General features: G+C 41.2%; 3 protein-coding genes, 1 long non-coding RNA gene and 1 pseudogene across 10 annotated transcripts; 4 read left to right on the top strand and 1 right to left on the bottom strand.

Moving 5' to 3' along the window:
* The first annotated feature begins 1157 nt into the window (after window positions 1-1157).
* Window positions 1158-2045, top strand: LOC694123 (ferritin heavy chain pseudogene; annotated as a pseudogene).
* A 1383-nt stretch (window positions 2046-3428) lies between these two features.
* Window positions 3429-25169, bottom strand: CKAP2 (cytoskeleton associated protein 2). Of its 2 annotated transcripts, none has more exons than XM_001084035.5 (9): window positions 24996-25169; window positions 24021-24105; window positions 19556-19634; window positions 18604-19472; window positions 17946-18150; window positions 15035-15205; window positions 11718-11787; window positions 5729-5984; window positions 3429-4915 (listed from the first exon to the last, which is right to left on the bottom strand). In XM_001084035.5, the coding sequence occupies exons 1-9, from the start codon at window positions 25063-25065 to the stop codon at window positions 4669-4671; spliced, it is 2052 nt and encodes a 683-aa protein (XP_001084035.3). In that variant the 5' UTR covers window positions 25066-25169; the 3' UTR covers window positions 3429-4668. The 2 variants fall into 2 exon arrangements, with proteins under 2 accessions (XP_001084035.3, XP_014976625.3); XM_015121139.3 differs by having other exon boundaries at window positions 19556-19631.
* A 4789-nt stretch (window positions 25170-29958) lies between these two features.
* Window positions 29959-66348, top strand: VPS36 (vacuolar protein sorting 36 homolog). Of its 2 annotated transcripts, none has more exons than XM_015121137.3 (14): window positions 29959-30113; window positions 35809-35877; window positions 39068-39138; window positions 41847-41961; window positions 43309-43398; window positions 44443-44529; window positions 51337-51369; window positions 51491-51568; window positions 52790-52924; window positions 55374-55439; window positions 60989-61053; window positions 61904-61988; window positions 62934-63010; window positions 63104-66348. In XM_015121137.3, exons 1-14 carry the CDS (start codon window positions 30018-30020, stop codon window positions 63195-63197), a joined length of 1161 nt encoding a protein of 386 aa, XP_014976623.2. In that variant the 5' UTR covers window positions 29959-30017; the 3' UTR covers window positions 63198-66348. The 2 variants fall into 2 exon arrangements, with proteins under 2 accessions (XP_014976623.2, XP_014976624.1); XM_015121138.3 differs by lacking the exon at window positions 29959-30113 and adding an exon at window positions 30393-30661.
* An 869-nt stretch (window positions 66349-67217) lies between these two features.
* THSD1 (thrombospondin type 1 domain containing 1) lies at window positions 67218-101217 on the top strand. 5 transcript variants are annotated; one of them, XM_028837585.2, is made up of 5 exons: window positions 67218-67336; window positions 75049-75187; window positions 79589-80554; window positions 91479-91637; window positions 99596-101217. In XM_028837585.2, exons 2-5 carry the CDS (start codon window positions 75130-75132, stop codon window positions 100972-100974), a joined length of 2562 nt encoding a protein of 853 aa, XP_028693418.2. In that variant the 5' UTR covers window positions 67218-67336; window positions 75049-75129; the 3' UTR covers window positions 100975-101217. The 5 variants fall into 5 exon arrangements, with proteins under 5 accessions (XP_028693418.2, XP_014976621.3, XP_014976622.3 ...); XM_015121135.3 differs by lacking the exon at window positions 67218-67336 and adding an exon at window positions 71379-71671; XM_028837584.2 differs by lacking the exon at window positions 67218-67336 and adding an exon at window positions 71500-71671 and having other exon boundaries at window positions 75036-75187.
* A 3989-nt stretch (window positions 101218-105206) lies between these two features.
* Window positions 105207-139069, top strand: LOC114673575 (uncharacterized). Its single transcript, XR_013407655.1, has 5 exons — window positions 105207-105745; window positions 107465-107635; window positions 110620-110689; window positions 129976-130141; window positions 137637-139069. It is a non-coding gene; the product is annotated as an uncharacterized LOC114673575 (long non-coding RNA).
* The last annotated feature ends 5110 nt before the right edge of the window (window positions 139070-144179 follow it).

Raw genomic sequence — 144179 nt, 5'->3', positions numbered from 1 at the left:
TTTTTGTTTTTGAGACGGAGTCTCACTCTGTCTCCCAGGCTGGAGTGCAGTGGTGCGATCGCAGTTCACTGCAAATTCCGCCTCCCGGGTTCACGCCATTCTCCTGTCTCAGCCTCTTGAGTAGCTGGGACTTCAGGCGCCCGCCAACACGCCTGGCTAATTTTTTGTATTTTTTTTTTTTAGTAGAAACGGGATTTCATGTTGGCCCTGCTGCTCTTGAACTCCTGACCTCAGGTGATCCACCCACCTTGGCCTCCCAACCTGCTGGGATTATAGGCATCAACCACCGTGCCCAGGCTACATAACCATCTAATTTAATATTGACCAAATGAGATTTCCTTTTGTACCGCAAGCTGATGAACAGGAATGGAGCAATTTTGTTTTCAAATGTTCTATAATGAGCATATATTACTTTATTATTAAGGAAAAATTATTTTTAAAGTGGTTCTATGGTATAAAACTCACAAAAAGTAAAATTTTAATTACTTGTAATTATGTAATTGTGAGCTAAATAGTGAACTTTTAAGTTCATACATTTGAACTTTTATCAATTTATAGTAATAAAAAGACACACGATGTGTTTTGGCAGCAGTTGAGGGAAAAACTGGCAACAGCAGTAGCAGCAGGATGGGGGGGCACCACGTCCACCCACCCACACTGGCAGCAGAGGTGGCATCCTGAGAAGAGGCAGGCAGTGAGAGACTGCCGCAGTTGGAATGACCAGAGAACCATCAGCAGGGCAGGGCAGCTGTGGGCGTGAACCATCTAGATCTCCAAGGAAGGGAAAAAATGGCGTGGGGGAGGTTGGAGATCCAGTAACACTAGGAGCAAATCCTCCTCCCGTGGCTAACCCTTTTCTTAACATCTCAGACTTACTTTTTTTTTTCTTTCAGAGACAGGGTTTGCTATGTTGCCAGGCTGGAGTATAGGAGCTATTCACAGGCATGATCACAGTGTACACTAGCCTTGAACTCCTGGGCTCAAGTGACTCTCCTGCCTCACCCTACTGAGTAGTTGGAGCTATAGGTATGTGCCACCATGCCTGGCTAGATTTTTTGTTTTTCCCACTGGAATAAAACCTTCAGGATTAGTTTCAGATAAATTTATGAGTGGTAAACTGAATCCTTTCTTGCTTGTTTAAAAATGTTTTAGGCCAGACGTTCTTCGCAGAGAGTCTTCGGGGTTTCCTGCTTCAACAGTGCTCGGACGGCACCCAGCCCTCGTCCCCCATCCCGCCCATAGCCAGGCCTCCGTCACCTCTTCACCGCGCCCTTGGACCGCCCCAAGGCCCCCGCCGCCGCTCCTGCGCCGTGCAGCCACGGCCGCCGCCGCCTGGCCTTAGCCTCCGCCATGACGACCGCGTCCACCTCGCAGGTGCGCCGGAACTAACACCAGGACTCAGAGGCCGCCATCAACCGCCAGATCAGCCTGGAGCTCTGCGCCTCCAACGTTTACCTGTCCATGTCTTGCTACTTCGACCGCGATGATGTGGCCCTGAAGAATTTTGCCAAATACTTTCTTCACCAATCTCATGAGGAGAGGGAACATGCCGAGAAACTGATGAAGCTGTAGAACAACTAGGTGGCCGAATCTTCCTTCAGGATATCAAGAAACCAGACTATGAGGACTGGGGTGGGAGAGCGGCCTGAATGCGATGGAGTGTGCATTGCATTTGGAAAAAAATGTGAATCAGTCACTACTGGAACGGCACAAACTGGCCACTGATAAAAATGACCCTCATTTGTGTGACTTCATTGAGACACATTACCTGAATGAGCAGGTGAAAGCCATCAAAGAATTAGGTGACCACGTGACCAACTTGCGCAAGATAGGAGCACCCGAATCAGGCTTGGCAGAGTATCTCTTTGACAAGCACACCCTGGGAGACAGTGATAATGAAAGCTAAGCCTCAGGCTAATTTCCCCATAGCCATGGGGTGACTTCCCTGGTCACTAAGGCAGTGCATGCATGTTGGGGTATCCTTTACCTTTTCTGTAAGTTGTACCAAAACGTCCACTTAAGTTCTTTGATTTGTACCATTCCTTCAAATAAATAAATTTGGTATCCCCCCCAAAAAAAAAAATTTTTTTAGGCCCGGCGCGATGGCTCAGGTCTGTAGTCCCAGCACTTTGGGAGGCCAAGGTGGGCGGATCACCTGAGGTCAGGAGTTCAAAACCAGCCTGGCCAACATGGCGAAACCCCACCTCTACTAAAAATACAAAAATTAGCTGGGCATGGTGGTGGGCACCTGTAATCTCAGCTACTCAAGAGGCTCTCCTGCCTCAGCCCACCCGCCTCGGCCTCCCAAAGTGTTGGGATTACAGGCGTGAGCCACTGCGCCCAGCTGGAAGACAGGGTTTTTAATGGCAGGGGTACCCTTTAGGAAAGTGGAAGTTACAGACAAAATCATAAATCAATACATGGAGGTTATAATTGGTTTGGCCCAAAAAGGTGGTTACCTGGAAGCAGGGGCTTACAGGTCATAGGTAGATTCAGAGCTTTGCAATGGATAAAGTAGGGCTTTGTCTAAAAACCTGGGGTCAGCAGAAAGGCATGTTTAGATTTGGCCTGTGGGCATGATTCTCTCTAGGCCCCTCAGGAAGAAATTTAGAACAAAGAATTGTGGTTAGAGTCAGTCCTGTTTCCCCTTATCTGAGGTCCCCGTTACAGTGGTTGGCATTTTTATCTGGTATGGATCTGTGTTTCTAAAACATTCAACATGTCAAGATGTTATCTTTCATTTCTATAGGGAATCAAACATTTTTTCTTTATTCCAGGCTGCTCAATTTACTGTTTTGAGGCTAGCTAGGTACCTGGAATTTCCTTTGAAGAGACTCAAGATTTTTCCTTTATTACTATGCATGGGAAGATCCAAGCAGGCCCTTAAGAGGGGTCCCTGTTCTGTCTCTACTGGATGCTTATGCACGGTATCACATCATTTAGCTTGGAACAAACCTAAGGGAGAGATAACATAACTGTCCTTAAGCATCAGAAAAGGAGTAAGACCTCTGGTTGAATGTTAGAACTAGGACTATTTAGAGACAGATTTTCCCCTCAGGTAAAAGTTCTATCTTGAGTTCTCTTTACAAAGGCATTTCAAGCTATGCTATACAGACAAATGAATTATATTGTATGGATATTAAAAAGCTGAGAGTGTATCAAAGCTTGAACTTTATTTCAAAATGGCATTATTTTGGGTCAAAGTATGAAAAAAAGGCATAGTTATGTTTTTGTTAAAGTGAAAAAAATTAGGTAAAGTTTATATAAGTAGACTGATGATTTTTGAAAATATACCATTAAGCATGTACTTCAGTGTCAAAAACCTCAAGTCGAATCTTACAATGTATTTCATATTTCAAAAGGAAAGCTAAAATTCATTCACTGTGGTTAAACTGCATTTCATAAAATAATTGTTGAAATAAACTTCATTGAAACATCATTATACAGATATTTTAATTGTATATATATCAGGTACACAGAATAAAAGTCCTACTCTCTAGAACATGAGAAGTCAATAAATAGAAAAAGAGATATACAAATGGAATGAACATAAAAACGACTAAGCATGTGATCTTCAACCACATTCATACAGTTTTTAAACTAATCTTTTACAATTAAAAAGTCACTTATTTGAAACTGCAGAGTTGACAGATATGTGCCATATAATTATCAGTTTGGAACCTTACAAAACAACTTTAGTAGTGTTATTTATGTGTGGAGAGAAAACTGTGTATGTAACTATCATGTTTCGGGGGACATGACTTAACAGTGAAGTTTTTATGTTACAGGGAACAAAACAAGTATTAGTATCAGGTATTTTAGAAATGCTGTCTAAACTAGAATGACATTTATTCAGTATGATATATTCTTTCCCTAACTCCATCCTAATTGTTTAAAATCTATCAAGTGAAGTTACAGAAGTTAAACCACTAAATCTGGCATCTTTCCTTTCTCACACAAAGTATCTTCTCTTAGAAATGGGATATTTAATTAAGTATCCTTCTTGGTGACCCCAATTATAATCTAAAGAGGCCACGAGACCACAGACTACTACTGACAAAAAGTGACAGTACACTTTTCATCAATCAACAGACAGTCCAAGGGACACAAGAGAACACAAGTCTGGGTAACATGAATTTGGTAAGAAAGCAAGCTAAACCTCTTGTGTCTTAGTACTCCAAGTGAGTCATTCTATACAATTTTTGATTAATCAAAGAAAGGCCAAAAAAAAAAAAAAAAAGCATTCTGTTTAAAGGCAGAGGTACATCATCACTTTTAAAAACATGTCAAGGCAAACATACACATTTTACCTAGCATACCTCATTTGCTAATGATGCATCATTACTGTACTTATATTTAGTAAAGTGAACAGGGTAGTATTATAACCTGTTTATATTCAAGGAACATAGTAAACTAGCTGACAAAATTTACCTATCTTAAAGAAAAAAAAACAGTCGGTTGAGATTGACAAGGTGGGATTATGTTTCCAATGCACAGCAGGACAACTCTTGCCATAACATGAATGTTAATAAAGAAGCTCACTGCCGTGAATACTTAGGATACATAGGTACATGGCCAACTCCAGACCTAAGGGCAATATAAAGCTACTCAAAACAAAATACCCCACACATAATAAAAACCCCGTTCCCTATAAGAGCTTTATTTCTCTTATGGTATTTCAGCCTCATAGTACACCCGGCACAGTGCTGCATTAGGGCGGCATACAAAAGCATCGGTTTCTCTTCCCAACTCCGTTAGCTGTTCCAATGAAGACACACAAGGATAATGATCTTTTAACATATCTGGCAATCTAGAAGTTTTCTCCTGAAGACGTCGAGAACGTCTCACTGGTGTTAAAAACTTCAGCTCTTTAAATGCGGAATTTGTTTCATCAAACTGCACCTTCTTTTTCACACTGAAAATTAAAACAATATTCCCAGAGTTCAAAAATATGTTAACATTTTTACTCTGTACTTTCATGATATGTACCATACTATATAGCTTGTATGTTATAACCACGTAAAAGCATGTAATTGTCTTTTAGAGAGGTACTATAAGCTCATTGAAGTGAGAAACTTACCCTTTTCTCAATCCGTCATTACAACCTGTACACAGTAGATACCTGAGTATCTGTAGAACTGGCTAATTCCTGAATGCCAAAACCTACTCTTATTAATAACACACAGATTCAAGTAAAATAAAAAAAAAGTTTTCTTTTTCAACATGGCAATAGTTAGTGAAAGTAAATACAGTATTTAAGAGGTGAAATGTTCTCATGACATTCTAGTTGTTTAAAAGCTTTTCTGCTTTCTTTTTTGTTCTGAGACAGGGTCTTGCTCTGTCATCCAGGCTGGAGTGCAGTGGCATGATCCTGGCTAACTGCAACCTCTGCCTCCTGAGATCAAGTGATCCTCCCACCTCAGCCTCCCAGGTAGCTGGGCCTACAGGCACACACCACCTTGCCCAGCCAATTTTTTTGTATTTTTTTGTAGAGATGGGGATTTGCCATGTTGCCCAGGATAGTCTTGAACTCCTGGGCTCAAGTGATCTGTCTCCCTCGGCCTCCCAAAGTGCTGAAATTACAGGCGTGAGATACCATGCCTGGCCTGAAAACTTTTCTATATTAACACACGGTAGCTGTAATCTGAAGCTATCTCAAAGATTTTTAAATGCCATATTTATTATCCCCAAGCATGAAAACAAATCATAGTACATTTTAAAAGTTTACCTTTGCAAGTATGGCGTACTAGACACATTATATTTAATCAAGCAACTTGTCCTCGTTTCTGTATTGGGGGTTTTAACATCATGGGTTGGATCTTTTGTTTTGTTCTCTTCCTCTTTTTCACAATCTTGAAATAGCAAATTTCTATGATGTTTACTCTCCATTTCCAGTTTTTCTGGATCTACATCAACACCTGTATCTTCAATACTGACTTCTTTGACTTCTTCCTTGGTTGCACAAGCCTTCTCCATATTTTCTCCTATAGAAGATATATTTATAGATTAAGCTTTTGGCTGAATTTTAAGAACAAAATCAGAAGACATTAAAGGTGTTCCTAGTTGGCCAAATTTTCAAAATAAAAGAACACAATTGCCATCTCTGAACCATTTCTTTTCCTCAGCAAATACTGCTGCCAACTATATAACAAATAATATTATGAAATGAAATAAATGCTATATATGAAATAAGAACAAAGGATTATTAAAACCCACAAAAAGAAACAACTAACTTTGCTTGTGCTATAAGGAGATGGTTAGGGAATGCTTGACAAGCGACATTTAGGCTGGGTCTTAAAAATGAGTACTTGACCAAGACCAAGGAAGACAACCTTCATATGGCACATAAAAGAAAACGATCTATTAACATAACATTAAAGAGCCAGTGTGTTTAGAATATAGGGTAAGGAGCAAGGTTAGGAGTGGGAGCAGGAGGTGTTGAGCTTAGATAGGTAAGCAAGAGCTGGATTTTAATGAGCTTTATATGAAAGAAGGTTGGTAAAAACAATTCACCAGAGACAGATATAATTAAATTTGGTCAATGTAAAGGACTGTCTAGAATGGCAGAGAATGAAAAGTAACAATCTGTGATGGCAAGATGACAAGGTTGTTGTAATAGCCTAAGTAAGGAAGAGGTCGGACAGGAAGGAAGGGTCCAATCTGAGAAATATTTCTGAGAACGTTCTTTTTTTTTTTTTTTTAGAGACAGGGTGTCTGCTGTTCTGTCACCCAGGATGGAGTGCAGTGGCATAATCTTAGCTCACTGCAGCCCCAAATTCCCAGGTTCACGTGATCCTCCTGCCAAAGCCTCCCAAGTAGCTGGGACTACAGGTGTGTGCCACCATACCCAGCCAATTTTTACATTTTTTGGTAGAGATGGGGTCTCACTATGTTGCCAAGGCTGGTCTCCAATTCTTTTTTTTTTTTTTTTGAGACGGAGTCTCACTCTGTCGCCCAGGCTGGAGTGCAGTGGCCAGATCTCAGCTCACTGCAAGCTCCGCCTCCTGGGTTTACGTCATTCTCCTGCCTCAGCCTCCCGAGTAGCTGGGACTACAGGCGCCCGCCACCTCGCCCGGCTAGTTTTTTGTATTTTTTTAGTAGAGACGGGGTTTCACCGTGTTAGCCAGGATGGTCTCGATCTCCTGACCTCGTGATCCGCCCGTCTAGGCCTCCCAAAGTGCTGGGATTACAGGCTTGAGCCACCGCGCCTGGCCTGGTCTCCAATTCTTGACCTCAAGCGATTCTTCCACCTTGGCCCTCTGGTGTTGGGATTATAGGCGTGAGCCACCACATCCACCCAAGTCAGAACTTATTAACAAATGAATGCATGACTGTGTAGAAATGAGTGTGCAAATGTGTTAGGAGCATCTTGTCTAAAATTTCTTAAGAGTCATAAATGCCAGAGAAGGGTTTTTCTTTTCTTTTGTGGGAGAAAGGGATGTTGGGTATGGGAAAAGGATGTTGGGTATGGGAATGCAGTGAGGGCAGACAAAGGGTTCAAAACAAAACATGTTAGGCTGGAAATACTTGTGAGACATCCTGGTAAATCCACTGAGCTGAAAAAAACCTCTGGATCTAATTATTAGGAAAATTATTAAAAATTTTTACTAAGAGAAGTTTTAGTTGCACGACAGTGACTGGGTTTTAAGTGGAAGTTGAAGAAGAGAGAAAATAATATAGATTAATTCAACAAATATTTAAGTGCCAAATATGTGCCAGGCATTGCATTTAGCACAGGAGACTCAATGGTGAAGAACATCAGACATTGTCCTTATCTATTGAGTTTACATACTGCAAAAGACAGGACAAACAACTAAATAGAAAGCAATCAAATGCATCAAATATTGCATAGGGAAGAAAAAGGGAGCACAAAACAGGTGCACTAAACCTAGGCTGAGAGGAGAGGGGATGGTATATCAGGGAAATCATCAGGGAAGGCTACTCCAAGGAAGTGACATTTGAATTGAAGTCTAAAGGATAAGTAGAAATTAAGAAAAAGCAGAAGATTGTCTCGGAGAGACCTGGAGGGAAAAGAGAGTATAACCCCTTTCAGGAAATGGAAAAAAAGAAAGAGAAATTCAGGGATGTAGGGGAGAGGGAAAGAGAAGAGGCTGGACTCAGGAATTTATGCAGATGAGTGACAGAGCATTTAGGCTGCAGTGTTGAGAATGGATTGGAATGAAGCAAGAGCAGAGAGGCAGGAAACTTAAGTTTGAAGGCCACTGTTATAGTCTAGGTAAGAGTGTAGGTCATCTTGACTATAAAAAAGAGAGTAAGGATGGAGTGAAGTAGATAGATCTTAAGAGATACTTAGGAAGTTAAACTGAATTTGATCAGCTGGGGAAAAAGGGTTGGGAACTGGGAAAGAAAGAAGGAGTAAACAATCACACCAAGATTGTGACCTGGACAACCAGACAGGGCCATTCATTAAGACAGAGAACTAAAAGAAGAATCAAGTTTAGGGGAAAATTATGTGTTCAAGTTTGGCTATTTGTGTTTGAGGTAGCTGTGAAACACCCACGTGGTGCTTGTTTCTTATTATTTGTCCTTTTTTTTTTTTTAACCCTCTTCTGAACTACTTCGACCACTTACGGTCTTTTGCTGTTCACAAATAACTGATTTGTGAAATTGGTTTTATACCCAGAACTTACAATTATACATTTAAGAAAACCAAGTTTATGGATAGCTCCTTCCCCTATCTAAAGACTAATCAAATATTATACCTGCTAGAAAACACCAACTAGTATTATCCTATAAGATAGGAAGAGCAACTTAATCAGAATACTGCTTTCATCTTTCCACGTATCTCCAGAGACAGAATGATAAGACCTTTTTATGAAATTTGAATTTCCACTTCGCTGTCTTTTGTGAATAAGAGACAGGACGGGGTTATTCTTTTCTTTCTTTTTTTTTTCTTTTTGACACAGAGTCTCACTCTGTCACCAGGTTGGAGTGCAGTGGTGCGATCTCGGCTCACTGCAACCTCCACTTCCCGGGTTCAAGATATTCTCCTGCCTCAGCCCCCCAAGTAGCTGGGATTACAGGCATGTGCCACCACGCCCAGCTAATTTTTGTAGTTTTAGTGGAGACGGGGTTTCATCATGTTGGCCAGCATGGTCTCAATCTCTTGACCTCGTGATCCACCCGCCTCGGCCTCCCAAAGTGCTCGGATTACAGAGGCATGAGCCACCGTGCCCGGCCAGGACTGGGTTATTCTTAAACTTTTCTCCTCCTTTTGTTTGTGGTATACTAGTCTTTCCTCGGTTTCCCCTTCTCTCCTTGCTTCTCAAGCTCCTTCACTAAATACTACTAGTAAGATCAGATCATATAGATGTTCCGTATGTTACCTTGGTACATATTAGCAGTCACCATAAATTGAAATAATCCCTGATGAACTAAGCACACTGCCATTAGAAGCATGACCTCCAACATAGCCATTAGCATAGTAATTAGCACAGCCATTAACATATTAACACCAATGAACAGATTTTTGTTTTTTTCAGTTAATACATGTAATCAAAAACTCACATAACGTACTTAATTTAGACCTTTTTTTTTTTTGAGACACAGTCTTGCTCTGTCGCCCAGGCTGGAGTGCATTGGCGCAATCTCAGCTCACTGCAAGCTCTGCCTCCCAGGTTCACGCCATTCTCCTGCCTCAGCCTCCCGAGTAGCTGTGTCCACAGGCGCCCGCCACCACGCCCAGCTAATTTTTTGTATTTTTAGTAGAGACAGGGTTTCACTGTGTTAGCCAGGATGGTCTCCATATCCTGACCTGGTGATCTGCCCACCTCGGCCTCCCAAAGTGCTGGGATTACAGGCGTGAGCCACCAAGCCTGGCCTTAATTTAGAACTTTAGTATGCTCTTTGATTTTTTTTTTAAGGTTTAGCCCTTCAACCTAGATCTCTACATCTTAAATTAATTTTGCATACTAAAAGGGTACTAATACTGTTCTGGAAAGCAAAAAGTTCAAACTGTTGGCCAGGCACTGTGGCTCACACCTGTCATCCCAGCACTTTGGAAGGCCAAGGTGGACGGATCACCTGAGGTCAGGAGGTAAAGACCAGCCTGCCTAACATGGCAAAACCCCATCTCTACTAAAAATACAAAATTAGACGGGCTTGGTGGCGCATGCCTGTAATCCCAGCTACTCAGAAGGCTGAGGCAGGAGAATCGCTTGAACCCAGGAGGCGGAGGTTGCAGTGAGCCGAGATTGCGCCCCTGAATTCCAGCCTGGGCAACAGAGCAAGACTCTTTCAAAAAAAAAAAAGAAAGAAAAAGTTCAAACTGTTCGACTCTTGTTAAAATTAATAAAAAGAAAACAACTAGATACATAGGCGATGGTATATAATATGCACTCAAATATTTGTTGACTGTAAAATATACGGTTATAGCAAATAATTGGAAACCATTTTTCTAAAGTTAAGTAATGACTACAGTTTAATGAATTTTCTATGTGTCATCAACTATGAAACTTTATATTATTTCATTCAATGGTCCCCAAAAATCTGTATTTTACAGAAAAGAGGGTATTTTTTGCCTAAAGTCATATCAACTGGCATAAACTTTATCTCAATCTTAAAATGTTTTTATGACTGGCAACTAATGAATCTCTTATCTCCATCTACTATCCCCAGCAAAGAGAATTCCTAAATGAGCTCTTCTAGCCAACACAACAGATCACAGAATGTAACAGGTGAAAAGTCTAGATACCTAGTCAAACTGCCTCATTTTTAAGGCAGACAATTAAAGCCTAGAGAGACGATGCAACTTTCACAGACATTCAGTGACAAATCTAAATATTGAGCCAGATCTCCTAATTAAAAATACTACATAAAGCCACTTTATCTCAGAGGTAGGTCAACGGAAGTAGGAGGAAAGAAAACAACCTATATATTTTAATAATCAAAAAAGATAAAAGAAAAACTAATTCAGCAAAGAAACAATAAAACTACAATTCACAATGAAATACCATCTCACACCAGTCAGAATGGCTATCCTTAAAAGGACAAAAAATAACAGATGCTGGCACAGTTGTGGAGAAAACGGAATGCGTTTACGTTGTTAGTGGGAGAGTAAATTAGTTCAACCATTGTGGAAGACAGTGTGGCCATTCCTCAAAGACCTAGAGACAGAAATACTTTCGATCTAGTAATCCCATTACTGGGTATATACCCAAAGGATTATAAAATCATTCTACTATAAAGACACATCCACACATATGTTTACTGCAGCACTATTCACAATAGCAAAGGCATAGAATCAATCCAGATGCCCATCAATGATAGACTGGATAAAGAAAATGTGGTACACATACACCATGGAATACTATGCAGCCATAAAAAGGAACGAGATCATGTCGTTTGCAGGAACATGGATGGAGCTGGAAGCCATTATCCTTAGCAAACAAACACAGGAACAGAAAACTAAATACTGCATGTGGGAGTTAAGTGATGAGAACACATGGACACCTCAAGAACACACACACTGGTGCACATGGGAGGGTGGAGAAGGGAGAGGATCAGGAAAAATAATGGACACGAGGCTTAATACCTCGGTGAGGAAATAATCTGTAAAACAACCCCCCATGACACACATTTACCTTTATAACAAACCTGCACATCCTGCACATGTATTCCTGATCTTAAAAGTTAAAAAACAACAACAACAACAAAACTACAATTCACTTGAAGGAAACAAAAGAACTAAAACTTACCTAAATTAGCTTTTTCTTGACTCTTCATTGTTAGAATATCTACAATCGTGTGTCGCATCTCTTCAATAGGCTTAATTTTTTAAATGAATAAAGCAGATCCATGTAAGTTTTATTTTCTCTGACATTAACTAGGTATCCAAGTTGTGATTAAAACTTCATACCGTATTTTAAAGTAAGGGAGTGGCTCTTAAACCATGCTTCTCAGACCACTTAATAATTAAGATTGAAAAACGGCTGTCTTGGCTGGGCGCGGTGGCTCATGTATGTAATCCCAGCACTTTGGAAGGCCGCAGGCAGATCATGAGGTCGAGAGATTGAGACCATCCTGGCTAACACGGTGAAACCCTGTCTCTACTAAAAATATAAAAAAATAAGCCAGGCGTGGTGGCGGGCACCTGTAGTCCCAGCTACTCGAGAGGTTGAGGCAGGAGAATGGCGTGAACCCGGGAGGCGGATGTGCAGTGAGCCAAGATTGCGCCACTGCACTCCAGCCTGGGCGACACAGCGAGACTCCATTTCAAAAAAAAAAAAAAAAAAGAAAGAAAAAAGAAAAATAAAAGAAAAATGGCTGTCTTTTCCAATTTATAGACTAAAAATGAAGGATAGAATTCTTTTTTTTTTGAGACAGTCTCCGTCTATCGCCAGGCTGGAATGCAGCGGGGCAATCTCGGCTCACTGCAACTTCCGCCTCCCAGGTTCAAGTGATTCTCCTGCCTCAGCCTCTCCAGTAGCTGGGACTACAGGCGCGCACCACCATGCCCAGCTAATTTTTTGTATTTTTAGTAGAGACAGGGTTTCACCATGCTGGCCATGCTGGCCTTGAACTCCTGACCTCATGATTCGCCCGCCTTGGCCTCCCAAAGCGCTGGGATTACAGGTGTGAGCCACCACGCCCAGCGTAGATTTTCACATTTAACAACTTCCCCCATAATTTTACTTAAGCCGTGCTCCTTTTCTCTTACATTTAAGTCTATGGTTATATTTTTGTTTCATATGCTATGCAATGTATCTCTGAAGAGCTTAAGGTTGATCATCTTAACATATTCATTCACGAATTTATTAAGAGCCCATTATTTATCAGATATTATAAGCATTTACTATGTTCCATCCAACACAATGAAGATTAGGGAAGGTGTAATTCACATTCTTATTTCCAGAACTTAGTCCTGAATTACTCAGCTATCCTGCTTTCAGTTTTCTCGGCTAATTTTTTTTTTTTTTTTTTTTTTTTTTTTGAGACAGGGTGTTGCTCTGTCGACTCAGGATGGAGTGCAGTGGCACAATCATGGCTCACTGGTCTTGAACTCTACAGCTCAAGCAATTCTTCCACTTCAGCTTCCTGCATAGCTGTGACCACAACTGTCTACCACCAAAAAAACTTTAAATTTTTTTTTTGCAGAGATGGGGTCTCACCATCTTGCCCAGGCTGGTCTTGAACTCTTGGACTCAAACGATCCTCCCACCTCGGCCTCCCAACGTGCTGGCATTACAGCCGTGAACCATCATACCTGGCCACTAATTTTAAGAGATAGGGTCTGTGTTGCCTAAACTCCTGGGCTTATGCAATCCTCTCACCTTGGCCTCCCAAGTAGTTGGGACTATAGGTATCTACTACTGTGCCCAGCCATCTTGGCTAATTTTGATTCTTGTTTTCCAGCAGCTTCTCCTCTGGTATTGTATCTTTCCGTTTACATTATTGCTTTGTATGTGAGCCTTGGCTCCAACTTTGCATCCTTGCTACAATGTCCTTAGTTGCCTTAAGTAATGTCCCTTCTGATACAACATAGTAGGGGCCTAACACTCCTTTCCAGGTAGCATCTATCAAATATAATTACCATTCTGAAAAGAGTTTTACACATGATAGCCACTGAGAGACTATCTGCTGAATATCTGATTTTTTACTTAAGTGAAAAGTCAAATAGCATTTGTTGATTTTGTTGAGACAACGGTGAATACATCTTTCTTAAAAAAAGGAGTTTAAGCCAGGCGCGGTGGCTCAAGCCTGTAATCCCAGCACTTTGGGAGGCCGAGACGGGCGGATCATGAGGTCAGGAGATCGAGACCATCCTGGCTAACACGGTGAAACCCCGTCTCTACTAAAAAAATACAAAAAACTAGCCGGGCGAGGTGGCGGGCGCCTGTAGTCCCAGCTACTCGGGAGGCTGAGGCAGGAGGATGGCGTAAACCCGGGAGGCGGAGCTTGCAGTGAGCTGAGATCCGGCCACTGCACTCCAGCCTGGGCAACAGAGCGAGACTCCGTCTCAAAAAAAAAAAAAAAAAAAAGGAGTTTAAAAAAATTATCTATGTAAACAATCTCTAAGAATGTGTTTCTGAGAAACCTGGATTAAAACGAAACATATTTTAAGAACATGTATCCACGAAAAAAAAAAAAACCCAACCACACAAACTCAAGAAATGATTTATTCTACACCCAAAACTTTGTGTATCAATAGGCTGGAAGAGGTAAGGAGTATGGTATCAAACCATTATAGAGGTAATAATGTTCGAGAAACTGGTTTATTGCCATTTTCTGTATGCAGACAGGATCAATCTATACAGTGTAGATATAGCAGTACATTTGGGTTTACTTTTTTTTTTTTTCTTTTTTTTCTTTTTTTGAGACAGAGTCTTGCTCTGTCGCCCAGGCTGGAGCGCAGTGGCGCGATCTCGGCTCACTGCAAGCTCCGCCTCCCAGGTTTACGCCATTCTCTTGCCTCAGCCTCCCTAGTAGCTGGGACTACAGGCGCCCGCCACCTCGTCTAGCTAGTTTTTTCTATTTTTGTAGAGACGGGGTTTCACTGTGTAAGCCAGGATGGTCTCGATCTCCTGACCTCGTGATCCGCCCATCTCGGCCTCCCAAAGTGCTGGGATTACAGGCTTGAGCCACCGCACCCAGCCTGGGTTTACTCTTAAAGTGAAAGAGTTCTCTCACAAAACCAAAAGAGCTTGATAACATTTAAAAAGCTAATTTCATCCCTTTTGCTTTATATTCAATAAACAAATTTTAATATTACATTCAGTCTCCCCATAAATTTTCAACCAGGAAATGCATACAATAATATGCTAAGACATTTCATGCAGAAAGTTTCACTAAATATACATTTCAGCTTATACCCACTTTCTAAAGTCTGATTATTCCCAGTACAGTAATAAAAGACTTAGAAGGCCAACAAACAGCAATCCTTGTGGCCTTTAAACATTTACAACTACTACATATACAACCACAATTTTCTCAAGCTATGTTGTGATGTGTTTCAAATTAATTCCAAATTGTCTGCTACACTGTAATCGTAAAGATCAGCAAATGTTTATCTTACCTGAGCCCCTGCCAGAATGGCTTTCTCATAGATTGCAATAATATTTTCAATAGGACTTGTGAGTGGTTCAATAAGTGCAAGACATATCCAATACTTAACAAGCTTTTTGGCATCTGGAATATTTTTAATCAGGTCATTCAGTGTGACCAGTATGTCTTCTTTTGGACATCCCTAAAAGAGCAAGAAATAATGTGTGTAATATTTTTTAGCTTACAAACTATGAACAATAATTGAGCCTACTATAGTCAAGATCAATGATAAAGATAGCCATAAGCATAAAACAAAAAAAATGAAATATTAGTTGAGACATTTATTAGTAAAAAATGAACATTTATTTGGTCTTGATTTTATTCTCATATATATTGAGGGATTCCATTTGTTAATACCTTAAACCAAATGTTTATGAGTCAGAATAGCCTGCAGAGTTTTTTTTTTCCTCTTAATTGTCTTCGTCAGGTTTTGATATTAAGATTAAAATGAATCTGTAATGGTTTATGTCAGAGTTACATACAGTTAAATAGTAGGGCAGAAAAAATTCATAGTATCAAAAGGAAAAACTTCAACTGAGCAGAAATAAACTCTGATTCTATTCTATTAGAGAATCAGTTTTCCTGATTGTAACTTTTACTGGTGTTCAGAACCACAAGTGTTCAGAACCACAAGAAGTTACAAGATGCTCATGAAGAGTAGAGGAAGGTTTGAAATAATACCTTGAATTCAGTTTTGTTATGGATCTTACATACTAGTGGGTGACCAAAACAAGATTAAAGAGCAGTCAGGAAACAAAGATATTGTCTACTATTAAACATAGTATTGTTCTGGAGCTGATTATTATACTCCATAGGATTTTGGTCTAAATAGCAAAATTCTGCAATAAATTCAAAAACATGATGTTGGCTTAGAGGAATGGGTTTTTGTTTCTGTTTTTCTTTTTTTGAGACAGAGTTTTGCTCTTGTTGCCCAGGCTGGAGTGCAATGGCACGATCTCGGCTCACTACAACCTCTGGCCTCCCAGGTTCAAGCGATTCTCCTGTCTCAGCCTTCCGAGTAGCTGAGATTACAGGTGCCCACCACCATGTCCAGCTAATTTTTGTATTTTTAGTAGAGATAGGGTTTCACCATGTTGGCCAGGCTGGTCTCAAACTCCTGACCTCGGGTGATCAGCCCACCTTGGCCTCCCAAAATGCTGGGATTACAGGCGTGAGCCACCCCACCTGGCCGGATGAATGTGATTTTTTTTTGAGTATTTTAGGTAAGTTAATCTGTGATAATAATGACTCACACAACATTTGTGTTGCTATTCTTTGGTAAAATGTGTAATGAACGTAAGAAATAATGTGTAAATATGATGAACAGATATAAGAAACAAAATATTAGAAGCAATAATATCACCTCAGGGTATTACACATTAATTATCTCAGAGGAATCAAATATTTGTAATTCAGTAAAAAAATCCAATTATCCCTTTGATACAGGTTGAGTATCCCTAATCTGAAAATCCAAAATCTGAAATCGAAAACTTTTGAGTATCAACATCACAATGAAGATGACCATCATTAACACTGCAGACAATGTACCTATAGGTGACAAGGTGAAAACATGTGACAGGCTTATTGAAGAACTAGAGCAGCATTTATTCAGAACAGAAAAAGATATCATGTTCCTTTATAAAATCAAACAGAAACTTCTAAGACAAAAACCACTGCTAATGAGACAAGTGACTCTGAAGTAAACATCTTAAAAAGCCATCCAGCAGAATGACTCCTTATCCCTAGAGGACCCACTTCCTGGTCCTTCAACTGCTTCTGATGTTTCTTCTCACCTAAAAAAATAAAATACAGTGTAAAATACCTCTTAATTAAACACAACATCATAGATGGAGATTGAAAACATGCTGCTGTTTGTTGTTGCTATTGTCTAACAGCTGATACAGGTGTTCTGATGATGCTACTGTGCTGCTTAGTTACTCTGAACATATTTTTCACTGTATTAATGTGTCTTTTTTTAAACTGTTAAGTAATTATGTGTGAATAAGTGCAAGAGAATAATTGCTTATTGGTAGCACAGTAACTCAGAGTGAGGAATGATGGTGTTGCCAAACAACCAGACTATCCCATGGGTGGCTGACAAAGTGACACCTTAGTTTTCTGATGGTCCAAAGTACACAAACTTTGTTTCATGCACAAAATTATAAAAAATATTATATCTTTAGGCTACATGTATAAGCTATATATAAAACATAAATGAGGCCGAGCGCAGTGGCTCACACCTGTAATCCCAGCACTTTGGGAGGCTGAGGCGGGTGGATCATATGAGGCCAGGAGTTTAAGACCAGCCTGGCCAACATGGTGAAACTCCGTCCCTACTAAAAATACAAAAAATTAGCCAGGCATGTGGTGCACGCTTGTAATCCCAGCTACTCTGGAGGTTGAGGCAGAATGGCTTCAACCCAGGAGGCAGAAGTTACAGTGAGCTGAGATCATACCACTGCACTCCAGCTAGGGTGAGAGTGAGACTCTGTCTCAAAAGCAAAAAACAAACGTAAATCAATTCTGTGGATCTCATCCCCAAGATAACTCATTATGTACATGCAAATATTCCAAAATCTAACAAAAAACATTTTCAGTTACTTCTGGTCCCAAGCATTTTGGATAAGGGATACTCAACCTGTATATTTATATGAACTCAATGCAAAATGTAGTCAATTAAGGCTAATAAGCTCACAATTAATAAACGAAGCAGTGTATCTCACAATTAAGTAATTGTTAAAATAATCTCACAGTTAATGTTAAGTCAACATAGTATTACCAACATCTCCTGGTCAAAAAGACTGACAATATGATTTAGTGAAACAATGTTTATGAAGGTAATTTGCAAACTATAAAATGCTAAACAAATATAAAGACTCTACCTCATTAATCAAGTTCAGGCATTCAGAAAATGTGTTGTTTACTTTTTCAGTAAATAATCTTTGTTCATCTTCTTCTGCCATGGTAGTCCAAAAAGACCCAACTGGTTTTTCATTTTGTCCTTCAGGCTCATGCTGAGTAACTACTGAGTTAGGGGGCCTTTTCAGAACTCTTCCTTTGCCAGCTTTCCACTCACTCAGACGAGCTCTATAGTTAGAAGCAGATATAAATATTACTTTGAAATCGCTGTCAGAACTCTGTCAAATAGAGGAAAAGTTAAAAAAAAAGAAGAAAAAGTATGATTTTTAAGTAATCTTACTCTAGTGGCACATATATAGTTCACAAGCTTGATGAAATATTAAACATATCAAGGTCAATTATGCTCAATGATTCCATTAATGCATTTTTTGATTTGAGATTATAAAGTATTTCCCAACTATTATTAAAGCATTTACCTTAGATTTTAAAAAAGCAACCTTAGAAAACATATTCAAACACAAAAACTTTCAGGTCATATTGCTCCACAATACAAATTTGCTGCATACAACAGAAGAGAAACCATGAAAGAAAATTCTAATGCAGTCAAGGAAATTATAAGCCAAATCTACAAACAGTACTTGATTGAAAACTAAGGCAATAAAGAAAATTACATCTACTTACTTTCTCTCTTCTGAGGTTTCTTTGGGCTGAGCTGATCTACTATCAACAGTTGCTTTTCCTGTAGTATGTCTTCGCTGGTCAACAGGCTTTGACTTTTCCATCAGTTTATCATTAGACAATGAAACAGGCCTGGTTACAACTTCAGATGCTATGCATCTTGATAGTGTCTTATTTCTTATTATATTTTGAGAAGAACTGGTTTTGACACTAGATAAAGCTGTTTTTGATTGTAATAGTTCTTTTTCACGAGGCCCTTTCCGGATTGTAACATTGGCAGAGGTTCTACTGATGCCTTGTTTCACAGTGTCCTGGGTATTACTGTGATGACTTCTAATAGGAGGTCGCACAAGTTGTGTGTTCTGAGATGTAGTGCTCACAAATTTAGTAGTGGCAGCCATATTGGAGGATCTATTACTTTTCACTGTTACACTGCTGGTGTTTACAGGCTGAGGCTTTGTGGCCTTAGGGATAGTGGCTGAAAGTTTCTTTGTTGCTGCAAAACTCTCATCTTTGACTTGTAAAGGTTTCCTAAATGAATTAATTTTAGACTGAACAATCTGGCCACGATAAGATCCAAGCACAGGTTTCTTGGGTACGTTAGCATCTTGCTTTGGTTTTTCTGTAGTCATTTGTTTCTTTTTACCATTGTTTTTAAGGTGAAATGCCTGACTTAATGTCATATGTTGACTTTGGGGATCACCTTCAGTTAGTAACAAATGCGGAGTCTGATTATTATCCTTAGATTTATGCGTGTCAATTACTACAGTTGAATTGGTTAGTTCATTTGAAGGTTTTAAAGGAATGCAATTTTTCTCCACTGTTGTATTATTTTTGCTCTCTGCAGGTCTCTTCATATTTTCTTTATCAGCCTAAAAGAATTATTTAAGAAAAGTGTTTAGGAAAGGCAAAACGGAAAGGGGGACCATTTAGGAGTGCTATGTCCACATCTTACCATTTTTGTTTTAAGTTTCAGCACTTTAGCCCCTTCTTGAACTTGGTCCTCAGATGTCACAACTCTCCGACCTCTACTACTTAAAAACAAACAAAATGATTAATCAATCAATCCTGTACCAAGGAGGCTTCCTGTTGGGGAGGAAGAAGAGGGCAATGTTAACAATTAACTGACTTACTAATTTTAAATTTAATAAAGACCTGAGTTAAAATTTGTCCTAAGCAAGTTTTTTTTTTTTTGGGATGGAGTCTTGCTCTGTCACCCAGGCTGGAGAGCAGTGGCATGATCTCGGCTCACTGCAACCTCTCTGCCTCCCGGGTTTCAAGCGGGTCTCCTGCCTCAGCCTCCTGAGTAGCTGGGATTACAGGCACATGCTACCTCACCCAGCTGATTTTTGTATTTTTAATAGATACAGGATTTCACCATGTTGGCCAGGCTGGTCTTGAACTTCTGACCTGAGGTGATCTGCCTACTATGGCCTCCCAAAGTGCTGTGATTACAAGTGTGAGCCATCACGCCCAGCCCTAAGCAAAACTTTTAATTATTTTTAATAGTGTAAACAGGTTGGGCACAGTGGTTCAAGCCTGTAATCCTAGCACTTGGGAGGCCAAGGTGGGCAGATCACGAGGTCAGGAGATCAAGACCATCCTGGCTAACACGGTGAAACCCTGTCTCTACTAAAAATACAAAAAATTAGCAGGGCGTGGTGGCGGGGGCCTGTAGTCCCAGCTACTAGGGAGGCTGAGGCAGGAGAATGGCGTGAACCTCGGAGGCGGAGTTCGCAGTAAGCTGAGATTGCGCCACTGCACTCCAGCCTGGGTGACAGAGCGAGACTCCATCTCAAAAAAAAAAAAAAAAAAAAAAAATAGTGTAAACAAATGGCTGAGGAATTTAAAGATATTTTCTAAAAGTCCTAACACTTTCTGTCCACAGAATTTGTAAATACTTAATAATCTTATTTCAAATCATTCTCAAGTCATTCAAACAAGTCTTCAAATAACCTTTAGTGATACCTCCTTGGGTTAGTTTTAAGTACTTAGTAACAGATGTACTACATTGAAAAAACTTTTATAAAAAAAAGCCCTCCCAAAAGTGATTCAAAAATTACCATATGCCATTCACAGCTTAATGTATATTAGGATACATTAAGAATATGGACTGCTGGTTGTGGTGGCTCATGCCTGTAATAGCAGCACGTTGGGAGGCTGAGGTGGGGGGGATTACTTGACCTCAGGAGTTCGAGAGAGCCTGGGCAACACAGCAAAACCCCGTCTCTACAAAAAATAAAAAATTAGTTGGGTGTGGTGGTGGGTGCCTGTAGTCCCAGCTACTTGGGAGGCTGGGGAGGGAGGACTGCTTGAGCCTGGGAGTTGAGGCAATGAGCCAAGATCCCATCCCTGCACTCAAGGCTGGGTGACAGAGTGAGATCATTTCTCAAAAAAAGAACCTTAGTTTCTAGGCGGTATTGCAAAGAAAATCCCTCCTCAAGAAACTGACCTAACTCATTTTTATAGCTATAAACTGGCCAAGGCAGACTGTGAGCATCTCTTAGCAGGTGATTGTCTCTACCAAAATCACAAAATTTGGCCAGGCATGGTGGCAAATGCTTGTAATCCCAGCTACCCTGGAGGCTGAGGCAGGAGAATCGCTTGAACCCAGAAGGCAGAGGTTGCAGTGAGCTGAGATCGCACCACCGCACTATAGCCTAGGCGACACAACGAGGCTCCGTCTCAAAAAAAACAAAAAAAAGTATATTTTACATTTGACATAATTTAGTAGTTAATACATTTTGTTTACATTGCTTTCATATCTATTTGTTCTGTCAGCTTGGAGAAGGTACAGAACTTTGACATACCCTGTACTATACATTTTGAACAATGGTGAAAGAAGATAAAAATGTGCCACTTAACAGGGTATCTTAGTAGCTAACTTCTAGCTAACAAAACAAAACAAAACTCAGCATGACAAGAAGAGCCCATCTTACTCACCTGTCTAGTGTGGAGACTTAATCCTATTCTGTCTTATTATAAAACCACCCTCAGAAGAGTTATCTGAAATGAGTCTTAGGATATCTATACTTTAGAGATTGTAAAATATTGTTTAATTCTGAAAAGCTGCAATACAGGTCGGCTGTCTTATTTAATATTCACTGATGAAGTGATTAACACTTAAATTGACATCTGTTTTCTTTCCTTTTTTTTTTTTTTTTGAGACGAAGTCTCGCTCTTGTCCCCCATGCTGGAGTGTGATGGCATGATTTGGCTCACTGCAACCTCCGCCTCCCGGGTTCAAGCGATTCTCCTGCCTTGGCCCTCCCTGGGATTATAGGCACCTGACACCATGCCCAGCTAATTTTTGTATTTTTAGTAGAGACAGGGTTTCACCATGTGGGCCAGGCTGGTCTAGAACTCCTGACCTCAAGTGATACACCCGCCTTGGCCTCCCAAAGTTCTGGGATTACAGGCGTTTGAGCCACTGCACCCGGCTGACATGTTTTCTGAAAGGAATAAATGTAGTACTTAAGCCACAAGGAGTGTTTTAGAATTTTCTTTTCTTCCTATTATGTTTAAGAGTATTATAAACCCCTGACCCTGTTGGATTCCCTATTTAAATAAGCGGTTGAGAGTCACTGACTGAATCCATATTATCTCTACTTATTCCCTAGTAATTTCATTCCATCCTAAGGTTTTTAAGTAAATATCATCTGTATACTGATCAATTCCTGAGTTTATGCTTCCAGTCCCAAACCCTCCCCTGAACTTCAGACACACAACTATTTGGCATATCTGCTTGGGTGTCTGGTTGGTACTTCAAATATAGTCAAAACAGAACTCCTAATTCCCCAGCTCCTCCTTCAGTCTTCCTATTTCAGTATATGGTTATCACCATTCATTTACTTATTCAAACCAAAAACCTAGGATCACCTTTTTGTCTTAAACAAAGAAGTAAAAGATTTATTTGTGAAGGATAAAATGTTTATTCCAAACTAAAGCAACTTATTAAAGTTAGAAATTATTTTTAAAATTTTAGAACGCCAAACTTACACAAAATTGCAAAAATATAAAACAGGTCAAAGAATATCTATACACTCTTTACCCAGGATCCACCTATTGTTAAAATTTTTATCCCATTTGCGTTATCATTTCCACTCTCTGAATATGTGTGTGGGTGGTATATACAATTTTTTACCTGAGACATTTTTTTTTTGAGACGGAGTCTCGCTCTGTCACCCAGGCTGGAGTGCAATGGCGTGATCTTGGCTCACTGCAACCTCCACCTCCCAGGTTCAAGCGATTCTCCTGCCTCATCCTCCTGAGTAGCTGGGGATTACAGGCACTCACCACCACGCCTGGCTAATTTTTTGTATTTTTAGTAGAGACAGGGTTTCACTGTGTTAGCCAGGCTGGTCTTGATCTCCTGACCTCCTGATCCGCCCGCCTCATCCTCCCAAAGTACTGGGATTACAGGTATAAGCCACTGCGCCCGGCCTAAGCCTGTAAGGATGTTATTAGTGGTTATCTCTAGAGAGTGAGGGGATCTTTTGCCTTTCTGCTTCATCTACTTTCATGGGTTTTTGTTTTTGCTACAGCTATGTACTATCTAAAATATTTTAACAAAATAATAAAGATATTTCTGTGGAGGGTTGAGCCTACAACTAATAATCTCTAAGCATTTGGGAGGGCCACCCAACTCTTCCCTAATGAACTCCCCCACACTGAGTAAAAGCTTTGCTAAATAATAGAAATACGGACCTTTGTTTGGTGTAAACAGTAAGTCGATAATCTAGTCTATGCACATACTTTGTTTTATAATTTTTTTTTTCTTAGACTGTGAACTAATTTATGTAGAAAACAATAATCTAGGCTGGGTGTGGTGGCTCACTCCTGTAATCACAGCACTTTGGGAGACTGAGGCGGGCGGATCACAAAGTCAGGAGTCCAAGACCAGCCCCGCCAACATAGTGCAACCCTGTATCTATTAAAAATACAAAAATTAGCAGGGCATGGTGGTGCTTGCCTGTACTCAGTCCCAGCTACTTGGGAGGCTGAGGCAGGAGATTCACTTGAACCCGGGAGATGGAGGTTGCAGTGAGCCAAGATCACACCACTGCACTCTAGTCTGGCAACAGAGCGAGACTCTGTCTCAAAAAAAAAAAAAAAAAATTAATAAAACGATGATCTAATGCTGCACCATCCAATAAAGTAACCACTAGCTAAATGTGGCTATTGAGTCTTGAAATGTGGACAGACCAAACTGAAATGTCCTGTAAGTGTAAAATAGATACCAGATTTTAAAGACGTTGTACCACAAAAAGATGTAAAATAATATGTAAGCACTTTTTAAAAAACCTTTCTAAATGTGGCTACTAGAAAATTTAAAATTACAGATATGGTTTACTTTGCATTTTTATTGGACAGATCTGATACAATTTTACAGAAGTGAAAAGAAATAAACTTGACCTTACCTGGATAACACCTCATTTTCCTGCTTGTATGCAAAAAGCGTTTTTCTTCTCAACAGATGTTCCTTGAGTTTTTGTCTTCTTTGCTCTAGATAACAAAAGGTAAGAGCTACAAATCAATATTAGTTAAAACATGAATAACGGCTAATAAATCTTGTTGACTAAATGAAGAGTTTACTTCCAAAACTGATTCCACTTGAGGTCACATCTATATAACAGAAAATTCCCGAATTCAGTATTGCCTTTGATAAATCATCTTATAAGAGGCTGTTACCGTAACAGGTCCCCAAAACCCCTCTGCATAAGAATCACATTCTTTACTGTATGTGAAAAATCTGGAGAACATCATTTTCTACATACAGCTCCTGAAAGCCAAGTTTTAAGAAACTAAATGGTAGAAGTGAGGCGCTAGACTCCAAAGTTCTAATTTACCAGAACTGGGTTAGGTGAGAACTACTTTCTTCTGCTTTCTAGTGTGTAGAATATGGGAATAACAATATTACTTTTGAAGACCCAATCAACCCTCGCTTTCCATAAAGTTGAAGGAGAAACTGTGAAATTGGAAATAATACAATCGGGGTATTTTATCCGACCCCCAGCCCTGCAGAAATTCGCTACGGACCCAAGAGGCGGAGGACTCGGCGCAGGCGCAGTCGGCCCGGGAACCCGCGCAGCCCCGCCCCCCGCGGACCCGGGGTCTCCCACACCGGTCCCGGCCGGACCTCCGCACGTTTCCCCTAGCCTAACGGATTCCTTCTTAGGAGGGCCCATCCCAGCCAGCAGCGACCGCACACTAACACCACGCAGCGGGTCCTGTTTTTATGACCCGTTCTACAAGGCCAAGAATGCGGCGGGACGAGGTCGACGCCGCGTTCAGGGCTCTCACAGAGCCGGGGAGGGGTGAAGCGCGCCAGCGCTGCCCCGAACCCCGACTGCCGGGCCCGCGCCCGCCACAGCCACCGCCACCGCGGCTTTCACCTTTGAATGCGGACTGGGCCCTCTGACTCGGGGGCAGCTGCAGGTCCTGGGGCACAGCCGGGGTGCTCATCGTAGCCTCGGGTCGGGGGATGCGTCTCCGCTTTAGCGCCTAGATAGGACTTGCTCAGATCACCGCCGCCGCACACTGCATACGCCGGCCGCTGCTAAGCCCTCAGACGGCGCGGCTGCCGTCTCCGCCCATTGGTTCCTGCGTGAATTGAATAAGCCAATGGACTTAGAGGGGCGGAGCCTGGACTGCAGTTGCCCAGGCTGATCTGGTGTCTGCCCAGTTCGGTTGGGACTGAGTCTGCAGGTTTCAAACCTAAACAGCGCTCTTCCTCCTGGACGTGCGATGGGGGCGGAGTCGACCTGCTCAGTCCCCACGACATAGCAGGACTAGACTGACAAACAACCGAGATGGGACACAGTCCCGTGTGAGTCCCTCACAGTCTGGAGGAAGGCAGACGAGAAAAAGACAAAATAAGTGTTGATTGGCTGCCCTTCTTACTAAACAAAGGTGCGTTCACTGACGAGGACGTAAACACGGATCTGGCGTACCACGAGCATGTGTATATATTTCACAAATATTGCTTCATTTTGAGCATCATAACTCTGAGGTGGGACGTTGTCACCACTTTTTCCACTGAGATGTGACAGGTTCAGAGGTTGTTTGTCCACGTTTGCACAGCGTGTGAAGGGGAACTGAAATTGGGATCTGCTTTCCATATCTTTATTCTAAGCAATTATCAAATGCAAAAAAGGGAGGAGAGGAGGAGAAACGGAAAAAATGAGGATAAACCTTATCCCCTCCTCAAGGTTATATATAATTATCCTTTGAAGATAAAATAGCATTTGTTATAGACGTTTTGTGTTTGTGCGGTTAAGTGTGCTGCCATAATCTTTTCGTTTTTCTCATCTAAAAATACCACCTTCATAAAGCCCAAACAAACACCCAATCCACATGACAGAACGAAACAAGTCAGGGCTAGAAGGTTTTAAGGGTGGCAGTGGGGAAGTGAGGGCGAGTCTGGACTGCATCTGCCTGGTTTCAAGCACTGGGTTTACATTTCTTGCCTGATCACTGCAGTAAGGCTGGATTGGACTCTTTAACCCAGGTTTTAGGTGCTCCGGGGACACAGACGGGAGGATGCGATTTCCAATCCGTTTACCCTTCCCAGGTCTGAGGGCCTCCACAGCTGGCCCTTGGCTGTGGTCAGTTTTTCCCACTTCTGCCTGCTTTTTCTTAAGACATCTTATGGTAGCGTCTTGCTAATGAAGAATTTGGTTTGAGATTTTGTGTAGTTTTTTACATGATGAAATGTCCCAGTTTTAGTGTAACAGTATCCATTACCATCCTTAAGATATCACTGCTGTTTAAATACTTCTGTCAATATTGTTGATTATTTACTAGTTTCATCAGATAGGTGGAGGTAACCAGGGATTTCTATTAACTGAGAACAAAATAGAGCGTTAATAAGTGACTCAAAAACCTCCAAAACATTATGCTAAAAGAAGTAATATATGAAAGGTTACATATGGTATGATTCCATTTATATGAAAGATCTAGAGTAGATAAATCCATAGTGAAATAACTCAGAATAGTGGTTGCCAGAGGCTGAGGGTAGGGGCCGACTTGGGAGAGACCACTTAATGGATAAGGGATTCATTACCTTGAAGTAAATGAAATGTTTTGGAATTAGAGGTAGTGGCTGGGCGACATTGTAAATGTATCAATGCCACTGAGTTGTTCACTTTAAAATGGTTAATTTTATGTTATGTGAACTTCAATAATTTTTTATAAGTGGGCATGGTAAAAAAAGAAAGTGATTCAAAGGATACCATGGAGATCTCAGTAGGTTGAGATGGTGAGTAGGAAAACCTGCAAAACTGCTAGGTTTCCCCACATGGCAATTCTCCTCTAATCTCCAGACTCATCCACTCCAATGATGGTCTATTTTTGAGACACTTTTTAATATTACTGCCACACAATTATTGGAGAGAAAGCAGACCCTTTTCTAAAAGATCCAAAAAACAAAAAAGGAAAACAAACAAAACAAAACAAAAAAAGACTTCCTTTCAGAACGGTTCTTTGCCAACACAGCTGACCATGAAACTACAGGCACCTGGAGTATTGATTAATTAGTGTTAATTGTTCCTCCTGTGGTCATGTGAAGAAAAAGTGCCTGTGAGAGAACAGGGAAGGACAATCTGAAAGGAGGACAATGGGGACACAATGGGGTCACAAAGTCTGGAGAAGAGAGAAGCTGAAGAAAGAGGTAATGGACCACAGTGTTGGGCACTACAGAAGTCTAGCAGGATTGGGACTGAAAGGAACCATCTGATTCAGAAGGTGCGAGGTCCTGGCAAAAACATCCTGGGGATGGCCGGGCGTGGTGGCTCATGCCTGTAATCCCAGCACTTTGGGAGGCCAAGGTGGGTGGATCACCTGAGGTCAGGGGTTCAAGACCAGCTTTGCCAACATGGTGAAACCCCGTCTCTACTAAGTATACAAAAATTAGCCGGGCATGGTGGCAGACGCCTGTAATCCCAGCTACTCAGGAGGCTGAGGCAGAGGAATCGCTTGAACCCTTGAGGCAGTGGCTGCAGTGAGCCGAGATCGCGCCACTGTACTCCAGCCTGGGCGGCAGAGTGAGACTCCGTCTCAAAAAAAAAAAAAAAAAAAAAAAAAGCATAGACCTAAATGTAAGAACCAAAACTATGAAGCTTCTAGAAGAAATTATAGGAGAAAATCTTAGTGACTTTGTGTTAGGCAAAGATTTCATAACCAGTTTGTGGAAAAAAGATTTCTTAAATAGGCAAATTCCATGAACTATGAAAGAAAAAAATACACTGGACTTCGTAAAAATTAAAATCTTTTGTCTATTCATTTATTGCCATATATAAGCCACATGACATTTCTCCTTGCTCCAGCCTGGATACAGGAAACCCTTGTACAGTTGTCTATCCCAGCAGCTATCATATGCCAGGCTTCTATTTGTGTAGTACAGACTGTACATCACTCAAGGGCAGAAAACATACCTTGCAAATGTCCTCACTGCCTAACATTTTGATCATTGCAAAGCCCAGGCAAAACTGCACAGTTCCACATCTGATTAGGACTCTTAGGTCACATGTTACTTTCAATTAAAAAAGACTAAAAAATTGGTAAACAATCAAATACTCAAAAATCAGGCAATGACGGTAAATTGTGATATATATTGATAGCGTAATACAGCAAATCAAATGTTTTCAAAGAACTTTTAGTTATTGGGCATATGGTCATGATGGAAATTGAAAAATATGAAATACAGAAGACACTGTTTAGAAATAGACCAAAATACACACAGGATTTTAGAACATGGTAAAAGTAGCAATTCATTTCGGGGGAGAGATTGCTTATATTCATTGGAAAGAGCCTTGCCTTTCCTTTAAAGCCTGGCCACAGACTACTGACTCCACGACTGGGGGAAATGTGGAGCCCTGGGAGCAGAGAGCAAGCCTGCCCTCTGTCCCTCTGCCCCTTTGCCCCTCTGCCCACGTGGGCAGGCAGCCTTAGTTAAGACCCCAATAAGTAGTAGGCTCTCTAAAATATGTTCACAACCTTTAAAGCAGTCGTTCTATTTTAGGAAGACATTGTAAGAAAATAATCCTAAAAAGAAATATCAGTTGCAGAAGGACATCTATAAGGTGCTCCATTTATTTATTTATTATTTATTTATTTATTCTGAGGCAGAGTCTCATTCTGTCGCTGGAGTGCAATGGCGTGATCTCGGCTCACTGCAACCTCCACCTCCCGGGTTCAAGCGATTCTCCTGCTTTAGCCTCCCGAGTAGCTGGGATTACAGGCACCCGCCACCACGCCGGGCTAATTTTTTGTATTTTTAGTAGACCCAGGGTTTCACTATGTTGGCCAGGCTTGTCTCGAACCCCTGACCTCGTGATCCGGCCTCCCAAAGTGCTAGGATTACAAGCGTGAGCCACCGCGCCCAGCCAGGTGTTCCATTTATATAGCAAAATACAAAAATGAAATGGCTAGAGGCACGAGGTCGCCTGGTGGGTGAGAGCAGCAGCCATGGATGGCTTTGCCAACAAACAGCTAAATTATAGAGGAACTACATATTGAAATGTAAATTCACGCATGAGGTCTGTATTAATATTGGAAATGCCTAAATAAAAATAATCTTTTTTTTCTGAGCCTGGGGGTTGGGGCATGGAGTGGCGTGGGGGAGTTGGGGTGGAGGGGGAGAGGGTCTTTCTACGTCGCCCACTGGTGTCAAACTCCTGGGCTCAAGCAATCCTCCCGCCTCAGCTTCGGAAGCAGCTGGGAATACAGGCGCGCACCACCAAGCCCGGTTAAATAAAATCTGTTTCCCCCAGTTAAAAAAAAATTAATTTGTGTGGGTATATAGGTGTATATATTTCTGGGGTATATGGGATATTTTGATGCAGGCATACAGTGTGTGATAATCACATCAGGGTAAATGAGGTATCCGTTACCTCAAGCATTTATCCTTTGTGTTACAATATAAAGATAATCTTAAAGGGAAAAAAAGAGCAGCACAGGTAGTACTAACTGCAGCTGTATAGAAACAATGCGTGCCATAAACATTCATTTGAAGGAGAGGGGTTATGATTATTTACAATCATTAATGAATATGGCAATATTCTGGGCACTGACAAGAAAACTGCCACAAACATGCTGCCATAATGCACAATAAGCAAGGCTAAGCTGTGGTCAGGGCTCCCTCGCGCGCCCGTAAGCTCTGAATTTAGAATGGGGTGGACAGCTAGCTGATCAAGGGTTCTAAAAGGCCGGCGGCTAATGGACCGCCAGGGGGCGCTCCAGGCACGTCTCCACGTCCCCGGGCGCACCTCGCAGCCGCGCCTGCTCGCGGCCAGGCCGCTCCCTCCCTCCCTCACCAGCCCCGACCCTTCTCCGCCCCGTCCGACGCTAGGGGGCGCCACAGGCTGCCCGGCTTGCGGCTCGCGGCCCGGGAGCGCCGGGGCTAGGTGGCGGCGGCCATGGACCGATTCGTTTGGACCAGCGGCCTCCTGGAGATCAACGAGACCCTGGTGATCCAGCAGCGCGGGGTGCGAATCTACGATGGCGAGGAGAAGGTAGGGCGTCGGCCAGCCTTCCCAAGGGGCTGGCGGAAGGGGTCCCCGGTGGGCGCGCGGCCCGGCTCGGTGTGGCCCGGTCCCCGGCCTAGCTCACGGCCCTCGGCGGCTCGGCCGGCCTCTGTGTGGGGCGCAGCGCTCTTGCGCTCCCCGCCGGTCGGTCGCACGCAGCGTGGGGCGCTCGGCCGCCTCCCCCGCTCGGGTCCCAACTTTGGCACGGTTCCCAGCAGGCGCGGATCGCGTCTGCTTCTCTCTGCCCGGAATGCTTCCGGGAGAGCACAGCCGCAGCGCCCGGGAGAAGGAGCGCTCGCAGTCTGCGGGCGCCGGGCGGCGATCCGGCAGTCGACTTCCTTGGCGTGTTTCCAGACCCCCTGACTACACCAGCCTCGGTGTCGGCACCCGACAGCCAGGTTCCGCCTTTCTGTGAGGAGGGCGCGGTGGCCGTACGGTCCCCAGCGGAAGCTTTAGCTTGGACCTCATGCAGTCGGAGGGATTAGCATATCTGGGCAGAGGGGTGAGGGATTGCTTCGAAAGGATTTCCTAAAGAGGTATCAGTGCCTTATTGGAATGCCCTTGCCAAAGGCTTTTGGGTTTTTGTTCTGTTTTCTAATTGCTTTAGAAAGGCGTTCTGAGCGTATGTTTTGTAAAGTGTTATATTAATAGTAGACCGTGCCTTGTAATGCAAGCATAAATCTTAGAAGGTGCGTTTTCAAATCGAGAGGAGAAATAGGAAGTGTAAGTAAATATTTTGTAGATACTTTGTTGAAACTATGAAATCTTTTGTCCTGGATTGAAATGTATAAACTGGAATTAGAAAAAATTTAAAACTCACTTACCACAAGCATTTTTGGTTTCCAGAAGTTTTAATTTGCTGCCTCTCTTCCCTTGCCGTTTTATTAACGACACTTTCCGCTGTACTTTGATATAAGTTACTGAACTCATATCTTTTCCTGGTCAGTACTTACAGCTATTTACAGGCACAGGTGACTTTGGACCCGGTCCTCTGACTCCCTTAGGGCATTTTCTATGGGCTGGTTGCCTGTATTATTGAGTAAAGGTCTTTTCTTTAAATAATTTGCTTGGACCTAACTTCACTTACTGCCTTAGCACTTCTTAATTTAATTAATTAATTAATTTTGAGATGGAGTCTTGCTCTGTGGCCAGCCTGGAGTGCAGTGGCGCGATCTCGGCTCACTGCAACCTCCGCCTCCCGGGTTCACGTCATTCTCCTGCCTCAGCCTCCTGAGTAGCTGGGACTACAGGCGCCTGCAACCACGCCCAGCTAATTTTTGTATATTTAGTAGAGACGGGGTTTCACCATATTGGCCAGGCTGGTCCCCTTTGAGAGGAACTGAATGTTGACAGTGGTAGATCTGTCCTCAGAGACTCCTCCAGTGCCACTCCCTGAGGCAGCACTAGGAAGTCACGCTTTTGCAGAGCGTGGCATGATACAGTTCTATGGAACTCCAATTTGAAGACTAGGAACACCTTTGCTGGCAGGCAGCATAGCTGTGATAGATTTAAAACAGTGTAAAATAACAGCCATTAGTAGTTTTATATGAAAGATACATTGTTGAACCAGCGAGTTTTAATTTTTACTTTAAAATTTTTGCTGCTTGTATTAGCAGACAAGTATATAGATGTCAGAGGTTTAAGAAACAAATCATGGGGAAAACATTGCTTGAGACCCTGTGATCTAGTCCAGAATTAACTCTTCTAAAAGCTTGAAATTGGAGTGGAGCTCTAAGAGGGTTCTCCTTACCACTGTGCCCCAGAGCTGGACTTAGTCACTTGATGAGCTGCCTTGCAGCTATGTGGTCCCTAGGCTGAATGAGGTACATTCTGGGGGAAAGTGCGGTATCCTGGCTTCCTTCACCTGTTGGAAGGTTTCCAGACTTCTGTGGTGCTAAAGACTCTACAAGGCTACACACATTAGCCCCCAAATCTGATGAAGTTAGTCTCCCTTTTAGGATGTCTCACTGGCTCCTTTGGCCTAGGGACTGCAGTCCAGATGGCTTAGTCTTCATAGTTTTGCATCCCAACCCATTCTCTGGGCAAGCGTGCGCATGGCTGTCTTCTAGACTAGTTTGATTGTTCCTGGAGCACAGAAGGTGTGCCTTGCTCATCCTTGTATCTCCTGGCTGGTTGTAGGTGTGAAACACATTTTTTTTAAAACCTGAATAATTAAAGTACCTACTGTGAGCCAAGAGCTGTATATGTCATCTCATTTAATCCTCTCAACAGGAATATGAGGTATTTTACTGAATGAGAAAGTAACTCGAAGAGATACAGTGACTTGCCCAAGATCCACAGAGAGAGATTTAAATCTCTGTTGATCAGAATCAAAGCCTGTGCTTTGTTCATGGAGCTACAGTGAGCCGAGATCGTGCCACTGCACTCCAGCCTAGGCAACTGAGCGAGATTCTGCCTCGGAAAAAAAAAAAAGGACTTCATAATATGGCAGCCACCGGTGCCACCCTTGATGTAATGTTTAATACAGCTAATCTTCCCAAAGATGAGGAAACTGACACCCACAGCTGATAGTTGAGAAAACTGAGCTGTCCAAGGTCACACAACTAGTAACTGGTGGAGATAGAATTGCAAACCAGATCCAATGGACTGCTCTTCCCACCGCCCAAGTGCCTCTTATGAATAATACATGCATACTTGCTTGTTTATACAGGCACAGTTTTCATGGGCTCATTATGACTGGATAATGTGTTTACTTTCGTAAGGAGTGTAGGCAGGTCATTTGTTTGAATTCACAGACACTTCTGTAGCCTCAGCTAATTTAAAAAATAATGTTAGTACTGTGTAAAGTGGCAAATTGGCAGCATATATCAGAAGATATAGAAATGTTTATTCTTTTTCAGCTAACTATTTCACTTTTAGGAATTTACCCTTGGGAAAGAATCAGAGATACGTAAAAATATTACATGTGGAGAATGCTCATCTCAGATGTTATTATAATATTACATATAATATTATTATATATGGAAAAATTGGAAGCAATCTGAATGTCCACCATAGGGATTGGTTAATTAAATTATGGCATGAGGCCAGGTGTGGTGGCTCACGCCTGTAATCCCAGCACTTTGAGAGGCTGAGGCGGGTGGATCACCTGAGGTCAGGAGTTCAAGACCAGCCTGGCCAACATGGTGAAACCCCATCTCTACTAAAAACACAAAAAATTAGCTGGGCGTGGTGGCGGGGCCTGTAATCCCAGCTACTTGGGAGGCTGAGGCAGGAGAATGACTTGAACCCGGGTGGCGGAAGTTGCAGTGAGCCGAGATTGTGCTGTTGCACTCCAGCCTGGGCAACAAGAGCGAAACTCCATCTCAAAAAAAAAAAAAAGATTTATGGCATGCCCTAATTAGCATGAGGAATTGCCAATGATAGGTTGCTAACTATATTTTATAACTATACTATTAATAATAGTTATAAAACTATCCTATTCTATTTAAAGATTATACATATGTATACATAAACATCTATGTATATATACACACACACTCTGGCTGGTATGAATTTATTTCATTTTCTTTTTCAGACTCTAAATATTTTCCAGATTTTCAACACTGAACATGCATTACTTTTATAACAGAAAATATGTAAATAAAAAAAACCAGGGTAATAACTTTTCAGTGAGTGCTGAAGTCAGATCAATTTTTTTTTTTTTTTTTTTTTTTTGCGGGGGGAGATGGAGTCTCGCTGTGTCGCCCAGGCTGGAGTGCAGTGGCACGATCTCGGCTCACTGTAAGCTCCGCCTCCTGGGTTCATGCCATTCTCCTGCCTCAGCCTCCGAGTAGCTGGGACTACAGGTGCCCACCACCATGCCTGGCTAATTGTTTTGTATTTTTTTTAGTAGAGACAGGTTTTCACCGTGTTAGCCATGATGGTCTTGATCTCCTGACCTCGTGGTCCACCCGCCTGGGCCTCCCAAAGTCCTGGGATTATAGGCGTGAGCCACAGCGCCCAGCCATATTTTTAACATATTATTTTAAATTCAAAACAATTCCAGCCTTATTTTAATAAATTGGACACTCACTAAAATGCTTTCCTTAGTATTTATGTTGTAAGATTGCCTTATAAATGGGACTATCCTTTTAACTTTTTTTTTGTTTTTCAGCTCCCACTTAGCATCAAATGTAACTTTTAAAATAACCGAATATTCCTGGAAAGGACACAAGCAAGCCCTACCTTATGGCAAATTCCACTTTCTAGTAACTCGAAATAGAAACTTCCAATATATATCTTGCTTTTAACAGAAACGCAGGGGTTTAATTCATTAATCTCTTGGGTTCCAATTCTAAAACTTGCTTATTTATATAACTTTCAGGGCACAGTAACAAGTAGTGAGGATTAAAGTTTTGGTTCTAAAGACCTAGCTGGCATTTCTTTGTGATTGTATTGAAGTTTTGAAGAACATTTTAAAATTTATATTTTGAATAGGTGATACATACCTAAAGAGTATGTCCTAGTCAGCTCGGCTGCTAAAACAAAATACCATAGCCTGGGTGGCTTAAACAACAGGCGTTTATTTCTCATAGTTCTGGAGACTGGGAAGTCTAAGATCAAGGTGCTGACAGATTTGGTTCTTGGTAAGGACACTCTTCCTGGCTTGCAGATGGCCACCATTTGCTTGTGTACTTGCATGGTCTTTTCTCAGCATGTGTTCATGGAGATGAAGCCCTCCTGTCTCTTCCTCTTCTCATAAGGATACTAGTCCCATCATGAGGGCCCCACCTCACGACCTTCTAAACCTAATCACTTCCCAATGGTTCCATCACCAAATACCATCGCGTTGAGGGTTAGGCCTTCAACATATGAATTTGGGGGTTTTCATTTAATGCTAATGGGTTTTACGCCTTCTTAGAAAGGTCTTCTCCCCTCAGATTATTTAAAAATTATCTCATGATTTTTTTCTAGTGCTTTTATAATTTTTTTCGTTTTTTACTTGATTGATCCATCTAGAATTCATTTTGGTGCATTGTATTAGGTATAAATCCAGACATACGGGTTTTTCTTTTTCCTACCTGGCAACCCAGTTGTCCTACTGCCATTTATTTAATCTCCATCCATATTTATTTTTGTATGTATTTGTATCTATTCCTGGATTTTGTTTTTATTAAAAAATGTTATGAGTGTTATACATGAATTCAGTTGCAAAGAAATTCAATCAGTAGTGAAGTGTAGAGGTAAAAAAGAGCTCTTCGCTTCCCTTCTACCCCTTTCCTCACACTTTTTCTGAGATAATGATTGTTAACAGATAATTGTGTGTTCCTTTTAGACCCTTTTCACTACTTGTGTTTCTACAAACACACATATATACAGCATATGTAATATTGTAAATTGCTATAAATCACTTTCTTTCCCACTCATCCAGTGTCTTAGAGTTCTATGGTAATCCATGCAGTTCTACCTCATCATTTCTTTTTAACCTTTGCATGGATTGCAGAGTATGAATGTGTATCATACCTGGTTGTTATTTGCATTTTTTTCTAATTCTGTCAAGACTATACAGATAGCTTATGAAGTATGTAGCATTGGTTCTCTTTACTTTGTGGTAAGCCTATTCTAAAAATGAAATGTTTATTTATATGATTAACTTAGTGTTGTATAATTTATGAAGAAGAAAATCTGAACCACAGTGAGTGGTATGTTATTAATATTTTGTGATGCTCTTTCTTTCTAGATAAAATTTGATGCTGGAACTCTCCTTCTTAGTACACACCGACTGATTTGGAGAGATCAGAAAAATCATGTAAGATACAGTTTTTTACATCTGTTGAAGGTTTTATTTTGTTTATTTATTTTTTAGAGACAGGGTCTTGCTGTATTGCCCAGGCTGATCTCTAACTTCTGGGCTCAAGTGATTCTCCTGGCCTCAACCTCCCGAGTAGCCGGGACTACAGGAGTGAGCCACCATTGTAGGTTTTAAATCACTGAAACTTTTTCTTCTTTTTTCATTTCTGGTAAAACTTATATAATGAATGCAATAATAAATTTTCCTTTTCTGAATGACAAAAGAGTGTGTCCCGTATAATTTCTCTGAATGGAGTGCAGAAACAGGAGTTAGTGTGTTGTCCCTTATTCAGCTCCAGAAAAGTCCATGTAGTTACTGGATGGAGAATCATGTTTTTTAAATACCAAATTCTACTCTATATCTAAATGGTCCATGTATAACAGGGGAATAATTCCCCCATCAGTTGTGAGGGAGTCTTTAAAAAGAGCTCGTATGTCCTTAAAACCAAATTGTGTTCTAGGTTGTTGTTGAGAATCAGGAGACTAGGCCTGCCATCAAGTGCATGCCTTTATCTAGATATTGAGATCTGTCTCTAAGTCACTCAGCAAGAGGAATCCCCCACACCCCCCCTTTTTTTTTTTGTTTGAGACAGAGTCTTGCTCTGTCACCCAGGCTGGAGTGCAGTGGTGTGATCTCGGCTCACTGCAACCTCCGCCTCCCAGGTTCAAGCGATTCTCCTGCCTCAGCCTCCCGAGTAGCTGGGATTACAGGCATGCGCCACCATGCCCAGCTAATTCTTGTATTTTTTAATAGAGACAGGGTTTAGCCATATTGTTCAGGCTGACCTGACCTCGCGATCCGCCCACCTCGGCCTCCCAAAGTTCTGAGATTACAGTTGTAAGCCACCTTGCCCAACCTGTTTTTGTTTTTTGTTTTTTTAAGGAAGATGGAGAGTTATATGTATGTAGAGCTGATATATATCTTTATTTCCTAGAGCTTCAACCTGAATGTATATATACATTAATTTCAGCATTGCCAGTAAGATAGCTATCTCATCTGTGTTTTTATTTTCCTGATTGTTCCCCCAAACCCCCGTGAAATTTTAGTACCACGAATAAACTATATACTGTACTGTAGCCCTTGAAGGGCTGCTAACCATTACAGTATCTGACTTTTTTGCACCCTGGGAACTAATTTTTGTCTCCTAGGTCTGATATTGCCCCTGTTGATAATGCATGCCTTAGAGCGGGAGTCCCCAACTCCCCGGGCCACGGGCCAGTACTGGTCTGTGGCCTGTTAGGAACTGGGTCACATAGCAGGGGGTGAGTGACAGGTAAGCAAGCATTACCACCGGAGCTCCACTTCCCATCAGATCAGCAGACGCATTAGATTCTCGTAGGAGCACGAACCATATTGTGAACTGTGCATGCAAGGGATCTAGGTCGTGCACTCCTTATGAGAGTCTAAGGCCTGATGATCTGAAGTGGAACAGTTTCACCCCGAAACCACAACGCCCTGCTCTCCAGGAAATACTGTCTTCCATGAAACCAGTCTCTGATACAAAAAAGGTTGGGGACTGCTGCCTTAGACTGTTAATATTGTCTAATATATTACAAGTAATATATATTCAGGAAATAAATCTTTTTGGGGAGGATAGATTGCATGTCCTTAAACCATATGTTGATAAGTTAATCTTAGTATAATTTTTTGATTATCATATAAAGAGGTCCATCTGGACAAATTTTAGACTTACTACATTGCTAGTCACATAAAAATTAAACATAACTGTTTATATATGTTAAAACTAAGGCCAGGTGTGGTGGCTCATGCCTGTAACCCCAGCACTTTGGGAGGCTGAGGCAGTGGATCACCTGATGTTGGGAGTTCGAGACCAGACTGACCAACATGGAGAAGCCCCATCTCTACTAAAAATACAAAATTAGCTGGGCGTGGTGGCACATGTCTGTCATCCCAGCTACTCGGGAGGCTGAGACAGGAAAATCGCTTGAACCTGAGAGGCAGAGGTTGCAATGAGCCAAGGTTGCGCCATTGCACTCCAGCCTGGGCAACAAGAATGAAACTCCGTCTCAAAAAAAAAAAAAAAAATTAAACATACTGGCTAGACACAGTGGCTCATGCCTGTAAATCCCGGCACTTCGGGAGGCCGAGGCAGGGGGATCACTTGAGATCAGGAGTTCAAGACTAGCATGTCCAACGTGGTGAAAACCCATCTCTCCTAAAAATACAAAAATGAGCCAGGCATGGTGGCTTACACCTATAATCCCAGCTACTTGGGAAGCTAAGGTGGGAGGATCACTTGAACCTGGGAGGCAGAGGTTGCAGTGAGCCAAGATTGTACTACTGCACTCTAGCTTGGGCGACAGAGCGAGACTCCATCTCAAAAAAAAAAAAAAGTTAAACATGAATAAAGGGATACTACATCAATATTTTTTGTTTAAAACTATTAATAATTGCATGTGGGCATATGAGTGAAGTATGGAAAATTATAAAGAAGAGAAAATCATCTACATTAATGCCCTCCTTAAAATTGTTTTGACGTATCTGTTTTGTTTTTTGCTTTCAGTGTAAGAAAATATTACAAGTAAAACATTTTCGTAGAAACATTACTCTTAGAAAATGCACCCATTGTGGCTGGGTCCGGTGGCTCCTGCCTGTAATCTCGGCACTTTGGGAGGCCAAGGCAGGCAGATCACAAGGTCAGGAGATCGAGACCATCCTGGCTAACATGGTGAAACCCCGTCTCTACTAAAAATACAAAAAAATTAGCCAGGCGTGGTGGCGGGCGCCTGTAGTCCCAGCTACTTGGGAGGCTGAGGCAGGAGAATGGTGTGAACCTGGGAGGCAGAGGTTGCAGTGAGCCAAGATCACGCCACTGCACTCCAGCCTGGGCAACAGAGCGAGACTCCGTCTCAAAAAAAAAAAAAAAAAAGAGAATGCACCCATTGTAAAAACAAAAGCTAGTGACAGCTTCTTTTAAACTTCTTATGTTCTTCCATGCAGCCATATGCCACCACAGTATCATTTCCATTTAATTTTTCCTTAAGTTCGTTTAAGTAACAAAATCATTGTTTTTCATTATTTTTATTATTAAGGTATATGGCACTGTAATGCTATAAAACAAGGATTTCTGACAAGTGTTATGGATGTTGTTTAGAGTCTTTGATTTAAGCTATTGATTTCCTTCTAGGAGTGTTGCATGGCCGTTCTCCTTTCCCAAATTGTGTTCATTGAAGAACAGGCAGCTGGAATTGGGAAGAGGTAAGGTCTATATAGTACAGTCTTTATTCACAGAAAACATTTCCTGTTATGCTATTGGTCAGAAGGTCCTATCTTAGACTCAATGATGTATGAATTGATTCTTAAGCATGAATAATTTGCTGTAATATCCTTGTTTATTATACATGGGTCATAATAAAGAAATGTGGGCCTGGTGCGGTGGCTCACGCCTGTAATCCCAGGACTTTGGGAGGCTGAGGCGGGCAGATCACGAGGTCAGGAGATCGAGACCATCTGGCTAACATGGTTAAACCCTGTCTCTACTCAAAATACAAAAAATTAGCAGGGTGTGGTGGCGGGCGCCTGTAGACCTAGCTACTTGGGAGGCTGAGGCAGGAGAATGGCATGAACCTGGGAGGCGGAGCTTGCAGTGAGCCGAGATCGGGCCACTGCACTCCCGTCTGGGGGACAGAGCGAGACCTCGTTTCAAAAATAATAATAATAAATAAATAAATAAATAAAAATAAAAAAAAGAAATGTGGCCCAGTTATCATTATCTTTCCATAGACACTTTGCTTTCACATGCCTGTGTACCTGTCATTTCATACTTAAAATCGGAAATAACCTATTTGAGAAAAATAACTGACTTTGCTTCTGTTTCTAACCTGATCATTAAGTTTGTTTCTCAGGTTTTACTTGTTCAGATAGCAGAGTTAAACAGCATATAATAATAGTTACTGTACAAAGCAGGACATTTATCAGAATAATAGCAGGTACAATGAACAATTAGACCAGGGTAACAAGGATACAATGGGACCATCCCAGGCAAACCAGGAGATGAGGCCACCTTGGTATAAAGGTGTAAGTTCAAATGTTCCTGTTTATTCAAATATACCGAAAACTTGGCTTTATATTTTAAGTGCATGTCATTGAGGAGACATGAACAAATATTATTGGCATGGGATTTTTTTTTCCTATGTAGGCTTATCTTTAGGTTTAGCATAATTAGGCATTTCAGTAGAAGTTAAACAATGTTGAGCTTCACTGGACATGCAATGCATGCTTTGATCATAATGTTATGATTTACTGTAAAATATTATTTATTTGACATAAAAGAAACCAATGTTTTAAAAAATTAATAAGCCATAGATTTTTTTAAGCCATAGATTTTTAGGGTAGATTGTTATTATGATTTATATTTTCCCCTTATCAATTTTCTCCACTGTATTAAGTTCTAAAAAGTAAACTTTAAGGTTGTTTCCAGGTTATTTGAATTTTCCTTTCCTGTGTTCCAAGGAAATCTAAACTAAAAAAAAATTTTAAATATTTACCTTCACGTTAATGTCTTATTTTTTAAACATGTCCAGTGAGGAGGACTTCAGTAATATGCCAAGTTAACTTTTGTCAAGTATTCTCTTTAGTTCCCAGCCCCTCCCCTCAAACAGTTATATTTGCATTGATTTCAAGATGTGTACATTTCACCTTTTAACATCTCTGAAGATGCTTTTTTTATTTCATAGATTTAAAATTTAATGAAGTATAGTAATTGGATGACTTGATAAAAGAATATATATAAAATTTGGCATAGATTTTTTATGCTTACTTTGGAGCTTTTAAACTTTATTTGATTATACTTACTGCTTTTTCAATGGGTGTCCTTTCACAGAATCTGATAGTAGGGCTGAGGGTTTTTTTTTAGTTTCAAAAACTATGAAATGCTTTTGCCTGGTTATCTTATCATAATTGTCATAGTTTTGTTGCTCTACTTGATGATTTGTTTCAGACAGTTCTATGATTCTGCTCACATAGTTTATTTTCTCACTTCACTTAAAGAAGTTTACCACAAGGGAATAGGAGGAGTCCTTACAAGACTGGCCCTACCCATTCACACTGAGGAGGCCCAATGCCTGGTGTTTCAATTTTACAGTAATATTTAGGTAACCATATGGTTCCAAAAAAAGAAAAGTAAAATTGAGTGTGTATCTATAGCATGATCAACACAGAAAAAGCACTAAACTAGGTACCTGGGATACTTTCAGTTTTTTAGTTTCCCAGATCTCTATAGGATTGCTTATTGACTAGGTTGAAAAAAAAAGGAGGAAAACAGACTTATTAAGCTGACCAAATATAGTGGTATTTTTAATAGCATAGAAGATAATGATAGTCATAAAGATAATGGTAGTTTGTGTTCTTAGAGCCATAGCATTTTCGGAATTGTTTTTGCTATTGGCTATCTTTCCAGATCATGCTGTTGATTGAGTGGCATTTTCCAACAAATGACACTGTAGAATGTTAGTTTTGGATGGAATTTTAATAAAATATCAGCTGGCCATTTTTACAGATAAGTTTTCACTTTTTGTTTTCAAATGAATAAGGGTGTATGCTTTGGCAGAAATCATAGGCCCCCTTATAACCTCTGGGGATGTTTGTAGTTGGAAAACCATAATCATAAACTCAAACTTTCGCAAATTTATTTTGACCTTATTTTCTAAAGTCACACTCTAATTTAATCTACAGAGCTAGTAACTTGAAGCTTTTTGGTTCATAGCTTATAAGTTTTAAGTAGAGAGATTTTTGAAAGCTTTATTAATATTGAATTAATACACACTATAAAAGGATGCTTTTTGGGATATTTGTTTCTACATGAATTTTAAAAGTGATTTGAAACACATAAAAAGTTATAAAAGTAGAATTAGTTATATATATTTTTTGAAAAGCAATTCAATATATTACATTTGTTCTTTCTTCAGTGCCAAAATAGTGGTTCATCTTCACCCAGCTCCTCCTAACAAAGAACCTGGCCCATTCCAGAGTAGTAAGAACTCCTACATCAAACTCTCCTTCAAAGAACATGGTCAGATTGAGGTAAGTTTCTACATGAATAAAATTGTACTAGAAAGGTGTGTGTATGTGTGGTGTGTATGTGTGTGTGTGCTGTGGCTTGTTAATATGATGGAAGGTAGTATTATACAACATACCAGATTTCACCATAGTTTTACAATAAAATTTTATTATATCCTAAGCCTTAGCAGTGAGCGGAGAGTATGAAGTTTAGGTTTCAGTGGGAATGGGAAGCAGAGGGTGTGGTCCCAAGGAAGGAACAGAGGCTGGAAAATACACTAAGTCATGCCATTTGCCTACTAGCAGAGTTTTCAGTGGTATAGTTTAGTTAAATGAACAGAATATAAATGGAATGATATGTTGAACTATCTCAGTATCTGAAGGTTCCCCAGCTTTAAATCAGGCTGTCTGTCTTGATTAACTCCAGTTAATCTTAATCACTTAAGTACTTATTCTGAAGTATAATAGTTTATATGTTCTAAATAAGTTGCTATACAATAATTCTTAAGATAATTAGAAGTATGTATTCTCTCCATCAATATCATAAATTATTATTAATTTTTTCTATAGCACCTCACCCAGTGCTCCTGACAAGTGATCACTAAGCATATGAAAAACATATTTGATTATTTGTGAGCATAGGTATGTTTTGGTCCTACTTTTTGGTTTTATATTTTAACTAGACAAATTATGCTCTGCTTCCTTCATGGAGAATGGTTGTATATTTTTCCTGGCACTGTGTTTGTTTCATTATAGATTGAAAACAATCCACATACGCAGGATTGTTTAAAGTAAGTCTATTGATTTCATTGTCACTCATCTCTTTGTTGAGAATAGCCTACTTTATATAGAAGGTCAGTTCCTTCTTTTTTTTCCTTTGTGCTTTCTGAAGCTGATCCAAGAAAAGAATTTCCTTTGATTTTCTTTGATGTCTCTGAGAATTCTGGGCTTGCTGCAAATGACTGAACAACAGACTTTTATACTAAAGAAATGTTAAGTGGCCAGGCGCAGTGGCTCACGCCTATAATCCCAGCACTTTGGGAGGCCGAGGCGGGCAGATCACCTGAGGTTGAGAGTTCAAGACCAGCCTGACCAATATGGAGAAACCCCATCTCTACTAAAAATACAAAATTAGCTAGGTGTGGTGGCACATGCCTGTAATCCCAGCTACTTGGGAGGCTGAGGCAGGAGAATCGCTTGAGTTAGGGAGGCAGAAGTTGTGGTGAGCCTGGATCACGCCATTGCACTCCAGCCTGGGCAACAAGAGCGAAACTCCACCTCAAAAAAAAAGAAGGAAATGTTAAGTAATGATTTATACAAGGATGCTACAATCTGACTGACTCATTTAAAGTGTATTTATTTGCATAACAGTTTTACAGGCGTTTATCAGAGGAAATGACACAGAGAAGATGGGAGAATATGCCAGTTTCCCAGTCATTACAAACAAATAGAGGACCCCAGGTATTTTTAAAACTATTTGCTAATCCAGTATTTTCAACTCTGTACTTACATCTTCATTAAGAAAAAGACTCTATGATTGTAGAACTTGCCCAAAACAAAATACTGCAATGGCATTCTGATAAAGAATTTATTTTCGACCAGGCACGGTGGCTCACGCCTGTAATCCCACCACTTTGGGAGGCCAAAGCGGGGCAGATCATGAGGTCAGGAGTTCGAGATCTGCCTGGCCAACATTGTGAAACCCTGTCTCTACTAAAAATACAAAAATTAGCCAGGCGTGGTGGTACACGCCTGTAATCCCAGCTGCTCAGAAGGCTGAGGCAGGAGAGTCACTTGAACCTGGGAGGCAGAGGTTGCTGTGAGCCAAGATTGTGCCATTGCTCTCCAGCCTGGGCGACAGGGGCGAGACTTCATCTCAAAAAAAAAAACAAAAATTATTTTCACAGCACCTAATTTAGTGCTGTCTATACAGCAGACACTTAGTAAGCATAAATAACTGCTTACCAGCATAATTCTTAGGGTGATAGAAGGTAGAGTTCACCCACTGAATTCTGTGCTTCATAGTCAGTGTGGCATTTGAGAGAACAGACAGTACAGCTGGGTGATGTTTTCCAGGCCTGTTTAAATTAATCACCAACACTAGACAGGTACTCAAATGTATGAAAGTAGCTTGGATAATAAGTGTTAATTAAGAACCAAAATTTAAACTGTGATTTTTTTGTACCTTTGAGACCCTATTAAGTATCTGATACATAATAGCTTGCCAAAGAAGGAAAATGATAGGAAATTTAACTTATATCTAAAATGCAGAGTAAAATATGCCATTTATTGTATATTTGGTTTTTCTTGAATGATTTTAAGATCATTATGTACAGCAAGAAACAAACACATGTTTTGAAGGGAAGCTAAACGTCAGTGTATGCTATTTTTCTTTGGTTCTTTGTGGGTCCTTTCCCGCCATTGAAAACACAATGTGGTTGGTTACAAAAGATTTTGTTTGCTTCCTATTTTGTATGTTTTATTTTCTACTTCTTTTTTTTTCAGCCAGGAAGAATAAGGGCTGTAGGAATTGTAGGTATTGAAAGGAAACTGGAAGAAAAAAGAAAAGAAACGGACAAAAACATTTCTGAGGTAACTGTTAAATTCTGGCTCTGCATCTATTCCAGCCATTTGTGTCTATTCTTTTAGATACAGCTGTGACTAATTCCCTTCTGTAATTTAGAATATATTTCATTTGCCTGAAGCTACATAGTCTCCTATTCTTTTTAACAGGTCTACCTCGGGCTGGCAAAATCTAACCAAAACCTCTTTCTAAAAGGAATAAAAAAGAAATGCAAATTTGCTTGCTGTTAGAAAATATCATAGAATGTTGTGTGTAGATTTTAAAGTCTAGATGGAATTGATTGAAGGATACTCCTAATGAGTTCAGGGTTCTCTATATAATTATTTTGGAAGTTGAAGTTACTTAGTTGAGAGAAAAATGCTATTCTGTGGCCACTGTCTGTGGCCAGATACCACACCATTTTATGTTGATGACCACCCAGGGATCAGACCAGACATCACTAAGAATGGCTCAAGCCCATCACTTCTACTAGGAGACAACCCTAAGCATGTGCTTTCCAATGTTTTGAAGCTTCATCATATATGAGGAAATTCAAGAGAAGGGGAAAGAGCTCTAGCTAAAAAGACCAGTATGCATTAGATTCTGTAATTAGTTAATACAGCTAAACGTATCATTGATTTTTCCATGCTTATATAAAAATGGTCTTGGTTTTTTATTAAATGATGCTTTAAAGTAAATCTCTGGTTTTTATAGTAATTCATAAGTAAAATTCCATGATGGTTGCTGTTCAGAGAATTTCAAAGATTTATGTCAATCAAGTAAAGTCTAAAACTGCACATAGTTATTTAAATACTTATTTTGGGCTCACTGGGAACCAAGGGCATTTGACCTGTTAAGTGCCCATAGTAGGTTTTTCTGGATGTGTGTGTATCTGTGGTGAAGTTGTGTATTTTCCTCAACCCTGTATTTTCCCCAAATTGGCAGCTGGATCCAGAATCTCTGTCACACTCATGTTCTGTCCCTTTGGCAAAACTAGAGGTGATGCTGTGTTCTTTCGTCGGAGGCACATCTTATCTCTGTCATGTTAGCGGCTGTTAATATTCAGTGCCTAGATCTATTAGTTCATTGGTTGTGGTAAATAGTGATAATTCTGTCTTTATTTTTCATTTATTAGTTGGAATACTTTTTAAAGAAATGTTTCCCTTATCTACTATTTGGTTGTCCAGTTCATATAGGAAAGGCTGGATAATTGCATTTTCCTTTATCATCAGGGTAATAAATTGTTTCCTTATTATCTTTTGACGATGACTAATTAGGTTTTTTTTTTTTTTTTTTTTTTGAGACAGAGTCTCACTGTGTCGCCCAAGCTGGAGTGCAGTGGCTCGATCTCAGCTCACTGCAGGCTCCGCCTCCCGGGTTCACACCATTCTCCTGCCTCAGCCTCCTGAGTAGCTGGGACTACAGGTGCCTGCCACCACGCCCGGCTAATTTTTTGTATTTTTAGTAGAGACGGGGTTTCACCATGTTAGCCAGGATGGTCTCGATCTCCTGACCTCGTGATTCGCCTGCCTCGGCCTCCCAGAGTACTGGGATTACAGGCGTGAGCTACTGTGCCCAGCTGACTAATTAGGTTTTTTTTTTAACATGTCATTAGGAATTCATGAAGTTTAGCATATTTGATGGATTTCAATCGGTTATAATTATTATCCTATTTGAAGCTCAAATTGTCCCATCTTTGGCCAGTGGGAGCTGCTTCAAGTTGGCCCTCTAAGTGCTTTTGTTGTGACTAGGTGAACTTTGCTAGCTTCTTCACTATCTGGTGTGACAAAGCTCCAGGACCATCTTGTACATTTCCTGCCTCAGATCCAGAATCAACCATTTATCTGAGAAACTCTGGTTTCTTTCTTTTTTTTTTTTTTTTTTTTTGAGACAGAGTCTTACTCTGTCGCTTAGGCTAGAATGCAGTGGCACTATCTTGGCTCACTGCAACCTCTGCTTCCTGGGTTCAAGCAATTCTCCTGCCTCTGCCTCCCGAGTAGCTGGGATTACAGGTGCGCACCACTGCGCCCAGCTAATTTTTGTATTTTTAGTAGAGACGGGGTTTCACCATGTTGGTCAGGCTGGTCTTGAACTCCTGACCTCGTGAACCACCTGCCTCAGCCTCCCAAAGTGCTGGGATTATAGGCGTGAGCCACCGCTCCCAGCCCGCTCTGTTTTCTTTTAGTGGGAAATGATATTTCAGAACCACAATCTGCTTGCTAGTAATATTCATCACTATTGGGTTGATCTTTGTTTTTAGGCTTTTTCAATGGACAGAGCTAGAATTTTGTTGTTGTTAATATAAAGTGCCTAACAAGAGCATACTTATCTTTTCTATTCAAATTCAAGATGACACTACCAGATAATTACTAAAACAGTTGAAAAAAAAATGTATATGTGTTTTCCCCATTCTTCATACATTTGAAAAATAGGTGCACTGTGTTTACACCATCTGAGCATGCAGCCACTGCATACACTCTCCCCTCAGCTCCAGCTCTCATTGACTCTTAGTTTTATAAGTACCTCCATGTTTAGTACCACCAGTCCTCAATACTGAGCTCTCTGTGGTCGCTTTGGTTGTCTGAAGCTCATTCTGTAATAGATTTTTAAGGAAATGATCATAGGAACAATATTCCCTGTATCTGCCATGTTTGTCTTCCTTATACATGAAGGTCAGTTTTGTTGGATTTAAAATCCTCAGCTCACATTTTCTTTCTTTGAGTGTCTTCACTATATTACTTTTTTTTTTTTTTTTTTTTGGTCTGGCATGAAGTGTTGCTATCAGAAAGTGATGATAATTTAATTTTTTCCCTTTTTAAAAGACAGTTGCTATTTTTCCTAGATGGGCAAAGGATTTTTAAATTTTACTTTAAAGCCCAGTAATTTTACTAGAATGTGTCTATTAGTCATTGTGAGTTGTTATTCTTAGTTACATGCTGTGCTTTTTCAGTAAATAGTTTCAGGAATTCTTTAATTTCAGGGAAATTTTTCTGTATTATAACTTTCTTTTTTTTTTGAGATGGAGTCTCACTCTGTTGCCCACGCTGGAGTGCAGTGGCGCAATCTTGGCTCACTACAACCTCTGCCTCCCGGGTTCAAGCAATTCTGCCTCAGCCTCCCAAGTAGCTGGGACTACAGGCGCGTGCCACCATACCCAGCTAATTTTTTCTATTTTTTTTTTTTTTTTTTTTTTTGAGACAGAGTCTCGCTCTGTCACCCAGGCTTGAGTGCAGTGGCGGGATCTTGGCTCACTGCAAGCTCCGCCTCCCGGGTTTACGCCATTCTCTTGCCTCAGCCTCCCAAGTAGCTGGGACTACAGGCGCCCGCCACCTCGCCTGGCTAGTTTTTTTTTTGTATTTTTTAGTAGAGATGGGGTTTCACCATGTTAGCCAGGATGGTCCCGATCTCCTGACCCCGTGATCCGCCCATCTCAGCCTCCCAAAGTGCTGGGATTACAGGCATGAGCCACTGTGCCTGGCCTATAATTTTCAATAATTGCTTTGATTTTTTTTCTTCTGGGACTCCTATTAGCTGTATGTTGCAGTTTCACTGCCTGTCTTCACTATTTGTGACTCTAATGCTTTTCATTTCTTTCCTCATTTCTTTTTTATTTAGAAAGTTTTCCTCTTTTTCACCTTTTTTGAAGGTTTTATCTGTTGTGTTTATTCACTCATGTCTGTCTAGTGTAGCCTTTATTTCTGAAATGATTTTTTTCCTTTTATTTTTAATTCTTTCCTGTCACCTATTTCTGATTTATATTGAACCTTCATAGCTTGTATCATCTTCTTAACATCTTTTAGCTTATTTTGATATAAAAGGTTAATAGTGGACCCTCCCATAATTGAAGTAGGCACAATCCTCCCCATTTTAGGCACTGTCCTCAAATTGGCCTGCTTTACTTTCTAGTGAATCCCTGTTGGCTCTCTTGGGGCTCTTGCTTTCTCAGGTCTGTGGGTTACATTGTTGCTTTTCTTTTCTTTCTCCTGCCTAGATCCTGGCATCCTGCAGGTCTTGTGGCTCTTAGTGGTTTGCCCTACCGGCTTGTATCTTGAGGGGTTTTTGCTAGTATCTTACACTTAGTATTGTAGTCTATGTTACCTATGGGGTTTTTGGTTTTAAAATCTAGTTGCCCTGTTTTCATGTTGTGATTTGGAGAGATTCAAAAACTGTGCTGCCATAGCCACCATCTTTTCAGAATCATCTATTCTGAGAAGATTCATAAAATTTCAACATTTTAGCATTAGAAGGGTTCTTATTATTCAGAGAAGAAATTGTCTCAGAGTGAGTGACTAGATTTGGAACGAGGCAGATGAGAACACATGTCTCCTGATTTGCAGGCAGTTTGCTGGTGGCGACAGTGCTACATAAGCACTGTGCTCCACCATACAGATCATTAATTTATTCAGCAGATCATTAACCATGCAGATCATTAATTTATTCAGCAGATCATTAACCATGCAGATCATTAATTTATTCAGCAGATACTCCTCCCTACTTTGTGCTGGGCCTTGTATCAGAGGCTGGGGATACTGTGGTGATGCACAGACACAGGCAGGCAAAGAGGCATTATCCATGGTGGGAGAAACACCTTGCAAGGAGAACATATAGGGTGCAGCAGGGACGTATAACATGATCCCTAACTTCTGTTGAGGTCATGGAGGGCTTGTTAGCAGCAGGAATATGGAAGTCAAAGGCTGAAAGATGAATAGGCTCTAGCAGATGACCAGCATGGATAAGAAGAACCCAGGAAAAGGGAATGGAATCTGCAAGGCACATTCAAGAATACTGAAGTGAAAAATCAAGAATATACTGAGTTACTGACGCTAATAGCCAAAGTGATAACTAAAAGTAAGTAAGAAATCATGTTGTAAGTCAGCTTAAGGGGGTACTCCTGGTTTTAAAACAGGTGCTGTTTTTCTCAAATTTGGAGTGGAAATTTGACTATAGGTGTGGTAGAGGGATACAAGGTTCCATAAACTGGCAGATGCAATTATAGAATGGATATATGCATCTCTTTTGCTTTAATTTTTATTGTAGGTAGTTTCTTTACTCATTTTTTAATAGTTGACTAATTCCAAATTTTATAATAATTATAGAAATACAAGTAAGGAAGCTTTTCTCTGTGTTTTATAATCTCTTAAAATATTTATAGACACTTCTTCTGAGGCACTAAAATATTTACTTTTTTTTATTGCCTATGTGTTAAGTTTACAGGGCTTATTTATGTATTCTTTGTGGACTCTCAACTTAGCATATTTTTTCTACAACAACATAATAATAATAAATACAGTGATTTACTATATACAATATAAATGTGTTATCTTTACTAGTTTACACAGATAAAAAAATCTATTAATATCTTATATATTAAAAGTAAAAACCTAAGTGTGCAAAATGTATGTTTTATTTTTGAAAACTAGGTTGGTGTGTGATTTGCCCTCTATCTAAATGTTAGAATTGACTTGGTTTCAGAGCTGGTGCCCAGAGTTTCTCACAAAGGGTTTCCTGCAGCTGCTGGCTCTAGCTGATAAGAATCCAGTGTTTAAGTCTTTTGTTTATCTAAGGAAATTCCTGTTAGGTGTGTGCACATTCCCCTTTGTTTTCAGTATTAACCTTAGTGAGTTGGCCATAAGAATACGCAACACACTATTCTTTTAGCAAAATCCTTTTGCAGATGGGGGAGGCTTTCCTGCAGATGGGCATAAGCTGGTCAGAGCCACTATTATGTTTCAGACCACCATATGGACTGATATTTCAGTTAATGACAAGCTGCTTAACTGGTTTTAAAAAATAACATCTGTATGCATCAATTAGATAAGATATTCTGCACTGGGAGTATATTTTCAGTAACTTGAAATAATTTATTATAAATATATTTAAATTCAAAGAGGCCTTCGAAGTAGTTTTTTGCTGTAGCAAATTAAACAGTTGATTCTATGTAGATACATTTAGATGGTATTTGAATGTTTTTCTTTTGTGATATCCACCATATCTACAAGCATAATGGGTTTGATAATCAGAGCCTGAGACTTACTGTTTCAGTTAAGTCAGACCTGTGTTAAAGCCAAAATTATTGTGCCCAGATAACTATTCCTGCAGCTGTGTATTGCCATTTTTAACTAGGAATGCTTTGTAGTGCTTTTTATTCTTGACTTCCTATTAGAAAATGATTTTAGAAAAAAACCAGTGACAGTGACAGAATTTACTTTTATCAAATAACAGTAAATAATATTTTCTGAACTACTGTTTATATCACCTTTTGCTTATTTAATCAATAATAATTATTTTCTCTTTGAAAATGAAGTTATTTTGTAGTTTGTTTGGAAAATGTATGGTTTTTTAGCTAAAATGCAATTTTAGAGTAAGGTAGATTTATTATTTATATAAATATTTATTAACAAATTGATATTTGCAAGAAAATTTCAAATTTTTATTTATTTATTTTTATTTTTTATTTTTTTGAGACAGAGTCTTGCTCTGTCCCAGGCTGGAGTGCGGTGGCGCCATCTCAGCTCACTGCAAGCTCCGCCTCCCGGGTTCACACCGTTCTCCTACCTCACCCTCCCGAGTAGCTGGGACTACAGGCTCCTGCCACCACGCCTGGCTAATTTTTTTTGTAAATTTAGTAGAGACGGGGTTTCACCGTGTTTGCCAGGATGGTCTTGATCTCCTGACCTCGTGATCTGCCTGTCTCGGCCTCCCAGGGTGCTGGGATTACAGGTGCAAGCCACCACGCCCGGCCGAAAATTTCAAATTTTTATGGGGAAAAAGTAGAGGGTGCCTCATTGCTTTAATTATTTAGATGGATTTCAACAAAAACTCATTTCTCATTTCAGGCCTTTGAGGACCTCAGCAAACTAATGATCAAGGTATATATCATTTATGCCTATTAAATTCATACCAATTATGATACAGTTTTTGAAATATATTTTGTAAGCAGACATTTTGGGGACAATATTGCTTTTTCAGTCTTTACTTTTTATTTGCCAGGCTAAAGAAATGGTGGAGTTATCAAAATCAATTGCTAATAAAATTAAAGACAAACAAGGTGACATCACAGAAGATGAGGTAAATAAGTTGCTTTTTTTAAGGCATTTGAAACTAGATAACACAAATAATGCAGGAAGGTTTTTGTGGTTTACATTGTCTTTCTGAATGTACTGTTATATTTATTATTTATGTTTTATTTATTATTTATTTATTTATGAGACGGAGTCTCGCTCCGTCGCCCAGGCTGGAGTGCAGTGGTGTGATCTCGGCTCACTGCAACCTCTGCCTCCCGGGTTCAAGCGATTCTCCTGCCTCAGCATCCTGAGTAGCTGGGACTACAGGCGTGTGCCTGTATTTCAGTAAAGACCGGGTTTCACCGTGTTAGTCAGGATGGTCTTGATCTCCTGACCTGGTGATCTGCCTGCCTTGGCCTCTCAGAGTGCTGAGATTACAGGCGTGAACCACCGCGCCCAGCCTGTTTTATTCCTTTTTTTTTTTTTTTGGAGACGGAGTCTTGCTCTGTGGCCCAGGCTGGAGTGCAGTGGCCAGATCTCAGCTCACTGAAAGCTCCGCCTGCCGGGTTCACGCCATTCTCCTGCCTCAGCCTCCCAAGTAGCTGGGACTACAGGCGCCCGCCACCTCACCCGGCTAGTTTTTTTTGTATTTTTTAGTAGAGATGGGGTTTCACCGTGTTAGCCAGGATGGTCTCGATCTCCTGACCTCGTGATCCGCCCATCTCGGCCTCCCTAAGTGCTGGGATTACAGGCTTGAGCCACCACGCCCGGCCCTGTTTTATTTCTTTTAGGACTTGAGGATATGTGAAAGTGCCAAAGAAAAGTCAACCATAAAAATTATATTAGTTCTATTAGGATTAAAGGCTATTTCAATGCCTTTTTTTAGAGTGTAGAAAACAGAAATACTGAAATGTACAAGGAGTGGCTGTCCTAAGTTTGATGTTTGTTTCATTCAGTTTGTCTACAATCTAATCACAGCTATTTTCCTAAGTTTTCAGTTGTACTATTTGGTTGGCATTAAATATAGCAGAGGCATTTTCTGAATCTCACATCAAACTTGTGAAGTAAACAGAATATGAGAGACCAGCAGAGAAGTAGGAAGGAGAATAATTAGATGTATGCAGGGAACTCCTGGAAATCTGCTCTCTTACAGTTCACAGCACAGAAACACAGTAGAAGGAATGGGGATATGTAGAAATTATTGAGTGGAATTGAATTTGTCATGGAAGAATTTCAAATATGGAGGTGGAGAGACAATTCTGCATTTTCTCCTCTTTTATTATAGACCATCAGGTTTAAATCCTACTTGCTGAGCATGGGAATCGCTAACCCAGTTACCAGAGAAACCTACGGCTCAGGCACACAGTACCACATGCAACTGGCCAAACAGCTGGCTGGAATATTGCAGGTGCCTTTAGAGGTAAAAATTAAACCTATGTGTTTTTTTTAAACTATGTGAAATTAGCCGTATGTCATCAGAAGAGTTAAAAAGAGCATAACTCCTTTCATGATATGGTTATTGTCAACTGACATGTTTTTTTTTTTCTTTCAGGTATATTAAATAAGTTCACTGTGCTTATTATTCTTTGTAATTTTCTAATTTGTTTTTAATTTTCATTTTTGACATCTATAACTTTCTAAATCTATTTGATATGAAGTTTTCCTTATTTTTAAAAAGGAAATATATGATCTTTCTCTGAATAGATATATTTCCATACATCTAGTCTTTACTATTTAGTACTATTAATCATTCCATAATCCAGATTCATCTTCTAGTCTGATAGTATTCAGGCAATCAAAAGTTTATTAAAGCACTTGTATTAAAAAAGATTTCAAACCTATGCCAAATAGAATAGTATAATGAATCCTCTGTAGCCATCATCCAGCTTCTTCTGTAAACCAACCTCCACTCAAAATTATATGAAAGCAAATCCCAGACATCACATCACTTTATCTGTAAACATTTCAGTATGTAACTCTAATGATAAAGACTCCTTTAAATACAACTGTAATCCCATTTCATAATCTAAAAAATTAAAATAATTTCTTAATGTTATCTAATATCTAGTGTTCACGTTTTCTTTTCCACCACGGTACCCGGCTAATTTTTTGTATTTTTTTTTTTGAGACGGAGTCTCGCTCTGCCACCCAGGCTGGAGTGCAGTGGCCGGATCTCAGCTCACTGCAAGCTCCGCCTCCCGGGTTCACGCCATTCTCCTGCCTCAGCCTCCCGAGTAGCTGGGACTACAGGTGCCTGCCACCTCGCCCGGCTAGTTTTTTGTAGTTTTTAGTAGAGACGGGGTTTCACAGTGTCAGCCAGGATGGTCTCGATCTCCTGACCTCGTGATCCGCCCGTCTCGGCCTCCCAAAGTGCTGGGATTACAGGCTTGAGCCACTGCGCCTGGCCATTTTTTGTATTTTTAGTAGAGATGGGGTTTCACTGTGGTCTCGATCTCCTGACCTTGTGATCTGCCCGCCTCAGCCTACCAAAGTGCTACATTTTCTTTTTTTTTTTTTCTTGAGACAGAGTCTCACTCTTGTTGCCCAGTCTGGAGCACAGTGGCGCAATCTCAGCTCACTGCAACCTCTGCCTCCTGGGTTCAAGCAATTCTCCTGCCTCAGCCTCCTGAGAGGCTGTAATTACAGGTGCCCACCACCACGCCCGGCTAATTGTTTTATAGTTTTAGTAGAGAGGGAGTTTCACCATGTTGGCCAGGCTAGTCTTGAACTCCTGACCTCAGTTGATCCCTCTGCCTTGGCCTCCCAAAGTGCTGGGATTACAGGTGTGAGCCACCGAGTCAGCCTAGTATTCACATTTTCCCTTACAGTTGGTCTGTTTCAATCAGGATTCATTGCAGTTTATTGATTTGTTTCAAGTTTGTTTGTTTGTTTGTTTTTAATTTCATGGGTTATTTCTTCTCTGGCCTCTCTCACCTCCCACCCCACAATGTGTTTCCTGAAGAAATTAGTTGTTTAGATTATAGAGTGTGCTTTTCCTGTCCTGTGTATTTCCTATGAACTGGTATTTATAATAAAGGTTTGTTAGGGTTTTTAAAAATTATTATTGCAAGACTATTTCATAGAGGCTGTTGTGTACTTCCATCAAGAGATACATAATGTCCAATTGTCTTTTTTTAAATTAAAAAAAAATTTTTTGTGATGTTAACAGCCATTGACAGTCATTACCTAGATCTGTTATTTCATTGGAGGTTGCAAAATGGTAATAGTCTTATTTAATTCTATACTTTTTTCATTTATTAGCTGGAGTAAGTTAAAACATTTAAATATATTTTTTGAAACATGGTGTAGAGCCCCTTTTTTCATTTAAGTAAATGTTAAAATGGTAATGAGGCTGGGCATAGTGGCTCATGCCTGTAATCCCAGCACTTTGGGAGGCTAAGGTGAGCAGATCATTTGAGGACAGAAGTTTGAGACCAGCCCAACCAACATGGTGAAACCCTGTCCCTACTAAAAATACAAAAAAATTAGCCAGACGTGGTGGTGCATGCCTGTAGTACCAGCTACTCAGGAGGCTGAGGCAGGAAAATTGCTTGAACCCGGAGGCAGAGGTTGCAGTGAGCCAAGACTGTACCACTGCATTCTGGCCTAGGTGACAGAGAGAAACTCCATCTCAAAAAAATAAAAATAAAAATAAAAAAATAAAGTGGTAATGAATTAAAATGCAAGTATTGAATCTGAACTGCCTCTTGGTATCTGAATAGGTTCTCCTTTGTATAAATAAAGTTTTTTATAAACTTCTTAAAAATTTTTATGATGTCTGATTTCACTGTGATTATGATTTCTGTTAAGAAATGCTAACTGGTGTAATTGTAACATAATACTTTTTTTAAAATTTCATATTTTAACAGGAACGAGGGGGAATAATGTCACTCACGGAGGTGTACTGCTTAGTAAACCGAGCTCGAGGAATGGAAGTAAGAATAGAAAATTTAAATATTCTTTTAACTAAAGATAGACTTTCTTAATACAAATTCCGAATACAATTTGAGGAAGGGTTGTGAATATCAAAGCTATTTTGAGAAGCACTGTGGTACAGTGAAAAGAATACTGCCCTGGGATCTAGGAGGTAGATTCTTTTCTTGGTTTTGATAGTGATTTGCTTAGTGACCTTCAGTAGCTTACTTAACATCTCTGAGACTCAGTTTTCCTTCTTCTTTTTTTATTTTTATTTTTTGCTATTCAAAACTTTTTCTATTTTTCTTTATAATTGACACAATAATTGTACATATTCATAGGGTACTATATGGTGTTTCAGTGCATGTATACATTGCATAATGATAAAATCAGGGTGTATTAGTCCATTTTCACGCAGCTGATAAAGACATAACTGAGACCGGGCAATTTTTAAAGAATTTTTGAAGAAAGACAAAAGAAAGAGGTTTAATTGGACTCACAGTTCCACATGGCTGGGGAGGCCTCAGAATCATGGCAGAAGGCAAGGAGGAGCAAGTCACATCTTATGTGGATGGTGGCAGGCAAAGAGAGCTTGTGCAGGCAACTCCTGTTTTTAAAACCATCAGATCTCATGAGACACATTCACTATCACCAGAACAGCACAGGAAGGACCCATCCCCATAATTCAATCATCTCCTACCAGGTCCCTCGAACAATACGTGGGAACTGTGGGAGCTACAAGATGAGATTTGGGTGGAGACACAGAACCAAACCATATCACAGGGCAATGAAGATATTCATCACTTTAAACATTTATCATTTCTTTCTGGTAATAACATTAAAAATCCTCTCTTGTCTGTCATATGCAGCCATAAAAAAGAGTGAGATAATTCTTTTGTGGGAACATGGATGGAGCTGGAGGCTATTATCCTTAGCAAACTAGTGCAGGAACAGAAAGCCAAATACCCATATTCTCACTTATAAGTGGGAGCTAAATGATGAGAGCTTATGAACACAAAGAAGGAACAATAAACACTGGAATGTACTTGAGGGTAGAGACTAGAGGGAGGGAGAGGAGCAAAACAGATAACTATTGGGTACTGGGCTTAATATTGATACCTAGACAATGAAGTAATCTGCATAGCAAACCCTAGTGACACAAGTTTATCTGTGTAGCATACTTTCACATGTACCCCCTAATCTAAAATAAAACATTTTTCAAAAAACAGATAGTATCAACTTAAGTGTCCATCAGTGATGAAGGGATAAAGAAAATGTCAGATACATACAAATGGAATACAATTCAGTCATAAACAAAGAATGAAATCACATCCTTTGCAGCAACATGGAGAAATTGGAAGTCCTTAGGTTAAGTGAAGTAAGCCAGACACAGAAAGACAAATATTTCTTGTTCTCACTCATGTGGGAGCTAAAAAAGCTAATCTCACTGAAGTAGAGAATAGATGATAGATATCAGAGACTGGGAAAGGTGTATAGGTAGGAGCGGGGAAAAAGAAAGGTTGGTTAATAGGTACAAACGTACTGTTAGAAGGAATAAATTCTAATGTTCAATAGCAGAGTAGGGAGGCAACAATGTATTGTATATTTCAAAGTAGCTAGAAGGGAGGACTTGAAATGTTCCTAAAACATAGACATGATAAATACTTCAGGTAATAGGTACCCCCAAATACCCTGACTTGATCATTACACATTTTATGCATGTGTATTAATAAAAATAGCCCCTGTACGCCGTAAATATGTAAGATATTATGTATCAATAAAAAGTACTCGGGGCCGGGCATGGTAGTTCACACCTGTAATCCCAGCACTTTGGGAGGCTGAGGCTGGCGGATTGTCTGAGGTCAGGAGTTCGAGACCAGTCTGGCCAACATGGTGAAACCCCATCTCTACTAAAAATACAAAGAAATTATCTGGGCATGGTGGCGTATGCCTGTACTCCCAGCTACTCAGGAGGCTGAGGCAGGAGAATTGCTTAAACCAGGGAGGTAGAGGTTACAGTGAGTCGAGATTGTGCCATTGCACTCTAGCCTGGGGGACAGAGCAAAACTCCATCTCAAAAAAAAAAAAGTACCCAGAAACAGAAAAAAAAGGACTACCCTGCATTGTCATTATCTAGTCACTCTGTGTAATATAGCAGCAGAATTCATGCTTCCTGTCTAACTGTAACTTTGTATCTGTTGACCGGCCTCTCTCCATCCCCGCTCCCACCTACCCTCCCCAGCCTCTGGTAGCCACTCTTCTACTCTCTGCTTCTATGAGATCAACTGTTTTAAGATTCTACATGTAAGTGAGATCAAGTGGTGGTGTCTTGCTATGTCTGGCTTATTTCACTTAACGTAATATCCTCCGGGTTCATCCATGTTGCTGCAAATGAAAGGATTTTATTCTGTTTTGTGCTGAATAGTATTTCACTGTATACATGTACCACATTTTTTTTTTTTTACCTTTAAAATTTTTGTTTTGTTTTGTATTTTTGAGACAGAGTATCACTCTGTAGAGTGCAGTGGCACAACCTCAGCTCACTGAAATCTCTGCCTCCCGGCTTCAAACAACTCTTGTGCTTCAGCTTCTCAAGTTGCTGGGATTACAGCCGTGTGCCACCACATCAGGAGAATTTTCATACTTTTAGTAGAATCGGGGTTTCCCCATGTTGGCCAAACTAGTCTTGAACTCCTGACCTCAGGTGATCTACCCACCTCGGCCTTCCAAACAAAGTGCTGGGATTACAGGCATGAGCCGCCATGCCCGGCCCCCACATTTTTATTTTTTCTTTTTTATGGATACATAATAGTTGTACATATTTATGGGGTACATGTGAAATTTTGATACAAGCATATGTGTAATGACCAAATCAGAGAAATTAGGGGTCTGTCACCTCCAGTATTTATTATTTCTTTGTGTTAGGAACATTCCAATTCCACTTTTGTAGTTACTTTGAAATATACAAAAAAAAAAAAAAAAAAGAAATATACAATAGGGCTGGGCGCAGTGGCTCACGCCTGTAATCCCAGCACTTTGGGAGGCTGAGGCAGGCAGATTGCCTGAGGTCAGGAGTTCGAGACCACCCTGGCCAGCATGGCGAAACCCCGTCTCTACTAAAAATACAAAAATTAACTGGGCTTGGTGGTAGGCACCTGTAATCCCAGCTACTTGGGAAGCTGAGGCAGGAGACTCCCTTCAACTAGGGAGGTGGAGATTGCAGTGAGCCGAGATCACACCACTGCACTCCAGCCTGGGCGACAGAGCGAGACTGCGTCTCAAAAAATAAATTAATTTAAAAAAAAAGAAATACAATAGATTATTGTTAACTATAGTTGCCCTATTGTACTACTGGATGCTATTGTCTTATTCCCCCCTGTTTTTTTTGAGACGGAGGCTTACTCTTGTCACCCAGCCTGGAGTGCTGTGGCACAACCTCAGCTCACTGCAACCTCCACCTCCCTGGTTCAAGCAATCCTCCTGCCTCAGTGTCCCAAGTAACTCGGAATTACAGGCGACCGCCACCACGCCTGGCTAATTTTTGTATTTTTAGTAGAGACGGGGTTTCTCCATGTTGGCCAGGCTGGTCTCAAACTCCTGACCCCAGGTGATCTACCCGCCTTGGCCTCCCAAAGTGCTGGGATTACAGACGTGGGCCACTGTGTCTGGCCTCTTATTCCTTCTAATTGTATTTTTGTACCCATTAAACCAACCTTCTTTATCCCTCCTTCCCCACTACTCTTCCCACCCTCTAATGGCCATTTTCCTACTCTCTATCTGCATGAAATCAGTTTTTTTAACTCCCACATATGAGTGAGAACATGTGGTATTTGTCTTTCTGTGCTAACTTACTTCACTAAACAATGTCTTCCAGTTCCATCTATGTTGTTGCAAATGATGTTGACTGTTGTGAAGAGTGCTGCGATAAACATAGGAGTACAGATTTCTCTTTGATATACTCCTTTCCTTTCTTTTGGATATATACCCAGCAGTGGGATTGCTGGATCATGTGATAGTTCTATTTCCAGTTTTTTGAGAAATCGCCATAGTGTTTTTCATAGTGACTGTACTAATTTACCTTCCCACCAACAATGTGTAAGAGTTCCCCTTTCTCCACATCCTTGCCGGCATTTAGGGAGCCAGTTTTCTTACCTTTAATATAAGGGTTTGGACTGAATGAAACTGTTCAGCTCTAATATTTTCTGTTTGTATTGTGATAAATAAAGTTGTTCAGGAAGCCCTTCCTCTGCAATAGTTAACTCTTTTGAATCAACTCAGTTGGAACAAGTTGCCTTGTAGATAATGCAGAGGGAAAGCTGCCCTGCCCCTTTGGCTGGGTATCAGCAGTGGCTATTCTTCAGCTGTCCTTGCTCCTTCACATCCAGATGTCCTTGGCCTCCAAGGTTCTGTCTAGGTATTCTTTGTGCCCTGACAGTCACCTCCATGCAAATGGCTCACCCAGTCCCATGAGTTAAGCCCCTGCTCTGTGTTTTTATCCGAATACTGATCATAGCTACCATTAGTGAGTACTTACCATCCACTGGACGCTCTGCACGTGTTACCTCATTTATCCTCCCAATAACTCAAGTGACGTGGCTACTTTTACCGTAGGGGATAATTTGGAGAATAGGAAATTGAAACTTAGAAAGATGAAATAACTTGAGCAAGGCCACAGGCAGAGACAGTGGTTTGACAGGTATTTGGTTCTAGGCTGGACTGGCTCTGGGGCCATCCTGTGGGACTGAAAGCTGTGCTTGTCATCACCACACTATGCTGATTTGTTAAGGCTGCACTGTCCAAAAGGATAGCCACATTATGTGCTGACTGGGGACTTGAAATGTAGTTAATCCAAATCAAGATAATGCTGCAAGTGTAAAAATGCACCAGATTTAGAAGGCTTCGTACAGAATAAGGAAATGTTAAATATCTCATTAATAATTTTTTGTATTGATTATATGTTGAATTGGTTCTATGTTCAATCTATTGGACTACATAAAATATATGCATTAAAATTAATTTCATGTGTTTCTTTTTACTCTTTTTTTTTTTTTTGAGATGGAGTCTTGCTCTGTCGCCCAGGTTAGAATGCATGGTGCGATCTCGGCTCACTGCAAACTCCACCTCCTGGTTTCAAGCAATTCACCTGCCTTAGCCTCTCAAGTAGCTGGGATTACAGGCACCCGCCACCGCGCCTGGCTAATTTTTGTATTTTTAGTAGAGACAGGGTTTCACCATGTTGGCCAGGCCGGTCTCGAATTCCTGACCTTGTGATCCACCCGCCTCAGCCTCCCAAAGTGCTGGGATTACAGGTGTGAGCCACCGCACCTGGCCATTTTTTACTTTTTTAATGTGGCTGCTATAAAATTTACAGTGACATATGTGGCATGCATACTTTATTGGGTAGCACAGGTTTAATGAATAGAAGTCTTTGGTTCCTTTGTCAGTCTTTTTTGCTTTGTAGTGATTAAATCACCTAAAATTTTTGATAAATGGTAATTTTAAAATTTACTCTTCTGTTTTAGTGATCATTACCATTGTATAGCATTACTGGATTTTTTTTCCCTATTAGTTGCTCTCACCAGAAGATTTAGTGAATGCGTGCAAGATGCTGGAAGCACTGAAATTACCTCTCAGGTAAAGGAACCTCTGCAGGAAGTTTGCCTCCTGCAGCCATGATTCTGCATGGGGTAGATGGGAAGGCCCAGCGAAGTTTGCCGTCCCTAGTGGCAAGCCAGATTATTGCTTTCTTGAAATTATATTATTTCCTCTTTATTAGGGCTGGGCATGTCCTAACAGGGCTAGGAGTCAGACTCTTTTGGATTTGGGGGAATGAGATAAGAATGTAGGTTCTTCCCATGAGGTCAGAATAACTAGCCCCTCTTCCCTTAGACATTTTGTGTTAGTCTCTGGAGATGTTCAGGTGTGAATATTCTTTTCCTTAGGTTTAAAAAAGTACCCAGGTGGCCGGGTGTGGTGGCTCACACCTGTAATCCCAGCACTTTGGGAGGCCGAGGCGGGCAGATCACCTGAGGTCAGGAGTTCGAGACCAACCTGACCAACATGGAGAAATCCCGTTTTTCCTAAAAATACAACATTAGCCGGGCATGGTGGCGCATGTCTGTAATCCCAGCTACTTGGGAGGCTGAGGCAGGAGAATCGCTTGAACCCAGGAGGCAGAGGTTGCGGTGAGCCAAGATCATGCCATTTGCACTCCAGCCTGGGCAACAAGAGCGAAACTCCATCTAAAAAAAAAGCTAGGCATTTTCTTTAGCATGTAGACTCTAGTTCATAATTTGATTATCTGTGTATTCATGAGCTGTTTAGGTATGCCATTGTCCCTTGTGTTCAATATGTTTTAAATGTTGTTTTGTTTAATACTGCCCTCAGACCTGGGCATAAAAGAAGATATAAAAGATGTGCTGCTTTTCAGCAGTTGGATATCCTAGATAATTCCTGGCTTTGTTCTCGCACCTGTGGTTTTCAGGCTCCGTGTGTTTGACAGTGGCGTCATGGTAATTGAGCTTCAATCTCACAAGGAAGAGGAAATGGTGGCCTCGGCCCTGGAGACAGTATGTGAAGCCGATTTTCTCCGGTCTTTAGAGCTTGCTACGAAGACCTGAAGGCTTAGCAACTCAAAAAACAGGATTTCCTTTTGAATTTAACTTTACCGAAAAGTAACATTCACACACCCAAATAAAAATGGTTTATCACTAACAATGAATCAGTATTAACCAAAGTCATACGTTAAGAGCTTTTTGAAACTTCTTGACACTCTTAACATCTTACATGTAAGGATAATTAGAATTAGTGAGGTGCTTTCTTTTCTATTAAAACTCAGTGTTGAGAACAGGTTTTTAATTTTATCAGATGTTACAACACAAACTTTTTCTTCCAGTAACACCTACATAAGCAGCTTGATAAAACACCACAAGTTTTATGAAAATAATTGCTTCAAAAATATAAAAAGCGACTGTAGTTTGGATGGATTTTACTGGCCAAATTGCCAATATTACTCATTAGGATACTTGAAATAGTACTGTCTTCATAGCTTCTATGGTGAGCCTATATAATTTGAATAACTTCTATTTATTATCCTTCTCATTTTCAACTAGATGAAAACCCCAAGACTACAGATATTTCTACCACATATTTTAAACTAAACCTATGTGTAAAGTCCCTTCGCTGGAGCATTAATATGTACTCAGAATTTGTTACATATTCTTTTTCAGAGTATCATAATTCTCTTTAGGCTTTAGTACAGTGACTTTGTTACATTATGGAGAGCTTGATCTTGATATTTGAGCCTCCAGTATGTCCCTTCTGGGTCCTTCAACTTTTGTAGGATTAAGCATTAGTTAAGATTTAGTTATAGTGTGAATGTTCTTTGAATTTTAGTAGGACATTCAGTAAATTATTTCTTGCATATACATTCTGCCTACCATTAGAACCCAGAGTGTGTTTAAATTAGTGTCCTAAATTAATTACATTTTTTTTCTGCTGTGTGTTTCTATTAGGTTTCAGAAAAGGGATCCCTAACATCGGAAGAGTTTGCTAAGCTTGTGGGAATGTCTGTCCTCCTAGCCAAAGAGAGGTAAGTAAGGTTCTTACCTTTCATTACCATGTATGTTTGTGTTTCTGCATGGACAGATAATTGTGTGGGTTTTTTTGTTTTCTTTTTTTTTAGGTTGCTGCTTGCAGAGAAGATGGGCCATCTTTGCCGTGATGACTCAGTGGAAGGCCTGCGTTTTTACCCAAATTTATTTATGACACAGAGCTAAGGGTTTTGTATTTAAAATCCTTTTTGTCCATATGCTTGCGTCATGTAGAGGTTGTATGACATTGAGCTAAGAGATAAACCCGATCAACTGAGAATTTATTAGAACTTCACAGTGCAATGTAAATCTCTTTTAATTTCTCACTAAATATGGTCCAGGAAATTTATTTAGGATATGCATAGGAAAATTCAGAAAAGTGAATGCCAATATGAATTTAAAATCATGCTGTAGTTGTGCAGAACCCTCAGAGTTTAACTTGAAATATAGTGGATTTTAACTTGATCCTCAAATCTAATCATTTTATAAAGAAGGGAATTTAGTTTTGCAGAGAATAAAAAGAGAAGTTGCATGTTCAGACAGGTTAGATTATTTTGATGTGACTGAAATTCACTGACTACACATGACAATGTTGGGACAAAATATACTGCAGCTTGCTATATGAGGCTCCTCCCAGGGGCTTTTAGAAGCAGTCATAGGCATGTCTTCAACATACCAAATAAAATACCTTTAAAAATGAAATAATTTTATTTGACACATATATTTATATATATTCTATCTAATTTCTCTTTGTTTTTTTAAGTGATGATTTCATGACTGGCATTTAAAGAATGCAACTGTGTCATTTTGTTTCCAAATGCTGTGGATTTTGAAACTGAACTAGAGGGCTGTATAGACATGCCCAGAGTTATGATTACAAATTTAGGAGGTAGACAGCTCAGGAATTCCCTGGGATTGTTGTGCTGGTGGAAAGGCAGAGGGAGCCTTTAAATGGCTTCACAGGAACCTTAGTGTTCTTCTACCTCAAAGCCACAGACAGGAGATCGAAAGTGGAAAAGTAATGTCTCCTTTTCTTTTCCATAAGGAGTTTCCACACTGAACTATAAAAAGTCTATCATATTCCAGCAATATTTTTTCTTTGTTCTTTATACTATAAATTGTGAGGAAAAACTACTTCGGTAAGAAGTGTTACTGAGATAACAACAACTGGCTAATACTGCATGTAGATTGCTTAAGTTTTAAAGTGACTGCCTGACTTCACATGTTACTGCTCTACAGCCTCCAGTATGTTGGCATTATCTCAAACTCAGGGACCCCACAGGACAGGAGACGCCCTTTCTGAAACTGAGTTGGAAGTGAAAGGGTGGTGATGGTTTTGGCTAAGCCTGCGGGAGGGAAAGTATTGTATTGGGAGCACCCTTGGAGCCAGGAAGAGGGATACCCAGGTTCACACTCTGGAACCCCTAAGACATTGTCAGTGGGTAAGGTGGAGGGCCACTGCCAGAGGCTGCTGCAGTGCCCTCTGGGAAGTGCCAGGGACCCTCCGCTGCAGACCCAGGGGATCCCAATCCCTTATCCCTGCCTGAAAAGTGGCTATTGCTGTTTCGTGTCCTCCAGTGTCACAGGAAGGCTGTGCCTGAGACATCCCACTTTAGTTTTTGTTTTCCAAACCTGTCACTGACTCTTCATTGTGGTGTCGGATCCTCTGGTTCCCCCATTGTTCAGCCTCAGGTTTATTTTGAGGGTAACTCAGTGTCTCACTGCCCAAGTCTTTTAGGGGTTAGTTGGACCATTGTGTAAGCTTGTTTATATGTCTCACCTCTTTCTGGGTGGTACTTACTGTCTCACACTGCTCTGGCAAACTTGTACACACAAACACACACACTCTCTCTCTCTCTCACCTGGCTAAGGCTTTTAAAATTATAAAGATAAATAATCTGTTTCACCAGTTGGAGTGAGTTGCAAGGAGGATTGCTGGAGCTACTCGATCTAGCGCTAATGGTTTGGATTCATTACTGCAAACCTACATAATTTAACATATTTATTTACTTTAGTGTGACAACTGATGAAAAGAAATGGAGCAATCCAAATTGTATAAAATGACTTAAGAAGGAAGAAAAGTGACATATAAATATATTTTGCAAATGCCATATTAATTTAAAAATGAGTATGATTGATTTTATTATTTTTAAAGTGGGCGTTCGTCACTGTTTTGAGACCTTTGTATGTATTTGTGCATTTTTATCTTTTTTTTCGGGCCATTATTTTAAGGTGTGATTTTGGTCCTCTAATGTAGAAGTTATGTTTAAATACAACCAATCAGGCCCTAAGTGCAAAAAAGTTCTGTCTTGGTGCTTATCACTGGCATAATTATTATTTTTTTGTTTTCCTAACTTTGCTCTTAGGAGCATGAACCTCTTTGTAGCTTTATGGTAATGCAATATTTCCAGTCATTTACTGTCAAAAAAATTTTTTACATTGTGTTAGTGAAGATTGTGTTTTCAAGGTTAAATGATTGGTATTAATGTATATAGAGTAAAATTATTACAAAATTTAAAAATGATTTTTCTTGGCATTCTTTTTAAATACTCTGAAAAATATATGCAAATGATAAGCCTTTAATCATACTAAAGCCAGTTATGTTAAGAATTTTTCCTTTGGATTTTATAATTAAGAGTTGCTTATAAATATTTATGACATTGAGCTGTTACTGTTTTCGTTGTCTAAAAAGAATGGGACATGTCATGAACTGGTTTGGTTTTTAAAAAAATTCTTGATGTGAATTCCACTGTTGCCTGACTATGTATATTCAGATGAATGTACTCTTTCTTGTTCCTTGTTACCAGATTAATCTGAGAGAATGTGGATTCATCTTGTCATCATTCTCATGCTCAAATACTTAAAATGGTTCTTTTGCCCAAAAGTCTCAGAGTCTTCATTTTGGTACAGTGGAGTCACAACTTGGAAGGTGGTTAGGTTTTAAAGACCGTGCCTAAGGACAAAATTGAGCATGCTCAGAATGGTCCTTGAAAATCTCCTAAATTACCAATGAAGTTCTCTTTGTAGTCTTAAAGTTTAAATTCCTGTGGAGTGATACATAGGTATGAATATATTATGCTTATATTAAGTACAAAAATACAAACTGCATATCAAGAGTAGATTCTTATAGCATTAATAATTTACATGCATGTGTCTTTTTCCAGTAGGTATGGTTGAATTTATGTAAATTTATTGCTAATCCCATCCCTTACAATCTAGAGTATAAGCTGCACAAGGGCAGAGGTTTTTGTCTGGTTTGTTCATGGATGTATCTTAAGAGCCGAGAACAGGGCCTGGACACAATAAGCATTCAATAAATATTTACTGAATGAATGAACGCCGACCTATATTCCTATTTATAATTTGGCTCCACTTTATCCTACTTTAGCTCCCATTCAATTCAATGAAAAATACATTTTTTTGAACATATAGCAATTTTTTGTGAGCAATTTTTTTGGGCACTGGTAGTGGGAGGGGATAAAAAGATGAATAAGATACAGCTCTGTCCTTAAGAAAAGGGAGACCTAGTTGGGGAAACAGACATGTAAGTGACTTTCACTGAAGATAGAATGAAGTAAGTACCATGGAAGGGGCATATGTACCATGCTGGGGAGGACAGAAGAAGGAGCCCTTAGTCCTGGTGGAGGGCTTTGTAAGACTTTGTGGGAAAGGAAGAACCTGGTAAACTAGGCTCACAAAGACCAAGAGATTGTCAGTAAGTGGAAGGTGTTGGGAAAAGGGAACAGCAGAGGTGTGCCCCTTCCTGCTCCTGGATATTTCCCTTGTCTGTCCAAACCTCCCTTCTTTACTTCTTCCCACTCACCTCCCCTCTCCCATGCCCACCCCCACCAATCTAAATTATGCTTTGCTCGATCCTGCCTGCTCCAGAAATGTTTCCAATAGACAGCTCTATTATTTCTAAACTCTATAAGAGCTATTGTCTTTTCCATATGCTTAACTATATTTTGTCTTGTTCTCTTAAATGTTGTCTTGATACCATAAGAAAATAGAGAAACTAGGTTTACGTTCAAAGACTGTCATGTAACATTTCTTTTGAATTCTCACTGACCTAGGTCAGTGACTGTACATGGTAGATTCCTAGTAAAGTATTAACTGAATTGGGTGATTTTTGAATTATAGTACTGAGTCATGCATGAGTTGCCTAGCAAACCAACTCTGTCTTTTACCCTCTTCCCGAAAGGTTTCTCAACCAGACTTGTCAAGGCTTAGCCTGTCTGAGTGAGATCTGCTCTGTCTTACTCAAATATGGCATGGGCCATGTGCATGATGTGGAAAGCACTCTAGAGTAGTTGTTATATACACAGGTAAGTTCTTGTTATTACAGTGTGGAAATTGGGCCATTCGTCTTCTTCCTTGTGTCCTGATACGAAATCATGAGTCAGTTATAGCTTTCATCTCAGAGCATTACCCAGAGGAAAAAAGCTCTCTCCATTTGTATAAACGGAGTTATTGAGATAGTGTATAAATTTTATACAATTTGCACAAGATTACTAGATCAGTCGCTAACCCAGAAAGAGAATTAAAGGTATTTTGAGAGCCAGATCAGTTACAGTTCAATACTGACCATACCACTGTTCGTTTGAAAGCTTTTTTTCATTTTTATATTGACTTCTTTTAGAAAACGTTAAACTATATCTTAACTGTCCAATAAAGACAGCAGTACAGTTTGGCAAGAATTCTAATGGAGACAAAATTGACCAGTCAGTTCAATAAAGCTGTTATTTAAAATATGACCAAGCATATCACTTGTACCTGGATTTCCACCCTTGAAGAGTAGGTTTTTGGGGAAAAAGTATGTGCCTGAAAGATTAATGCAGAGAAAGTTGCCTCCAATATGTTTCACTTAATCACTATAATATTTCACAATAACTATTTTATGCCTTCTACAGTGAAGGGAAGGAGCGATTAAGAAATCTACCCAGGTTTGCAGTGTCAGGGCTGGAATTTAATCTAGGCTTTATCTAAAAGTGTATCTTTTTACTTGTATACAGTGTAAGTAGGAGGTCCAACTTCATTCTTTTGCATGTGGCTATTTGGTTATGCCAGCACCATTAGTTGACCATTAAATGGTCTTGGCACCCTTGTCAAAAAACAATTGACCATATGCTTGCATATGGAGTTTTTTGTTTTTTTAAAAATTCAAGGCTGGGCACGGTGGCTCACGCCTGTAATCCCAGCACTTTGGGAGGCCGAGGCGGGCGGATCACAAGGTCAGGAGATCGAGACCATCCTGGCTAACACAGTGAAACCTCGTCTCTACTAAAAATACAAAAAATTAGCCGGGCGCGGTGGCGGGCGCCTGTAGTCCCAGCTACTCAGGAGGCTGAGGCAGGAGAATGGCATGATCCTGGGAGGTGGAGCTTGCAGTGAGCCGAGATCAGGCCACTGCACTCCAGCCAGGGGGACAGAGCGAGACTCCGTCTCAAAAAAAAAAAAAAAAAAGACTCAATTGACCATAGATGAGTTTCTGAACTTGCAATTCTAGCTATATATCTATCTTTTTGCTAATATCTCACTGTCTTGATTACTACTGCTTTGTAGTAAGCTCTTTTTTTTTTTTTCTTTTTTCTTGAGACCATCTCTCACTCTGTCACACAGGCTGGAGTGCAGTAGCACATTCTCGGCTCACTGCAGCCTCTGCCTCCCGGGTTCAAGCAATTCTTCTGCCTCAGCCTCCTGAGTAGCTGGGATTACAGGTGTGTGCCAACATCCCCAGCTAGTGGGTTTTTTTTTTTTTTTTTTAAGTAGAGATGGATTTTTGCTGTTGGTCAGGCTGGTCTCAAACTCCTGACCTCAAGTGATCCACCCACCTTGGCCTCCCGAAGTGCTGGGATTACAGGCATGAACCAGCACACCCAGCCTGTAGTAAATTCTGAAATTGGAAAATGTGAGTCCTCCAAATATGCTCTTCATTTTCAAGATTGTTTTATCCTGTTCTGGGTTCCTTATACCCCCATATAATTTTTTTTTTTTTTTTTTTTTTTTTTTTTGAGACGGTCTGGTTCTATTGCCCAGGCTGGAGCACAGTGGCACAATCTCCGCTCACTGCAACCTCTACCTTCTGGGCTCAAACAATCCTCTCACCTCAGCTTCCTGATGGTTGGAACTACAGGTGCACACCACCACACCAGTTAATTTTTGTACTTTTATAACTCTAATGCCTGCTCTTTCCACTGAGCTTTTGCTTTTAAAACTGAAATGCCAGGGGCTGGGTGGTATGTATTTGAAAAATAATCCTAGTGTAAATTGGTGAATGGAGATTAGACCAGATAATTCTACTGGCAGTGAAATTGGATGGTCACCTTAAAGTCTTCTTTGAAACTTTGGATGGATTTAATTAGTATTGCTAGAAGTAACTATTTGACAAGATTGGTTGGTCTCACTCTGTCACATAGGCTGTAGTACAGTGGTGTGATCACTGTTCTCTGTAGCCCCAACCTCGGGCTCAAGTAATTCTCCCATCTCAGCCTCCAGAGTAGCTGGGACAACAGGTACATGCCACCACACCTGGCTAATTTCTTATTTTATTTTTTGAGATGGGGTCTCACCCAGCCTGTGCAGTGGCATCATCTTGGCTCACTGAAGCCTCCACCTGGGTTCAAGTGATCCTACTGCCTAAACCTCCCAAGTAGTTGGGACCACAGGCATGTGCCATCACAGCCAGCTAGTATATTCTATTTTTGGTAGAGACGGGGTTTTGCCATGATGCCTAGGCTGGTCTTGAACTCTTGAGCTCAAGCAATCCACCCGTCTTGGCCTCCCAAATAATTTCTTATTTATTGTGGTGATGGAGCCTCACCATTTTGCCCAGGCTGGTCTAAAACTACTGGGCTCACGCAATCCTCCTGCCTTGGCTTCCCAAATTGTTGAGATTACAGGCATGAGCCACTGCACCTGGCTGACAAGACAAGTTCTTAGAAAATTTTATACCTCTGGTAACATAGGTAAATACTTGTGCTACCTTTAAAAAAAATGAAGTGATAGAGTCAAAGATCTGCAAATCACATATTTTAAAATATGTTTAAAATGAGGTAAAGTTTACAAACTGCAATGCACAGATCTTCAGTCAAACGAGTTTTAACAAATGCTTAGCAAATCCATGTAACTCACACTCCAAACAATAGAACATATCTGTCGCCCCCTAAAAGTTCCCTCGTGCCTCTTTCCAGTCATCCGCTCTCCAGAGGCCACCACTGTGCTTTGATTTCCATTACTGGATATTAGTTTTGCTGTCAAATGGTATATTCTGCATAAAAGAAAAGCAAGTCATAAACCATACCGCTCATTTACTCAATTTAACAAGCACAGCTGTTAAGGTGGAATCTATCCTCATATTTTCCAAAAAACTTAAAACTTTTTATTAAATTTTAGTTTTAGATTTGGGGGTGCATATGCAGGTTTGTTACAAGGGTAATTGCATGTTGCTGAGGTTTGGGCTTCTATTGATCCTGTCACCTAGATAATGAACGTAGTACCCAATAGGATGTTTTTCAGCGCTTGCCCCTTTCCCTCCCTCCCTTGACTTGGAGTCTCCGGTGTCTGTTGTTGCCATCTTTATGTCTATGAGTACCCATTGTTTAAGCTCCCACTTATAAGTGAGAACATATGGTTTTTGGCTTTCTGTTCCACTTAGGATACTGTCCTCCAACTGCATCCATGTTGCTAAAAATGACGTGATTTTGTTCTTTTTTTATGGTTGCTTAGTATTACGTGGTGTGTATGTACCACATTTTCTTTACCCAGTCCACTGTTGATGGGCACCTAGGTTGATTCCATGTCTTTGCTATTGTGAATAGTACTGTGAGAAACATAGGAGTGCAGGTGTCTTTTTGGCAGAATGATTTATTTTCCTTTGGGGATACACCCAGTAATGGGATTGCTGGGTCGAGTGATAGTTGTTTTTAGTTCAGAAATCTCCAAACTGCTTTCCACAGTGGCTGAACTAATTCACATTCCCATAAAAAGAACTTTTAACACTTGCAGAGTAGGGTTTTAAAAATGTTTAGTTATTTTTAATAACCAATTCTGACCCCAGGGAAGGAAAATGGAGATGCACTTTACCTGAACTATGTTCTTTTGAAACTCTTCAATGACATTTGGGAAAGCAAGTTTACAGCCCACATGCTGTGCCACTTCAAGGACTTAATTTTTGTGGTCTCCCTGAAGAAAATGACACTAGGGTAGAAGTGATTGAATGTGAAGTGTCAGGAGATTGCTGCCTCGTCCTTAGTTAAACCCCTGATCCGGCTGTGTGCTGTGGACGCGGGTGTGTGTTGAGGGGACCTGCATCTGCCGGGGCCGCACCCCCTGCCGCAGGACCTTGGCTGGCCGCGCGTTTCCTGCCTGTTTCCTGTCCAGCAGCTGGCGAGCTGGGGGCGGGCAGGAAAGGATGCGCTGCCCAGAAGGGGCGGGAGCCGACCACGCCCGGTCCCGGGTGTCCCCCGCCCTCCCGGTGCCCGCCCTTCCCACGCCGTCGGGGGCGGCCCAGGGCGGGGCTGTAGGAGCCGAACGCCGCGGGGTCAGGGCGCGCAGTCCGGGACGCGGGATGCTCGGAGCGCTGCCTCGCGGCCCCTGAGGCCTCCCGTCCGCCTCGCCACTCGCCCGGCGGGCCTGGGGTCGCTGCCCGTCGGTCTGGAAAGGTAAGAAGCGCCCTCCGCATCCCGGCGTCCGCGCCCCAGCGGGCGCTCCTGTGCCGCGAGACCCTCGGAGGCTCCGCTGGGGTCGGGAAATGCCCCCGGACCCTGCCACCTCCCAGCAGCCTGAAGGCGCAGGTGGACGCTGGCGGCCCCTCCACACCCCCGCCTCGGCTCCAGGGGACGCTTTTAAGGAGTATTGGTCTCCACACCTCGGAGTCCCGAATTTAACTGAACCTGGCTCTGCCCTGGCTCAGACGTTGCCGGGTGACTGAGACTGGCCACAGAACCTTGAAAAATCGCGTCTTGAGCTACTGTTTCTTTCCAAAAAGAAATCCCTTCTGAGATACAAAAAGTATGAGATACAAGGATTAAATTAAATTAAAGACGGTCCTCATTAAGGAGGGCTTTCAGCTGACGACACGAGGGGTAGATTTCCAAGCGTGAACTGGGCTTGCGGGCATTTGGGAAGCTGAGTAGATGGGGCGAGCCACGGCGTCCCAGGAACGCTGCACCCAACCCGTGGGACCAGGGCAGAGCAGACTCGAATGAACGTATAAATGAAGCCTGTTTACACGAGCTGCTTTGGAACTACAGATTTCCTCCCAATAAATACTATTCCTATATATACACAGGAACATGTGCATGTTGGTCAGAAGGGACAAAATAACTTTTCTTCGTTTTCCCTTTTATTTTTTCACGAATCATTGGTCCCATGGACATTAGTGTGATTCCTTTTCTTTTTCTGCAGCTATGGAGGGAGATTTAGAAGCATTTGTCCTAGCTGGTTTCAGCAAAAACATGGGGTCTGAGATTGGGTGATGCTGTTAGCCGTTGAGAATATTCACAACTTTTCCCCACCTTCTCAGCTGATGCATTTAGAATTTGTCTATAAAGTTTACATACAAGAATGCTATGTAGAAGTATTTTCAAATGTGTATAAAATATACCTAAGTTCTTAATTTCCTAGAACAATTCTCAAGCCAAACATTATAAGAAGTCAGTCGGGATCTGGAACAACAAGTTGAAAGAAAATAAGCAAGCAAGGTAGAAAGAAATTAAAGAGACATATTATGACTAATGTTATGATCATATTCCATATTATGATTGACAAGTAGGCTGGTCTGTTTTATAAGTCTTTTTCCATTCAGCTCTAAATATAGATTATCTCACCATTCTATGTTTTAGGGATCATTTTCGTAAGAAAGAAAATGTGTTATCACAAAATCAGTTATGATTTGGGGCTTCAAAAATAAAAAGGTTATTGTGGTGGAAGCAAACAAATCTGAGAGAAGCCAGTTCAACTTTTGGGAGCTTGCTTCTCCTTGGTTTGGTTACCAGGTCTCAGTGACTTAAAAGAAGCATTGTAATTGTCTTTAAGTGCTCACACTTGCCCAAGTGATATGATGCTTTCTGCAAGGATCTTACTGGCTGACTTTGGCCAGGTTTCCCAGTCCATGTTCAAGGAAAGAATTGGGTCAAATCTGTGGCTAATTCCACCCAAAACAATTTTCTTCTTCTTCCCTTTTCTTTTTGTTTTGGGGGGTAGGGGTGGCGGGGAAGAGGAGGGAGCCCTAATCGTCTGCATAGTTACACTTCAAATCTCTGCTTCCCTTTCAGGAAGTACAGTATTTCCTTTGTTCAGTCCACTGTTAATGGAAGAAAGCTAATAGGACACACCAGTTTCCCTTCCATTGAATTTTGGCTTATTTCAATCAGTCTTCTTAATTCCACTAATTTGTGCTCTTATCTGAAGAGATGTAACATGTATTTGGAATATAATATTCTGGCTTCTTAAAAGGATTAACTGTGGGCTGGGTGTGGTGGCTCACGCCTGTAATCCCAGCACTTTGGGAGGCCATGGTGGGCAGATCATGAGGTCAGACATTTGAGACCAGCCTGGCCAACGTGGTGAAACCCTGTTTCTACTAAAAATACAAAAATTAGCCAAGAGTGTGGTGCACACCTATAATCCCAGCTTCTCAGGAGGCTGAGGTGGGACAATCACTTGAACCTGGGAGGCAGAGGTTGCAGTGAGCTAAGATCATGCCACTGTACTGCAGGCTGGGTGACAGAGCAAGACTCTGTCTTAAAAAAAAAAAAAAAAAAAAAGATTAACTGTGAATAATGGGGGGGACCATCAACATTAAGAAAATATATATTTGGTTGTATTTAATATTAATACATAGTTTGTTAGACTCTAATATGAAAGAACTATCTTAAATGCCCAGTATCTTATTCTATAGTTGAATAGTCTATATAAAATAAGTGCCTTTTCCAGCCGGGCGCGGTGGCTCACGCCTGTAATCCCAGCACTTTGGGAGGCCAAGGCGGGCGGATCACGAAGTCAGGAAATCGAGACCATCCTGGCTAACACGATGAAACACTGTCTCTACTGAAAATACAAAAAATTAGGTGGGCGTGGTGGTGGGCGCCTGTAGTCCCAGCTGCCTGGGAGGCTGAGGCAGGAGGATGGCGTGAACCCAGGAAGTGGAGCTTGCAGTGAGCCGAGATCTCGCCACTGCACTCCAGCCTGGGTGACAGAGCGAGACTCCATCTCTAAATAAATAAATTAATTAAATAAAATAAGTGCCTCTTCCAACAAATAGCTGTGAACCACAGGCCAGCAAGGTCTTCCCTGCCCTCTTAGGTAGACTGGGAAGATTGCTGTGTGAACCACCAGTCTCATGATGCATACCAGCAGCAACAAGTATTTCAGGACTGATGAAGATGATTGTTATTTATCTGTTTTCTCCTTAGGCTGCCCTAAACAAGGGAAGTGAGGGCCACATGGAGTTCACATTTAATTGTAGTATTCTGGAGTATCTTTTTTTAAAAAAGCTTTGATCGCTTGGATGTAGCTCCTAGGAATCGATAAATGAAGCAATCCTGGTAACACACCAATTGTGCAAGGAAGTGTTAGCCCATTTGTGGACGCCAGGCAGGGAGCATTTGAGTATATATAGCACAATGCTAAATTAAAGTTTAGCAGAAATTTAGTAAATTTATCAGTGTGAAATGCCAAGCAGATAAATAATGTGAAAATGTATCCAAATTGGTTATTAACTTTGATAAAATTAAGCAAATAACAATAAACTCTCTACTTAAGGATGTGCTATAAAGGGAAGAGACTTTGGTGTTGTGCAAAGATAATCTTAGTGGGTGTTGGGCATACCTGCATATTCTTGACCTGTGAGTTATAATGGAATGAAAGGGGCTTGTATAATTGTAAGTCATTGCCCCAGGGAAAATTAATGTCCTCTCTAGTTTCCTTTCAATATCACTTAGGAAGTTTGAGTTTTAGAATGGTTTTGTCATTTCATGATTACTATTTTATCAATCACATTGAATGGAGCCATCATTTTTTGAGGTTCTAATTTCAGGTGTTTTTGAGGAAAAAAATCACAATCTGTACGTGAGAAAGGACATGAGGAGACTAAAGACCTGGGATTTTGCCGATCAGAATGAAACCAATGTTGAAAGACTTTTCAAATCTATTGTTGGTGGTGCTCTGTGACTATGGTGAGTATTGTGAGTATACTTAATGCTATTGGTAGGAATAAAACATAAATATGACATTTGTAAATGCATTGATGTTGATGACTCTTCATGAAGGAGGGAGGGTAGGGTCTACAGTGCAGTGCTTTCTAAACTGTGACCCTTGCAACCCTGGATTCTCTCATGCTTCAGTGATTCTGCATGATTGATTCATATTTCACTTTATATTTTTAACTCTTTAAAAAAAAAAAAAAACCAACTCTCTCAAATTTTAAAAAATTGGAGGCAAGCATGTTACCTTGAGTTCTCTTTGATTTCCCTGTAATTCAGTGTGATAAATCACTTCATACACACATGCAATGATGTTGTGTATATTAGGGTTCTACATAAGATTTCACTTGACAGAGTTTTGGTGCTAACGTGTATTTGGAACCAATCTGAATTTCAATCCTTGAAAGTTGCGTGCTCTTAGAAAAGTTTCTTCATCTCTTTCAATCTCAGCAATAATATTGACTTCACAGGGTTGTTATGATAATATCAAGAATGCGAAACACCCTGAATGAGCAGATAGTAGGTACTTAAAGTCTGTTCTCTTCATTCGTTTCAACTAAAAATTGAGTTCATTTCTCAGAGAGCTTTATACAACTACTGAACCAATAGAATCAACAATATGACGTAATCTTCACTACTTTTCTTTTGATGATTTCCAAATATTTCATAGACATCTAGGCAGTTGATGGTATGGGAGTGGAAGTTGTTTTTGAATTTGGTGAAGAAATTTTGATCCAAGATATAGAGGACACTGGCTTGTGTAATGTGAATGGCACAGTTGGTTAAATGGACCAGAGCACTGCTGTTCATTTCATTCAGTAGACTTCCTTTCTCAGTCTTTTCTTTTTTAAGAAGTTTATTTATACAAGAAGACTCCGGTTTTAAGGAAAGCCAATGTGGGATTCATTTATTTTAAAGTAATTTGGCCAGGTACAGTGGCTCATGCTTGTAATCCCAATACTTTGGGAGGCCGAGGTGGGTGGATCACAACGTCAGGAGATCGAGACCATCCTGGCTAACACAGTGAAACCCTGCGTCTACTAAAAATACAAAAAAAATTAGCCATACGTGGTGGCGGGTGCCTGTAGTCCCAGCTACCTGGAAGGCTGAGGCAGGGAATGGCATGAACCCGGGAGGCGGAGCTTGAAGTGAGCCGAGATCGTGCCACTGCTCTCTAGCCTGGGTGACAGAGTGAGACTCTGTCTCAAAAACAAAACAAATCAAACAAAAAAGAAATGTAATGTATCCCTTCTTTAAAAACAGATTACTCTGGCTGGATGCGGTGGCTCACGCCTGTAATCCCAGCACTTTGGGAGGCCGAGCGGGGGCAGATCATGAGGTCAAGAGATTGAGACCATCCTGGCCAACATGGTGAAACCCCGTTTCTACTAAAAATACAAAAATTAGCTGGGCGTGGTGGCACGCACCTATAATCTCTGCTACTTGGGAGGCTGAGGCAGGAGAATCGCTTGAACCCGGGAGGTGGAGGTTGTGGTGAGCTGAGATCGTGCCACTGCACTCCTCCAGCCTGGGCAACAAGAGCAAAAGTCTGTCTCAAAAAAAAAAAAAACAAAAACACAAAAACAAAAAAACACAGATTATTCTACATGTGACAGCCTTCTACAAAAAGTATGTGTTCTTGGTTTCATAATGATAAATAAAGCATTGAAATTCTCCATTTAAACAAATTATACAAGGGTGTTGTTAAGAGCAAAATTTCTTACTGGAATATGAAAATAAAAGTTGAATGAGCATAAAAAAGAGCATAGAAGTTGAGTGCACAAGCCACCAATAAAATTAAAAAAGTAGGTATTGTCATAGATCTGTTTTACCCCCCTTTATCTCTACTTAATACTGATCAAAATATACCATTACCTGTATACTATAGTAGTCAGGATGTGGTAGAACCAAATTGTAGTGTTTTTTTTTGTTTGTTTGTTTGTTTGTTTGTTTCTGAGATGGAGTCTCGCTATTGTTGGCCCGGGTTGGAGTGCAGTGGCGCAATCTCGGCTTACTGCACCCTCCGCTTCCCAGCTTCCAGCAATTCTCCTACCTCAGCCTCCCGAGTAGCTGAGATTACAGGCGCCCACCACCATGCCCAGCTAATTTTTGTATTTTTAGTAGAGTCAGGGTTTCACCATGTTGGCCAGGCTGGTCTTGAACTCCTGACCTCAGGTGATCCACCCGTCTCGGCCTCCCAAAGTGCTGGGATTACAGGTGTGAGCCACCGCGCCCGGCCCAAATTGTAGTTTTCTAACAGGAGTTCTAAAGTAGCAAATTCTCCCTCTAGTACATACCTCCTATCTGCTGCTGCTGGAACCCATCAATTGCATCTTTGTTCTCCATTTCCAACGGGGCATGTGTGTCTTTCTCATTGACTGTCTCCCATCAAATCAGAATCTGATTTGCTTCATTGACAATCCCTGTCATACACAATAGACTGCTTTTTTTTTTTTTTTTTTTTTTTTTTTTTTAGCCAGTCAAATTTAGTAGTTGGGGGTCATATACCAACTTTGGTGACACTACTGTTAGTAAGTTCTGATAACCTGCTACCATCGGACCAGCCTGCAATAGACTTTCATTAGTTAACTAAGTGGTGCATGCCTCTTATTCTTAAATGGACCACAGAACCATCCTGCCCCCTTCAGATCCAAATTAGTATGACTTTGTTCTCAGTCTTAAGTACTTCCTTGGGCTGTGGTAAGTGCTGGGGTCTCTTTACCCAGCAGTTCAAGAAAGGTACCAGGTTGGGTCTGAATCAGTATACAAGCTGCACCAGAATCAGCCACCTTCCTCAACTTTGAGTCATCTCTAAACAAAAGGGAATATCCCACAACTTGTTTTTGCTTAATTGGAGAAAAAAAGAACTTTATCCGATTATGGTTTTCAAACAAGTGATAATCAAGCATTCAAGTCATCCAAGTTTCATGTCTTTTATTTCATCTCATCTCAAATGAGAACTAGGTGAAATGCTGTGCTAATTAAAAACTCTTCTGTGTGCCAGGATATTCATGTGCTGATTCTAATAATCATTGATTGCTTATATATAAGGGTATTTTAAAGACTACCAGCCCAAACAAAAAAACACATGGGCCCCTTTGGACATATATATTCATGAGGCATATATAATAAGAAAAAAAATTCATATTTACACAAGTTGTTTTTCAAACCTAAAGGGAACTTCAGTCCCTTACATCTAGAACTGTTTCTTACCCTAGCCACGGGCCAGCTGACTGTTGCATTGCCAAATTCTGCCTCCTTTGATATGTATTTGGATAGGATTCAAAATAGAAACAAGAATTCTTGTGTGTCTGTTCTTTGCACTTTTCACTTAAGCTGCTCTGCTGGGTCTCTTTTTAAAAGATATGATTGATCCTAACAGAATGATACTTGAGAAGTAGTAGTCATCTGTCCTATCTAGGCAAATACAAGTTGCTGTAATGTCATTAAATTGCCAAGGACAAGCCTAGTTATTTCATAAATGTTCACCCTATCCCTTTGGTTATCCATGCAGAATAAAGTGTCAACATTTCTTATCCATCTAAATATGTCTGCCTCATACAACTGAGGACACTGATTCCTTTACTGGTAAAAATTCCCCAGTGCTTCTCTTGAATATCAGAAAATAATAACTTTGAAGTAAATTTAGGGTTTTACATTTAAAATAGTCCAGAACAATTTGTATTGTGTCATTTAGATCCAGCTTTCTCTTCACTGTATATCCATTTTCCCCAAATATCTAAACATCAGAATATGATTAACAATATGAGCTACTGGGTTTTTAATCCTAAAAATTATTATTCAAGCTGTATAGATTTTCATTGCAGATATATCACATTGTTGAATGTGGTGAATTCGGAGTATTTACCACTAATTATTTTAACATGACTATGAAACATGAAGAAGGAACAGAATCACTTCAGAATGGAAAGAGCACAATGGCCAGCTTCCAGGATCTGTACTCAGTATCATTTTACATCATCCCTGGCTCAGTTCTACCTTCTCTTGTCTAAAATGCTGTTTTCTGCTGGGTACAGTGGCTCATGTCTATAATCTTAGCAGTTTGGGAGTCTGAGGTGGAAGGATTGCTTGAGCCCAGCAGTTTGAGACCAATCTCTACAAAAAGAAAATTAGCTGGGTGTGGTGGCATGTGCCTGTAGTCCCAGCTACTCATGAGGGCGAGGTGGGAGGTCGCTTGAGCCCAAGAGGTTGGGAGTATAGCAGGCAGTGATTGTGCCACCGCACATTAGCCTCAGTGACAGAATGAGACCCTGTCTCAAAAAAAATTTTTTTTTAATTCTGTTTTCATCAATGTCACCAATAGTCCTTCTCAAATGCACCTTTTAAAAACCAATTCTGACCACTTCATTTCAGTTCTTGGAGAAGCTGAATATCTCCTCTTGAGAGAGCCAGGCCATGTAGCACTAAGCAACGACACAGTGTATGTGGATTTCCAGTATTTTGATGGTGCTAATGGGACACTGAGGAATGTATCTGTCCTGCTGTTGGAGGCCAACACCAATCAGACTGTAACTGCCAAATACCTCTTGACCAACCAGTCCCAGGGAACACTCAAGTTTGAGTGCTTCTATTTCAAGGAGGCTGGTGACTACTGGTTCACAATGATTCCAGAAGCAACAGACAACAGCACTCCATTCCCCTGGTGGGAGAAAAGTGCCTTTCTGAAGGTGGAATGGCCGGTCTTTCACGTTGACTTGAATAGGAGTGCCAAGGCAGCAGAAGGCACCTTCCAAGTGGGCCTATTTACCAGTCAACCACTGTGCCCATTTCCTGTGGACAAGCCCGACATTGTAGTGGATGTCATCTTCACCAACAGTCTTCCTGAGGCAAGAAGAAATTCAGGACAGCCACTGGAAATAAGAACCAGCAAAAGGACACAACTTGCTCAAGGTCAGTGGGTTGAGTTTGGCTGTGCACCCGTGGGGCCAGAAGCGTATGTCACCGTGGTGCTGAAGCTGCTTGGGCGAGACTCAGTCATTACCTCCACAGGACCCATTGACCTGGCCCAGAAATTTGGATACAAACTGGTGATGGTGCCAGAACTCACATGTGAGTCCGGGGTAGAGGTGATGGTGCTGCCTCCACCATGCACCTTCGTCCAAGGAGTGGTCACTGTCTTCAAGGAGGCACCCAGATCCCCTGGGAAGAGGATCATTCACTTGGCTGAAAACAGCCTGCCCTTGGGAGAGAGGAGGACAATTTTTAACTGTACTTTGTTTGACATGGGGAAGAATAAGTACTGCTTTGACTTTGGCATTTCAAGCAGAAGCCATTTTTCTGCAAAGGAGAAGGAGTGCATGCTGATTCGGAGAAATTTAGGTTTGTATTGAGATTTTTTAACATTTTAAATCAAATCCTTCATGTAATCAAAATTATTTAGAATTTAGGTGAACTTTACGTGAATTGTACCATCATTTTTATGGTTCATGCCTTACAATGTACCAACTGGCATTATCACCCTTAGCTGAAAAAGTAAGAATACTGGTAAACCTACTTAATGTCTTTTACGTCTCGTTTCCCCATCAGTAAAACAGGGGCAATACAAGTACATACTTCAGAGTCATGGAGATTGAACGAAATCAACATGTAACACTCAGGATAGTGCCTGGCATTTAGGAAGTGGTGAATAAACATTACATTTTAAAAATCCCATTATTAAATCATATGGTAAGTTCATGGCAGAGATTATTGGAATTCAAAGCCAAATCCCAAATTAGCAACTTCTGTCTTCCTCTTAAGTCCTCTTAAGTCTCTTCTCTCTTAAGTCATTCATTATAGGAATGTGGCCTTTTTAGTGAGAAATCAAAGCAAGATTTCTAAAAATGTATTGGGATTCTGTATTCTTTGTGTAATACCCTACCTAATCATGAAGAAATGGGGTTATGACAATTCCATTAATTCCCTATGCTGCTCTTTGCATTTCTTTCCCTTTTCTTGGGGGAAAGTCTGGTCTTAGCAAGTAGTTTAATTTGGCAGAAATGGTCTCGTTTGCTTTTTATCTTTATCCCTGGTAAGCCCAGTGTCCCTTGACTGCACGAGCCTGATTGTAACCCCCACTGTTCCTTTTTGCAAATTTACCCACTTCGTCTCCTTAAGACCCTTTCCTTTGGCTTTCTCCTCCACCACTGGCCACTTCCCTCCTTGCACTTCTTTTCTATCCAGCGTAGATTCCATGGCTCATCCCTTTAACCACCCTCCTGCCAATATCCTAAACTCCTTAGCCTCTCCTTTCGATACACTTACCAGGACACACCCCAGCTCTGCATGTATCCAGCCATCTGCCAGCCACCCACTGCACCCAAGTTGCTAAGGCTGAGTGACAAGGTTACATCATGGTGGCCTGATGCCACCATGGGTGGATCATGCTTTCACCCTTGGCAGGGCCTGCGTACTGCTCAGCATGTCACCCAGACCAGGTCTTGCTCCTGTTCTACACAACAGTCCTTTCAGACCTCCTCCACTCCCCTCAGACCTTAACCCCTGCCCACTGATTAACTCTCAGAGTTGATTTGCCAACTACCATACAGAGCAGCTGGAAGCCATTAAGTGAGAACTCCACCCTCCCACCAAAAGATCTGTATACCTGTAGATGTCAGACCCATCCTCTCACCCCATCCTCTCCCCTGCTTTCCTGCCGCCATGGAAGAAGTGTTATTCCTTCCCTCCACTGTGGATCTCAGCCCCTCTGCTCATTTCAGGAACCTTCTGTTAGTCATTATCCCCTCTCTCTCCCATCCTTAACTGTCCTTCCTTTACAGACTCATTCTCATCAGTTTTGAAATGTACTTATTTCTCTTCTCCCAAAACAAACCATCCCGACCCCATGTCCTCCCCAGACATCACCCTCTTTCTTCTTCCTTCAGTAGCCCAAAAACTGCTTGAAAAATTTGTCTGTGCTTGAGAGTTCTTTTTTTTTTTTTTTTTTTCCTCCCATTCACTTTTCAACCTATTGCAAACTGGCTTCCATGCCCCAGTCCTCCCCTGAAATACTCTCACTGAAGCAGCCAGCAAATGAGGTACAGGACTCCAAATCCAGGGACACTTCAGCCAGCGTCTTCATTGACCTTGATTCTGTGACACCATACTCGCCCTGCTCACCTCCCCGCTCCCTGCTTGCTTCTTCACAGTCTCCTTGGCCTGCCAGTTCCACTGTCTGTCAAGTGCTGGTTGTCTTTCATTTACTCTTCACACACTTGCCAGGTGATTAGCCTTGATGCTGATGGCTCCAGGTGGACGTCTCTTCCCTGCTCGTCCCCTGCATCCAGGCGCTGCATCCCTCGGATGTCTCCCTGGCACCTCAGAAGCAGCATTTCTGGACCAAGACTCATCATTGTACCCCCTAACCCTGCTTCTCAGTGTAGGACTTCACCAACCATCTTAGTGTTCAAACCAGAAGCCAGGAGCCTTCCTCTTCTTTACCTCCTATAAATGCTACATTACTGAGTCCTATGGCTTTGTCTCCTGAGTGTCTCAATCTCTCCACTTCTCTTCAGTTCCACTGGCACCACTTGGGTTAAATCTCCATTACCCCTAGCCTAGGCTCAGAACAGATTCCTAATCGGTTTCCATCTGTCCACTTGCTTCTCTCACTGCGGCCAAAAGGATTGTTTAAAATTCAGGTCAGCTGAGGCTATTCTCTTTCTTAAAACCTGTTATTTCACTAGGCATGAGGATGCAAATCCATAAAACCTTCCATGGTCAGGCTGCCCCCACATCCTCGCAGTCACCATATCCTCGCAGTCACCATCTCTGCACTGGGGCCCAGGACACCCTCCTCTCTCCTTCCCCTGGTTAACATTAACCCATCCTCCAAGTCTCCACTTGGGTTACTCTTCCATGACCTCAGGTTCAGTTCCTCTGCTGTAAGCTGGGGCAGCATCTTTTCGTTCTTCTTTGATGGCATTTATCACTTCTGCCATTGCTTGTTTAATGTCTTTCTCCCCCTATAAATCCTTTCTGCACAGCAGATGGGGGAAGCTCACTTGGTGGCAAAACCTGACTCGTGCTGCTCTGAAGCTTTTTATGGTCTTTATTTGGCCCACTTAGTATGCCTGGCACATTCAGAGGTGCTCAATGCTTATTAAGTGAAAATTGAACTCAGATTTGGCTAGTCTCAACTAGGTATTAGGAGAAAAACAATTAGGTTGAACGAATTTACTCATCTAAGATATATATATATATATATATATTTTTTTTTTTTTTTTTTTTTTCCGAGGCAGAGTCTTGCTCTGTCGCCCAGGCTGGAGTGCAGTGGCACGATCTTGGCTCTCTGCAAACTCCACCTCCCAGGTTCAAGTGATTTTCCTGCCACAGTCTCCCGAGTAGCTGGGATTACAGATGTGCACCACCACGCCTGGCTAAGTTTTGTATTTTTAGTAGAGATGGGGTTTCGCCATGTTGGCTGTCCTCAGGTGATCCACCTGCCTTGGCCTCCCAAAGTTCTGGGATTACAGGCATGAGCCACCATGCCTGGCCCAATATTCTTGCCTTTTCAAAAGAAATTATTCGTGGGGGAAAAAAATCTCACTGAATTTAGCAGAAATGAATCAAGGGAAATCAAGAAATTGGGGTCATTTAATTAAGGTCACATGGGGGCAGGAGGTTCACCTTGGTGGCTTCCATTCCATGTCTAAAGGCTGGAGTTTTCCCCACAGCAGCAGCAGCAGGAAGACACTGGAAAAGGGCAGAACGGGAGTGGTTCTCTGTGTGTCCAGGTGGAGGGTAGTCAGGGGCTCCCTGTGGGGCTGCCTCATGCAGCAACTGTGAGACACATCGGAACAGCAGGGCTGGGGCAGTAACTGGGAGAGCTAAACATGCCTGGAGACCCTGCCTCTTGGTGTGGCAGACCAGCTCTGACTCTGTTGGTCTGAGAAATTAAATTTATACTTGAGACAGGAACCTCAGTGACTTCCTGTGTTTTTAGTATATAAATTTATGACTGAACTGAGTTCTCCTTTTATTTTCTATCTCTGACCAGTAAAGAGTGTCTTTTTTGCCGAATGGTGCCACTTAGGGACTCACCATGACTTGTGTGAGCCACTGACTCACACTGAATTTGTTAGTTCCTTTTGAAAATAGAATAATAGTTTGTTTGTTTGTTTAAGACAGAGTCTCACTCTGTTGCCCAGGCTGTAGTACAGTGGCGCGATTTGGGCTCCTTGCAGCCTCCACCCCCTGGGTTCTAGCAATTCTCCTGCCTCAGCCTCCCAAGTAGATGGGACTACAGGTATGCGCCACCATGCCCGGCTAATTTTTGTATTTTTAGTAGAGACAGGGTTTCACTATATTGGCCAGGATGGTCTCAATCTCTGTGTTTTATGTTTGTCTCTTCTTCCAAATATGTCTGAGGATCTTAGGATAATATGTAAATAACAATTGGTAGCAAATACATAATGGATTTGGCAAAAATGACTATTTGTAATCTTTATTCCACTTAATGGGATAAATATTTACATAGTGATTCACACCAGACACTGTTCTGTTTTATGGATATTAACCCATTTAGTCCTCATAACAAGTTTATGAGTTCAACTCATTACATTGTCAATTTTATAGGTGATGAAATGGAGGCACAGAAAGGTTAAGTAATTTGCCCAAGGTCAATGGTGTTTAAATAGAAGGGTCAGAACACAAATCCAGATAGAATAGCTTGAGAGTTTAATTTGACCACTATTCTGTGACTGCCTTCTATGCAAATTGACTGTCAATCCATGTATTAAACAGTACAAAGCTTTTAGATGGAAAAAAAAGGTTCTGTTTTTTCCTCCTTAACTTACTGTTTCATCTTGTGCCACCCATCTCTTGGAACACCCATAACCACTTGGGAGCCCACAGGCCCAAGCAGAAGTATGATTTGTTCAATATAAGGAAGCCTTGTCTATGGAAAGAAAATCTGAACTGCTTATCCCAGCTGCTACTGCTCTTCCTACTGCTTATAGCTACTCCCTTATGTCTATAGAATTTTCTTATAATCATGATTTGTTTAGTTACCTTGGTTTCTTGAACAAAATGCCTTGCAGATGTGAATATTTCAAAGGCTGTATTCCTTCAGATAGTTTTATGGGTAGAAACAAACCTCCCTTTTCACATTGAAGACATATTTTGCTTATTCAAAACCCTCCATAATAGGCTGAAAGGCATTTAGCCTGGACAAACAGGTTTGTCATGTAGTGCGAGCACATGTATGGACATCTAAACAGGACAAACGAAACAGCCTTTCATTCATCAAGTGGGACTATTTGGAGTATTGGTCATTTTGCTCTTCATTTCTGACGTATGAACTACAGTTATCTAATGAGTTCCCATTTTGCCAAGTATTTTCCTCAAAGTTATTAGCAGAGATCTCAGGGATCAGAAGGAGTTACTTAAGACATTTACAAATATTTGCCTACTTAAATTTGTTCATTGTTTTGAGTGATTTCCTGTGTTTACTGTTTGATTAATTTGATTTAGAAATTGAGACATAAAAGCTTAGCTTAAATGTTCATTTTGTTTTACTGTTTGGTATCCTACATGCTATGATTTTACTTTCAAGGGAAAAGAACACAGCATTTTAAAATGAGATTTTTTTTGACATTAACATTTTTCCTTTTGGCTGGCTGCAGTGGCTCATGCCTATAATCCCAGAACTTTGAGAGGCCGAGGTGGGTGAATCACTTGGTCAGGAGATTGAGGACCATCCTGGCCAACATGGTGAAACCTCATCACTACCCAAAATACAAAAATTAGCCAGGCATGGTGGCACATGCCTGTAGTCCCAGCTACTCAGGAGCCTGAGGCAAGGGAATTGCTTGAACCTAGGAAGCAGAGGTTGCAGTGAGCCAAGATTGCACCATTGCACTCCAGCCTGGGCTACAGAGCAAGACATCATCTAAAAAAAAAAAAAAATATATATATATATATATATACACACACACACACACACACACACACACAATTCTGGCAGGTATGGTGGTGCACTCCTATAAATCCCAGCACTCTGGGAGGTCAAGGCAAGTGGATTACTTGAGCTCAGGAGTTTGAGACCAGCCTGGGCAACACAGCAAAAACCCATCTCTACAAAAAATGCAAAAATTAGCCAGGGATAGTGCCATGCACCTGTAGTACCAGCTACTCAGGAGGCTGAGGTAGGAGGATCACCTGAGCCAGGGGAAGTCGAGACTTCAGTAAGCCATGATCACACCACTGCACTCCAGCCTTGGCAGCAGTGAGACATTGTCTCAAAAAAAAAAAAAAAAAAAAAAAGAATTATTCCAAGTCCCCATCCAATCCCAAGATCTCTCAGATCCTGCCAACATTAGGCAGCAAAACACACTCTGCATAAAACACTCTCTTCATCCTTTATGGACAAAAACTTCTAATGCAGCCAAAGGTATACAAAGCACTACAAAACATAAAACGTGCAGGGCAGATGCATTCTCAGGTGAGCCAAGTGGTGCAATCTTTGGAGTGAGTAATGGAATATGAGTTCCATTTTATATGTGTGTATATATATATATAATTTTTTAATCAAAAAATACACTTTTTAAATCAAAACTGATTTTTTTTCTGATCCTCACTAGTGGAATTTTTATTTTTAGTTTGACAAATGACTTTATGTACTTAAATAAATTATATAAAGTAAAAGAGTTCAGAAGGAATAACAAAAGATTCTTAGCATGTGTAATTCTACCTTTTGTGGTCTTAAATATGAGCATGGAGAAGGATAAACTACATATTGATTTAATTTTCAATTTAGAATTTACAGTAGTAGGATTTCCAGTAGATTTTCCCAAAATAAATCACAATACTGTAACTCAGAGAGACTTTAATAGGAGATTCTCAAAGCTTTTCAAGCAAGGGGGCCTAGTATGGGAACAGCTCTGAAGCCTTGAAGACAAAGCCAGCTCGTTGTTATGCTGTATGAGGAGCTCCAGTGTGATCTTGGAGGCACAGAACCAACATTATGTTCACTTGGACCTCTAGATGGAACATAATTACAACACCTCAGTTGATGTTGGTCCAGGATACTGGTTTATAACCCTCCCACTCTTGTGAAAATCCTTTTAATTGCTCTAAAGAACTCATATTCCATTACTCACTCCAGATTGCACCACTTGGCTCACCTGAGAATGCATCTGCTCTACACGTTTTATGTTTTGTAGTGCTTTGTATACCTTTGACTGCATTAGAAGTTTCTGTCCATGAAGGATGAAGAGAGTGTTTTATGCAGAGTGTGTTTTGGTGCCTAGTGTTGGCAGGATCTGATAGAACTTGGGGTTGGATGGGTACTGATAGACAGGGGACTTGGAATAATTCTTTATTTTTTTATTTTATTTTATTTTTTTGAGACAATGTCTCACTCTGCTGCCAAGGCTGGAGTGCAGTTGTGTGATCATGGCTTACTGAAACCTCGGCTTCCCCCAGCTCAGGTGATCCTCCTACCTCAGTCTCTCGAGTAGCTGGTATTATAGGTGCATGGCACTATCCCTGGCTAATTTTTGCATTTTTTGTAGAGATGGGTTTTTGCTCTGTTGCCCAGGCTGGTCTCAAAACTCCTGAGCTCAAGTGATCCACCTGCCTTGGCATCCCAGAGTGCTGGGATTTACAGGAGTGTGCCACCATGCCAGCCAGAGTAATTATTTATAGAGAAATTACTCATTTATTCTGTCTGGCAGTGATTGCATATCTGCTTGGATGAGAAATTCACATGTATCAATCAATAATGGCTGGGAGGGTTTTGTGTGTATTTTGAAGCTTCGGTGTTAGGTACATCCTCGTTTGGGATTGAGGTTCCTTGCTGAACTGACCCTTTTATCACTATATAATGTTGCTCTTTATCCCTGGTAATATCCCTGGTTCTGCAATCTATTTTGTTTGATATTAATGTAGTTACTCTAGTTTTCTTTTGATTAATGTTCATAAGGCATATCTTCCGTCTTTTTACTTTTAACATATATATGTCTTTATATGTAAAGTGGGCTTTTAAAAAAAAGTTGGATCATGCTTTTTTATCTAATCTGACAATCTATGTCTTTTAACTTAGTGTTTAGTTTTATCATTATATGGTTGGATTAAGATCTACTATTTTGCTGGATTTATATTTGTTACATCCATTCTGTTTTTTCCTTTTTTTTTTTCTGCCTTACTTTAGGTTAATTGAATATTTTAATGGTTTAACTACACTATTGGTTTATTGTTTATACCTTAAAAATGTATTTAGTGGGCTGGGCGCCATGGTTCACACCTGTAATCCCAGCACTTTGGGAGGCCGAGGCAGGCAGATCACTTGAGATCAGGAGTTCAAGCCCAACCTGGCCAACATGGTGAAACCCTGTCTCTACTAAAAATACAAAAACTTAGCTGGGCATTGTGATGCACACCTGTAATCCCAGCTACTTGGGAGGCTGAGGCATGAGAATCTCTTGAACCTGGGAGACAGAGGTTGCAGTGAGCTGAGATCACGCCATTGCACTCCAGCCTGGGCAACAAAGCAAGACTCTGTCTCAAAAAAAAAAAATTGTATTTAGTGGTTGTCCTAGAGTTTATAATATATATCTTTACTCTCAGTCTACCTCCAGCTATTATATTGCTTCACATGTAGTATAAGGACTTTTGAACAATACACTCCCAATTCACTCCTCCCATTCTTTGTGTGATCATTGCCATAATTTTACTTTACATATACTATTAAACACTTAATATAGCCAGGCATGGTGGCTCATGCCTGTAATCCCAGCACTTTGGGAGGCCGAGGTGGGCAGATCACCTGAGGTCGGGAGTTCAAGACCAGCCTGACGAACATGGAGAAACCCCGTTTCTACTGAAAATACCAAAAATTAGCTGGATGGGTGGCGCATGCCTGTAATTCCAGCTACTCGGGAGGCTGAGGTAGGAGAATTGCTTGAACCCCGGGGGTGGAGGTTGCAGTGAGCCAAGATTGTACCATTACACTTCAGCTTGGGCAATAAGAGTGAAACTGTCTCAAAAACAAAAACAAAAAAACAAACAATACATTGCCACTATTTTGTTTTAGGCTATCAATGATATTTTAGAGCATTTAAAAGTGAGAAAAATGATTTTTACCCTTATATATACCATTACCAGCACTCTTCATTTCTTTATATAAATGCAGATTTTTGTCTGTTAATATTTTCTTTCTGTCCAAAGGATTTCTTTGAACATTTCTTGTATTGAAGGACTGCTGGTAATACGTGATCTCCATTTTTTTTCTGGAAAAGTCTTTCTCCTTTATTTTTGAAATATATATACATATAATATACATATATATGTATTTTTTACTGGGGTGGTAGTTTTTTCTTTCAGTACTTTAGAGATGACATTCTATTATCTTCTGGCTTGGATAATTTTGTCAAGAAGTCAGCTATAATTCTTATTGTCATTCTTCTCTGGTGGTGTATTCTCCTACCCTTCAGCCACAGCCTTCAAACTTTTTGGTTTGGTTTTGGTTTTCAGCAGTTTGGGTACAGTATTGCTTTTTGTATTTATCCTGCTTGGTGTTTTCTGAGCATCTTGGATATGTGGTTTCGGGTCTTTCATTAACTTTGGAGAGTTCTTGGACGTATTTATCATGTCCTATCTTCTCCTGCTGGTATTCCAATGACATGTATGGGACTTAGGTCTTCTATTGTTTTATTTACTCTTTTTTTCCTCTTTGTGTTTTTTAGTTTGGGACATTTCTATTTACCTGTATTCACATTTACTGTTTCTTTCCTCAGCTGTGTGTCAAGTCTATTGATGAGCCTTCTTCATCTGTGTTACCATATTTTAAAATTCTAGTATTTCCATTTGACTTTTTAGTTTCCAACAGTCTGATGAAATTTTCCATCTGTTTATGCATCTTGTTCAACTTTTCCACTAAAGTATTTGGCATATTTATCATAACTACTTTAAATTATCTCTCTGAGAGTTTTAATATCTGGGTCAGATCTGAGTCTGGTTATCTTGATTACTTTGTCTCTTAATAGTTTTACGTTTTTTTTTTTTTCCTTGCTTTTTGTGCCTAATAATTTTGAGTTGAAAGTTGGACACCTTGTTTGAAAAACTATAGACATGGAAGTATTTATGCCTGGAAATGATCATAGCTCTGTTTTTGCTAGGCCTTTAGTTTGGTATTGGGTTAATAGAGTAAAGAATTGAATTATGGGTTTTTACCATTGTTATGGCTACCCTCAGTGCTTACCACATTTGAAATTCTTCTAGTGTTACTTAGTGTTTAGGGAAGGCATTGCATGACTATAGGGGTTTTCTCCATGCTTCTGTCCCACCCTCAGCTTTAGGTGTGAACCTGCACATCAGAGAGGCTTTCTTCTTTTGCTATGCTTCTTCCCCAGAAGTCAACTGTTGTTACTTGATACTTGGCACTTGCTAGCCTGGAGTAGAGGGAGGGCATTCCCTTGTACTAGTTCAGCCTCAGTCTTAGGCAAGTGCTGTGTTCCTAAGTTTCTGGAATGGGACCTTCTTGATGATCCCGCCCCTCCCCAGTAGTAGAAGATCTCTAATAGTGTGGGTCCACGATAGTTTTGGCTCTTCCCCAAGGGTGAAGGAGTTTCTTTTTCCATTCTCTAGAAGCAGTTGATATCAACTGGTACTCTTAGGATAATAGGGTTTGAGGCCTTTCCCCAAGTGGAAGCTTTTATTCAGTAGAGGAAATGGAGAGAGGACAGGTGAGGCTCTGTCTTTTCCACAGTGCTTCCCCTTCCCTCCTTGGGCCTCCACCACGAGGGAGGCTTTGTCTGGTCTTGCACCTGCCCCAGTGCTTCCTGTATTTGATGAGATCCGTGGAGAAGAGTCTGCAAGTGGGTATAAATTCTGCTTGTGTATGTGAGTCATAGGGGTTCTATATTCTGTGCTAGCCCACTAGGCTTTTGGCAGTTCATTACATTTTTAGGTGAACTTTTCTCACCACCTTGTATGCAGCCTGGTGTCTGCCCCTGGTAAACAAGAGTTGCATCTCATTTTTCCTTGGAGGATCCTATCTTTCCTTATATTGCAGGATAGTTAAGTTGTCCTGCAACCTCAGCTCTTTTTTGGGTTCTGGAAAGGTTAAGACTTTATAAATTATACAGCTTTTCTTTGTTTTAAAGTTAGGAGCAACACTTTTCAGCTTTCTTCATCTCTGGGAACACTTCAACTTACAGACTTTTCAAGACCTGAGATTTGAGTTTTGCTGTTTCATTTGGGTGCAGTTAAATACTGATTCTCAAATGAACTAGCATTAAAAGCATAACTTATATCCTTGCAGAAACTTGGGGAGTGTGGCAGCCGTGGAGCCAGTGTAGTGCCACATGTGGGGATGGTGTCAGAGAGCGTCGCCGAGTGTGTCTCACTTCCTTCCCCTCCAGACCCGGCTGCCCTGGAATGTCCTTGGAGACCTCCCTGTGTTCCCTGGAGGAGTGTGCTGGTAGGTATTCTTGCTTCCTTCAGGAGTCTCTCCTCAGAGCCTTCATCAGAAGGAATATTGAATCCAGGGCTGCCTGAGAGTTACCAGTCTGAGATCAGGAGTAGACTCATTAACGCTCTGTGATTGCTGTTGGTTGTACTAACGCTGTATTTGTTAGTGTATCTAAGACTGGGAATAGCTAGGAGAGTAGCTTACCAGTGAGATAATGGGATTTACCACTGTAGAAGATAAGGAAATGATAAGGAAATACTAAGTATTCAGACATATTAAATAATTTCTAAAAATGCAAACAATGGGGAAGGGATCATTTCTTCATAAGATTTTTGGTTTTTTCTCCCTCTGTTTCTCTCCACCAAAACTGTGGAAAAACAGTTTTCCTTTTCTCCCTATCAACCCAGAAAAGCCAGGGAACCACATAGACCATTATTTGTCAAAATGGGGCAAGACTCCCCGTCCTATCCCCTGAGTGGCCTAAGTTATTCCTTACTGCCCCTACCCAGAGGGACTTTTTTATTTTATTTTATTTTTTTGAGATGGAGTCTCGCTTTGTTACTCAGGCTGGAGTGCAGTGGTGCAATCTCGGTTCACTGCAAGCTCTGCCTCCTGGGTTCACGCCATTCTCCTGCCTCAGCCTCCCAAGTAGCTGGGACTACAGGTGTCCACCACCATGCCCGGCTAATTTTTTGTATGTTTAGTAGAGACAGGGTTTCACCATGTTAGCCAGGGCGGTCTTGGTCTCCTGACCTCGTGATCTGCCCACCTCTGCCTCCCAAAGTGCTGGCTGGGATTACAGGTGTGAGCCACCGTGCCCAGCCCCAGAGGGACATTTCTTCCTGCTGTCATCTGGGGACTGGCCTTTCCTGCATCTTCTAAGTGTCTTCAAGGTACATACTAGTAGCTGGTCATTGAGTGTTTGATGTCAATAGTCTATAGATATGTTGCTCATGTGGCTTTAGGTTTGCCCCCAACTTATGGAGCTAAATCCTTTTCATTTACCACGAGTTACACACTGAATAGTCCTTGCTTTTTCCACACACCATCCCGCCCCCTGACAGACAATCCACATTTAGTTGGCCAGCCTCTGCTCTGCTCCGCTCCTGACTCTTAGATAAACTCCTTGGCACAAGGACTTTATCTTGTCCTTCTTGTACTCTCCAATTCCAGGTTAAAAGACCATATTAGTTCCTTGTTTCTTTGGGATATGGAGGAGTTATGTGCTTTTCTGTGTTTGGATCTCAGAGTACCTTTTAGCCCAAACCACAGGCACCTGGCAACATGTCAGCCAGCGTCCCCACCTGTGGCCTTAGAAAATCCTTCTTGCTGTATCATTTTTCCAGCCAGTATCACAGGCCTTGTTCCCTTCATTCCAGCATTTTTAGGACATTTTTCTTTCTCCTAATTTTTTTTTTTTTCTTATTGTAGCTTCCTCTTCTCCTAGCCCTCCATCTGCCTGTCTTTCATGGGCCCCACCCTGAATCCATTATTTCTTCAGTGATAAACTGTTTTCTAAGGCTCTCTTCTCTATCTGCTCTTTTCTTTATAAGTTTTCTTCACTTTCCACAGCACCTTCCTTGTGTATAACTTCCCTCAAATACACCTTATCCTCTCAATTCTGGGATGGTGTCATGTGTTCAGACATTTCATATCTGAGTTCCATAACACTCAGATGAATTTAAACTCAGTGGCCACTGGTGACTACTATTCTTTTATATGTGACAATATTTATTTATTGTTATTACCATTAATTCGTTATGTGACAACACTTAAAATACATTATCTCACTTAAGGCTCACAGTAATTCCACAAAGTAGGTATCATTATGCTGGGCTCAGATCTCTTGAGAGCTTACTGTCTGCCAGGCATTTTTCTAAGGACCTTGCACACATAACGTAGGCATATTCTTATCTCCACAGTGCAGATGAGGACCCTGTGGGATAGAGAGGATGGGTGGCCTGTCCAAGATCATTAAGCTAGAAAGTGGGGGCATTGAATTTGACTCCTTGCTAAGCTACCTATCTTGAATACCTTGCCTTTATATACAGGCCAATCTGGCTTTCTAAAAGAAGCATCAACAATCTGGAATTAACAATCATTTTTCCAAAATGTGATGTGATATTATGTCATATTCTGGCATCTTAATTCTTTTTTTTTTTTTTTTCAGATGGAGTTTCGCTCTTGTTGCCCAGGCTGGGGTGCAGTGGCGCGATCTTGGCTTACCACAACCTCTGCCTCCCGGGTTCAAGCGATTCTCCTGCCTCAGCCTCTGGCATGTGCCACCACACCCGGTTAATTTTTGTATTTTCAGTAGAGACGGGGTTTCTCCATGTTGGTCAGGCTGGTCTTGAACTCCCGACCTCAGGTGAGCCACCTGCCTCGGCCTCCCAAAGTGCTGAGATTACAGGTGTGAGCCACTACGCCCAGCCAGCATCTTAATTCTTTAATACTGACTAGGAACTGGAAATTTGTGCATTATAAGTTAGCAAGAAGGCTAAGCCCTATAGACTTGCCTGCTCTACTGTAAGTGGTCCTCAGATATTTGCTTACGTGGATAAAAATGATCATGTCTTCCAAGTGTTCTCTTTGTCCTAGTCAACCTATTTTCAATCTTTGGAAATGTAAAGATCCATTCACAGGCTGCATAGCATCAACACATCTCCTTTACTTCAGGTGAAAGAGGAAAAACTAGAGATAGAGATGGGCGAGGCCAGCAGCTTTTGGGCTTTTCTCCAGCTGTGATTTTAAAGGAAGCCAGCCAGAGTAAAAAGATAACAGAGTCGAGTGAAGAGGTTCATGGTGTGTAATAGCAATGCTGCTACCCACTGTCATGAGCAGCCACTGCAGGTGAAGGAAGTGATACATCAGGGAACAAGTCTTTCATCATTCAACTGTTTTCACTTGTTTAGGAGTTCAGAAGTTGGTTTGGCTTTAAAAGAATGTTCTTATGCCAAGGTCTGAATGTAGTTCTACATTATATGATCTATCTTGTTCAACAAGAGAGTAGCATAATTATATTACTGTTGCACCGATGTTCCATCTGGTGGAATACTGATCATTTTACTATTGCCTTTTTAATAATGAAGGAATGAATCAGTCAGTTAAACCAGTGTTTATTGAGCACTATGCAAGTTACTGTGACTGTGGTTGGGAATGTATTGATAAGACTGTCTTGAAGGGGCTTATAGTAGCTCAAAAGGCACATAAACAGGCTTAATACTCAGTACAATATTAAGGGCCTGCAATGAAAAATGTACCCATAGCTTGCTATAGAAGCTTTCAGTAGTGATAATCCAAGCCCAAAACATCTCCAGTCTTGGAGGAGGTGATCCTTTTTTTTTTTTTTTTTTTTAAGCAGAGTCTTGCTCTGTTGCCCAGGCTGGAGTGCAGTGGCATGATCTCAACTCACTGCAACCTCTGCCTTCTGGGTTCAAGGGATTCTACTGCCTCTGCCTCCCAAGTAGCTGGGACTACAGGTGCGCACCACCACAACTGGCTAATTTTTTGTATTTTTAGTAGAGATGAGGCTTCACCATGTTGGCCAGGCTGGTCTCGAACTCCTGGCCTCAAGTGATCCACCCACTTCGGCCTCCTTAAGTGCTGGGATTACAGGCGTAAGCCACCACACCCAACCAAGGAGGTGATATTTGAGCTGAAGTTTGGAAGCTGAGGTGTCCCCCAGGTGAAGGAGGTGAAAATGGGAGTTTTAGCAAAGGGAGCAATGAATGAAGGCATGGAAGATGGCACATTAAGAGACCTGGAAAACTGAAAGTAGTTTAGTGTGGCTGGATGATAGTGTGCCAGGAAGGGGTGGGAGACATGAGGCCAGCCAAGCAAACAGGATTCATATCCTGAGGGGCCTTGAAGGTTGGGACCTGTGTTTTCATGGTATCTCTATCTGGCTGTAGCAAGGAGTATAAATCAGAAGGTTAGGCATGGCAGCAGATGTACCTGTTAAGAAAAAATTTTCAGGAACCTATTTGCAAAATGAAGTGCCAGCAATGGTGATGGAGGGAGAGGAGAATTCAGACTCTGTATGTGGCAAATGATGGAGAGGGAGCATGAAGGATAAAACCCAGGATTTTAGTACTGGCAACTGTGTGAACTGTGATTCCATTCCTTTAAGATCAGATATATCAGAGGAAGCACAAGTTGTAGGGGAAGATGGTGAGTCTTGGGCATTTTGAGATGGAGGTGGTGGGACAGCCAATGGAGACAGTAGAGCTAGTGGAGTCAGGAATGGACTGTAGCTCTCCTTGGATCTAAAATTCATGCTCTTCTCTCTAAATTACATAAGTGAATGTTCTCATTGAAACCAAAAGGGAGAGAGAGAGAGTTGCAAGAGCTATATAACAGTAGCCAATGCTGCAGAACGAACTCCTTTGAATTTGACTATTGGGAGGTCATTCATAACCTTGGTGGGAGCTGTTTAATTGGAATCTTGGGGATAGGTTGCAGGAGACAGAGGTGATGTAAGAGCAGTAAGCAAATGCGGACCCCTCTTTTCAGTAAGCATGGCTGAGAAGACAAGGAAACAAGATATGTCTGAGAGTGTGAGAAGGTTGGAGAAGGGTCTTTTTAAAGTGCAAAGAGCTTGAGTATGTTTGTGTGCTGAGGAAGTGGAGCTACATAGAAGAGCAGCTGGAGATAATTGCTGCAGAGGGATGATGCCCCTGGATAAAGGAGGCCTAGAGAGCATTTGCTTGTGGCCTCACCTTTTATAGGAGGACAGTTCTCCCACTGATTATGTGGAAAAAAGGTAAATAGAGGTGTGGCTGCTAGTAAGTTTATGGGACAGAGGAGGATCACAGAAGAAGCTGGGCATGTACTTGCCTGATGGCTTCTATATTGTGTGTGTGTGACCTATTAAGAGTGTTAAGGAAGTGGATTGGATAGGGGGCTTAAGGAAGTGGTGACATTGGAAGCAGGTGTTGTAGGGGACCTATGGAAGGACCCATGGGCAGCTGAGGTTGGGTGCTGTGACTATGTGGGGGCACTGACCTACATGGTTGTGTTATTTTCTCCACCAGTGCAGCAGCTAGGAATTCATGTGTCTGAGATTCACATGTCTAGGGTCAGACTTCTGCTGTAGAGCAGTATTAGAGGTCAAGAGAATTGAGGTTGTTGGAAGGAAAATGGTTTCAGTCATGGATCATGGTTGTAATTTGGTTAGGGGGAGAAGTGAGGTTAGGAAGTGTCTGGCAGATGGGAGAAAATGGAGGGCTGGAGAATCAGAAGTCTTAATGTAGTAATAGTGAGTGAGAGTAGTGAACACAGCTAGAGAGTGGGTTGAGCAGTTTAAGATTTTAGAAGAGGAGCCGACGGTGGGAAGTTACTATATGTTGGATGGACCTGAAGTCACCTGGATGGTCCTAGCTCTGGCATAGTGAGGGAGACTGGGACCCAGGTGCTAGAGTGACTGATGGCTAGCAGGAGGTTGGAAGATGATGGTGTTGAGAGAGGAGTAGAATGGTGGTTGGCAAGGATGGCATGGGCATCAAAGGAATGGAAGTTTTCTATGGAGGTAAAAGAGCACAGGTTGGAAACAGCAATAGGAATGAGCTTGGGGAGCACACTCTGCTTCTGGCCCTGTTTACTTATAAAGTATGTGTAATCCCAGCACTTTGGGAGGCTGAGGTCGGCGGATCATGAGGTCAGCAGATCGAGACCATCCTGGCTAACATGGTGAAACTCCATCTCTACTAAAAACACAAAAAAATTAGCCGGCTGTGGTGGCAGGCGCCTATATTCCCAGCTACTCAGGAGGCTGAGGCAGGAGAATGGCGTGAACCTGGGAGGCGGAGCTTGCAGTGAGCCGAGATCGCACCACTGCACTCCAGCCTGGGTGGCAGAGCGAGACTCCATCTCAAAAAAGAAAAAAAAAGAAAGAAAGAAAGAAAGAAAGTATGTGTGACAGCTTCCACTGAGAGGGTTGGGGGAAACCATGCTCTGCAGGGTAGCCTGGTTTCAGTTGGGACAAGGAGGTGAAGGCGGTGTTTTGTGGAGCAGTTAGGGATGTTGAGGAATTTGTAATCAGCTGTCCCTTAGGGGACAGTACAAAGAGTGGGCAGTGGGAGGACGGGTGGAGAAGATGAAGCACAGAGCTGGTGGTGGTGATACAACCATGGGAATAAAGCCATAGGACCGGTGACCAAAGGGGAAAGAGTGGGGAGGTCTGATGGCATTAGCTGGTCTCAGGTTTCCAGGTGTTTCAGTGGCAGCACAGGTGGAGGCTCCAGGTGGTGCCTGCATTTTGATGAAACATTTTGATGACTGTGGGACACACCAGTTTGAGCAGAGAAAAAGAAGAAAAGTACCCCTCACAATGGAAGGTAGGAAGGGGAGTGGATAGTTGAAAATAGAAGAGTGAGAATACAGAGGATTTAACACTTAGGAAAGACAAGTTTCTGGATAATAGAAGGGGGAAATGAGTTGTATTATATATTGCCAAGTCTTACTTTCATCAGTTAATTTCCCTTAAGATGTGCATATGTAGGTACTTAAATGTGGCCTACCTAAATCATTTTGCATTTCACATTTTATACTTGGTATTTTCTGATGTGCCTCTCAGAGGTACATTTAACAATAGGCACCACATTTACATTATCCTAAGTGAACACTGATTTTTACCTTGAAAATTTCTGGTCACGTGTGGTGGCTCACACCTGTAATCCCAGCACTTTGGGAGGCTGAAGCGGGCGGATCACGAGGTCTGGAGTTCGAGACCATCCTGGCCAACATGGTGAAACCCTGTCTCTACTAAAAACAAAAACATGAGCTGGGCGTGGTGGCACGCACCTGTAGTTCCAGCTACTTGGGAGGTTTCAGGCAGGAGAGGCAGGCTGAGGGAGGCTTGAACCGCAGAGGTGGAGGTTGTTTCAGTGAGCCAAGATCACGCCACTGCACTCCATCCTGGGCGACAGAGTGAGACTCTGTCTCACAAAAAAAATAAAATAAAATAAATAAGAAAAAAAGAAAATTTCTACATGCTATTTCTGTGTGGAAACTTGGAGGCCAATTCCAGCAGGAGCTGGTGAGCATGGGAGTCACCTTGATTATGGCTTACCAGGTCACCTTGCTTCGGTTGCTCTCTGTTTTTTTTTTTTTTTTTTTTTTTTTTGAGACGGAGTCTCGCTCTGTCACCCAGGCTGGAGTGCAGTGGCCGGACCTCAGCTCACTGCAAGCTCCGCCTCCCGGGTTTACGCCATTCTCCTGCCTCAGCCTCCCGAGTAGCTGGGACTACAAGCGCCCGCCACCTCGCCCGGCTAGTTTTTTGTATTTTTTAGTAGAGACGGGGTTTCACCGTGTTAGCCAGGATGGTCTCAATCTCCTGACCTCGTGATCCGCCCGTCTCGGCCTCCCAAAGTGCTGGGATTACAGGCTTGAGCCACCGCGCCCGGCATGCTCTCTGTTTTTGCAGTGTTTCCCCTTTGGTGATCTTGTTTGGCTTCAGCTGCGGGCAGAAATCCATATGTAAGACCAGAAATCCCAGTCCTTGTTTATTTTCCGTCATTCCTTAACTGCTAGATAATTAGAGTGAGTGACTCAGAGACCTTAAAACCGTGCAGAGCAAACAATACTAGAAATACGTATTTGGGCCGAGCGAAGTGGCTCACACCTGTAATCCCAGCACTTTGGGAGGCCAAGGCAGGTGGATCACAAGTCAGGAGTTCAAGACCAGCCTGACCAATATGGTGAAACCCCAGCTCTACTAAAAATACAAAAAAATTAGCCAGGCTTGGTGGCACGTGCCTGTAATCCCAGCTACTTGGGAGGCTGAGGCAGGAGAATTGTTTGAGCCTGAGAAGCGGAGGTTGCAATGAGCCGAGATCACACCACTGCACTCCAGCTTGGGTAACAGAGCAAGACTCTGTCTCAAAAAAAAAAAAAAAAAGAAAAAGAAAAAGTAAAAATACATCTGTTCCTTTGTGTTTTTTTGTTGTTGTTGTTTGTCTGTTTTGCAGCTTTCCAGCCATCCAGCCCATCTCCTCTTCAGCCCCAGGGTCCAGTGAAGTCCAAAAACATCGTGACTGTCACTGGTATATCCTTGTGCTTGTTCATCATCATTGCCACCGTGCTCATCACTCTGTGGAGGAGGTTCGGCCGCCCTCCCAAGTGCAGCACCCCTGCTCGACACAACTCCATCCACTCCCCCGGCTTCCGGAAGAACTCGGACGAGGAGAATATCTGTGAGCTGAGCGAGCAGCGTGGGAGCTTCTCAGATGGGGGAGACGGGCCCACAGGGAGTCCAGGGGACACGGGCATCCCTCTGACCTACAGACGGAGCGGGCCAGTGCCTCCCGAGGACGATGTCTCTGGCAGCGAGAGCTTCCAGTCCAACGCCCAGAAGATAATCCCACCTCTGTTCAGCTACCGCCTTGCCCAGCAGCAATTAAAGGAGATGAAAAAGAAAGGTCTGACGGAAACCACCAAAGTGTATCACGTGTCTCAGAGTCCCCTGACAGACACCGCCATTGATGCGGCTGCCAGCCCTCCCTTAGATTTGGAAAGCCCGGAAGAAGCTGCAGCAAACAAGTTCCGGATCAAATCCCCATTTCCGGAGCAGCCTGCCGTCAGCGCCGGGGAAAGGCCTCCCTCCAGACTGGATTTAAGTGTGACTCAGGCCAGTTGTGCCATAAGCCCCAGCCAGACTCTGATTCGCAAGTCACAGGCAAGGCACGTGGGCAGCAGAGGGGGCCCATCCGAGAGGAGCCATGCCAGGAACGCCCATTTCAGGAGGACAGCGAGTTTCCATGAAGCCAGGCAGGCCCGGCCGTTCCGAGAGAGGAGCATGTCCACTCTGACTCCACGGCAGGCCCCCGCCTACAGCTCTAGGACGCGGACCGGGGAGCAGGCAGAGGACAGATTTAGGCCTCAGAGTCGAGGCGCCCACCTGTTTCCTGAAAAACCGGAGCATTTCCAGGGGGCAAGTGGAACCTGTGGTCCATTAAACCCTCTCCCTAAATCCTACACTTTGGGGCAGCCCTTGAGGAAACCAGACCTTGGGGATCGCCAGGCAGGATTAGTGGCAGGAATTGAGAGAACAGAGCCCCACAGAGCTCGTAGGGGACCGTCCCCCAGTCACAAGAGTGTCTCAAGGAAGCAGTCTTCTCCCACATCCCCCAAAGATAGCTACCAGAGGGTCAGTCCTCTGAGCCCTTCTCAGTGTAGAAGAGACAAGTGTCAAAGCTTCCCCACTCACCCTGAGTTTGCCTTCTATGACAATACATCATTTGGCCTCACTGAGGCTGAGCAGAGGATGCTGGACCTCCCAGGATATTTTGGGTCAAATGAAGAGGACGAAACAACAAGTACACTTAGCATGGAGAAGCTGGTGATCTAGACTGAGAATAAGCCTGAGCTTTACACAGCTGGGGTCTGCTACTCGTGTTTTGTAGACTTTTGTGTAACTATTTGTACCATGGGACAGAATGTGAGGAGGAAGTAACACACACACAGGAGAATGTGTGTGTATGCATGTGTTTGAATTCACAAGAAAGAAATTATTTATCTTGAGCTTTTTCCTTTGTTATTCAATTTCTATGGATTGATTACTAATAATCGTAATAAAATATAAACAATTTTATTTTGGGGGGGCTTGGTCTGTCATGTGGCTATGAAGGATAAGATGTGACTTTTGAGTAGAACATGGTCTGAACATTGCATTGGCAGTTTCCATCCTGAAGCAGAAATCTGGAACCTCAGCTGGAAAGGGGTGGAGCAAAGTTAACTTGGTGTCATAACTCTGAATTGCAATTTATTAAGTTATAAATACATTAAGAATTTGACTCCTACAATGGTAGCATCAAACAGGTTTCATATTTGTCTGATTAAGTTAGTTACGACCATTAGACTGCTGAGCTACTTAGAAATGGTGATACCATAGATATTCAAGAAGAACTTTCAGATTAGAGTCCAGGTGACTTCACAAAATTATATGAATTAATTCTGCTTTAAAGAGATAACGTAAGAAGCTGGTGGTTCAGGTAGTGAGTCAAATGAAGACCTATCTGTTCTGAGCAAATAAATAGTAAACATTTTGGAAAGGAAAGTATTGTCTTCTGAGGAAATGGGCAGTAGGTACTGACCATGCCACTACCTGGGAACAGGATGGTGATTACGTGTTCCTGGACCAAACTGGCAGCAGAGACCTCAGCAGGGGAAGTGGTGCATGTATGTTGTTCTTAAACATAACTTTATCATGTTCAGAAAATGCATTAATTAACTTTAGGTATATATAAAGCAGGTAGAACAGTTTACAATTTTTTGCAGTTTTTACAGTTTACAATTTTTTACAGTTTAAGTTTTTTTTTTTTTTTTGAGATGGAGTCTTGCTCTGTTGCCCAGGCTGGAGTGCAGTGGCACGATCTCAGCCCACTGCAACCTCCGCCTCCTGGATTCAAGTGATTCTTCTGCCTCAGCCTCCTGAGTAGCTGGGACTACAGGTGTGTACCAACAGGCTTGGCTAATTTTTGTATTTTTAGTAGATATGGGGTTTCACCATATTGGCCAGGCTGGTCTGGAACTCCTGACCTCGTGATCTGCCCGCCTTGGCCTCCCAAAGTGCTGGGATTACAGGCATAAGCCACCACGCCCAGTCAAGCTTTTTAAATGAGAATAATGAGTTAAAGAAGGAAATAAGCCTTTTTAGACATTTAGAATCCCTTTTGCTTGTGTTTTCAGTCTTCTACACTTTACAAACAATACTTTTTTTTTTTTGAGATGTAGTCTAGCTCTGTCGCCCAGGTGACCTCAAGTGATCTGCCTGCCTTGGCCTCCCAAAGTACTGGGGTTACAGGCATTAGCCACAACGCCCAGTCTACAAGTCTTCTCTAAAAGCAGAAACATCAGGAGAAAGCTGGCCCTTTTTGTTTGTAAGAGGGTTTGAAGAGACACCTCTCTTAGCTTTTCCCAATGGAAAGAAGCTTTCTACTGTTTGATGAAATGTTAGGACTGGTCTGGGAACTTGCTTTGTTTGGCAGTAAGAGCCAAACAAAAGAATCTAAAGGTTTTGTTCCTTTATTAGAAGTCTGTCATTAGTTTTAGTTACCACATGGGCAATCTGCAATCTCATGTACTCCTTTCAACCCTTGACCCTAATGACTTATCTGTATCCCTTGAGTAGCTGCGCTTTCCTTCTTTTTCATGGTGACCTCTCTAACTGCCACACCCATCCTGCCTTTTAGATTGTTTTTTTTCTTCCTTTTAGAGTTTATCAGGATATCAGCCTGCCGGTGATGTTTCAGGGACCATTGGAGAGAGTGAAATTAGATGGTAAAAACATCACAAATGCAAATATTGCAATTTAAAATTTTTCTCTCATATTTGTTGCATTGCCACTTCATTTGTGTTGTTTTAATTGAAAATCAAAATATAGCTCCTTTTGGCAATGTTTTAATATTAATTACCTTTTAGGAATAGGAGGGGTAGATTACTCAGAGCTCTCTGACAGCTGGTATTTGCTGATGCCAGGAAGAGGAAACCAGACTTTTTAATCTTCATTTTCTTTGTTTATCATGCTAGAAAGCTTTGTTTTCTTTCCAAGTTCACAGGCCTGCATGCCAACCTTTGAGGACAAAGGGTACATGCTTGCTTGTTTTTGATTTCACAGTGATGTACCCTACAGTGTCAGACAATAACATATGGGAAAGGTGGAAAGTCAAGGAAAACACTATGAACAGAAAGCTTTTCTGTTAAATTATGTTCTTCCCCATTATAATCACACATCTAAATTAATACCGCAGTGAGCTAACACCAGCATCTAACATTTTCTCTGTCAACCTAGCCCAGTTTTCTGGAGCTCTAAGAATAAAATCTTAATATATCAAAATTAAGCTAATTTGATCTCTGCCTCTGAGAAAAAGGAAGATGCCTCAAGCATTGTCTTTGGTGGACATGTAGGAAACTTCATTAGAAATAATCTAATCTTAGCCGGCACTTTGGGAGGCCGAGGCGGGCAGATCACGAGGTCAGGAGATCAAGACCATCCTGGCTAACACAGTGAAACTCCATCTCTACTAAAAAAATACAAAAAATCAGCTGGGTGTGGTGGTGGGCGCCTGTAGTCCCAGCTACTTGGGAGGCTGAGGCAGAAGAATGGCATGAACCCGGGAGGCGGAACTTGCAGTGAGCCGAGATCGTGCCACTGCATTCCAGCCTGGGCAACAGAGTGAGACTCTGTTTCAAAAATATATATAATAATAATAATAATTTAATATTGTGTCCCTAGGTCCTGTCCCTAGTGGCTGCCATAGAGTAGGAGCTCAATAAAATTTGTTAAATAAGTGACCAGCTATTCAAAAGCTTTCCAGAAATAGAGGAACACAAACTTCTACAAGAAACAAGGCATGCTGGCATTAGATTGATCATCAGCTGCACTAAAAATGGTGGAATAATAGCTTGGAAGTTGAGGGAGAAAATGATTTTCATCTTGAGAAACTTCCACCCAGTCAAATTATGTGCAAGGGCAAAATAAAGACATTGTTACACATGCAAAGACTCAGAAAGCTTACCTGCCAGACAACTTTTCTTGAGGAGTTATTAGAGCATATACTCCATCAGTAAAACAGCAAAGTACCACAAGGAAGCCATGGGATTCAGGCAGCAGCAGATGTGACCTAGAATGTCAGTTTTGCGGGTGACTAAGCCACCAGTTCATATCTGAGCAAGAATGGGAGATCCAGGAAACAAAGGTATTTCATGGAACATACAGTTGGAAGAACTTGAAGATATACTTCGGGCAAAGAAAATGAAAATAAGAAAAGCACCTAGAAATTTTATTTTCTGAAAGACTCTACAAGAAAATTGTAATACAAATATGAATTAAGTTTAACTGAGTCATCGATGGGCTTTGAAAAGAAAAATATTCCAAGAAAATAGAATGGGTAAGATGGCACAGATTTCTTTCAACAACAAAAAAGTACTAGGCAAAGCAACAGCAACAACAAAGTAACCATGATTTTGAGAAACTGAGCAGCACAGGGTTGAGACATTGTGATTACACAGAGGCAAATCAATCACAGCATACTACTTGGCTCTGCTGTGGACCAACATTTTCATAATGCTGCTTATTGGTTATTGTCTATTAGAACCAACTTATAGAAGACTTAGGCCAGGCGCGGTGTCTCATGCCTATAATCCCAGCACATTGGAAGGCCGATGAGGGAGGATCACAAGGTCAAGAGATTGCGACCATCCTGGCCAACATGGTGAAACCCTGTCTCTATTAAAAATACAAAAATTAGCTGGGTGTGGTGGCACGTGCCTGTAGACCCAGCTACTTGGGAGGCTTGAGGCAGAAGAATCACTTGAATCCGGGAGGCGGAGGTTGCAATGAGCTGAGATCATGCCACTGCACTCCAGCATGGCAAGAGAGTGAGACTCTGTCTCAAAAAAAAAGAAAGAAAGAAAAAAAAAGAAAACGAAAAAAAGAAAAAAAAAGTTACTGAAGGGAATATAAATGTTATCAGTCATGGATATCTAGGAGAGTACAGCTTTGAAAAGTTTGGAGGTAGAGGGGTTTGAGGCTGCAGTGAGCTATGATTGCACCAGAGGTAATCCAGCCTGGGCAACAGAGGGAGGCCTCATTTCTAAAAAATAAGAAGTTTGGAGGTAGAAGCAGAGGTGGAGAGTTCAAGAGAAATAGGAGTTCACATCTCCTATCACGAAATGGAGAGCCAAGAGGCACCATCTGTATTTAATAGAACTAAAAACAAAAGTTGAAGGATATTGAAGTTACTAAAGTGACCAATAGGACTAAAAATTGTAATGTAACTATCATGTGCACCTTGTGTTTTAGGGAGGTGAATTAAGCTGACTTTTTAATCAGTCCTTGCAAGAGTCAATAATGTCACAAAATAGCAGCTTAATCCTATTCGTACAGTTGAAGATCATCAGGAGAATTTAAAACCACAAAGGTCAACGTGGTTGCCCTTTGGAAGTGGGACTGAGGCTGTGGAGATAAAAAGCAAGGAACAATTGCTTTTTGTTGTAGGGCTTCCTCTACTCTTAACCATTTTTTTCTCTTTTTTTTTACATTAACAAAACAAAAACCAAACATAACAATCCTGCTGAGGGTCAGAGATCATCTATTTTAATGCCTGGAAATATATTCGGTGAGTCACCTTGTGGCTATTAGGGGGAGGATTTGCTCCTAGTGTTGTTGGATCTCCAACCTCTCCCACGCCATTGTTTCCCTTCCTTGGAGATCTAGATGGTTCATGCCCACATTTGCCTTGCCCTGCTGATGGTTCTGTGGTCATTCCAGCTGCGGCAGTCTCTCACTGCCTGCCTCTTCTCAGGATGCCACCTCTGCTGCCAGTGTGGGTGGGTGTGGTGCCCCTGATCCTGCTGCTACTGCTGTTGCCAGTTTCTCCCTCAACTGTTGCCAAAACACATCACATGTCTTTTTATTATTATAAATTGATTGATAAAAGTTCAAATGTTTGAACTTAAAAGTTTACTATTTAGCTCATAATTATATAATTACAAGTAATTAAAATTTTACTTTTTGTGAGTTTTATACCATAGAACCACTTTAAAAATAATTTTTCCTTAAAAATAAATTAATATATGCTCATTATAGAACATTTGAAAAACAAAATTGCTCCATTCCTGTTCATCAGTTTGGGTACAAAAGGAAATTTCATTTGGTCAATATTAAATTAGTTTACTAAATAGGCTGGGCACAGTGGTTGATGCCTATAATCCCAGCACGTTGGGAGGCCAAGGCGGGTGCATCACCTGAGGTCAGGAGTTCAACAGCAGCATGGCCAACATGGTGAAATCCTGTCTCTACTAAAAATACAATTAGACAGGTGTGGGGAGGCTGAGCTTGTAGTGAGCCAAGATCGCACCACTGCACTCCAGCCTGGGCGACAGAGCAAGACTCTGTCTCAAACAAAACAAAACAAAACATAACAAAATTGGCCAGGTGTGGTGGTGCGTGCCTGCAGTCTGACCTGGGAGGCAGAGGTTGCAGTGAGCCGAGATCGTGCCATTGCACTCCAGCCTGGGCAACAAGAACAAAACTCCATCTCAAAAAAAAAAAAAAAAAAAAAAAAAAGAAAGAAAGAAAGAAAGAAACAAAATCCCATTCATCTAAGCCAACATCATCATCATGTTTTTGAATTTATTGCAGAATTTTGCCATTTAGACCAAAACCCTATGGAGTATAATAATCAGCTCCAAAACAACATTCTGTTGAATAATAGACAATATCTTTGTTTCCTGACTGCTCTTTAATCTTATTTTGGTCACCCACTAGTATGTAAGATCCATAGCAAAACTGAATTCAAGGTATTATTTCAAACCTTCCTCTACTCTTCATGAGCATCTTGTAACTTCTTGTGGTTCTGAACACTTGTGGTTCTGAACACCAGTAAAAGTTACAATCAGGAAAACTGATTCTCTAATAGAATAGAATCAGAGTTTATTTCTGCTCAGTTGAAGTTTTTCCTTTTGATACTATGAATTTTTTCTGCCCTACTATTTAACTATATGTAACTCTGACATAAACCATTACAGATTCATTTTAATCTTAATATCAAAACCTGACAAAGACAATTAAGAGGGAAAAAAACTCTGCAGGCTATTCTGACTCATAAACATTTGGTAGAAGGTATTAACAAATGGAATCCCACAATATATACGAGGATAAAATCAAGACCAAATCAGTGTTCATTTTTTACTAATAAATGTCTCAACTAATATTTCATTTTTTTGTTTTATGCTTATGGCTATCTTTATCATTGATCTTGACTATAGTAGGCTCAATTATTGTTCATAGTTTGTAAGCTAAAAAATATTACACACATTATTTCTTGCTCTTTTAGGGATGTCCAAAAGAAGACATACTGGTCACACTGAATGACCTGATTAAAAATATTCCAGATGCCAAAAAGCTTGTTAAGTATTGGATATGTCTTGTACATATTGAACCACTCACAAGTCCTATTGAAAATATTATTGCAATCTATGAGAAAGCCATTCTGGCAGAGGCTCAGGTAAGAGAAACATTTACTGATCTTTACGATTACAGTGTAGTAGACAATTTGGAATTAATTTGAAACACATCACAACATAGCTTGAGAAAATTGTGGTTGTATATGTAGTAGTAATAAATGTTTAAAGGCCACAAGGATTGCATTATAAAAGCTGTTGGCCTTCTAAGTCTTTTATTCCTGTACTGGGAATAATCAGACTTTAGAAAGTGGGTATAAGCCGCTGTGCCCGGTTTCATATATTTAATGAAACTTTCTGCATGATATGTCTTAGCATATTATTGTATGCATTTCCTGGTTGAAAATTTATGGGGAGACTGAATGTAATATTAAAATTTGTTTATTGAATATAAAGCAAAAGGGATGAAATTAGCTTTTTAAATGTTATCGGCCGGGCGTGGTGGCTCAAGCCTGTAATCCCAGCACTTTGGGAGGCCGAGACGGGTGGATCACAAGGTCAGGAGATCGAGACCATCCTGGCTAACACGGTGAAACCCCGTCTCTACTAAAAAAAAACAAAAAAAAACTAGCCGGGTGAGTTGGAGGGCGCCTGTAATCCCAGCTACTCGGGAGGCTGAGGCAGGAGAATGGCGTAAACCCGGGAGGCGGAGCTTGCAGTGAGCTGAGATCCGGCCACTGCACTCCAGCCCAGGCGACAGAGCGAGACTCCGTCTCACAAAAAAAAAAAAAAAAAAATGTTATCAAGCTCTCTTGGTTTTGTAAGAGAACTCTTTCACTTTAAGAGTAAACCCAAATGTACCCCTATATATACACTGTATAGATTGGTCCTGTCTGCATACAGAAAATGACAATAAACCAGTTTCTCTAACATTATTACCTCTATAGTGGCTTGATACTCCTTATCTCTTCTAGCCTATTGATACACAAAGCTTTGGGTATAGAATAAATCATTTCTTGAGTTTTTCGTTTGGTTGGGTTTTTGTTTGTTTGTTTTTATGGATAAATGTTCTTAAAATATATTTCCTTTTGACCAGGTTTCTCAGAAACACATTCTTGGAGATTGTTTACATAGATAATTTTTTTAAACTCCTTTTTTTAAGAGAGGTCTATTCACCTTTGTCTCAACAGAATCAATAAATGCTATTTGACTTTTCACTTAAGTAAAAAATCAGATATTCAGCAGATAGTCTCCCAGTGACTATCATGTGTAAAACTCTTTCCAGAAGGGTAATTATATTTGACAGATGCTACCTGGAAGGGAGTGTTAGGCCCCCACTACATTGTATCAGAAGGGACATTACTTAAGGCAACCAAGGACATTGTAGCAAGGATGCAAAGCTGGAGCCAAGGCTCACATAGAAAGCAATAATGTAAACGGAAAGATATAACATCAGAGGAGAAGATGCTGGAAAACAAGAATCAAAATTAGCCATGATGGCTGGGCACAGTAGTGGATACCTATAGTCCCAACTACTTGGGAGGCCAATCTGGGAGGATTGCCTAAGCCCAGGAGTTTGAGTCCAGCCTGGGCAACATAGACCCCATCTCTTAAAATTAGTGGCCAGGTATGATGGTTCACGGCTGTAATCCCAACATGTTGGGAGGCCGAGGTGGGAGGATCGTTTGAGTCCAAGAGTTCAAGACCAGCCTGGGCAAGATGGTGAGACCCCCATCTCTGCAAAAAAAAAATTTAAAGTTTATTTGGTGGTAGACAGTTGTGGTCACAGCTATGCGGGAAGCTGAAGTGGGAGAATTGCTTGAGCTCTAGAGTTCAAGACCAGTGAGCCATGATTATGCCACTGCACTCCATCCTGAGTCAACAGATCAACACCCTGTCTCAAAAAAAAAAAAAAAAAAAAAAAAAAAATTAGCCGAGAAAACTGAAAGCAGGATAGCTGAGTAATTCAGGACTAAGTTCTGGAACTAAGAATGTGAATTACACCTTCCCTAATCTTCACTGTGTTGAATGGAACATAGTAAATGCTTATAATATCTGATAAATAATGGGTACTTAGTAAATTCGTGAATGAATATGTTGAGATGATCAACCTTAAGCTCTTCAGAGATACATTTCATAGCATATGAAACAAAAATATAACCATAGACTTAAATGTAAGAGAAAAGGAGCAAGGCTTAAGTAAAATCATGGGGGAAGTTTTTAAATGTGAAATTCTATGCTGGGCATGGTCGCTCACGCCTGTAATCCTAGCGCTTTGGGAGGCTGAGCTGGGCGAATCATGAGGTCAGGAGTTCAAGGCCAGCATGGCCAGCATGGTGAAACCCTGTCTCTACTAAAAATACAAAAAATTAGCTGGCATGGTGGTGCGCGCCCATAATCCCAGCTACTGGAGAGGCTGAGGCAGGAGAATCACTAGAACCTGGGAGGCAGTGGTTGCAGTGAGCCGAGATTGCGTCACTGCATTCCAGCGTGGTGATACAGGGAGACTGTAAAGAAAGAAAGAAAAGAAAAGAAAGAAAAAGAAATTCTATCCTTCATTTTTAGTCTATAAATTGGAAAAGACAGCCATTTTTCTTTTTCTTTCTTTTTCTTTCCTTTTTTTTTTTTTTTTTGGGACAGAGTCTCGCTCTGTCACCCAGACTGGAGTGCAGTGGCACGATCTCAGTTCACTGCAAGCTCCGCCTCCTGGGTTCATGCCATCATTCTCCTGCCTCAGCCTCTCGAGTAGCTGGGACTACAGGCGCCCGCCACCATGCCCAGCTAATTTTTCTGTATTTTTAGTAGAGACAGGGTTTCACCATGTTAGCCAGGATGGTCTCAATCTCTTGACCTCCTGATCCACCTGCCTCAGCCTCCAAAAGTGCTGGGATTACAGGTGTGAGCTGCTGTGCCCGGTCAAGACAGCCGTTTTTCAATCTTAATTATAAGTGGTCTGAGAAGCATGGTTTAAGAGCCACTCCCTTACTTTAAAATATAGTATGAAATTTTAATCACAGCTTGGATACCTAGTTAATGTCAGAGAAAATAAAACTTACATGGATCTGCTTCATTCATTTAAAAAATTAAGCCTATTGGAGAGATGCGACACACGATTGTAGATATTCTAACAATGAAGAGTCAAGAAAAAGCTAATTTAGGTAAGTTTTAGTTCTTTTATTTCGTTCAAGTGAATTGTAGTTTTTTGTTGTTGTTTTTTAACTTTTATTTTAAGATCAGGAATACATGTAAAGGATATGCAGGTTTGTTACAAAGGTAAATGTGTGTCATGGGGGGTTGTTTTACAGATTATTTCCTCACCCAGATATTAAGCCTAGTATCCATTATTTTTCCTGATCCTCTCCCTCCTCCACACTCCCATGTGCCCCAGTGTGTGTTGTTCTTGAGGTGTCCATGTGTTCTCATCACTTAACTCCCACATGCAGTATTTAGTTTTCTGTTCCTGTGTTTGTTTGCTAAGGATAATGGCTTCCAGCTCCATCCATGTTCCTGCAAACGACATGATCTCGTTCCTTTTTATGGCTGCATAGTATTCCATGGTGTTGTGTACCACATTTTCTTTATCCAGTCTATCATTGATGGGCATCTGGATTGATTCTGTGTCTTTGCTATTGTGAACAGTGCTGCAATAAATATATGCGTGCATGTGTCTTTATAGTAGAATGATTTATAATCCTTTGGGTATATACCCAGTAATGGGATTACTAGATCGAAAGTATTTCTGTCTCTAGGTCTTTGAGGAATGGCCACACTGTCTTCCACAATGGCTGAACTAATTTACTCTCCCACCACAATGTAAACACATTCCTTTTTCTCCACAACCATGCCAGCATCTGTTATTTTTTGTCCTTTTAAGGATAGCCATTCTGACTGGTGTGAGATGGTATTTCATTGTGAATTGTAGTTTTATTGTTTCTTTGCTGAATTAGTTTTTCTTTTATCTTTTTTAATTATTAAAATATGTAGGTTATTTTTTTCCTCATACTTCTGTTGACCTACCTCTGAGATAAAGTGGCTTTATGTAGTATAAAGAATTTTTAATTAGGAGATCTGGCTCAATATTTAGATTTGTCACTGAATGTCTGTGAAAGTTGCATTGTCTCTCTAGGCTTTAATTGTCTGCCTTAAAAATGAGGCAGTTTGACTAGATATCTAGACTTTTCACCTGTTACATTCTGTGATCTGTTGTGTTGGCTAGAAAAGCTCATTCAAGAATTCTCTTTGCTAGGGATAGTAGATGGAGATAAGAGATTCATTAGTTGCCAGTCATAAAAACATTTTAAGATTGAGATAAAGTTTATGCCAGTTGATAGGACTTTAGGCAAAAAATACCCTCTTATTTGTAAAATACAGATTTTTTGGGACCATTGAATGAAATAATATTTATAAAGTATCATAGTTGATGACACACAGTAAATTCATTAAACTGTAGTCATTAATTAACTTTAGAAAAATGGTTTCCAATTATTTGCTATAACCATATATGATACAGTCAATAAATATTTGAGTGCATATTATGTACCATCGCCTATATATCTAGTTATTTTCTTTTTATTAATTTTAACAAGAGTCAAACAGTTTGAACTTTTTCTTTCTTTTTTTTTTTTAAAGAGTCTTGCTCTGTTGCCCAGGCTGGAGTTCAGGGGTGCGATCTCGGCTCACTGCAACCTCCACCTCCTGGGTTCAAGCGATTCTCCTGCCTCAGCCTCCTGAGTAGCTGGGATTACAGGCATGCGCCACCACGCCCGTCTAATTTTGTATTTTTAGTAGAGATGGGGTTTTGCCATGTTAGGCAGGCTGGTCTTTACCTCCTGACCTCAGGTGATCTGCCCACCTTGGCCTTCCAGAGTGCTGGGATGACAGGTGTGAGCCACAGTGCCCGGCCAACAGTTTGAACTTTTAAAGTCTCCTGATATATGCTGCCAGATTGCTTTCCAGAACAGTATTAGTACCCTTTTAGTATGTAAAATTAATTTAAGATGTAGAGATCTAGGTTGAAGGGCTAAACCTTAAAAAAAAAAAATCAAAGAGCATACTAAAGTTCTAAATTAAGGCTAGTCTCGGTGGCTCACGCCTGTAATCCCAGCACTTTGGAAGGCCAAGGCGGGTGGGTCACCTGAGGTCGGGAGTTCAAGACCGTCCTGGCCAACATGGTGAAATGCCATCTCTACTAAAAATACAAAAATTAACAGGGTGTAGTGGTGAACACCTGTAATCCCAGTTACTCAGGAGGCTGAGGCAGGAGAGCCTCCTGAGTAGCTGAGATTACAGGTGCCCACCATGCCCAGCTAATTTTTGTATTTTTAGTAGAGGTGGGGTTTCGCCATGTTGGCCAGGCTGGTCTCGAACTGCTGACCTCAGGTGATCCGCCCACCTTGACTTCCCAAAGTGCTGCGACTACAGGCATGAGTCATCGCACCAAGCCTAAAATATTTTTAAACAAGCAAGGAAGGATTCAGTTTACCACTCATAAATTTATCTGAAACTAATCATGAAGGTTTTATTCCAGTGAAATAAAAAGTAAATCTAGCCAAGCATGGTGGCACATACCTATAGCTCCAACTACTCAGTAGGGTGAGGCAGGAGAGTAACTTGAGCCCAGGAGTTCAAGGATAGCGTACACTGTAATCATGCCTGTGAATAGCTCCTATACTCCAGCCTGGCAACATAGCAAGACCCTGTCTCTGAAAGAAAAAAAAAGTAAGTCTGAGATGTTAAGAAAAGGGTTAGCCACGGGAGGAGGATTTGCTCCTAGTGTTACTGGATCTCCAACCTCCCCCACGCCATTTTTTCCCTTCCTTGGAGATCTAGATGGTTCACGCCCACAGCTGCCCTGCCCTGCTGATGGTTCTCTGGTCATTCCAACTGCGGCAGTCTCTCACTGCCTGCCTCTTCTCAGGATGCCACCTCTGCTGCCAGTGTGGGTGGGTGGACGTGGTGTCCCCCCATCCTGCTGCTACTGCTGTTGCCAGTTTCTCCCTCAACTGCTGCCAAAACACATTGTGTGTCTTTTTATTACTATAAATTAATTGATAAAAGTTCAAATGTATGAACTTAAAAGTTCACTATTTAGCTCACAATTACATAATTACAAGTAATTAAAATTTTACTTTTTGTGAGTTTTATACCATAGAACCACTTTAAAAATAATTTTTCCTTAATAATAAAGTAATATATGCTCATTATAGAACATTTGAAAAACAAAATTGCTCCATTCCTGTTCATCAGCTTGGGGTACAAAAGGAAATTTCATTTGGTCAATATTAAATTAGATGGTTATATAGCCTGGGCACGGTGGTTGATGCGTATAATCCCAGCATGTTGGGAGGCCAAGGCGGGCAGATCACCTGAGGTCAGGAGTTCAAGAGCAGCATGGCCAACATGGTGAAACCCCGTCTCTACTAAAAATACAAGCAATTAGCCAGATGTGGGGAGGCAGAGCTTGCAGTGAGCTGAGATTGCACCACTGTGCTCCAGCCTGAGCAACAGAGGAAGACTCTGTCTCAAAAAAAAAAAAAATAGCCAGGTGTGGTGGTGCACACCTGCAGTAGTCTGAGCTACTTGGGAGGACTCTCCTGAGGCAGGAGAATTCCTTGAACCAGGGAGGCAGAGGTTGCAGTGAGCCGAGACCGGGCCACTGCACTCCAGCCTGGGTGACTGAATGAGACTCTGTCTCAAAAAGTAAAAAAATAAAAATAAATAAATGAACAAACAAAGAAGACGGCTCTGAGTCCCATATACCACTGTTAAAGAGAAGGTCTCTCTTTCCTTCTTCAGTGCTTTGGCCTGAAATAACTCCTAGCCCCCAGGGATGCTTAGGCTTTCTCTTCCTGAGGTGTCACTCTGGCCAGAAATGTGGAAGTCATTCCTAAACTCTTTCCGCCTTGTTCTTCAGATTTACTTAATACTAAGTCCTTGGAGAATTAAACACCTCGCCCAGGTCACAAAGCATCCACTTAGTGAGTCTTAGGAGACAAAATCTAGTGCTTAGGAGGCTTGGGCTAAAGAACACTGTTTTTTTTTTTTTTTTTCTTTTTCTTTTCTTTTTTTTTTTTTTTTTTTTTACTGCTCCTTGCAGAGCAGGACTACCCCATAGGCAGTATGCCCAGAGTAGCCAAGCACATTGTTCTTAGGTAGGGTTATGCTTATTATTGGTGGCAATAAGCCTTCCTAATGGAAGATGTGGATGGAATAAAGCTGCCTCAGGTGCCCCCGCCAGCTCCCATGCCAGAAACTTCTTTTGGCATTGTTGCCATCGTATAGCTACTAAGTGGTAAAAGTAGTATTCACTTCCTCAGTGAGTTTGATGTCAAACTTTTTTTCTTATTTTTTTCTTTCAAAACTTTATTAATAAAATTTCCAAGTAATCAAAAAAGTTGAAAGGATAGTAACATTCATATATTTATCCCCAGGCTGAAACAACCATTAATATTTGCTATACTTATTTATTTATCAGGCTGAAGTATATGAAATGATAATAAAAAGCCTGGGCGCGGTGGCTCATGCCTGTAATCCCAGCACTCTGGGAGACTGAGGTGGGCAAATCACGAGGTCAGGAGATCGGGACCATTGCAGCTAACACGGTGAAATCCCGTCTCTACTAAAAAAAAAAAAAAAATACAAAAAATTAGCCAGGCGTGTTGGCGGGCGCCTGAAGTCCCAGCTACTCGGGAGGCTGAGGCAGGAGAATGGCGAGAACCCGGGAGGTGGAATTTGCAGTGAACTGCGATCGCACCACTGCACTCCGGCCTGGGCGACAGAGCGAGACTCCATCTCAAAAACAAAAACAAAAACAAACAAACAAAAAAGAAATTATAATAAAAATTGAATAGAAACAATTTAATGTAGTTCAATTTACTGTACATGTGTTGTTGAACAATTTGAAGATTTCTTTCAGATACCCATGACACTTCAGAGTGTAACTTCTAAAAATAAGCTTGTGCTTCCCTACAAAACCCAAAATATAATTATTATACCTAAGAAAGCAATTCCCTAAAAAAACTAATATCAAGTCTATGTTCAGATTTCCCCAAGTGCCCACAAAATGTTTTTTATAGCCCTTCTTTTTCTGATTCAGAATCCAATCAAGACTGATGCATTGCACTTGATTATGGCTTCTTTTATTCTACATTAACCCCACATACCCTTTTGTTAAAAATGACATTGACTTTTTAAATTGATGGGGCCGGTTCTCTTGTAGAATGTAGATTGCCCTTTATTTTTTTCTGGACTATCTTTTCAAGGATGTTTAGATAAAACAGCCTTAGAAGGTGAAGACATCTCCCTCTGCAGCAAAGTAATTTAAAACCTTTTTATTGTAAAGAGCACATAAAATGTACCATTGTTAATTGTAGAGTTCAGTAGTGTTAAGTATATTCACATTGTTGTGGAACCCATCTCCGAAACGTTTTCATCTTGCAAAACTGAAACTCTGTACCCATTAACCAACACCTCCCCATCTCCCTCTCCCTCCAGCTCCTGGCAACCACTATTCTGGCTTTCTGTTTCTAGGAATTTGAACACTTTAGGGAACCTCACATGAGAGAAATCACACAGTATTTGTCTTTTTGTGACTGGTTTATTTCACTTAGCTTGATGTCCTCAAGGTTCATTCATGTTGTACCATGTGTCAGAATGTCCTTTATTTCTAAGGATGAATAATATTCCATTGTATATTTACAACATACATATTGTATGTTGCAAATATGCCACATTTTTCTTATCCATTCATTTATCATTAAACATTGGTAATGCTTCCATCTCTTGGCTATTGTGAATAATGCTGCTATGAACATGGCTGTACGAATATTTCTTTGAGATCCTGCTTTCAATTCTTTTGGCTATATGCCCAGAAGTAGAATTACTGGATCATATGGTTATTTCTATTCTTAGTTTTTTTAGGCACCACCATGCTGATTTTCACAGCATGACACCATGGTACATTCCCACCAACAGTGTACAAGACGGTTTACTCTGTCGCCCAGACTGGAGTGCAGTGGCGTGATCTTGGCTCACTGCAACCTCCACCTCCTGGGTTCAAGCGATTCTCCTGATTCAACCTCCCGAGTAGCTGGGACTACAGGCACGTGCCACCATGCCTGGCTACTTTTTTGTATTTTTAATAGAGACGAGGTTTCACCATGTTAGCCAGGATGGTCTCGATCTCCTGACGTCATGATCCACCCTCCTCAGCCTCCCAAAATGCTAGGATTACAGGTGTGAGCCACCGCACCCAACCTCATTGTGTTTTTGGTTTGTATTTCCCTAATCATTAGTGAAGTGCTTGTGGGCATGTGTATATCTTCTATGGGGCAATGTCTTTTTAGATCTTTTGCTCATTAAAAAAAATTGAGTTGTTTTTAATTGAGCTGTAGGAGTTCATTATATGTTTGTATATTAATCCCTTGTCAGATGCTTGATTTACAGATATTTTTTCTCATTCTGTGCATTGCCTTTTAACTCTGTTGATTGTGTTTTTTCATGCACAGATCAAGTCAGATTTTAACATTATATATTAGCTTCTATAATTTGATATTTGAACACTTTTTCTCATACTGACCACCTTGGTTTCTAATAATATCAAAATATTTGCTTTCTCCTAAAAATACACAAAATAGCCACAAAATCAAAGTGCTATATTTACTGCTAAAAATAAGATACAGTATGAAGTTCGATATGTCTTTGAAATTCTTTTTGTCCTTAGAATATACAGTGGTAAGATGTATATCTTATACAGTGTTCAAAATTCATTCAAAATTCTTGTCTCTGTGTGGCTATATTACCAATTCAATACAGAGTTTGGGTAATTCATTTCAGTCTGTTTTTAATTTTAGTGTTTGCTTGGTTTTTCTTTTCTTTTTTTTGACATGGACTCTCGCACTGTCATCTGGGCTGGAGTGCAATGGAGTGATATCGGCTCACTTCAACCTCTGCCTCCTGGGTTCAAGGGATTCTCCTGCCTCAACCTCCCGAGTAGCTGGGATTACAGGCATGTGCCACCATGCCGGGCTAATTTTTTGTATTTTTAGTAGAGGTGGGGTTTCACTATGTTGGCCAGGCTGATCTCGAACTCCTAACCTCGTGATCCACCTGCCTTGGCCTCCCAAAGTGCTGGAATTACAGGTGTGAGCCATCATGCCCGGCATTGGTTTTTCTTTAAATATGTAAAATAGTTACATGGATTAAAAAGAAAATGTCTATAAAAAGATATATTCAGAAAAGTCTTGCTTCCATTCCTATCTCTTTTACCCCATTCCCCAAACTCTTACCCCAGAGGTTTTTTATTTGACCTTCCAGTATACATTTATGCAAAATTAAGCTATATATTTATATGTTTATATTTATATTCTTATTTCCCCCCATTCCTTACATGAAATATAACAATACTGGAATCTTGAAGCAATTTACTTTAAGTGCATGAATCTTAAACTCTCTATTTAAAAAAATCTGCAAATAAGGGTCATAATAACCTCATGAACTTAAGAAATTGTTTGTTCTAAATGGTAAATTATGAATACCTATTTAAAAATAAGATGGAAATGAAGGATATTCATTGTATCATCATGGAAATGTATTACTATCTTACGTTGGTTGTTCTTATTCTCCTTCCCTGTCTACGGTAAATATACAGCTGCCTGAGAGAATGGATTTACAAGCCTATATTCCCATAGTACTTGGCTCATAAACCAGTTTCCCATTCATCTCATTGTTTTACAGTTATTTATATGTCTTTTCCCCCAATAGTGTGTGAGCTCTGAGAGCAGGGAGCATATATCCTATTCTTTTTTGTATGTCAAGCCGCATGCTACAGGGGAAAGTTCATTGTCTTTGGAATCTTGGCTCTATCACTTCCCAGCTGCATGAGTTTGTGCATGTTACTTCACCACTGTGGACTTCAGTTTTCTCATTTACAAAAAAGTAATATCCTCTTGCAGGACTCTTGATAACACTAAATGAGACCGTGTAAGTAAAGGGCCCCATGAGTGGTCCACCATCCTCTGAGCTTCCAATGCTATGGCGCCAATATTTTGTTTGTTCCTAGATTCAACTTCCCTTTCCACTGTGACATTAGCTCTTTCGATAAATTCTACCTACGTTTTGTTTATTGTCTTATCCCAACCAGTCAAAACCACCATGATATGCCTGTACTTGCTCTATTGAGAATAGATGTTCTTTCTTTCCAATTTATAGCAAAGATGGAGTTAGTGTAGGGGGTGAGTTGGTAACATCTGTTTCACAACTCTAGGGAGCAACGTTCTCACAGACCAGGGTGAAAGATGGCCCCTGAGAGACTGTGCAACTTGACAGCCTGGCTTTCTATCCTCCAACCTACACACCTATCTGTTTCTAAGCCGTTTTTTACTACTTTTTCTTTACCTCTTCTACCTGTGCTTAGGAACTCATGCTTTCCCTTTAGCATCAAGCTTCTGGAGAAGTTATTTACTCCATTGCTCCCCTTTTATTGGCAATTTTCTTCTTCTTTTCCATTCACTCTTCAATTAATTGCAGTCTAGCTTTTGGTTTCCCTAGATTGAAACACATTCCAGAAAAATCAGTTTAATTTGGACTTGCTCACTGAAACCTTTCATCACTGTATTACATTGGATTCATACCTCTCCCAACCCCAATTCCATATCCTCCTTACCTGATTTAGTTTTCTTCAGAGCACTTATTCAATACATTAAATCTTCACATATTTATTTGCTTATTGTCTGTGTTCCCTGCTAGAATGTAATCCTAGAGGGCAGGGATTTTCCTTTTTTTTTTTTTTTTTTTTGAGACAGAGTCTTGCTCTGTCGTCCAGGCTGGAGTGCAGTGGCATGATCTCTGTTCACTGCAAGCTCCGCCTCCCGGGTTCACACCATTTTCCTGCCTCAGCCTCCTGAGTAGCTGGGACTACAGGTGCCCGCCACCACGCCCGGCTAATTTTTTGTATTAGTAAAGACGTGGTTTCACCGTGTTAGCCAGCATGGTCTCGATCTCTTGAACTCGTGATCTGCCCACCTCGGCCTCCCAAAGTGCTGGGATTACAGGCGTGAGCCACCGTGCCTGGCCGAGATTTTTATTTCTTATTTTGTTCACTGCTTTATCCCAGTGCCTTGAATAGGAGATGCACCTAATGGGTGCTTCATGCATATTCACTGACTTGAACAAATAAATGTATTTTCTTATCTCCACATTCATTGTGTCCTTTTCCATGTCCTCCTTGACTTCTCAGGGACACTTGACACTTGCTTCCATGTGCTTCCATGACCACACTCTCTCTTGGGTTTCCTCCTGTTTTCATACCACTTTCTTATTTCCCTTTGCCAGCTTCTTTTCTTGTTACTCTTAAATATTGGCCATTCTGGTGTTGTCCTTGTTCTCTTTCTCTTCCTATGCTACGCTTTTCCAGACAAGCTTCTCTACACTCGGGGATTTGAATACCATGCACAAGGTGAAAATTCTCAAGCATGTATTTCCAGCTCTTGACTGTGCTCCTTCCATCATTGAAATGGCCCCTCCCATCTTAAATCCCAACACATTGTTTTCTCCCCAGACTGCTCTGTATTTAGGTTAAGAACCAACACACAACTGATTCCCCAAATCAGAAACTCAAGAGTCACCTTGAACTCCTTGCTCTCACCAGCACTCTGAAGCAGTAGGACACCAAGCTGCCCATGTTATCCCGGCTCGCTCTCTGCCCACTGCACCATCTTATCATTTCTAGCTTGTCCTGTTTCACTCACTCTCTAAAATTCCCTTGCTTCTGTCTTGCCTCCCTCTAATTCATCCCACACGTGGCAGCCAGAGCATTCATTTAAAAATGCCAAACTGCTCATGTTTCTCCCCTTAAAGAGTTCCCCTTTTTGTGATTCTTAGCTGTCTGCAGAAATCATCCAAACTTCTTGGCACAGTATGGAAGGCCCTTCAAAATCTGTCACATCCTCTACCCTGACGCAAATATTCTGCGTGTGGTATGGACGACTTGTAATTCTTTAAAGAAGCCACACTCGTTCTTATGTCCTTTGTACATTGCTGTTCCCAGTGTACTTTGTACGTGCTTTTCCCAATGCACAGATGCTCTTCCATGCTTTGTCTATCTGGTGACTCCTACTCAGGTCTTCCCTGATATCCCCAGGCAGAAACAGAAGATTCCTCTGCGTCCTCTCCTACAAGTACTTCATTTACAGCACTGATTGCATTGGCAGGAATTGCTTTTCATATGTCTATCTTCCTGAAGCATCTGTGAGCCCCAGGAGGGAATAAACTTCATCCTAACCATCTTTTTGAATTTTTTTCTTGGCACAGAATGTTTATTCCGGTATATTAAGTTGAACAATAAAAATACTACTCTTCATCATCACCTCACATTTAACATGAAATTCTCATTTAAAATGTTCCTAAGATACTTTCTCAGTGGTCCAGCATTGGGCGGTTGCTATTCAGTGCAGAAAGGGAGATGCCACCTAAGTGTGGTGGCAGAGTGTGGCTTGTCACCCACCAAGAGGCCCGAGTTATTGTCTCTTGGCCTCTATGGACTTTGTGAGGCATTTAATCCTTCAGACTTCAGTTTCCTTAACTAAAATGAGGAGCGGAATAACCTGAGTTCTGAGATTAAACAGAAAAGTGGAACTAAAGCATCAGCCATACTCTGTTTTGGCAGCCAATTTGTAAGCTTTACCATCCTAAAATAAGCTCTGTGTATTTTATGCAATTATAATTTTGTATATTCATTTAATGTGTACCGGAGTTGTAGGCAGTCATTTTATTATTTTTATTTTTATATTTTTTAGGGTCTCACTCTGTCATGCATCCTGGAATGTAGTGGTTTGACCATAGCTCACTGCAACCTTGAACTACTGGGCTCACGCAGTCCTCCTGCCTCAGACCCCTGACTACAGGCATGCGCCACCATGTCTGGGTAATTTTTAAAGTTTTAGTAGCAATGAAATCTCACTATGTTGTCCGGGCTGTTGACAAACTCCTGGGCTCAAGCAATCCTCCTGCCTCAGCCTTCCAAAGTTCTGGGATTATAGGCATGAGCCACCACGCCTGGCCGTAAGTGGTCATTTTAGATCCTAAACTCCGTAAGGGCCAAAGGCCTTTTGACTCTCCACATATGGTTGAGTAGAGTACCTGCACTCCATATGTATCGGCTGAACTGACTTGTATAGTGTTCAAAATACCTTCATAGCAATTTCAGAAACACAAGATGAGAAGTAGATTTGCTGTGATTTTAGTTATAAATAACAGGGAAAAAATGTTTTGCTCCTGGTAAATGAAAGGCACCAGTTTATCCAAAGGACTGAGAAAGGAAACTGATGCCTTGATCTGCTAAGTCCAAATCCTTTTGATAAAATAGGGGTGGACAAATGGAAAAACCTGCCCTAGATGCCTTTGTGATATGTTTGTTATGCTCAGAGTAGGTGCTCTGTAAATACCTGTTGGATGAATGTTGCGTGACTGCAGTTCCTCTGTAGCTTTAAAGAGTTCCTAAGAGCAGCTAGCCATATCCCTTAATAGTACCTTTCTGCTGACAGGAGCCGGCTATGTATGCTGTTAGTACGGTGGTGAGATGATGAAGCAGGAGAGAGGTCAATTCTGAATAAACATCTAGGAATTTAGTAAGAGAAGTTGAGCAAAGAGCTGCATAAAACAGCTGTGGATACCAGTTAATGTAAACTTCATTCAGCTATACTAACTTTTTGAAAAACAAAGGCTGATGCCTGGTTACCTGAGCACTGACTCAGGCCCACAGGTTAATTTTGGAGAAAACATTTTATTTTGAATTAGTTTTTGTCGGGGCCAATACAATCCAGTTTTCCAGAGTTTCTAACACTCCCTATTATCTTGCTTTACTCATTTACATAACCTGTGAATCTCCTGAAACTTCTTCCTGCCTTAAAGGAAACTGAAACTAGAAAGAGAAACCTTTGGATGGCAAACTGGTCTAAAGTTACAATTTAGTCTTCAAAATAGGTTTAAGGAAGCTTTCAGAGTTGATGGGCGTGTTTCTTTAAAATTTGTTTTAAAGATTTGTTTACTGCTACGATCTGTGAAAGACTTAAAAAAGAAGGGCTCATGACGAGTGTCCAGGGCCCCTTACAGATAGGCGTATTTTCATTAAGAATTGTTGGCCCGGAGTGGTCTGCCTGTAATTATACGCAGCTCACGCCTGTAATCCCAGCACTTTAGGAGGCTGAGGCGGGCAGAGCACGAGGTCAGGAGATGGCGACCATCCTGGCTAACACGGTGAAACCCCGTCTGTACTAAAAAAAATAAAAAATAATAAAAAAATAAATTAGCTGGGTGTGGTGGCGGGCACCCGTAGTCCCAGCTACTCGGGAGGCTGAGGTAGGAGAATGGCGTGAACCCGGGAGGCGGAGCTTGCAGTGAGCCGAGATCGCGCCACTGCACTCTAGCCTGGGCGACAGAGCCAGACTCTGCTTCAGAAAAAACAAACAAACAAACAAAACAACAACAACAAAAAAATTAGCCAGGCATGGTGCTGGGCGCCTGTAATCTCAGCTACTCAGGAGGCTGAGGCAGGAGAATTGCTGGAACCCGGGAGGCGGAGGTTGCCGTGAGCCGAGAGCTCACCACGGCACTCCAGCCTAGGCTGACAACAGCAAGACTCCGTCTGAAAAAATAAAAAATAAAAAAAGAATTGTTGATTTTGTGCATTCTATGTACCAGCCTAGGTGTGTAGATGTATGGCACTTCACAGAATTTGCACAACTATGGGAGGCTCAAAGAGTAAGAACTTACTCAAGGGTACCCAAGCAGGGACTCATCCATCTCCTGATCTCGGCTCCTTGTTCTATTCATTGCTTCACGAGGTAACACATGATTTTCTACTGTATTGGGCACTGAAAGAAGGTACGCCTGTAATCCTAGCACTTGGGGAGGCCGAGGCAGGCATATCGCTTGAGGCCAGCCTAGGCAACATGGTGAGATCTTGTTTCTACAAAAAACACAAAAATTAGCTGGGCATGGTGGAGTATGCCTGTAGTCCCAGCTACTCAGGAGGCTGAGGTGGGAGGATCGCCTGAGCCCGGGAGGGCGAGGCTGCTGTGAGCTGTGATCGTGCCACTGCACTAACTCCAGCCTGGGTGACAGAATGAGACCCTGTCTCAAAAAAAAAAGAGAGAGTGATAGGAAAGGAGGGGAGAGGAAGACAGCAAGTTCATAATTTCTTTTTTTTTTTTTTTTTTGAGACGGAGTCTTGCTCTGTCTCCCAGGCTGGAGTGCAGTGGCACCATCTCTGCTCACTGCAACCTCTGCCTCCCGGTTTCATGCCATTCTCCTGCCTCAGCCTCCTTAGTAGCTGGGACTACAGGTGCCCACCACCACGCCCCGCTAATTTTTTTTTTGTATTTTTAGTAGAGACAGGGTTTCACCGTGCTTGCCAGGATGGTCTTGATCTCCTCACCTCATGATCCGCCCGCCTTGGCCTCTCAGAGTGCTGGGATTACAGGCGTGTGCCACTGCACCCGGTCCATAATTTCTTTTCTTTTCTTTCCTTCTTTTTTTTTTTTTTTTTTTTTTTGAGACAGAGTTTCACTCTGTTGCCCAGGCTGGAGTGCAGTGGCATGATCTTGGCTCACTGTAACCTCCACCTCCTGCATTCCAGCAATTATCATGCCTCAGCCTCCCAAGTAGCTGGGATTACAGGTGCCTGCCACAAGGCCCGGCTAATTTTTGTATTTTTAGTAGAGACATGGTTTCACTATGTTGGCCAGGCTGGTCTTGAACTCCTGGCCTCAAGTGGTCCACTTGTCTTGGCCTCCCAAAATGCTGAGATTACAGGCATGAGCCACTGCGTCCAGCCACAAATCCATAATTTCTAATTGAGCAGCCTAAAAAAGGTCTGCTGCAAGATTATAATAAAATAAAATTAAGTGACATTTATTGAGTGCCTACTATATGCTGACATTGTCTTAATTCTTACATGTATTAAATTAACTCACTTAATTCTCACATCCACTCTATAAGGTATTATTCTCATTTACAGATAAAGAAAGTGAGGTACAAAGAAGTTAAATAACTTTTTTGCCCAAGTTAAGGAATGTTTGAACCAAGATTTGAACCCAGGCAGTCCAACACCAAAGTTTACATATACATAAGCTATGTTGTAGCCATTTGCCTTTTATTTCATGGAGGGTGGAGAGGAGGAGAGGTTGTAGACAGTAAATTAAGTTCTATCCTGCATTTAAAATTCAATGAAATATTTCTGCTTAAAAGTCAATGATGTAATCTTTATTGGTATTTTCATTGACATTCATCATTTTTTTGATATAAGCATCCCATTATACAAATGTTCAATTCTTTTGGAGAGCTCTGGAACTGTAAATTATTTTTTGAAGCTAATTAGATGGAGACAGGCTTTGTTTATTAGAAAAACAAGAGAAAAACCATGGGCTATGCAGTTTTCAGCAGAAAAGTCACAGCCCCCCTTCCACAAAGCCACCATCTGTTTCTACTCTACCATCGCAGAATCCAGATGTTCTCATCCTCCTAGCAAATGCTTTCCAATTGGAACTTCTTGTTCAAGCAAATCAAAGCAGAGCAAAGTTTTACATAGATTGGACTTTGGCTTTTCTTGAGTCATCCATTATGAAAAAAGTGCAAGGCAATTCTGTTGCTTTCATGCTGTGGTCTCAGTCAGCAACACAGACCCGTCATTTATTATATTGAACTTCGATTTTTGTATCTCAAGGGAAAAAAAATTTAAATTTTAAGTCCGAGGTAGTATAGAAAAAAATCCTTCTAAAATAATACAGGAATCGAGAAATTGCTATGGGGTCCCTGCCCACAGTTTTAAAAATAACATTACAACAAGAGTGGGGTTTTTTTTGATCTAGCTTTTTAAAAACCAATTGATTATGAGGATTCATAAGGTGATATTCACAAGTAATGATTGTTGAAAGTTGTATGAATAAAAAGAGGATAGACATTAGCGAGTAATTTTAACTTAGTCTCCATATATTTAACATGTGATTGAAGAATAAAGGAAACTTTTGAAAAAGAAAAAAGTTGCTCCAGATTCCTAACACCTTTTTAGTTTTGGTATTCCTTTCCACCCTGTGACACTGGTGCATAATTAATGGATATAAGGCAGGACAAATGTATAGTGCTAAAGTTCTATTAGTTAGCTTAAGTTTCAGGACCCACCTTGTAAGACTACTCATGTGAAGCAGGAGACATCCCCTGACCCTATTTAAAAACAAATTTTAGTACAATTTGCTTATAGAAAATTCGTTTATGTTCTAGAGTTCAAGAGGGTATAGTGACTATTAAACTCAATAGCTGTTTGCTTCTTTTTTGTTGAAGTTATACAGACTTGGTAAAGCTTATGTCTGGCAGTATTGAAAAAGCAAGGCTGGTAAAACCAACGGCAAGGCTAGGGGATGATTGTAAATTTTGGATGGGCTAGCAGCCATCCTGAGATGGTTTTGCTACAGTTGGTGGTGGTGTGTCGATGATAGGACATGCTAACAGAGGACAAGAAGGGTGACAAGATCCAGCTGGAATCAGCTGGGCCTTGAAATCAACCTGTAGAATGGCAGATCTATGCAGAAGTATCTGCAAGTCCATATACTACTTACATTTAAGGTATTCTACGATGTTAAAGAAACAAGTAGCCAGTGTTTGTACAAGAACTCAGGACCACTATTTTTATTTCTAAATATTAAAGATAAATGGTTATCCTGTGGGCATTGAAAGGTTAACTCCAAAGACACTGGTCTGCCTGGCATCTACATTAGGCCACTGGTATAAATAATGCCAGCTAACAAGCATTGGGGCATTACCATGTGTGAGGCACTGGTGAAGATACTTCATGTGAATTTCATAATTTAATCTTTTTTTATTGTGGTAAAAAATACATAATATGAAAGTTACCATCTTAACCATTTCTTTTTTTTGTTTTGAGATGGAGTCTCGCTGTTGTTGACTTGGGCTTGAGAGCAATTACATGATCTCTACTCACTGCAACCTCCACCTCCCGGGTTCCAGCAATTCTGCCTCAGCCTCCCAAGTAGCAATTCTGCCTCAGCCTCCCACCACCACACCCTGCTAATTTTTGTATTTTTGATAGACACGGGGTTTCACCATATCGGCCAGGCTGGTCTCAAACTCCTGACCTCAGGTGATCCACCCACCTTGGCCTCCCAAGGTGCTGGGATTACAGGCGTGAGCCACCACGCCCGGCTCATCTTAACCATTTCTAAGGGTACAAGTTCAGTGGCCTTAAGTACAGTCACGTTGTACAGCCAGTTGCCAGAATATTTCATCCTTCCAAACTGAAACTCCATATCAATTAATTCCTCCATTCCTGTTCTTAGCCCCTGGCAACCACCATTCTACTTTCTGTCTCTATGCATTTGACTACTCATTATACCTCACATAAGTGGAATCATACAGTATTTGTCCTTTCGTGACTGGCCTATTTCATATATATATGAATACACACACACATACACACACACACACACGCACTGCACGCATGCACCATTTTGTTTATCCATTGATAGACAATAGGTTGCTTTTACCACTTGGCTATTGTGAATAATGCTGCTATGAACATGGGTGTGCAAATCCCTCTTCAAGATCCTGCTTTCAGTTCTTTTGAATATCTACTCAGAAGTAGAGTTGCTGGATCGCATGGTAATTCTATGTTTAATTTTTTGAGGACCTGCTATACTGTTTTCCATAATGTCTGCACCATTGTACATTTCTACCAGCAATGTATAGGCCTTCCAATTTCTCTGCATTCTCACTAACACTTTTTTATTTTCTGTTTTTGTTTTCATTTCTTAATAGTAGCTGAGAGGTTTTTCCTGATTCCAAATACACGGAGTGTTTTCCACACCAACAACCAATTCAACCAATTCTCTGGCATCAACTGGGTGTCCAGTAATTCAGTTCGGTTCTGATATGAACTTCTGAGGTTAGCACAGACCTCATAGATTAAGGACTCCTTCCTATTAGACTGTCCCCACTTTGGTTGAAAGTCGCAGGGGTCACCAATATTTCTGACTGACCAGCTATAAATTTGGAGTTTCCGCAACTCCTCAGGCTTGATAATTCACTGGAATGGCTCACAGAACTTAGGAAAACACTTTACTAAACATTTAGCTGTTTCTTATAAAGGATTCATTCAACCCAGGAACAGCCAAATGGAAGAGATGCAAAAGGCAAGGTACTGGGTGGCGGTTGGGGGTGATGGGACGGAGCTTCCATGTGCCTTCTGGGCACACCACTCTCCCAGCACCTCGATGTGTTCACCAACCCAGAAGCTCTCTGAACCTCATCCTTTAGGGGTTTGATTGGTTTCATTATGTAGGAAAGATTTATTAAATCATTGGCCATTGGTAATTAAGTTTAATCTCAGGTCCCTCCCCCTACTCCAGAGACTAGGGAGGGAAAAGGAGTGGAGGTAATGGGAGTGGCTGAAGTTTTAATGATGTAATCCCCTGGTTGGATTTTCTAGTGACTGACCCCCAACCTGAAGGTGTCTAGGGGCCCCTGCTTTGAGTCATCTCATTAGCATACAAGACAGTAAATTCCAAGAGTTTTAGGAACTTTGTGCCAGGAACCAGTGGCAAAGACCAAATATTTATTTTTTATTATACCATAGTAGCCATCCTAATGGGTGTGAGGTAATATCTTACTGTGGTTTTGGTTTGGATTTCCCTAATGATTAGTTATGTTGAGGAGTTTTTCATGTGCTTGTGGGGCATTTATGTATATCTTCTTTGGGGAAATGTCTATTCAAGCCCTTTGCCCGTTTTTAATTTGAATTATCTGGTTTTATATTGTTGAGTTGTAATTCTTTATGTATTCTAGATATAACCTTTTATTAAATATATGTTTTGCAAATATTTTCTTCCATTCTGTAAGCTCCTTACAAGTCTGTTAATCAGGTCCTTGAATGCACAGTAGTTTTCATTTTACATAGTTTGATTTATTCATTTTTACTTTTCTTGCCTGCACTTTTGGTATCACATCCAGGAAATCATTGCCAAATCCAGGGTCATACAGCTTTTCCCCTATGTTTTCTTCTTATCGTTTTTATAGGTTTAGGTCTTATGTTTAGGTCTCTGATTCATTTTCAGTTAATTTTTGTATATGATAAAAGGTAAGGGTCCAACTTCATTCTTTTGCATGTGGATATTCAGTTTTCCCAACACCACTTGTTGAAGATATTGTCCTTTCCCCATTGAATGGTCTTGGCACCCTTATCAATCATTTTTTAATCTTTACATCCACTTTGTGAGATAGATGTCTTCAGATGAGGACACTGACACCCAGAGAGGTTAAAACGCTGGTCCAAGGTCACAATGAGTAAATTGTGGAGTCAAGATTATAACCTAGACTAAAGTAAAAACTTTTGTGCATCACTGGACACTATCAGCAGAGTAAAAGACAACCCACGAAGTGGGAGAAAATATTTGCAGATCACACATCTGATAAGGGATTATTATCCAGAATATATAAAGAAGTCTGAGAATTCAACAACAAAAAGCCAAACAATCCAATTCAAAAATGCGCAAGAAACTTGAATATATGTTTCTCCAAAGAAGATAGATAAATGGCCAATAAAAACACCTGAAAAGGTTCTCAACATCCTTAATCATTAGGGAAATACAAATCAAAACTACAATGAGCCACCTCTTCACACCAATTAGGATGGCTGGTATCAAAAAACAGAAAACAACAAGTGTTGGTGAGGATATGTAGAAGTTGGAACGTTTGTGTATTGCTGATGGAAATGTAAATGGTGCAGCCGTGTGGGAAAACAGTATGGCAGTCCCTCAAAAAACTAAACATAAAATTACTATATGATCCACTTCTGGATGTATATATATAAAAGCATTGAAAGCAGGAACTCAAATAGATATTTGTTTACTGACATTTTTAGAAGCATTATTCACTGTAGGCTACAGGTGGAAATAACCTTAATGTCTACCGACAAATGAATGGACAAACAAAATATTATATATATATATATATAATGGAATATTATTAAGCCTTAGAAAGGAAGGAAGTTCTGACACATGCTACAACATGGATCAACTGTAAGAACATATGCTCAGTGAAATAAGCCAGACACAAAAGGACAAATACTGTATGCTTCCACTCATATGAGGTACCTGGAAAAGCCAAATTTATAGAAACAGGAAGTAGACAGGTGGTTGTCAGGGGTTTGGGAAGGGAAGAATTGGGAGTTCATGTTTAATGAGTAAAGAGTTTCATTCAGGAAGATGAAAACGTTTTGCAGATGGATGGTGGGGATGGTTGCAGGACAATATGAATGTACTTAATGCCACTGAATTGCACATTTAAAAATGGTTAAATTGTAATCCAGGCAATTTCCTCCACAGCCTACAGTCTTAACCCCAGTATTATAGCTGCCTCTCTGGTGTGTGGCTTCTTACAGATTTTCAACTACCATTAATGTGGTGGGTGCCCTGCCTCATCCACTGAAATGTCCTCTTCAGCCTGACTATATGGAAGTCCAGTCTGACTTGCACCTGCTCAGTCTTTTGGCTTTGTCTTCTGGATCCCTGAGATGTCCCAGCCAGCGGAGATCAGAACAAACATTGGTAATCCCTTAGATTGGTATTCTGGTTTTCCCTTATTACTTGCTTTACTTTATCCCAGTCAATCTGGCTTTTAGAACTGTGCTTTTTGAAGTTTATCCACCATTTTTAGACATTATGTACTGGGAAGAGTCACTCATGTTTAGTTCTCAATATTGCCTCTGAATTATCTGAGATGCTCTTTTCTAATATTACTTCTAACACCTGGGACTCTTTTCTAATATTACTTCTGACACCTGGGCTAACATGGTGAAACCCCATCTCTACTAAAAATATAAAAAGTTAGCCAGGCATGGTGGCAGGTGCCTGTAGTCCCAGCTACTCGGGAGTCGGAGACAGGAGGATCACATGAACCTGGGAGGCGGATGTTGCAGTGAGCCAAGATCACACCACTGCACTCCAGCTTGGGTGATGGAGCGAGAGGCTGTCTCAAAAAAAAAAAAAACTAAATGTGATAGTAGATATTGAACATCTTGCATCTTACAGACTTTTTGCTAAACATAGCTTTTAAATACACACATTTATTTTTACTCCTGCTGAAACCCTGCAAAAATGACAATAAAGGAATACAAAAAGGCATGCATGCCCAAGCCCAAGTAAAATGGGAAAAGTAGAAAACAGTTAAAGAAAAAAAAAAAAAAAAGAGAGATGTCATCAAAGTGTTAGAGAATAGAAATTGAATGCAGAATGCAGAATGAATTGGAAGCAGAGCAGATACTCAATTAGTACTCACTGTTCCACTCTCACATAACCCCATTGATTATTTACAGGCAGTGTCTGTTCTGTGCTCCTGCCCTCCTTATAATTAAATATTTTCATGGTCATCCCTGAACAGAGGAATGGTAATTGACTTAGCAAGTTGAAACCTAAACCTAAGAAAGCTAAACCTAACTGCCTGAGGAGAGGGATGCCAAGGAGAGGGAACCAATTTGTTCCAGACTGCACTGGGAGAGTTCAGGATTTGGTAGCAAACATCATACAGAGTTGGGCTGAGGAGGAAAGGCTCAAAACAGGGAGATTTAGATTCAGAATCAGAATTCTTATCTGCAACTCTGAAGTCAAATAAGACAATGAAACAACTCTTTCAAAATGTAGGAGAAAATGTTTTCCAATGAAGTATTCAATACCAATTAAACCATTAATCACAATATTCTTAGATACGAAAGGTCTCACAATTTTACTTTCTATGTTCTGTTTCTTGTTAAATTACCAGATAATGTGTCCTATGAAAATGGGAGACAGAGAGGGAGAAAGAGAGAGAAACAAATTTCTGTTGTTTTAAACAATCCAGTCTGTGGTATTTTGTGTTATGGCAACCCCGCAAACCAATACAACAGGGTTAGCAAACAAGCCTCAAAGCTACATTTACAGAGCATATCTTATTCTTTAGACTGTGTATTTAGTTGGGAGCTTTGATAAGAGGCTGATGGAGATTTTAGGGATAATTTATGTCTCCCGAAAGTATCACTTGGTATTGCCACTGGCTAGATCCCAAACTGGATGAATCCAGTGAAATGAATGTGTTTTAAAGTTATTTCACATGCATAAGCTTGTTATGCAATATATTTTAGAGAAGTAACATCTCTACGCCACTGTGTAGTAAAGGCCTTGAGTGTTTCTCTTCTTCATCAAAGAGGCAGATATGAAGCCTGGAGAAGTAGGTCTCTGAGCCCATCCTTCTAATAAAGCTTAATAAGACTGGCTACAGTAAGGCATCACTCATTGACATCTCATGTCTCTGTTTTAGGTCTGACTCTTTAATACTTAAAATAAAATGATTTAATCTCTTCTTCTACCTCATTATTTGCTTTTAAATTTACCAATTCTCCTTAGCCTAATTTCTTTTAGCTGTCCTGGAAAGACCTTTCAATAACTCACAGAAAACCATCAGCCCCATCCCCCCCCCCCAAAAAATAACAAATTAAGACCTCAGAATTATCACTTGGTAATTAACTTGAATTTTTGTTCTTTTTTTTTTAAGATGAAAATTCATTTGTTTTTGTAGATGCCATAAGCTCAAATTCTACTTCCAAAATATGTTTCAATCTGCCCAGGTCTTCTCATCTCTAGCCTAATGGCATGTCCCTCTCTCTGAAGATTTACTACAGGAGCTTCTTCTGTTCCCCTTTTTTCCGTTCCCTTCCCTTCCTTTCCCCGCCCTTCCCCTCCCTTCTTTTCTTTTCTTTCTTTCTTTTTTTTTTTTTTTTTGAGACAGAGTCTCGCTCTGTCGCCCAGGCTGGAGTGCAGTGGCCGGATCTCAGCTCACTGCAAGCTCCGCCTCCCGGGTTCACCCCATTCTCCTGCCTCAGCCTCCCGCGTAGCTGAGACTACAGGCGCCCGGCACCACCCCCGGCTAATTTTTTTGTATTTTTAGTAGAGACGGGGTTTCACCATGTTTGCCAGGATGGTCTCGATCTCCTGACCTCGTGATCCGCCCCCCTCGGCCTCCCAAAGTGCTGGGACCACAGGCATGAGTCACCGCGCCCGGCCTTCTCTTCTCTTTTCTTGACGCTGTCTCACTCTGTCACTCAGGTTAGAAAGCAATGGCGCAATCTCGGCTCACTGCAACCTCCACCTCCCGTGTTCAAGTGATTCTCCTGCCCCAGCCTCCTGAGTAGGTGAGATTACAGGCACTCGCCACGATGCCCAGCTAATTTTTGTATTTTGTTTTTAGATGGAGTCTCACTCTGTCCCCTGTTTGGAGTGCAGTGGCGCGATCTCGGCTCACTGCAACCTCCAACTCCCTGGTTCAAGTGATTCTCCTGGTTCAGTCTCCTGAGCAGGTGGGATTACAGGAATGCACCACTACGCCCAGCTAATTTTTGTATTTTTAGTAGAGACGGGGTTTCACCATGTTGACCAGGATTGTCTTGATCTCCTGACCTCATGATCCGCCTGCCTTGGCCTCCCAAAGTGCTGGGATTACAGGCCGGGGGCCACTGCACACCACTGTGCCTGGCCTAATTTTTGTATTTTTAGTAGAGACGAGGTTTCACCAGTTTGGCCAGGCTGGTCTCGAACTCCTGACCTCATGTGATTCACCCACCTCAGCCTCCCAAAGTGTTGGGATTACAGGCATTAGCTACTGCGCCCAGCCCTTTCCCCTTTTATATTTGCATTCTCTCCACAGAAAACAATGAACCGTATGACTCTACTTCCTAAAACTATTCATCAGGTGCACATGCTTAATGTGGCTTATTAGGCTGTTCTTAGCTGGACTCCAGCCATTCTCATCACCTACCACTATTCTTTTCTTTTTTTTTTTTTTTTTTTTTTTTTTTTGAGACGGAGTCTTGCTCTGTCACCCAGGCTGGAGTGCAGTGGCCGGATCTCAGCTCACTGCAAGCTCCGCCTCCCGGGTTTACGCCGTTCTCCTGCCTCAGCCTCCCGAGTAGCTGGGACTACAGGCGCCCGCCACCTCGCCCGGCTAGTTTTTTTGTATTTTTTAGTAGAGACGGGGTTTCACCGTGTTAGCCGGGATCGTCTCTCGATTTCCTGGCCTCGTGATCCGCCCATCTCGGCCTCCCAAAGTGCTGGGATTACAGGCTTGAGCCACCGCGCCCGGCCACCACTATTCTTTTCAAACACTGTACTCTAGTCACATGGTCTCAGGTTCGTCAATACATCAAAGCTTTTCCTCCTCAGGGCCTTTGCACAAGCTGTTCCTCTTACCTACCATGCTCTTTTCTCCACTGTTTAGTCTCTTCTATAATTACGGTTACATTTCAGTTGTTTTGTCTATAGGTTAGAAAAGTTAAAAGCCAATAAATAGCATTTAAGAAATTATTTTGTGCATGTGAGTCATTATGAAAACAAGTAGTAGTTGGGCGTGGTGGCTCAGGCCTCTAATCCCAGCACTTTGGGAGGCCGAATCGGGTGGATCACAAGGTCAGGAGATCAAGTCCATCCTGGCTAATACAGTGAAACCCCGTCTCTACTAAAAATACAAAAAATTAGCTGGGCGTGATGGTGGGCTCCTGTAGTCCGAACTATTCGGGAGGCTGAGGCAGGAGAATGGCGTGAACTCAGCTCTTGCAGTGAGCCGAGATCGCACCACTGCACTGCAGACTGGGCGACAGAGCGAGACTCCGTCTCAAAAAAAAAAAAAAAAAAAGAAAAGAAAGTAGTAAGATTGGACCCGTTAAATAAAACTTCCACTCTGCTGGGCGCGATGGCTCACGCCTGTAATCAAACCACTCTGGGAGGCCGAGGCAGGCAGATCACAAGGTCAGGAGATTGAGACCATCCTGGTTAACACGGTGAAACCCTGTCCCTACTAAAAATACAAAAAAATTAGCCAGGCGTCGTGGCAGGCACCTGTGGTCCCAGCTAGTCGGGAGGCTGAGGCAGAAGAACGGCGTGAACCCGGAAAGCGAAGCTTGCAGTGAGCCGAGATCGCGCCACTGCACTCCAGCCTGGGCGACAGAGAGAGACTCCGTTTCAAAAAAAAAAAAAAAAATTCCACTCTTAGGTATTTACCCAAGAGAAATAAAAGCATACGTCCACAAAAAGACTTGTACTTAAATATTCATAGGGCTTTATTCCTAATAGCCTCAAGTTGTAAACAACCCAAATTCTGTCAGCAGAAGAATGGATAAACAAAGTGTGCTATATTGTACAGTATACTATTAGTCAGCAAAGCAAGCAAACCTTGAATACATGCAACAACGTGAGCCTCCAACATAATATATTGAACAAAAGAAGTCAGATAATATATTAATAGAAGAGTGCTTATGGTATGATTTTTTTTTTTTTTTTGAGATGGAGTCTTTCCCTGTGGTCCAGGTTGGAGTGCAATGGCACGATCTCCGCTCGCTGCAACTTCCGCCTCCTGGGTTGAAACGATTCTCCTGCCTCAGCCTCCTAAGTAGCTGGGATTACAGGTGCCCGCCACCACACCCGGCTAATTTTTGTGTTTTTAGTAGACATGGGGGTTCACCATGTTTGCCAGGCTGCTCTCGAACTTCCGATCTTGTGATCTGCCAGCCTTGGCATCCCAAAGTGGTGGGATTACAGGCGTGAGCCACCACTCCTGGCCATGGTATGATTCTATCTATGTAAAGTTAAAAGCCAAGTAAACCAATCTATAGCTATGGAAATCAGAACAACTATTGCCTCTGGGTGTGTGTGTGTAGGGCGTGGACATTGGCATCAAAGGGCACAAAGGAACTTCCAGGGGTGATGCAAATGCTCTGTATCCTGCTTTGGGTTACAAAGGTGTATACATTTGTCAAAACTCATTAAACTGTAAACTGAAGAGCTGTGCTTTTTATTGTGTATGAAATATATCTCAAAGAATAGTATGATCTTATGCTTTTGTAAGTTGGCTGCTCAAAAAAGAGTTTCAAGAATCAAGTCCAATGAATCATTTTATTTTCTTTCTAGCTTCCTTCACTTCTCCTGGATCATACTCAAAGCTCATGTATGTTATTAATGAGAGAGGTTATCACACATGCCTCCCTATAGGACTCCTATTTTACATGTTATTTTATGATCTTACATATTTCATTTTCAAGCCTACATCAAATTAGAAGTAGCTGAAAAGTACAATGTGGCACATTGGTAATAGTGAGTATACCTTGAGATACCTTGACAGTGAAGGTGAAAACTAAAACCACTAAAAGTATGACCTAAGAATTAAAAACAAGGCCGGGCGCGGTGGCTCAAGCCTGTAATCCCAGCACTTTGGGAGGCCGAGACGGGCGGATCACGAGGTCAGGAGATCGAGACCATCCTGGCTAACACAGTGAAACCCCGTCTCTACTAAAAAATACAAAAAACTAGCCGGGCGAGGTGGCGGGCGCCTGTAGTCCCAGCTACTCGGGAGGCTGGGGCAGGAGAATGGTGTAGACCTGGGAGGCGGAGCTTGCAGTGAGCTGAGATCCGGCCACTGCACTCCAGCCTGGGCGACAGAGTGAGACTCCGTCTCCAAAAAAAAAAAAAAAAAAAAAAAAAGAATTAAAAACGAGTGTGGGCCTAGAGTAATTGAGACACAAATCAGACATGGCTATACATTTTTCTAGACAAAGGGCATCACATTTTATAATAGCATTCTTCCAGAAATGTTAAATAAAATGTAATATACTCTATTTTAAATGTGAGGAAGGATAAATACAGGATAAATTCCACAGAGAACAGTTTTGAAAATATTTTTGTTTTGGTGCTGAAAGGGGTGAAACATCAGCTATCTGGATTAATCCAGGCAATGATTAAAGCCACTCCATGGTAGAGTCTGGGACTGATGGTAAAAGAGCAACCTTCAAGAAAATGACTGACATTAAACAACTATGTGGAGCTTCAGGCAACTAAAACGAGTCGTGCAGTACCAACAGGCAATGACTTAGCACCATGACTGCCCACATGTCATTCTCTTATTGCTGTAATGATGCTGAATGATTCAGAGAGCATGTGCTTTCCTTGAGTCACGTGAGTGTGAGCACTTCACAGGGTGAGGCCATAAAAAGGTCTTGCTAGTTCTTCTGAAAGCAAACCATTCTAAATGGGCTCTCAGAGAGTTTTCTGGATTATTTCTTTTCTTTCTTTTTCTTTTTTTGAGACAGAGTCTCGCTGTGTTGCCCAGGCTGGAGTGCAGTGGCGTGATCTCGGCTCACTGCAAGCTCCACCTCCCAAGTTGACACTATTTTCCTGCCTCAGCCTCCTGAGTAGCTGGTACTACAGGCACCCGCCACCTTTCCCGGCTAATTTCTGTTGTATTTTTCGTAGAGACGGGGTTTCACCGTGTTAGCCAGGATGGTCTCCATCTCCTGCCCTCATGATCTGCCCGCCTTGGCCTCCCAGAGTGCTGGGATTACAGGCGTGAGACACTGCACCCAGTCTGGATTATTTCTACTCAATATTTATTTTTGTTTTTATTTTTTTATATTTTTTAGAGACAGGGTCTCACTATGTTGACCAGGCTGGTCTTGAACTCCTGGCCTTAAGTGATCCTCCCACCTCGGCTCCCCAAAACACTAAGATTGCAGGAATAAGCCACCATGCTGGGACAATTTTTTTTTTTTAGGAGATGAGGTCTCACTTTGTCACCCAGAGTGGAATGCAGTGGTAGGTCATAGCTCCCTGCAGCCTCGAATTCCTGGGTTTAAGCAATCCTCCTGTACCAGCCTCCCAGTCAGCTAGGACTACAGGCCTAAGCCACCACACTCAGCTCAATTCTCTGAAGATTTGATCATAGAAATTTTCCAGTAAACTTGAAAAAAAAAAAAGAAAAAAAACCTAATTAAATGTCCTATAACAAATACTGTACAAGGAGAGGTAAAGTATTAAAGACACTTTGTTGTGCTGAAGAAGAAGCTTGATGAGTAGAATTTTCAAATAAGAGAAAAAGGCAGAATGGCCAAGAGGAAGAGACCTTCTGATTTTAAAGACTAAAGAAAATCTTGCTGAAATTAGATAGCATAATGAAAAGAACCCTGCTAGTTTGAGGTATTGCATCCCTGAACTCAGATTTCTATTTTAATTAGATGCTGTATTTCTGCAGGAATGAAGGCCCCATGGAAGAATTCTCACAGGGAGGCAGATGCTGTTGGAAGGAGAGAGCCTGGAATGTCCGTAGTGGTCAAGAGAAATGTGTATGTGGGCGTGTGGGAGGGTATCAAGGGAAGTGATCACTGCCAAGCTGATTTGTTTTTTAACTGCCAAAGCATTCCCAGGATATTCTTCCTGGTTGCTAGGATTAGAGAGCTGGTAAGTTTCAACAATGCGTCTATCTATTCCAAGTACAAGCATTTTTTTGGTAAACAGATTTTTAATTCTAAAAAGACAAGGTTAAGATTAAGGAAACTTTGAAACAAAATGACCACTCATAATTCCACTTTGAAACAAAATGACCACTCATGATTCCACTACTCTTTAGTAGATGATATGGTATTTTTGTGTTTTCTTCTAGTCTAAATACTCTTCAACAAGACTTTTAGGTGAGTTTCCTGTTGGCATAATATCTGTTAAAGCAGCTTCTAACACTCAACAAGCTGGGAATAGTTCTCCAGGCCTGCATCACTCTGCATTTAGGTGGAAAGTTGAACCTCAGAGATAAATTATTAATACCTGCAAATAAAATTTCATGACTATTTTCAAGATTCTTAATTTCCAAAACTGCTGATCAGTGACTGTGTAGCTTGCTGAAGTAAAGGAAAGCAAACATTGTGGGTAAGAGAACCTCTCCATAGCTCTCCAGAAGGGGCCGAAGGGTCACCATCCTAACTCCCTGTTTAGGAAGAAAACTGAGCCCCAGAAAGGTTACAGAGGTAATAAGTGCTAGAGCTCAGACTCGAACGAAGGTCTTCAAAGATAAAACTTAAAATTTTAAATAACGTTAGATTTATGGAAAAGTTACAAAAATAGTGCAGAGAGTTTATGTCTAAACTTCACCCAGCTTTCCCTAATGTTAATAATTATGCAGCCATAGTTAAATGATCAAAACCAGAAAATTAACTTAATTCACACTGGTACAATACTATTAAATTACAGACCTAATTTGAATTTTATGAGTTTTCTCCCTTGTGTCTTTTTTTTTTTTTTCTGTTGGATCTGATTCAGAATCCCATACTGCATTTAGCTACCACTTGTCAGTCTTCTCCAATCTGAGAGATTGTCTCACACTCTGCCTTCCATGACCCTGACCCTTTTGAAGAGTCAGGGTCAGCACTTTGGGAGGCTGGGGTGCGTGGATCACCTGAGATCAGGAGTTCAAGACCAGCCTGACCAACACGGTGAAACCCCAAATCTATTAAAAATACAAAATAATTAGCTGGGCATGGTGGTGCATGCCTGTAATCACAGCTACTCAGGAGGCTGAGACAGAAGAATTGCTTGAACCCAGGAAGCAGAGATTGTAGTGAGGCAAGATGGTACCACTGCACGCCATCCTGGGCGATGGAGTGAGACTCTGTCTCCAAAAAAAAAAAAAAAAGAGATGGCATCTGTCAGGTCTCTCCACTGTAAACCTACTATGTTTTTCCTTTGTGATTAATAGGTACCTTGGAGGAGATACACTGAGACTATGCTAACATCCTCTTTCACCTCAAACTTTCACCCAGTGATTTTGGACTCCCAGTAGATCTTGCCTGCAACAAGTATTATTGTGTTGTCTACTGAACAATGACTTTGTATTTTCCTCATTTCTTCTGCATTTATTAATTACAGTTCTCCTGAAAGGCAGAAGTATTTATGTATTTATTCATTCACTTATTTATTTATATTGGTATGTATGGACTGATGGATATTTATTTTATTCCACTAGTTTAGAATCAAATACTATCATTATTTTCTTGGTCAAATTGTTCCAACTTTGGCCATTGGAAACCCTTTAGGTGGGCTCTTATATCCTTTTGATCCTGTCATTGGGGGGTAGAGCTGTTGTTTTGAGTCCTTCCTTATTTTCTGACATCACAAGATTTTCATGCTCAATTAGATTTTCCCTGACCCAGTCCTAGAATCAAGCACTTTTCCAAGGAACTCTATGAACCAAGACTTTCTGATGTAAACCTCTTGTGCTCCTTCCATTGGCTCACATTACATCGGAAACAATTTAGACATGAACACTTTACAAAGTTTTTCAAAAATATACTGCAAAGACAGGTGGAGTTCATACTTGTTGAGTTTGTTCTAGTCATCAGACATTGTTTATGCTACTTCCAGTGCTCCTCTGTCCACCCTATTTGTACCACCAGGATGATCCAGACATGAGGAAGATGAGAAGATACGGAAGTGGATTAAAGTGTAGATGAAGTGTATCTTCATCACTATGCAAATAAAAAACAGAAAGCCTTTAAAAGCAAGTCCAGATTTTTTGAAGTTTAAATTTTTCTGGTTCTGCTTGACTCTGCCTGTAGAGAAAGTGCTCTCTGTGACTTCAACTTTTCTTCTCTCTCTCTCCCCACCTCAAGTTGCCTCTGTCAGCTGTCTGGGCTGGTTTATGGGGTCATGGCAAACGTCCTTCTCCATGAATCTCACGCACTCACTGGGTGTGTATTATTATACGCCCTGTGTTAGGGATGAATAAAATTAAACACATGGATGTTAGATGAGAACAGAGTTAAATTCACAGAAATTAAAAGAAAGACTGGAAACAAACAAAAAAACCCTCTAGATTTCCAATCTGTGCATAAATAATAGGACTTCACACACACACACACAAAAACCCTAGAAAAACTATTCCAAATAGATGAGTATGAAATGTCTGCAATAAGTCCTATCTTCCGTTTCAGAATCTAAGAACACTGGAGAGTAACAACTGCACAGTTTCCTGGGGTATGTTATGAGCACAAGATTGTTTTTTTCTGCTTTATGAATAGTAATTCCATATATTTTCTGTAAAGGTGACACTATACTTTTTCTATGTACTTGTCGGGGTGTGTGCATGTATGTGCATGGTGTGTGTGTAAGACAGAGATAGAGGAAAGGGGGAAAGAGAGAGAGATAATGTACTAGTTTCTTATTTTTACAGGAAATTTAATACGTGTCAGTACAAATCTAGACTGAGACTGACTCATTTGGCAGGAAGAATACGTTTACATGCCAGAGTAAACAGAGAATGAGGTGAGATCTCAAGAAAAGGGAGTGAGAAGGCAGTTTATAATTTAAGATATGAATAGAGATGCCTTATTAAAATTATTTTCAGCCAGGTAGGGAGGCGTTGGCTCACACTTGTAATCCCAGCACTTTGGGAGGCCAAGACAGGCTGATCACGATGTCAGGAGATCGAGACCATCCTGGCTAACACGGTGAAACCCCGTCTCTGCTAAAAATACAAAAGAAATTAGCTGGGTGTGGTAGCAAGCGCCTGTAGTCCCAGCTACTCTGGGGGTTGAGGCAGGAGAGTGGTGTGAACCTGGGAGGGGGAGCTTGCAGTGAGCCGAGATCGTGCCACTACACTCCAACCTGGGCAACAGAGAGAGACTCTGTCTCAAACAAAACAAAACAAAACAACCAAAAACTCCACTGTTAGGTATTTACCCAAGAGAAATAAAAGCATATGTCCACATAAAGACTTGTGCTTAAATATCCATAGGACTTTATTCCTAATAGCCCCAAGTTGTAAACAATCCACATTCTGGCAGCAGAAGAATGGATAAACAAAGTGTGCTATACAGTACAGTGTACTATTAGTCCACAAAGCAAGAGAACCTTGAATACATGCAACAACGTGAGCCTTGCATCCTTTTCTAATGGAGTTGTATAAAAAGGAGCCGGTCCTAGGAGAGCTGCTGCTTCTTGTTAGTGTATTTGTCACCCTTGGTTCCTAGAAGCACGTTCTTAAAGGACTCGGATTTCCTGAGTTTGAGAGCCTACCAGATTGACACAAGGGAGGAGAGAATCCTATTTGCAACATAGAGGACATAGCAGCTGACAAGGAGCAGTGAAGCCCTGGGCAAAGAATGGAGCTAATGGAACACGGACTTGTCCCTCACACTCCTGAGCTCTGTCAACATATGAGGTTGGTGCTAAAACACAAACACAAGCACGCCACCTCATTGGATGCTGCTCTTCCTTAGGCCTGCAGCTACTTGCCTGTGTCTCCTGGACTAGACTCCTGGAAAGACTAGCATGATGGCTGAAAGGAAAGACGTGATGGAGAGATCCAGGAAGTGGGCCATAGATGGGATTAGAGGGATGACTGCCTACACAGTGGAGCTGAATTTAAAAGAAATTCACCCACAAAAGGCTGTCATGCATTGATCAGCTCTGGTGGTAGAGAGTTTTGGTTAACTCTTGAGTCAGTGGGTCTCGGATAGGTGTAAAGTGTGTGCTGCAATCATAGAAAGTATGATGTGTAAGGTAAATGGCACGGCAGATTCCAAAGAACCAAATACACACATGGATTCTGTAGAGTAGAGCAGCTTACAGGTTGAAAAGTAATTGGAAGGCCAGGTGCATTGGCTCACGCCTGTGGTCCCAGCGCTTTGGGGGGGCAAGTTGGGCGGATCACGTGGTCAGGAGTTCAAGATCAGCCTGGCCAATGTGGTGAAACTGCCATCTTTACTAAAAATACAAAAATTAGCCAAGCATGCTGGTACGCGCCTTTAGTTCCTGCTACTCAGGAGGCTGAGGCAGGAGAATTACTCGAACCTGGGAGGCCGAGGTTGCAGTGAGTGGAGATCGCGCCACTGCACTGCAGACTGGGCAACAGAGCGAGATTCTGTCTCAAAAAAAAAAAAATTTTTCCTAGTCATGTTGAATTTTTATCCTGACCTCTACAGTGCTTGTTTCAAACTATCTAGAAAATGTCCTCCTCCCGTTTGATCCCAACAATTATTGAGTATTTATGTCTAACGTATTCTGCCTTCTCTACATCTTGTGCACTTACCTCCTCCTTTCTATCCCCACAGGTACCCACCTGATCTCGGCTCACTGTAACCTCCGCCTCCCGGGTTCAAGAGATTCTTCTGCCTCACTCTCCTGAGTAGCTGGGATTACAGGTAAGTGCCACCACACCCAGCTAATTTTTGTATTTTTAGTAGAGACAAGGTTTCACCATGTTGGTCAGGATGGTCTCAAACCTCTGACCTTGTGAACCGCCAGCCTCGGCCTTCCAAAGTGCTGGGATTACAGGTGTGAGCCACAGCGCCCGGCCTTATTTTTGTTTTTGTTTCCTTCAAGTGAACTCCCTCACCAAGTGTTGTCTGGACTATTGCTATAGTCTTATTCTCATATGGGACTGCCTCTGAATTATTCATTCCTTGAAACTCATCCCAAGCACGTTCTCTTACTCAGTAAGAGCCAGCCGTTTCTCTCCTGGTGCAGCCAGCAAATCTTGGATTAACCCATGCTATAATTCTGCCCTGAATGTATTCTAATTAATAGTTTACATACTTCTCTCCACTACTCGTCTGGAGGCTGTGAGCTTCTGGAGGAGTGGGGATTGTGTCCTCCTTATTTTTGTATCCCAATGACTAACAGTGTGGGGCAAATTAAGTGTTTGGTCAATGAATAAAGAAATGTACATATAGGCCGGGCGCAGTGGCTCACACCTGTAATCCCAGTACTTTGGGAGGCCGAGGCGGTCGGATCATGAGGTCAGAAGATCCAGACCATCTTGGCTAACACTGTGAAACCCCATCTTTACTAAAAATAAAAACCCTTAGCTGGGAGTGGTGGCGGGCGCCTGTGGTCCCAGCTCCTTGGAGGCTGAGACAGGAGAATGGCGTGAACCGGGGAGGCGGAGCTTGCAGTGAGCCGAGATTGCGCCACTGCACTCCAGCCTGGGCGACACAGCGAGACTCCGTCTCAAAAACAAAAACAAAACCAAAAACATGTAAGTGGGTGAATAAATTAAGAAGTCTCCTCAGTAACACTGATGAAATATTAACTAGTAAAAAACTAACCATCAGTCCCAGCAAACATTTCTCCCTGGGGCCAACAATTTGTTACATGGAAGATCGTCTCCTTAAGATGACGTCTTACAAGCTGTAGTTTCTCTTCTATAAATAAATTATGTTTTTCAAAATATCAAGAGTTACACTTCCTTTTTGAGGGAATTTGTAGTTCTTGTGCCTCATATCTCCATCTAGCGAAGCAAATTGGTAATACACCAATTAAGATACTTGTGTATGAATATAAGAAACACAGTTGTGAAAAAATTTATAGAAAATTACCCTTCCTTGTGGCTCATGCCTGTAATCCCATCACTTTGGGAGGCCGAGGCGGGCGGATCACGAGGTCAGGAGATCAAGACTATCCTGGCTAACACGGTGAAACCCCATCTCTACTAAAAATACAAAAAATTAGCCGGGAGTCCTGGTGGGCACCTGTGGTCCCAGCTACTCAGGAGGCTGAGGCAGGAGAATGGTGTGAACCCGAGAAGCGGAGCTTGCAGTGAGCCAAGATTGTGCCACTGCACCCCAGCCTGGGCGACAGAGTGAGACTCTGTATGAAAAAAAAAAAAAAAAAAAGAAATTTACCCTTCCTTTTCCAAGTTTCAAAAACCTTGAATTGTATCTACTTTATATTTTCTGGAGTTCAGCAAGTTCTTTCTTTCCCAAATAGCCTATTTCTAAATATCTGGACCGTGTCATGCTATTGG

Source organism: Macaca mulatta, chromosome 17, assembly GCF_049350105.2.
Source record: "Macaca mulatta isolate MMU2019108-1 chromosome 17, T2T-MMU8v2.0, whole genome shotgun sequence".
Classification (NCBI taxonomy): domain Eukaryota; kingdom Metazoa; phylum Chordata; class Mammalia; order Primates; family Cercopithecidae; genus Macaca; species Macaca mulatta.
This window is presented reverse-complemented; position numbering and strand designations above follow the sequence as displayed.

Coding starts and splice junctions, on each gene's coding strand:
- CKAP2 (XM_001084035.5), bottom strand. CDS start 25,065: ATGAGCACCCCGGCTGTGCCCCAGGACCTGCAGCTGCCCCCGAGTCAG. Junction 19,473..19,555: donor TGAAACTTAAAACAAAAATG/GTAAGATGTGGA, acceptor TAATTCTTTTAG/GCTGATAAAGAAAATATGAA. Junction 5,985..11,717: donor TCAAGAAAAAGCTAATTTAG/GTAAGTTTTAGT, acceptor TATCTTCTATAG/GAGAAAATATGGAGAAGGCT.
- VPS36 (XM_015121137.3), top strand. CDS start 30,018: ATGGACCGATTCGTTTGGACCAGCGGCCTCCTGGAGATCAACGAGACC. Junction 35,878..39,067: donor GGAGAGATCAGAAAAATCAT/GTAAGATACAGT, acceptor ATTTCCTTCTAG/GAGTGTTGCATGGCCGTTCT. Junction 51,569..52,789: donor GTGACATCACAGAAGATGAG/GTAAATAAGTTG, acceptor CTTTTATTATAG/ACCATCAGGTTTAAATCCTA.
- THSD1 (XM_028837585.2), top strand. CDS start 75,130: ATGAAACCAATGTTGAAAGACTTTTCAAATCTATTGTTGGTGGTGCTC. Junction 80,555..91,478: donor GCTGATTCGGAGAAATTTAG/GTTTGTATTGAG, acceptor ATATCCTTGCAG/AAACTTGGGGAGTGTGGCAG. Junction 91,638..99,595: donor TTCCCTGGAGGAGTGTGCTG/GTAGGTATTCTT, acceptor TCTGTTTTGCAG/CTTTCCAGCCATCCAGCCCA.